We start from the raw sequence: 121,896 nt of genomic DNA, 5'->3' as shown, positions 1-121,896 counted from the left end.
AGGGAAATCACGGAAAACCTAAATCAGTTGGCCGGACGCGGGATTGAACTGTCGTCCTCCCGAGTGCTAACCACTGCGCCACCTCGCTCGGTGAACCATGATTGTACGCAGGAGTGCAATTCTTTTCGTCTGAAGGAAATTGGGGTCCAAAAATGTAAGAATCGCATTGGGAGTGTTATGGAATTGGGGGCGTCCACCTTGATGAAAATCTCGATGCCGCTGAAAAAGACTAATAAAGGTGACCTGGTAGGACGGATGTACGGGTTCTACAGCACCACAGAAGCAATGAATGTAATCCTGAATGTTGCTGTTGTTGTTGTTGTGGTCTTTAGTCCTGAGACTGGTTCGATGCAGCTCTCCATGCTAATCTATCCTCTGCAAGCTCCTTCATCTCCCAGTACCTACTGCAACCTACATCCTTCTGAATCTGCTTCGCGTATTCATCTCTTCGTCTCCCTCTACGATTTTTACCTTCCACGCTGCCCTCCAATGCTAAATTTATGATCCCTTGATGCCTCAGAGCATGTCCTACCAACCGATCCCTTCTTCTAGTCAAGTTGTGCCACAAACTTCTCTTCTCCCCAATCCTATTCAATACCTCCTCATTAGTTACTTGATCTACCCACCTAATCTTCAACATTCTTCTGTAGCACCACATTTCGAAAGCTTCTATTCTCTTCTTGCCCAAACTATTTATTGTCCATGTTTCACTTCCATACATGGCTACACTCCATACAAATACTTTCAGGAACCACTTCCTGACATTTAAATCTATACTCGATGTTAACAAATTTCTCTTCTTCAGAAACGCTTTCCTTGCCATTGCCAGCCTACATTTTATATCCTCTCTACTTCGACCATCATCAGTTATTTTGCTCCCCAAATAGCAAAACTCCTTTACTACTTTAAGTGTCTCATTTCCTAATCTAATTCCCTCAGCATCACCCGATTTAATTCGACGACATTCCATTATCCTCGTTTTGCTTTTGTTAATGTTGATCTTATACCCTCCTTTCAAGACACTGTCCATTCCGTTCAACTGCTCTTCCAAGTCCTTTGCTGTCTCTGACAGAATTACAATGTCATCGGCGAACCTCAAAGTTTTTATTTCTTCTCCATGGATTTTAATACCTACTCCAAATTTTTGTTTTGTTTCCTTCACTGCTTGCTCAATATACAGATTGAATAACATCGGGGAGAGGCTACAACCCTGTCTCACTCCCTTACCAACCACTGCTTCCCTTTCATGTCCCTCGACTCTTATAACTGCCATCTGGTTTCTGTACAAATTGTAAATAGCCTTTCGCTCCCTGTATTTTACCCCTGCCACCTTTAGAATTTGAAATAGAGTATTCCAGTCAACATTGTCAAAAGCTTTCTCTAAGTCTACAAATGCTAGAAACGTAGGTTTGCCTTTCCTTAATCTTTCTTCTAAGATAAGTCGTAAGATCAGTATTGCCTCACGTGTTCCAACATTTCTACGCAATCCTGAATAGTGAACAGTAAAATATATCACTCTTTTTTTAATGCTTGTTACAGCAATTGTAGATGCAGGTTCCGCCTATCTGGCCTGCTTTGACCACAGTTTCATAAACACAAACGTTACTTTTGAAATAAGGAACAGCTTCCAGAATGAAATTTTCGCTCTGTGACGGAGTGTGCGCTGATATGAAACTTCATGGCAGATTAAAACTGTGCGCCGGACCGAGACTCGAGCTCGGGACTTTTGCCTTTCGCGGGCTATTTTCACAGCTTTATTTCCGCCACTACCTCGTCTCCTACGCTGTCCCGAAAAGCAAAGTTCCCGAGTTCGAGTCTCAGCCCGGCACACAATTTTAATCTGCCAGGAAGCGTCATGTCAGCAGCGTACATTCCGTTGCAGAGTGAAAATTTCTTTCTGGAAACATCCCCTAGGCTGTGGCTAATCCATGTCTCCACATCATCCCTCCTTCCAGAAGAGCAAATCTCGCAAGTTTCACAGGAGAACGTCTGAGAAGTTTGGAAGGTAGGAGACGATGTACTGGCGGAACTAAAGCTGTGAAGACGGGTCGTGAGCCGTGCGTGGTTGTCCCAGTTGGCGGAGCACTTGCCTGGGAAAGGCAGTTCGAGTGTCGGTTCGGCACACAGTTTTAATCTGCCAGGTAGTTTCAAGAACACTGGTTTTCATTTAGCTGCAACTTCACAGATTCTTGCCGGTCTGCGTGGCTTCGTTTATTGCACTATGGTCAAAAGCAAACTCGGGAAGAAATTGAAGATAGGTTTCGCTTGGATTCACGATGTTTATAGACCAGTATGCCGATGGGAAGATGTTGCCGCCAGTTTCTGATATGCTCTTAGAAGTTCCTGCGGACAAGCAATATTTGATATTTCATGCCCAACGACATAAAAAGCCAGCGTTGATGATGTGTGATAAGCACCATATCGACACGACACTGAACTCTAAATGAGATGCAGTTATCTGATTTATAGGAGGTAGTGCATTACGATAGTTCTTAACGGTGCTAAATTAGCCAACGATCTCGCGAAGGTTTGATTTGTAGAATGTACCAGCTGCGCGACTCCCAAAGGCGCCGGCTGGCTCAATGGGCTCCGCTGACACCACTGCCAAGATGGGTGTTTATAAATACACCCCCATTAAGATCCGAACAGATTAAGGCGGAGAAACATTGGGCAACGTATTGCACGTAGATGTTTTGGTGGTACTAAAGAACGCAAAACTAGTCGTGTAGAACAGCACTGGCCACACATACGCGTATGCGTATGGGCGTGCGCTTATACCGAGCGAAGTGGCGTGGTGGTAAGGCACTGGACCCGTAGCCACGAGGACGGCGGTTCAGATCCCCGTCTCGTGATGCAGATTTACGTTTTCTATTAACTCCCTAAATCCGTTCGGAATTGATGACTCTTGATCTTCCACCATAACCGAGTCCGTCACCATGAGGTAGCAAAGTTGAGGTAGCCAAGGAGGTGGAAACGTGGGTTCTACTATGCCAACACTGCTTGGTAGCTACATCAGGAAAACACAATTAATTAGCAAGAGTACAAAATAAGAAAGTATTTATAACTTAACTTTGTTGTAGTCTATGATCTGTTGGTTGACAATTATAGAAGACGTGACTAGACTAAGTGTCTGTAGAATGACATAATTTACAAGTCACAAATCTTGCAGTGACGAATTAATCTCTCGTAATATTGAATGTCGAATCCGGTGAATTTCAAATTAACTTGGCTGTCGACATGGCAGAAAGTAGAATTGTTTATAGCTGCCAACTTAGTACTGTTGACTTTACTGTTGTACTATTACGGAACCTTACAACTGGGCTACAAAGACTTGATGGCAGCAATGACTGAGATGCAAACGATGACTGACTAACATCGGCGCCAGCTGATCACTGAGCGCGGCTACGAACTGTAGACTGGCACAACTGCACTACTCTCCTGCTACACATGAAGTGGCCTAGCGGCGAGCGTAAGTACTGCGATTGGCTGCTTTGGCTAGCATAGCCGTTCTTCTGTTCCGCTTAGCGGGAGAATCGCATCCGGCGGAACGATCTCTAGGGCGGCGGTGTGGTCGTATGACTGACGACATCACAGGAATGATTGCTTTCAAAGGACACGGCCAATTATCTTCCCCAGCCTTCCCCAGTCTTGGTTCAAATGGCTCTGAGCACTATGGGACTTAACTTCTGAGGTCATCAGTCCCCTAGAACTTAGAACAACTTAAACCTAACTAACCTAAGGACATCACACACATCCATGCCCGAGGCAGGATTCGAACCTGCGACCGTAGCGGTCGCGCGGTTCCAGACTGTAGCGCCTAGGACCGCTCGGCCACACCGGCCGGCTGTTCCCCAGTCTGAGCGTGTACTTGAATTCGAATGACCTCGTCGACGGGAGGTTAAATCCTTATCTTCCTTTCTCTTCAGCGTGCCCCTGCTGGCGGGGCTATGCAAAATTGTATAACAGTAACAGATTTTACTTATAAAATTACTTATATCAAAATGCAGCGTGTCCCAGGAGAAAGGGCCAATACGAAGGTATATGACAGGGACGATCACTCGAAGCAAAAAAGCCCACTAAACATGGGCTCTAAAGCTCATACCATGAGAGGTGTGAGCACTTTTTCATCTTCGCTACTGTAAAACACATCCTTACACTGGCTTCACTTCTTGTGTTTTTGACGACCGCTGGTAACTTACGATGCAGGCGCAGCAGAGAAATCTCTCAATATCTGAATATCTTGGCCATGAGTCGGTGGAGTATAGTAAAGGAAAAGTAGTTGAATGCCAAGCGTTACTGAAGGTATGTCTACAAGGTTCCATCCGTATTGAAATTATTCTGGATTTAGCAACAGAACCTTGACTAGCAGTGCTGCATGTGCAAGAGTTTACAAGTGGAGTTGTCCGACCTACAAAAAATAATCTTGCTGTCGGTGAGCGATACGATTGAAGGTAAACACAATGACTGTCCTGTTACTATTGCAGCAACGATGCATGAATTGCGAACCCGCACTGCGTACATTTTTGTCGCTGCCGCAGCGGAGACTGTTTCCTCCTGTGACAGCTTATCACAGCTTATCGGGATGAGGCGTTGCGTCAGCCAGTTAGCGCCGAGGCGCAGCCTGTGCCAGTGGTTGTTGCCATGGAGGACGCGCCGGTCGCTGGCTACGAGGTAAACAGCTCTTATCGCGCGCATCAGCCTAGCTGCTCTATTTCTCGTTAACTTAAGCACGATGCCCCTTCGTTTTTACTTACAGTGCTAGAAAGGTCTTCTTTTCGATAAGTCTTCAGTTCAGTCCGTGAGTAACGCTAACACCGACCACCTTAAACGGCAATCGATGCTAACGTTAAACCTCTGCGAGGAATTTTTGAGAAAGTTGTCACCGTGAGATAACCTAATGGGAACAGAACAATCAGACTGGGATTCGTTTCCAAAACGCTCCAGCAGATTATAATCGACAGTAAACAGGCAGGTCAGGTACAGACGATCTCCCAGCCCAAAAGCAAGTTTAATATTACGTATTAATATCGGTCGCCAGCCTATTTAGGCATTCTTGTGTGAAGCAATCTAATAAAAAGGAAAGCAGTGCCAAGGCTAATCTAATCTTCCTTGACACACACACTAAACTCTTTCTTTATATCTATTCACTCTACAACACAGAATCCTAACCTTGCACATAAATGTACTACTAACTTGGAAGTGAGACAAACAAATGGCCAATGAGATAACAAACAGTAACATATGCCTCTCAACAACACGTACTTTAAATGAAATAGATGCAGCAGCTTATAGAATCAATCAACAACACACATGAAACTAATAGCAATACTAAACAGGGAAGAGCATGAAATGATTCTGACTTAAATCAGGGGTCTATATACACTTGCCTCGAGCGCAACTCACGGGTAAAACGCCTCATTCGAATCGAGTGCTGCATTTCAACAGAAAGTAAAGCATCGGTAGGGGCGCATTACAGACGTCTGTGGAACAGTAGAGTGAACATTCATCATGCCGCGAAGGACAATCGTGACCAGTGATCGCGTTCACATCATAACGCTACACGTAGAAGTCTCGCAGCCAGGCGAATTTTTCGACTCGTGCACGTAGGTCAAAGTGATGTCATTTCGGACATGGAATCAGTTCCAATTGGCAGGTAGTGTTGAGGACTTACACCACACAGGCCGTCCACGTTCGACAGGTGCACATGTTGTTCGATATGTCAGACTTTTGAGTCAAATGAACCATGTGGTCTGAGTGCTCAAGATCTGAATTCTGCGTTCGAAGAGGCTACAGGACGTCATGTATCACTTCAAACTGTTAGGAGACGAATACACAATGCAAATATACATTCCAAACGACCACGGTGAGCACCGCTTTATACGCCACGTACTTCGTTACAGGTGGGTAAATCATGCAGAATGGGCACCCCAGGATTGGCGTCGCATATTGTTCGCGGACGAAACGCGGGTCTGGATATGACCTGACAGTCGCAGCAACGTGTTTGGTCACAACTAGGTAATATCGAATGCCTCCAATGCCGTGTACCATTGGTGCAACGAGGTGGCGGTGGAGTGACGTTGTGGGCTTACATTACATGGGGCCACCGTAAATCTATTGTGGTTCTTGAGGACAATTTCACAGCTCTTAGGTACATGGAAGAGATTATGCAACCATTAGTGGGACCGAGTCGTGAACATTTTGGTGACAGTTTCACCTTGATGGATGATACTCGCGTGCTCAAGGTGCTGTTCTTGCGAACATGTCCCTTCAGCATGCTACGATCATCAGAATGGAGTGGCCTGCCTGTTCCCTGAACATGAAACCAATTAAAGAAGTGCGGTATCGTTTGAAACGAACTGTTTTTGAACGTTGACAAAGACCACGTGCTCTGCACGACTTTTGTAGAATCACCATTGATGATGGAACAGTTTGGACCAGAGCTGGCTTGATGATCTTATCGATGGTATGACACAACGGATTCAAATCTGCACCCAAGCAAGGGAACGTTTCCACACGTATCGCCTTTGTTCAGTAGTGTCCAGAACTCTCATAGGAGACGGACTGTTTTGTCGTTATAGAATTTTTTTATTTTTATTTGGTGATGTCAACACATAGAAAATAAATATATACGTTTGCCTCAGAGCCAGTTTTTGTTTTCTGCGCCATGAATATCGAAATAAAGGGGTGAAACCAAACCTTTGTTGATGTGTGTATATCATAAAGAGTTGACTACGTACTCTGGACTGAATGGAAGAGACCGCTTTGCAGCTCTCTGCAGCAATGTAGCATATTCCCTGCCATTGCGTGGGACATTTCTAAAGTTTAAAAGAGAATGAATAAATTGATAACAATTACTTGAAACTATATCCCTTTGATGTCTGCCTAAAGAGCATCAGGGCTAAATAATACGGATAAAGTCCCAATAAATGACATTGACGCACAACTCGATCTCGGTAAAATGACCACTTGCCGTCTGTGTCACTGTCAATAGTAAGCAAAACTGCTGAAATATGATAACAATATAATAATATGATGTTCTCTTACTGATTGCCGAAGCAGCATGTATCACTGCTTTCTTACGCTCAAATACGTCCATTGTATGCTAGAATGACTACCTGCTCTCACTGCCAATAACAAACATTCGGAATACTATCTCTTCGCTTGTTACATCACTAAAATAATCTAGTAAGAGACTAAAGTTTCTGTTAAACCTACACGCAGCTAGCCTCATTCCCGCCTTTGTCTATCAGACACGTGGACACATCTACGCTTATTTAAAACAGGTACAATAGATTTAGCACGTCTCTTTCTGTATGGGACTAGGGTGTACAAAACAAAATTGCTTATTAACCTCTGTTAAACAATCCGTGTGACGTATGTCAATCTCAATGAGGTTAGCAACATCTTGTGTCTATCGAACTACTGATTGTGTATTAATAAACGTTGTCCTTCTTTAATAATGTCATAAGTGCGTAAATTATTATGAATTATTGAATTACGGAGCTACTTTTGTGTAAAATTAAAAATCAGAAGGGGTCGGTAACATGAGGTATCTACCGTGGAACTTCGATAAAATGATGTGGGATTATATAAGTCAAAATCTGTTTTTGCTAAATGCATAAGGTCCTGAACTATTGAAAATATAAGTATTTACAAAACGTGTTTCGCAATTACAATATTATCTACTGCTGAAAAATCACAAAATGTACTGTTTATTACTTCACAGTCAGGCGTGTATATTTTTACGGTCAACTTAAGTAACGTGACAACAATGTTTGACAGTGAGAGAAAGTAAGTTTGAGTTAAAACTAGAATATAATTACCGTAATTATAGCCCGCCTGGCTAGCCGCATGGTCTAACGCTCTGCTTCCCGAGCGGGAAGGCTTGCCGGTCCCCGGCGGCTTCGTGTCGAGGTCCGGTGTGCCGGCCACGGCCAGCCTGTGGATGGTTTTTAAGGCGGTTTTCCATCTGCCTCGGCGAATGCGGGCTGGTTCCCCTTCTTACTTCTCAGTTACACTACGTCGACGATTGCTGCGCAAACACTGTCTCCACGTACACGTATACCATAATTACTCTACCACGCCTCACAGTCATATTTAGGTCCCCAGTTCAAAACACACGCACAATACACTAATTATTATTCTTTGGATAACTGTTTTTAATCTTCACAATCGTTCACATTCGTCTAAGTTTAGTTACTGTTCAAGTAGAAAGCCTGTTGCAACATAAATATTTACACATTTGTAGGAAGCAATAGGTGGCGCCAGAGGCGAATCAATGCAATCTTTCCTTACCTCACTCTGTGGCGCTGCCACTATAGCTGACAATCGCTGGAGTCGTCACATGGCAGTGTTCGGCAGTCCATGGAAAGAGCAAGGAAAGATGGGGATACTGTCTTATCAATGAATGAATTGTTTTAGAAAACTGGAAAAAATAATTTCCGCCACCATTCTGATGCGCCATTTCGTCGTTGAAAACCCGCTGTCGAAAAAAGTATTAACTGCTTATATAAAGGTTATGATTCCATCAAACAGAAAAAGTGAAGACGACATAAATAATAAAACAGGGCAGAGGAAGAGGTCATCATGACAACTGAACTCGGTCCTTCGGAACAACAAAATAACTAACAGGACCAAACAGGTGATATATTGCTCAGTTGTTGAAGACATCGCTACGTAAGGGGCAGAAATGTGGATAATAAACAAGTGGCAGAGAAACAAATTGCTTATGCCAGATACGGACTTTTGGAAGTGTCGTTCTAGCATCTCCAAGCTGGACAGAGTACCAAGTACTAACATAAGAGAGGCTATGAATGTCGATAAATCTGTAATACACACCATAGAGCTGAAACATCTAAAATCGTATGGATATCTAGGAAGGATGGGCGACAGGCGATGGCCAAATAAAATGTGACAGTGGAACCCAGCAGAAATAAGAAAGCGTGGATGACCTAGGAGTAGCTGGCATAAAGAGGTCCGGGATGCGGTAGATACCAGAGTACTATAAGAAGGAGAATGGTACGATCGGAGGAAATGGAAGCGCGCCATCCGTAGAATACTAGCAAGATGATGATGTTGAGAAAGGATATGGGACTAGGCTGTATCGGTGGTTGGAACATGGACACTACTCCATGGAGATAGCAATGAACGCCCACAGTACAATCTATTTTAGTGGTCTAGCATCAATTCTCATTTTTCAGATAATGTGCAATTTGGTCCTATCTTCGAACAAATTAACAATAGAAAATCTTCTTTTCGTGGACTCTTCCACTCCTGCGAATCCTCTTCTTTGTTGAAAATATCAGAGTCGTGTTTCTTCTAGAATCTTCTTTTTTTACTATGTACTAGAATGTTGCTATGACAGTTTTCTGGAAACTTCTGGATTCCACTCGTATCTACGTATTCAGACTGCTTCCTCCGGCTCTCTACTGTAATTCTCTCCTCCACATACAACCTTCTGACTTTCACTACAAAAAAACATTCCTCTCTTTCCACGAAATCACCACTCTTTTCAACGATTAAGCGGCACAACCTTGTTCGCAGTCCGTACAATATTGAGTCCCTGCACTGAGTATATTCTTTCATTTGTCTTTTGCTCGTTAGCAAAAATTTTCACAGGTAAAACTATTCCTACTAGACCAAAGTGTATACTTTATTTATAATTGAACACACACACACATCAGAAAAAGTTTATCATCACCCCGGTTCCCAGAACTCCTGAAAATAGACGTTGACTGTGGATATTGTATCACAGACACAGTCCCTTTGACTGTTCAGAGATGTCACTAAACCCACCCAAAGATGTAAACAATCATGCATGAGCAGAGCCTAATAGGGAGGGAGCCCGACAGCCGATCAGTTCCAGTCATTCCACCAGGAAGGAGGTACACGGCTCGTGTTGTCTGTAGTTCAACCATGCCTAGGCGGTCAATACCGTAGTTCGATCGCGTCTGCATTGTTACTTTGTGCCAGGAATGGCTCTCAACAAGTGATTTGTTCAGGCGTCTCGGAGTGAACCAAAGCGATGTTGTTCGGACATGGAGGAGATACAGAGAGACAGGAAGCGTCGATGACATGCCTCGCTCAGGCCACCCAAGGGCTACTACTGCAGTGGATGACCGCTACCTACGGATTATGGCTCGGAGGAACCCTGACAGCAACGCCACCATGTTGAATAATGCTTTTCGTGCAGCCACAGGACGTCGTGTTACGACTCAAACCTGTGCGCAATAGAACGCATAATACTCAAGTTCACTCCCGACGTCCATGGCGAGGTCCATTTTTGCAATCGCGACACCATGCAGCGCGGTACAGACGGGCCCAACAAAATGCCGAATGGACCGCTCAGGATCGGCAACACGTTCTCTTCACCGATGAGTGTCGCATATACCTTCAACCAGACAATCGTCGGAGACGTGTTAGGAGGCAACCTGGTCAGTCTGAACGCCTTACACACACTGTCCAGCTTTGACAGCAAGGTGGAGGTTCCCTGATGTTTTGGGGTGGCATTACGTGGGGCCGACATAGGCCACTGGTGGTCATGGAGAGCGCCGTAACGGCTGTACTATATGTAAATGCCATCCTCCGACCGATAGTGCAACCATATCGGCAACATATTGGCGAGGCATTCATCTTCATGGCAAACAATTCGCGCCCCCATCGTGCACATCTCGTGAATGACTTCCTTCAGGTTAACGACATCGCTCGACTAGTGTGACCAGCATGTTCTCGAAACATGAATCCTATCGAACATGCCTGGGATAGATTGAAAAGGGCTGTTTATGGACGACGTGACCCACCAACCACTCTGAGTGATCTACGCCGAATCGTCGTTGAGGAGTGGGACAATCTGGACCAACAGTGCCTAGATGAACTTGTGGGTAGTATACCACGACGAATACAGGCATGCGTCAATGCAAGAGGACGTGCTACTGAGTGTTAGAGGTACCGGCGCCGGCCGGGGTGGCCGAGCGGTTCTAGGCGCTACAGTCTGGAACCGAGCGACCGCTACGGTCGCAGGTTCGAATCCTGCTTCGGGCATGGATGTGTGTGATGTCCTTAGGTTCGTTAGGTTTAAGTAGTTCTGAGTTCTAGGGGACTGATGACCTCAGAAGTTAAGTCCCATAGTGCTCAGAGCCATTTGAACCATTTGAACCAAGGTACCGGCGTGTACGGAAATCTGGACCACGACCTCTGAAGCTCTCGCTGTATGGTGGTACAACATGCAATGTGTAGTTTTCATGAGCAATAAAAAGGGCGGAAATGATGTTTATGTTGATCTATATTCCAATTTTCTGTACAGGTTCCAGAACTCTCGGAACCGAGGTGATGCAAAACTTTTTTTGATGTGTGTAGTTAAAGTTACATGACACATTACAACAAGTTTATGGAATACATTAAATTAATTTACACTGAAATACAAAAAAGTAAAAACTGTACAAAATATTTACAGTTATCTTGAGTTCGTATATAATCATTGAACGAATCACCATGTTGTTTTGTGTCTGAGAAATTATCGGTCATCACACTCAAAGGAAAAGTCAGTACAGTAGCAGAGTTCCACTGTATTCGATTGCTTAGGTTCTGTCGTTTCTTAATGCCACCGACAGTTGGTGTTCATTCTCTTCACCAAGCATATCACTGTCATGTTCCGACTTCGTATCTGTGTTTTGCTGGACAGTTAAGAAGAGATCTATATAATACATATTTGAAGACTTTCTCAGTCTGCGCGTTTCAGCCTTCAGAGCAATTACGGTATTTCTGCTGACATGGGAGTATCTCTGTCATTTAAAATATTACCGCATTAGCATCAAACTTAAATGATGTGTAAATTTTACTGACGGAGCAGGCAGAATATGAGATTGTGTCTTGTATCTTAGTTTCTATCGAGAAATATACTACAAATACAATAGGTGCGTGCATGGCAGAGGCTAACTTTCCTTGTACCGTATACTGACGTTTCATTTTCATTTTGTTTACGAATGGAGGACGACAACAATTACCAGTTAGATGTTTATGTACTAGATTTTATTAATGCGTAATAAATTTCACAATTCATATGTGATTCTTATGTGTGGGGCTGAGTCTTTTAAGTTTATATAGGTGCGTAAATTATGGACTCTTGGGAAAAACAAATAAATCGATTGCTACAGATTTGAGTTTTGAAAACAGTGAGATACAATGTCCTGATTAGAAGGAAACGCCATTGAACAGGTTATTAACAGAAGTTAATAATAAGATGGTGCTGCTTAAGAAAACTAATTGAACAACTAATTTAACATTACAACATATTAAAAAACGCTTTGAAAAGATAAATTGTTCGCAAAAGTCTGATAGCACACCCAAAACATCAATATACCAGTCAGTGGGATGATTTGTATTTCACGAACAGAGGATTTTTGTACGCATAAAGAGGCGTCATCTTCAGTGGATAGTGATTCTCTATCACAAAATTATAGCTGTTTCAGGACCTAGGCGTGCATAAACTTTATAGTTATTAACCATGCAGCAAAGTGCTTGTCTATCTGCTTAGTAGCACTTACCAAACTTAATATTATACTTTCTCATCTTCTTTTCTTTTCGGCTGTCTTTTGACCACGTTAATTCGGATATCCTTCCTTTCTTGCTCTCTTTGCACTCGACCAGTATGTTTTTGATTCTAATTATTTGCAGCCTTCTTCGCTCCTTTGTCCATGATGTTTTCGTTATGGGTCCAATTTTCTTCTGGAGACCTTTGGGAACCTCGAGTTTTCATTTTAAAGTTACATTCTCTGTTTGCTGCGTTCCCATTTTTTCCAGTTACATCTGATTTGTCTGTCTCCGCGGTTCTAATCTACCGATATGTTGGAAGAATATAAACTTTCTACCTGATGATGTTCGATGTTCTTTCTTTCTGTACGTACAGTTTTTGGTTCGCTCGTCTTCTGTATGAAGCGTCTACTGTTCTTTAAACCTTAAAATTTCCTTCAAAATCTTTCATTCTTTAAGATACAGCCATATATGTGACCCTGTTCTTGAAAGGTTCAGTGTTTCTGTTGCATACAAGCCTTCAGATTCGGTCATAGACTAGTAACATCTGATTTTCAATGCTTTTCAGATTCTTTTGGTGTGGAATACGTGATGATTTTGTATGCTGATTCCAACTTGTTGACTTATGATCCTTTTCCGTAAGATACGTTTCTATTCATTCTCTTAGCTATACAGATTTCTCCACCATTTGCATTATTCCTCCTCCTAATGTCGTCTATTTAAAGCTGCTCGATATTCGGGAAATGTCTGTCTTCTTGGCGGTATCCTGCTTTAGCTGCCTGACTCTGAAGATGGGTGCTCTGATCAATCACCTTTACTAAGGATTTCGACAAGATTACTTTCATCTGTAAAGGCGGGGAGCAGCCGATATGTATTCCTTTCCCCTCGCACCCGATTCGTGTTCTACTAAATCCTTTCATTTCTGATCGTCATTCACTAATCTCCTTACCAACGGCACAGTTTAAGAGGGAAATTCCACCATCCTTACTGACTATAGTTTTGATCTTGTAGAACTTTGATAGGATTCCTCTTAACTTGACCTTGGACGTCATGTTGTTGTTGTCATGCATGCACAATACTGTATTCGAAAAAAGTATGCCATCTGCGTCCTGTTTCAAAGACGCGTATTTTACGCTATCGTTTCGGGTTCTGCTAGCACATCTTCAGGCGTCATTCCTTAATTTAAATAGCTTTCTTGATTCTTGAATGAATCCAATTCAAAGGAAGGAAGGAATGAATCGAGATCATTAGAGACGGAGCACGAGCTCGGATTACGAAAGGATGGAGAAGGAAATCGGCTGTGCCATTTTCAAAGGAACCATCCGTGCACTTGACTGGATCGGTTAAGCGAAATCACGGGAAACTTAAATGTGAATGGCAAGACGCGAATGTGAACCGTCCGTCTTCTCGAATGCGATTCCGACGTGATAACCACCGTTCCACCTCGCTCGATGAATCGATCTTAAAGAAGAGCCTCCTCTCCTCCAAACACAATACAGAAACGGTTTTAGCATTTGTAACTGCAATACCGAATAATACCAAGCTTAACACTTCACTTTGCTTACGGAACACACATTCGAGCCGGCCGGAGTGGCCGTGCGGTTCTAGGCGCGTCAGTTTGGAACCGCGCAACAGCTACGGTCGCAGGTTCGAATCCTGCCTCGGGCATGGATGTGTGTGATGTCCTTAAGTTAGTTAGGTTTAAGTAGTTCTAAGTTCTAGGGGACTGATGACCGCAGATGTTAAGTCCCATAGTGCTCAGAGCCATTTGAACCATTTTGAACCACACATTTGAGAAATCTCATCCCGATATCTTAAACCACTTGTGTAACGTGAGAGGAGTCCTCCTTATTCACTCTGTAGTGTTCGGCGAAGGATATCTCTTACAGGAGTAAGTGCTCCTATTATAGTTCCAGTACAGAGCGAAGTGGCACAGTGGTTAAGGTTCGCATTCAGAAGGCCGGCGATTCAGATTTCCTCCTGGGCATCAAGCTTTTGGTTTTTCGTAACTTTCTTTGACTTCTTAAGTCAAATGGCAGGATAGTTCCTTTGAAAAAGAAAAGAGTAACTTCCTTCCACAATGGTAGCTAAGCACTTAGTTATCGACTGGAAGTAAAATCCTAATCTTCCTTCCATAGCTACGTATATTGATAGTGAGGAAATTTTTAGATATTTTCTGTAATATGTCGTCGTCAATCAGAAGTAAAATCTTTCTTGATTAAAAATCACAACATAGCCGTTATCTTCATATCATGGGCTTTGGTCAAGATTTGCAGTTCAAAAGCTGGAGCACTAATCAGTTTTCATCCCTCTCTTAGAAGCTTATCATTTTCTTATGTAACTTGTTGCGTGGCTCTAAACTGTCTGTGTTATGTCTTCTCTCAAATGTTTTTTGACTGTACAACAGTAAGGAGAGAGAAAACTATAAAGATGAGACAAATTGCGTTACACATAACAAAATGTTGCGATTAAACTGAAGTTTATGCGCAGAGAATTATTTACTGTTATAAGCTGTGAACAGTAGGATAAATAAGTGCGAACAAATGCCGTGTAACTGCAGAAGAGATATAAGTATGGTAACACTACGCTATTTACCAAATGAAAATACGATACAATCACGATAAAATAACTGAAAAGAAAATGATTTTATAACATGGGAGAGACAGGTAAGTAAATCTTTTTCTGTAGCGCCTCTGAAGTGACAACTGAAAATTTGAACCAGGACAGAACTGTTCTAAAGATGAATTTGGTAAGTAGATTTTGATTTACATACTTTTAATGGATAACCCATTCATCTGTTATATTGGTAGAATTTAATTCGAATGATCAGTTTCGAACTTCTGTAATTTCATCTCGAGACGAGCTATGGCAGTCCAGTTCAACTGAAACACTGAGGTACACAAAGTGATATAAAACGTAATCTCATTGAATATCAGTAACGTTACTTTGAGCACAAATATGCCAATTGTTATATGCACCAAATAAGAAGGCCAAAGATACAATAACATGCCTAGGCGGGCATGAAACTTAAATTACTGTATTTTTGGCCTTAATATTGGGCGCACTATCATATTTCCTGCGGACACTAACACTACTGATTTTCGATGTGGTTACGTTTTGGATCATTTTTTGTACTTCAATGTTTCTACCTCAAAAACCGAAATCAGACAAGATAGCGATGTTGGACGCTGGAGTGTGGAGCGAAATCAACATTATAACTCAGCCCAAAGGTGTTTCAATGGGTTCGAATCGGGACTCTGGGCAGGTCATTCAACTTCAGGGATGTTATTTTCTATAAACCGTTGCCACAGAGATGCTGCTTTACGACTGTGTGCTTTGTACAAACATTGTACAAACCACCGTTGTCTCCGAACTGTTCTTCTACGGTACGCAATACGCAATGGTGTAAACTGCGTTCTTATTCTTCCGCATTTAATGTCCTCTTAAGCTCAATAAAGGGGGGCACATCCTAAACACGGATAACACCTCCATACTGTATAACACCACCTCCTGCGTACTGTATTGTCGGCAATACATGCTGTAGCAGCGAACGTTCCCCGAGCATCTGCCAGTTCTTGCCCTTCCGTCGGGTTACCATATCGCATTCATCACTCAGAATTACTCGGTCTCAACTATGCAGTGTCGAGAGACGCTAAAGCGTGGTGGTTTATGAGGAGATACAGTAGAATTGCTACCGTCGCTACTGCTGATGAGGATGATTCTCTGAAGGCGAGTCGAAGTCCAAACCACAGACTTTTCTGGTTCTGACACTAACTCAGTTGCAGATATTTCGACATTCGCTGAAAGGTGACGTGTAGGTCTGGCGTGGAAATGTCAGGCGTGCACGATACAATGCAATGAAACACTCCGGCGGGAGACTCCACGTGGAGTAACCGTTCCTTTTTTTTGACTAAGCGAAGCACTGAGAGCTCACGCAACGAATTATTAAACGGATCAGATATTAAACATAGACAACGAGAAGATTATAGTATACTAGTAATTAACTGCCGAAGTATTCGCACAAATGATTCAAATCTCACTCCTCTGCGACAAAGCAGGAGTCTCCACATGGGAACTGCGAGTTGTACTTTTTATGTTTCACTCTGTAAAGGAGTGTGCGCTTCTTGAAACGTCCTGCCAGATTAAAACTGTGCACCGGGCCGGAAATCGAGGTAGAGGCAGAATTGAAAGCGGAGCGGCGGCCCAAGTGTTATGTCCGGGCATCACAACTGATACGAGCATTGTCTACGAAAGGCAAGTTTCTGCATTCTAATCTCAGTCCGGCTGTCCGGCACAGACTTTTAAGCTGTTAGGAAGTTTCATGATGAAAGTTTATTGAAACGTTACACCGTTCTTTCATACACTACTGGCCATTAAAATTGCTACACCAAGAAGAAATGCAAATGATAAACGGGTATTCATTGGACATATATCTTATACTAGAACTGACATGTGATTACATTTTCACGCAATTTGGGTGCATAGATCCTGAGAAATCAGTATCCAGAACAACCACCTCTGGACGTAATATCGGCCTTGATACGCCTGGGCATTGAGTCAAACAGACCTTGGATGGCGTGTACAGGTACAGCTGCCCATGCAGCTTCAACACGATACCACAGTTCATCAAGAGTAGTGACTGGCGTATTGTGACGAGCCAGATGCTCGGCCACCATTGACCAGTGCATTATCCTGCTGAAATGTAGGGTTTCGCAGGGATCGAATGAAGGGTAGAGCCACGGGTCGCATCACATCTGAAATGTAGAGTCCACTGTTCAAAGTGCCGTCAATGCGAACAAGAGGTGACCGAGACGTGTAACCAATGGCACCCAATACCATCACGCCGGGTGATACGCCAGTATGGCGATGACGAATACACGCTTCCAATGTGCGTTCACCGCGGTGTCGCCAAACACGGATGCGACCATCATGATGCTGTAAACAGAACCCAGATTCATCCGAAAAAATAACGTTTTGCCATTCGTGCACCCAGGTTCGTTGTTGAGTACACCATCGCAGACGCTCCTGTCTGTGATGCAGCGTCAAGGGTAACCGCAGCCATGGTCTCCAGGCTGATAGTCCATGCAGCTGCAAACGTCGTCGAACTGTTCGTGCAGACGGTTGTTGTCTTGTAAACGTCCCCATTTGTTGACTCAGGGATCGAGACGTGGCTGCACGATCCGTTACAGCCATGCGGATAAGTGCCTGTCATCTCGACTGCTAGTGATAGGAGGCCGTTGGGATCCAGCACGGCGTTCCGTATTACCTTCCTGAACCCACCGATTCCATATTCTGCTAACAGTCATCGGATCTCGACCATCGCGAGCAGCAATGTCGCGATACGATAAACCGCAATCGCGATAGGCTACAATCCGACCTTTATCAAAGTCGGAAACGTGGTGGTACGCATTTCTCCTCCTTACACGAGGCATCACAACAGCGTTTCATCAGGCATCGCCGGTCACCTGCTGTTTGTGTATGAGAAATCGGTTGTAAACTTTCCTCATGTCAACACGTTGTAGGTGTCGCCACCGGCGCCAAAGTTGTGTGAATGCTCTGAAAAGCTAATAATTTGCATATCACAGCATCTTCTTCCTGTCGGTTAAATTTCACGTCTGTAGCACGTCATCTTCGTGGTGTAGCAATTTTAATGGCCAGTAGTGTATGGGTCATTTTATTTTTGTTAGCAATTCGCAACTCCCTTTCTCCCTTCATCTAATGTTTTGGACCTAAAAGCAAGGTCATAAGAAACAACAAGCTTAAATAACAAAATGAAGGTGACTGCTTAATTAATTTTCTAATTCTCGTACAATACTCAAATCATTCAAGAACGGCGTTGGAAGCGATGGTGAGAGACACAATTGTTTATAGAGTTAAAAATGTGTATCGTCAGATTTCGGTGGAGAGTTTAAAGGAACCAACGAACAAAAATTAGAAGACATCGAACATTCTCGTGAACCGGAGCGTACTGCTAAAGACTGCGTTTTACTGTTTCGTTGTTTGAATTGTTATCAGTAAACACATGAATGCTGAGTGGAACGGAAGGTGTCTGGATATGTCAGAAGCGGCTCAATAACAACACGTGAGAGGCTGTTGTGCTACTGCTGATAACACCTTGATAGCGATGCGGGCAAATTTTCAGAAGGACGCTTAATGCATATCGGACAGGCAGATTAAATTTCTCCGCACTAATAGACTCAAGTACGACTGATAATCGACGTTGCTACCAGCAACTCATTTCAAACAAATCAGTCTTAGCATATTTCAAATACAAGATATCTGTGAGACGCATTTTTAATTTTCCTAGTATTGTTCAAAATATTACACATACGCTACTGATGTTTTAAACATACACTTTTGGCGTTAAAAGCAAATGTTGCTGCAAAATATTACTGAATAGATTATTAGATAACTGTTAATAACTGCTAGTTTGACGGTTCACATGCAAGAGAATTATTTTATACAGGCTGAAGAAAGTAAAACTTATCCGAAAAATACTGTCAATAAAACTGATGCGGGACAGACTACTGCTGATGAACATCACAGAAGATACTGAAAACGGCTGTCGTTCACATCCACGCAGCGCTGTGCTCAAACTTTCAGGCATGCATAGCAGCTCTCCGTGACGGATAGCAGCAACTACGTCTTCAGTTTTCTGCTGTAGCTCTTTCTGTGTGTGTAGATTATTTGACTTCACCTCAACCTTTAATTTGCCCCGCAGGCAAAAATCGTAAGGAGAGATATAACGCAGTCGGGGCAGCGAGAGGATTGCATTCCCTTCGGTGATTTGCTCTCTCCTCAACAAACACGTCATTAATACGCGACGAAGTTCTCAAGGCGCTGTGTGCTGTTTCTCCGTCAAGTTGAAAATATACAGACAGTCATTCAGCTTCTGTGAATTGATTCACATGTAGATTAAACAGCTCATGGACATACCGATTAGCGTTAAGAGTTTGGTGAAGAATCGCGGTTCAAATGGCTCTGAGCACTATGGGACTTAACATCTATGGTCATCAGTCCCCTAGAACTTAGAACTATTTAAACCTAACTAACCTAAGGACAGCACACAACACCCAGCCATCACGAGGCAGAGAAAATCCCTGACCCCGCCGGGAATCGAACCCGGGAACCCGGGCGTGGGAAGCGAGAACGCTACCGCACGACCACGAGATGCGGGCTGTGAAGAATCGCGTTACGATGCAGACAGCAGACATTACTCAGCAAACGCCAATCTTGAAACTATGCAACAGCTCTTCAAAGGCCTGACAGGAATTTTATGATGTATAATAACGCATGTTCTATGAATTCACTTACCGTGACAGAGTAAACCAAGTCTCATCTGAAATGTAATGACACGGTGAATTAATCGGAAATAGGGTAGCTGTGGGCATAATGGTGCAGTTTGAGTTGTTGACAGCTTTCCCATGACGTCATCAATAACATCATCAGGCAACATTACCATATTTCCCCCTACTCCCCTCCGCTTTGACACCATAACTCAGTTTTAGTGTACAGAATTGTGGAAAATTTAAAAATTTGTAGGAAATTTAAAATAACCCATTTGCGCTGCAAGGTTTTGCCCCACCACTCTCATGCCATAGTTAACTTGTGCTAACAGCCTAGCTGTCCTAAATATAAACTGGTGGGAAATTCAAAAATCCAAGATAAGTCATTTGTCCTGCTCGTGGGAAATCCAAGATGCTGGAAGTAGACCACTTGTGCTAAGACGGCTGACCTAAGGATACTGGTTCAGCCTGCATGGTAGCCAGATTTCCCGGGGTTTTCCCTGTCCCTCTGACATCAGAATTCAAGGTGCCGGACCCAGGGATACTGGTACAGCTTGTATGGTTGCCACATCATTTGTGCTAAAGATGGAGGAGCTAGTACTGGTGCAGCCTACGTGGTTGCAAGATTTCATGTCGTAAGTTTAGAATCATGTTCTAAGTTTAGAATGATAGGAAACTGAAAAAAAATATCCATTTGCCCCGAACGTTAAAACGCAGTTTACACGTTTAAATAATTTCTGCTCTGTCAGTTACCCCAAGTTTAAAATGGTGTGCTGCTTAAACATTTGTGGCAGAATTGGATGGAAATGTTTAAGTCTTTATTTAAGCAAATGCAATGTCACCACCTCCCCCTTTGCGCCCACCTGCATCTGCTCCCCAAGTCCCACATTGCGCCCTTCGTGCCGATTCCGCTAGCAGGTAGAGGGTCTGACAGGAAAGGACCATGCAGCCTTGCCTGCCACAAAGCTCGCGGATGTCGCCCCACCGTCGGCTGGTGACTCCTCCATGCGGAGGGTCGCTACAAGAAAATGCGTACTGCTGACTCGAGTACATAATGCAAAGTGCAGATCACTCGCACCTGCTCTGGGCTAAAACTTGCGGGAAACAATCCAAGACAGTAGTTTCGACTTCCATCAGTAGTATATTGTTCGTGGTAGTGCTGTAGCCACCTCCTCAACCCAACTGATATCGCAGCCCATGTGATCGAAGTAAAAATGGCGGAGGCATTTGAGTATGCAAGAATCACATTTATGCTTTAATCCGTATTTAAAAAATGGCGAGAGATGCAAAATTGTACTAAATTTACAATTATGTCAGTTGTACAAAATCCCACACTAATATCCAACAGAGAACACAAAAATCACAGAGGCATATTCATCCTCTAATGAGAACCTGTGCTACAGAGGGTTCTGGTGCTATGCTTTTAAAATTTGAAATTCACCGAAAAAAAGTAATGTGTGAGCTGGGCGGCAGCTATCAAGCAAGCAGTATACTTGTATACCTTGTACGTAGCCAACGCGAGTTCCGTGAAAAACATGTGAATCTTGTATGCACCTGCCATGTATCCACCTCAGTGAGAGCAAAATTCATTTAAACGGAGAGATCGGATGAATTGTAACTGAAAAAAACGCGACAAATACATACAGCGAAAAGAATGTTATGAGAGTAATGATCTTTAACGTTGTCGTGTCCAGCATTTCAAGATGGAAAAATATCAGCAGCAGAGGACACAAGAGTACTAACACTTCATGCTATATGGATGCTTAACGGTGACGCCACAAGCCAGATAACCGAATTCAGACAAGAGCACACCTTCTGCATAGCGAAAGCATGTGTCACTGCAGGTGAGAGGTCCTGCACGGTTGGATGACATGCACGCTCCGGTGGCTAACGTGTAGACATCACGAAAAGAGTCTAACGCTTCTGATTTATGAGGGATTTTCATGCTCACAAGCGATTGGTGTGGAGTGGAACTTCTAGTTGACATCAAAATGTATCTTTCCTAAATATACACGGGTTCTTCTGCATACATACAATGGCGATTCTGCAACACTCTGGTAGGTTTCCGGAGGTATGTAGCACCAATTGTTTACAAAATTTCTGTCAAGATCTTGTTCAGCAGATTCGATGTTCTTAATCATTCCGACAGAATGCGCAGTAATCTTGAATTGTTGGATAATGCGTCGTCAGTGATATGTGATTCTTGGAGAGCAACATAGATACCAGAAGAGGAGGAAACTTTAGTCGGATGAAACTCCAGTGCTGTAGTCCCATAGGGAAAACGTGCTCAGAAATTTTCATAAAGACAGGTGATCATTGTGGTGCATCCAGTAACGTAGTAGTAGATTTAAAATAGATTCAACTAGCTGTAGTAGTAGTAATAGCAGCAGTAGTAGCTTCATACCACACACTGGAGTAGATTTCCAGCTAGCTGTACTGCAACGACCACACAATTTTTGATAGGTGTAAGAATTATTCTTTAACTAACACAGATTTTTTCCCGTTGGTAGGTCTTGGCACAACAAAAATTTATCATTACTCATATCCGATGAGACCCCTAGGTGGGTAGTATAGTTAGTGGCACAAGTGAAGGGAGCAATGTAGCATATGCTCATAGTGATCAAACTGTAATACACTTCAATAGTATCAATACTTTCCCATTCAGAATCTTGTCCAATATTAATACATGAAACATCAAAAAATGGTTCAAATGGTTCTGAGCACTAGGGGACTTAATATCTCAGGTCATCAGTCCCCTAGAACTTAGAACTACTTAAACCTAACTAACCTAAGGACATCACAGACACATCCATGCCCGAGGCAGGATTCGAACCTGCGACCGTAGCGGTCGTGGGGTGCCAGACTGAAGCGCCTAGAACCGCTCGGCTACAACGGCCGGCCATGAAACATCAGAGCTTTTCACGAGTAGTCTCATACAGACTATTAATTCTATGGCCTGCAGCCTGAAAATACCCAACTAATGTACTAGGAGCGGACATGCCTAGAAACTGCTGGTTAGAGCACATTAAGATGACTAAGCCAGTTATCGAAATATTGTGAGCAAAGTGGAATCGTTTGTACTGGAATCTTAAATCATATCTGATTTACTGCTGTGAATGGACATCACACGCAGTGATAACGAAGAGTGGACGAATCCAGGCTTATACAGGAGCACGTAGTCATTCTCCCTTCATTCCATTTACGAGTGGAATGACAACGAAATCAACGAATTTGGTACTTATATCAGTGAATTTTTTGTCGAAATCGCAAAATTCTGCTTCAAAATCAACGAATTTTGTGTCGATATCATGGACGTTTGTGCCGAAATCAATGAATGAAGAAAAATCACAGGGCCATACTGCCATCGATGCCACATAACATTCAAGGAATATGTATCTCATAGGGAGACTTCACTGTCAACACTGGAGCGACCAGTGCTGTGTGATGTCGAAAATGTTAAAGAAGATTGCTGCACACATCTATGGCATGAAGGTGATAGCCTTGTACACCTACTGGAGAATGGTGTCAACAAATGTAGTGGGACAGGACAGGAAGTGAACAAACCATACAGCGATATATGGAATATTTCGTTACAACTTTGCTATAATAGGGCCATTTTGATCCATGTTTACTGTAACATGGAGCATTTTGTTACAATTCTACTGTAACATGGGATGGGTTGTTACAATTTCACTGTAACATGTGACAATTTGCAACAATTTTTCTGTTACATGGGATATTTCGTTACAGTTTTGCTGTTAGATGAGGTATTTTGTTCCAGTTTCACAGTAATGTGAGGTATTTTGTTTCAGTTTTACAGTAATATAAGTTTTTTGTTCCAGTTTCCCTGCGACATGGGGTATTCAGTTACAATTTTTCTGTAACATGACGATGTGTGGCGTCATTTACGAACTTTAGGATGTACGGTAATGTGATGTTATACCTCAGATATTTAAATGTAAACTGGTTGGAATGCTGTTATATATCTTTATTCCACAGTTTGAGTGTTCATGGACAACCACCAAGTAGTCTGGTGTCTACGTAATAGTTGTGACAACTATTTATAGCTCACGACCAGTCAGTAGCATTCACTCCACATATGATTTTCAGATCTCATGTGTTGTGTGTTTAGAATCCAAGATAACGATTTGTCAAATCCAAGATGGCAGGTCTCGTCATATTGGCACAGTTTACATGATTGTCAGATTTCCAGTGATGTCAATGATGACCTCAGAATCCGAGAAGGTGATTCAAGACTGTGGACCAGGGGATATGGGTACAACCTACAATGTTGTCAATCCAAAATACTTCTCCAAATTTCCATGGCATAGCAGTCACCTACCCTTCCCCCCTCCCCACCCATTCACAGCACCAACGCTTTACTTTTGAATGGAACGATTCCATGGTCCCTTTGTGGCTGGTGTTCGATTATCATCTGACTGCTCTCCATTCAAAAGTAATCACACACACACATTAATACATTTACCCCACTGGCAGACGAGACAATCAGTCCCTGTTTTTTAGAATACAGTCGTCTGCTGACGAATCCACAATCGCACCCACTCTTGCTCTTCCTCGCCTGATTGAAACTGACGTCCATGCATGTATTCCTTAATGTTGTCAAAGATGTGAAAATCACATGGTAATAGATCCAAGCTGTATGGAAGTTTCAGTGTTTCCCAATCAAATCGTTGAACCATAGCTTTCATCCGACTGGCAGTGTGGGGGAGGACATTATCGTGCAAATCACAGTTTCTTCAAATTGTCTTCATAGCACTGTGCTATGATTGTGGTTTCATGCTCTTGGAACACGATGAACAGAGTGCCCCTGCAGTTGAAGACGAAGATCATCAGGACCTTACAGCAAGTCGTCTTGTTGGCTTTGCTGTTTGCCCTTGGTCTCGAAATGGTGGCACCACGTTTCATCCCTTGTATGATACAGGACAGAATCACATGCACTCCGTCGTGGTACTGCCATAGATGACTCAGATTCGACGCTATTCAGTTCATCTTTTGTCCCTGTGTCAGGTGATGTGCCACCCACTATGCAGAAATTTTGCAGCAATGCAAGTGGTCTTTGATGATGGCATGTAGAGATTCATGGTTAATGCAGGCCTGAAAACGAATTTCATCCTCCATTATTCGTCAGTCTCTCTCTAGAAGACCATCAGTCCGCTCCACCACATCAGGAGCAATGGCTCTATGGGTCTGTCCTGGGTAAGGATCACTTGAAGTGAAATATGTCCTTCCCAGAATCTCTTTTGCCACTCATGCACACATGTCAGGTGTATGCCGTGTTCACCATACACAACAGACATGAGACGATGAATTTCACGTACTGCAACTTTCTCAGCCACCAGAAAATGAACCACACCTCTCTGCTTGTCGAAGACAACAGTCGGACGAACACACTAAACCAGTATGCCGACAACTAAGGTCATAATACAACAAATGCCGGAACCTGTGATGTGGCACTATGTTGTTTCCCTGCTAGAGTGATGATATGGTGATGCACTCCATTGATGTTGAGTGGGATCAATTGTGCTGCGAAATACAATGAAGACTGCATGACAACCAATTGCAGTTCGTTCCTAAGGACATTCATATTTTCGGCAGTAGCATCTGTGCATTCATCAGCATGTTTAGGTACGATAAATTGAGGGTAACATCGAAAGACCCAGCACAGTGCCTGTATTTAAAGCGTCTAAATGCCGTGAATCTGCTTCTTGTTTGCTGCAATATGAATTACAAAATCAAATGGCTCTGAGCACTATGGGGCTTAACATCTGTGGTCATCAGTCCCCTAGAACTTAGAACTACTTAAACCTAACTAACCTAAGGACATCACACAACACCCAGTCATCACGAGGCAGAGAAAATTCCTGACCCCGCCGGGAATCGAACCCGAGAACCCGGGCGCGGGAAGCGAGAACGCTACCGCACGACCACGAGATGCGGACTGTGAACAACCACCTGTTGATGAACCTGTCTGTTCGAAGCTGGTATTGCCATTATTTATGTGAATTAACAGTATTATTAAAAGTGTTCGGTTGCTGCTTTTTCTCGGTAAGAGTGAACCTGTAAATTGGAAGAAATATTTTCGACTAGCAACATTGCAAGTTCTACTGTCTCCCAGGGTCTGTAATCTGAGGTCGCCATTTTTGATCTGATGTTGTCGGTGACATCATTGGAAATATGATACCGATACAGTTTGAGATCTTCAGTCGTTCCATTGCGGATTTGACAAGGCCTCATCTTGAGTTCTAAACTTCAAATGACATCTGACAACCATGCAGGCTGCACAGATAAGTAATGTTTGCACCTGTAAATAGCTCCATCAAGTTCTTGAAAGAGAGCATTTCCACATTGCTATTCTCCTGATGGAAATAGTCATGATAGGGCGCTAGTCAACCTATGAATACATTGCGTGCTGAAAAGTAACTGGTGATTGTGTAGAAACGGTGTATTAAAGATCTACATCTACATTGATACTCCGCAAGCCACCCAACGGTGTGTGGCGGAGGGCACTTTACATGCCACTGTCATTACCTCCCTTTCCTGTTCCAGTCGCGTATGGTTCGCGGGAAGAACGACTGTCTGAAAGCCTCCGTGCGCGCTCTAATCTCTCTAATTTTACATTCGTGATCTCCTCGGGAGGTATAAGTAGGGGGAAGCAATATATTCGATACCTCATCCAGAAACGCACCCTCTCGAAACCTGGCGAGCAAGCTACACCGCGATGCAGAGCGCCTCTCTTGCAGAGTCTGCCACTTGAGTTTATTAAACATCTCCGTAACGCTATCACGGTTACCAAATAACCCTGTGACGAAACGCGCCGCTCTTCTTTGGATCTTCTCTATCTCCACCGTCAGACCGATCTGGTACGGATCCCACACTGATGAGCAATACTCAAGTATGGGTCGAACGAGTGTTTAGTAAGCCACCTCCTTTGTTGATGGACTACATTTTCTAAGCACTCTCCCAATGAATCTCAACTGGTACCCGCCTTACCAACAATTAATTTTATATGGTCATTCCACTTCAAATCGTTCCGCACGCATACTCCCAGATATTTTACAGAAGTAACTGCTACCAGTGTTTGTTCCGCTATCATATAATCATACAATAAAGGATCCTTCTTTCTATGTATTCGCAATACATTACATTTGTCTATGTTAAGGGTCAGTTGCCACTCCCTGCACCAAGTGCCTATCCGCTGCAGATCTTCCTGCATTTCGCTACAATTTTCTAATGCTGCTACTTCTCTGTATACTACAGCATCATCCGCGAAAAGCCGCATGGAACTTCCGACACTATCTACTAAGTCATTTATATATATTGTGAAAAGCAATGGTCCCATAACACTCCCCTGTGGCACGCCAGAGGTTACTTTAACGTCTGTAGACGTCTCTCCATTGATAACAATATGCTGTGTTCTGTTTGCTAAAAACTCTTCAATCCAGCCACACAGCTGGTCTGATATTCCGTAGGCTCTTACTTTGTTTATCAGGCGACAGTGCGGAACTGTATCGAACGCCTTCCGAAAGTCAAGAAAAATAGCATCTACCTGGGAGCCTGTATCTAATATTTTCTGGGTCTCATGAACAAATAAGGCGAGTTGGGTCTCACACGATCGCTGTTTCCGGAATCCATGTTGATTCCTACATAGTAGATTCTGGGTTTCCAGAAATGACATGATACGCGAGCAAAAAACATGTTCTAAAATCCTACAACAGATCGACGTAAGAGATATAGGTCTATAGTTTTGCGCATCTGCTCGACGACCCTTCTTGAAGACTGGGACTATCTGCGCTCTTTTCCAATCATTTGGAACCCTCCGTTCTTCTAGAGACTTGCGGTACACGGCTGTTAGAAGGGGGGCAAGTTCTTTCGCGTACTCTGTGTAGAATCGAATTGGTATCCCGTCATGTCCAGTGGACTTTCCTCTATTGAGTGAGTCCAGTTGCTTTTCTATTCCTTGGACACTTATTTCGATGTCAGCCATTTTTTCGTTTGCGCGAGGATTTAGAGAAGGAACTGCAGTGCGGTCTTCCTCTGTGAAACAGCTTTGGAAAAAGGTCTTTAGTATTTCAGCTTTACGCGAGTCATCCTCTGTTTCAATGCCATCATCATCCCAGAGTGCCTGGATATGCTGTTTCGAGCCACTTACTGATTTAACGTAAGACCAGAACTTCCTAGGATTTTCTGTCAAGTCGGTACATAGAATTTTACTTTCGAATTCAATGAACGCTTCACGCATAGCCCTCCTTACGCTAACTTTGACATCGTTTAGCTTCTGTTTGTCTGAGAGGTTTTGGCTGCGTTTAAACTTGGAGTGGAACTCTCTTTGCTTTCGCAGTAGTTTCCTAACTTTGTTGTTGTACCACGGTGGGTTTTTCCCGTCCCTCACAGTTTTACTCGGCACGTACCTGTCTAAAACGCATTTTACGATTGCCTTGAACTTTTTCCATAAACACTCAGCATTGTCAGTGTCGGAACAGAAATTTTCGTTTTGATCTGTTAGGTAGTCTGAAATCTGCCTTCTATTACTCTTGCTAAACAGATAAACCTTCCTCCCTTTTTTTATATTCCTATTAACTTCCATATTCAGGGATGCTGCAACGGCCTTATGATCACTGATTCCCTGTTCTGCACATACAGAGTCGAAAAGTTCGGGTCTGTTTGTTATCAGTAGGTCCAAGATGTTATTTCCACGAGTCGGTTCTCTGTTTAATTGCTCGAGGTAATTTTCGGATAGTGCACTCAGTATAATGTCACTCGATGCTCTGTCCCTACCACCCGTCCTAAACATCTGAGTGTCCCAGTCTATATCTGGTAAATTGAAATCTCCACCTAAGACTATAACATGCTGAGAAAATTTATGTGAAATGTATTCCAAATTTTCTCTCAGTTGTTCTGCCACTAATGCTGCTGAGTCGGGAGGTCGGTATAACTGCATTTCACTCACTTTACATTTACATGTGCCTCGTTACTCCATAGAATAATGCCCAGCCAAGTGTCATCCACTTCGATCCGTGAGAAAAACCGAAGAGCAAATTCAGAACGTTGCTGCAGATCATGAGGTTTCAATTGCTGCATCGTCTGGATCTCACACGGGTACCAGTGTAAAATAGACTGTAAGATTTTCAGTACTGTTGATCAACGGTTGGACAGCTCTCGTGACACTGAGCGAGCACTTGCACTGCCTGGGGCACATGGTGCATGGTCTGTTACAATAACAGCATCCTTTTCAATAACTTCCAGTGGGATGGGACACCTTCCTCTTCCAGGTGCCACACCGGGACCACCTGTGTTTTCAAATTCCATTATCACCCTCTTTAAATCATTTCCTGACGTTGGGTCCTCCTCAGACCTTTCCCACTGTCCCAATGCAGCTTCATAATTGCAGCCGTTCACATAAAACAGTTTCACTAGCAGCACACGGTCTTTCTTCTCGACACCCGTAACGTTCACTCGCGTTATGACAGCGAGGATACCATATCCTCATACAAACAGTGTACAGCGCCATATTTGCACCTGGCAGCCACGGTTGGCAGTAATTTGTTTGTCAGCGTAAACTGGATCTGCATTAACACATTAGCATATCTACCAAGTTTCGCTGCCATACGATAATTACACCTTGTATTGGACCTTCGTGAGCAGCTTCACTTTAATTATAAACATTCGGTACTTGCCTCTTGGTTGCTAACTGTGACTATTCACAACGATACATCTACGGTGACAAAGCGTAGAAATCAGATTTTAACGTTGCGGAGGGATACAAGTTGTGAGTTCGGAAAATGCGATTTTAAACTGTGGCAAATGAAAAATAAAAGCCTCAGTTACCAACAAGTACACTACTGCCCATTAAAATTGCTACACTAAGAAGAAATGCAAATGATAAACGGGTGTTCATTGGACAAATATATTATACTAGAACTGACATGTGATTACATTTTCACGCAATTTGGGTGCATAGATCCTGAGAAATCAGTACCCAGAACAACCACCTCTGGACGTAATAACGGCCTTGATACGCCTGGGCATTGAGTCAAACAGAGCTTGGATGGCGTGTACAGGTATAGCTGCCCATGCAGCTTCAACACCATACCACAGTTCATCAAGAGTAGGGACTGGCGTATTGTGGCGAGCCAGTTGCTCGGACACCATTGACCAGACGTTTTCAATTGGTGAGAGATCTGGAGAATGTACTGGCCAGGGCAGCAGTCGAACATTTTCTGTATCCAGAAAGGCCCGTACAGGACCTGCAACATGCGGTCGTGCATTATCCTGCTGAAATGTAGGGTTTCGAAGGGATCGAATTAAGGGTAGAGCCACGGGTCGTAGCACATCTGAAATGTAACTTCCACTCTTCAAAGTGCCGTCAATGCGAACAAGAGGTGACCGAGACGTTTAACCAATGGCAGTCCATACCATCACGCCGGGTGATACGCCAGTATGGCGATGACGAATACACGCTTCCAATGTGCGTTCACCACGATGTCGCCAAACACGGATGCGACCATCATGATGCCGTAAACAGAACCTAGATTCATCCGAAAGAATGACGTTTTGCCATTCGTGCACCCAGGTTCGTTGTTGAGTACACCATCGTAGGCGCTCCTGTATGTGATGCAGCGTCAAGGGTAACCGCAGCCACGGTCTCCAGGCTGATAGTCCATGCAGCTGCAAACGTCGTCGAACTGTTCGTGCAGATGGTTGTTGTCTTGCAAACGTCTCCATTTGTTGACTCAGGGATCGAGTCGTGGCTGCACGATCCGTTACAGCCATGCGGATAAGATGCCTGTCGTCTCGACTGCTAGTGATAGGAGGCCGTTGGGATCCAGCACGGCGTTCCGTATTACCTTCCTGAACCCACCGATTCCATATTCTGCTAACAGTCATCGGATCTCGACCATCGCGAGCAGCAATGTCGCGATACGATAAACCACAATCGCGATAGGCTACAATCCGACCTTTATCAAAGTCGGAAACGTGGTGGTACGCATTTCTCCTCCTTACACGAGGCATCACAACAGCGTTTCACCTGGCATCGCCGGTCACCTGCTGTTTGTGTATGCGAAATCGGTTGTAAACTTTCCTCATGTCAGCACGTTGTAGGTGTCGCCACCGGCGCCAAAGTTGTGTGAATGCTCTGAAAAGCTAATATTTTGCATATCACAGCATCTTCTTTCTGTCGGTTCAATTTCGCGTCCGTAGCACGTTATGTAAGTGGTGTAGCAATTTTAATGGCCAGTAGTGTAGTATTCACAGAAATCACTGATACCAGAAAGTCACAGTTTAAACTAAATGCGATTACTGCGATTTATCACCGTTGATTTTACACTGTGATTAGTCACAAGTAGCACTTAATAGGCAAGTACCGGATGTTTATAGTTAAAGCTCGGCGAACTCACGGAGGTACAATATGGGCTGTAATTATCGTATGGCAGAAAAATTAACTATTAATAGCTAAGATTGCTTAACGGCTATGTGTAAAACGTAGTGGATGTTGTGGATTCCCCAGGGTAAGCGCATCGCGGTGGTGGGCGCCGGCGTGGTGGGGGTGACGACGGCGGTGCGCGCGCAGCAGCGGCTGGCGGGGGCGGAGGTGGCACTGCTGTCGGAGCAGGTGACGCCGCACACGACGGGGGACGGGTCGGCCGGCCTCTGGGAGCCCTACCTGCTGGCCGACACGCCGCCCGCGCTGGTGCAGTGAGTAACAGCCGCCACCTGACTGCAGATTAGATTAGATTAGTACTTGTTTTTTTTTGTTTTTTGTTTTGTTGGTGGAAGTTGGGAAATTACCCATTTACTATATCCAATAATTCATCTAATGAGTAGAAGGAGTTGCCATTAAGAAATTGTTTTAATTTCCTTTTAAATGCTATATGGCTATCTGTCAGACTTTTGTTGCTATTAGGTAAGTGACCAAAGACTTTTGTGGCAGCATAGTTTACTCCCTTCAGAGCCAAAGCTAGATTTAACCTTGAGTAGTGAAGATCATCCTTTCTCCTAGTGTTGAAGTCATGTACACTGCTATCACTTTTGAATTCGTTCGGATTGTTAATAACAAATTTCATAAGTGAATATACAGGGTGTCACAAAAAGGTACGGCCAAACTTTCAGGAAACATTCCTCACACACAAAGAAAGAAAATATGTTATGTGGACATGTGTCCGGAAATGCTTATTTTCCATGTTAGAGCTCATTTTATTACTTCTCTTCAAATCACATTAATCATGTGTAAGTAGGCTGTTTAGGTTTTCTTATTGGTAACGCCACGTAGCGCTCTGTATAAAAATCACTGGCTGTGCTGTGTGCAGTCTGTGGCTAGTTTGCATTGTTGTCTGCCATTGTAGTGTTGGGCAGCGGCAGCTGGATGTTAACAGCGCGTAGCGTTGCGCAGTTGGAGGTGAGCCGCCAGCAGTGGTGGATGTGAATAATGAAGAACGAAGGGAGATCTCCAAGAAGTAAAGAAAGTTTTGTTTGCAAAATACTGCAGTAAAACAAACCCTGTCCTTTCCTTTTGTATTATTATGCTATGTGTTTGTGTACCCCTGTGTATTTCTTTTCTTCCTGTCTCTGTGTACTGTTTCATAGAAATTTTTTTCTGTTCTAGTACTAAGCTACATTCACTATGATGAGGAATACTGTTATCCTCAAATATAATTTGCATTTATAATATGTTATTTTCTTTCAAAATGGTTCAAATGGCTCTGAGCACTATGGGACTTAACTACTGAGGTCATCAGTCCCCTAGAACTTAGAACTACTTAAACCTAACTAACCTAAGGACACCACACACATCCATGCCCGAGGCAGGATTCGAACCTGTGACCGTAGCGGTCACGCGGGTCCAAACTGACGTGCTTAGAACCGCACGGCCACACCGGCCGGCCTTATTTTCTTTGTAAAGATGTTTAGACATTATTAATTCTGTTCTGTTTTAATGTTCATTTGTGAAGTTGATGTTTCAAAAGTTGTTCTGATCTTTTATGTATGTACTTATGTCATAATTCCTGTAACACTGATGTATATGTTATTTCGATTCTTTTGTAAAGCCCATATTACTACAACTGTTATCTGTACTATTATGTTCTTTAATGATGTATTTTGTACCTTTGTAATTGTATTCTCATGTTATAAAATTGTAATTGACACCAGTTCATCAAATTAAGTAACTTGTAAGTTACATTTCACTGCACACGTTTCTGTTGGCCATAGTATATGGACAATATGTGAGAAGTAGGGACTGATAGTGTTTGCACGTGTGTTAATGATTCAGCAAGGGACTGGATAACAGCATTGCTGGTTCTAAGGACATTTCAAACAAATTTTTTGTGAGTGGACAAGTGGTGGTTTATGTACTTACTATATTATCTGCAAGACTCTTCAATGGTGATTGAGCACCTGCACAGTCACAGCAGATGGCTGCTGGCCATCTCTACAAGGACTACAGTGGGTCTACACCTTTGATGACTCGCCAATACCATTATTTCTACAAGGACTACAGTGGGTCTGCACCTCTGGTGGCCCACCAATACCGTAATCTCTACCAGGACTACAGTGGGTCTGCTCTGTGATGACCTACCTACCAATATTCTTCAACACTTCGACTGACTCTACTGTGGGTTTGCTCTGTTGTGGCCCATTACCTGTCAGCATGTCAAGAGTCAGCTCTGTCTTTCCATTGGAAGGACAACACTACTTCTTCAAGACTGCCTGGAAATCCACTACTTCCGTGTGCATTCTCTTTTACTTCTCAGACTTTGAGAAAAACTCTGTAATTTTACTGTGATGAATGATCAGGACTGTCTTTATGGACTGCGAGAAAATTTTGCTTATGACCAACATTGTATCAATAAGTGTGTGCATTTGATATCTTTGTTATTGTAAGTATGAAAAATTTTATCAAATCATTATTGGCCACTGCCCAAAACAATTTGTAAAATTTTTTGTGGGGAGCATGGGGCTATGTAAGTAGGCTGTTTAGGTTTCCTTATTGGTAACGCCAAGTAGCGCTCTGTATAAAAATCACTGGCTGTGCTGTGTGCAGTCTGTGGCTAGTTTGCATTGTTGTCTGCCATTGTATTGTTGGGCAGCGGCAGCTGGATGTTAACAGCGCGTAGCGTTGCACAGTTGGAGGTGAGCCGCCAGCAGTGGTGGATGTGGGGAGGGAGATGGCGGAGTTTTGTAATTTCTCATGAACTGCTATATATATTATGACTATTAAGGTAAATACATTGTTTGTTCTCTATTAATATCTTACATTTGCTAACTATCCCTATCAGTAGTTAGTGCCTTCCATAGTTTGAATCTTTTATTTAGCTGGCAGTAGTGGTGCTCGCTGTATTGCAGTAGTTCGAGTAACCAAGATTTTTGTGAGGTAAGTGATTTGTGAAACGTATAGGTTAATGTTAGTCAGGGTCATTCTTTTGTAGGGATTTTTGAAAGTCTGATTGCGTTGCGCTAAAAAATATTGTATGTCAGTTTAAGCACAGTCACGTATATAATTGTTCATTTCACACGGAATGGAAACACACAGCAACAGAACGTACCAGCGTGACTTCAAAGACTTTGTTACAGGAAATGTTCAAAATGTCCTCCGTTAGCGGGGATTCTTGCATCCACCCTCCGTTGCATGGAATCCCTGATGCACTGATGCAGTCCTGGAGAATGGCGTATTGTATCACAGCCGTCCACAATGCAAGCACGAAGAGTCTCTACATTTGGTACCGGTGTTGTGTAGACGAGAGCTTTCAAATGCCCCCATAAATGAAAGTCAAGAGGGTTGAGGTCAGGAGAGCGTGGAGACCATGGAATTGGTCTGCCTCTACCAATCCATCGGTCAACGAATCTGTTGTTGAGAAGCGTACGAACACTTCGACTGAAATGTGCAGGAGCTCCATCGTGCATGAACCACATGTTGTGTCATACTTGTAAAAGGACATGTTCTAGCAGCACAGGTAGAGTATCCCGTATGAAATCATGATAACGTGCTCCATTGAGTGTAGGTGGAAGAACATACTGACGAAACTAAAGTGAACTCTAACATGGAAATTAAGCGTTTCCGGACACATGTCCACATAACATCTTTTCTTTGTTTGTGTGTGAGGAATGTTTCCTGAAAGTTTGGCCGTACCTTTTTGTAACACCCTGTATATTTGTGGGGCTGCAGTGAATATTTCTAGCTCTTTAAATAAGTGTCTGCAGCAATTATCCTGATTACACGCTTTTGTGCAATGAACACTCTTTTACGCAATGATGAGTTACCCCAGAATATGATGCCATACGAAAGCAGAGAATGAAAATAGGCGTGGTAAGCTAATTTACTCAGATGTATATCGCCAAAATTTGCAATGACGCTAATAGCGTAAGTAGCTGAACTCAAACGTTTCAGCAGATCCTCAGTGTGTTTTTTCCAGTTCAACCCCTTATCAATGCAGACACCTAGAAATTTTGAATATACTACCTTAGCTACCGATTTCTGATGGAAGTCTATATTTATTAATGGAGTCATTCCATTTACTGTGTGAAACTGTATATACTGTGTTTTGTCAAAGTTTAATGAGAGCCCATTTGCAGAGAACCACTTAATGATTTTCTGAAAACATCATTTACAATTTCACCAGTTAATTCTTGTGTGTCATGTGTGATAGCTATACTTGTATCATCGACAAAAAGTACCAGCTTTACATCTTCGTGAATATAGAATGGCAAGTGATTAATATATACTAAGAACATCAGAGGACCCAAGACCGAACCTTGCGGCACCCCATTCTTGATTGTTCCCCAGTTTGTGAAATCACCAGTTTTTTGCAGCTGCCTGCGTTGCTCAGGCCCCTTTCTGAACCCATTGCTCTGCATAACTTAAGGACGAGATAGATAAAGTAACGTAACATATCAACGAAGCGAAAATGAATGAAAATGTGGAAGTGTGTTTTCAGAGGTTTCCCAGTCGCGCTCAGAATATTGGACATCACATGGCTTGAAGTGAACCTGTTTACAGCGCCAAATGGTGCTGGTTCCACAACATGAGACAGCTGAACGAACTGGAAAACACAATGTGTGTCAACCAGCGAGCAGTTGCCTTACACTGGTGTTATTTTTCTTCACGACATGGTCCAGAGACAACATATGCATCACAGGGGAAAAATCGTCGGAAAAATGGAAGAAGGAAGAAGTCTGACGAGTGTAGCCTGGGAAGTTTGGCACTGCTCACAGCGTTGTCTCACATGCATGGGGAGCAGCCTGAACCACAGGTCCTGCTGGCTGAAGAAGAGGTGGTATTCGACGACGGTCAACTACAACCGCAGACGACTGCTAGATTGTGCAACAGCAAGAGGGACCTACGTCACACAGCGGTTGGAATTACAACATGACAGCAAAGCCCGCAATCGCACGCTCAACAGAGGCATGACGACTGCATGGAGATGGCCCCTTTGCCCAATGATAAGTCCCCAGGTGCATCTTTTCAGGGGTACATTCAGCCCTGACTTCCTTTCTTTTAGATGACAATGTGCGACCGTATCGAAAAGAGCAGGTGGAGGTGCTCTTGGAACAAGAGGATATTCTGCAAAAGGACTGGTCTGTCCGTTCTCCCGACTTAAATGTTGTCGAGTACTTGTGGTATGCATCGCATACGGAGACGTATCGCATAACGACCACATGTAACAAAGACCATCCAGCAGTTGTCAACCGCGCCCTACCACAAGAACGACTTACCAACCTTATGGCCTCCATAGGCTTACGTTGCACAGCTTGCGCTGCCGTCCGTGGTGATCACATTCTCTATTAAGAACCAGGTCTCGTATTTTAAAATGTCCAGGGGACCATCATGTGTCGCGGAGAGTTCAGTGTAATTACTGTCTCTGAATAAAGGCGTCCGACTGGGTATTTATTTCAGTTATCTTCTCCATTGCATTGTAGCAGTTCTTTCTATGTAACTTATAGTCCACGTTTAATCGACGTAGTATGTTACTTGGCAATGACACATCATGCGAAAGTTTGCAAGCTTACTACTTTCTTTTAAAGTCTGGACTAAAATAAAAATGGCAAGGTACTGTCAATCAGAATGCGGGGATAAGTTGTGATCTAAATGACAATAGATTTATTCATTCTTAACATCACAAGACAAAAAAAGACTAAGAACCCTCACACAAACATTTTCATTTGACTAACATGGGGTCTATGGTGGACAAAGTGATCATATGGGAATCGACACACGACACTAACCGGAACACTAATCCCTTTATCTGACTTCATACACGTGAATCCGGGTTATGGCACAAAAACTACGCCACCATCAAAGCATCTATACTCTACTATTCAAAAAAAGAAAAATATGGTTTGAAAGAACAGGGTGCTGAGAAACATATATTGGAGCCCCACGCCGTAGCAGCGAATACTTTACCCTCCTGCTGGTCAGGGCGGCACACCTCGATGCGTTCGGCGACTGGAATCATGGACGGCCGCAATCTGTTATTAATGGCGCGCGCCCGAAAAATGCAAGTACGCGGTCTCGCGTTCGGTTAATTCGGAATGCAGGTAATTCCCTATGAGCCTCTGAAACTCTTCGGGATTCCAGTGTGCAGGTGGATCCGTTTGTTGCTCTGCCAAACCAATTATAATCCGTCCCACGACTATGCGTGACGGAATATGTCAAATGTTTAGACAGTCGACTCAAGTACACCCACGCATCAGTCGTTGTGTGCGTGATGCTAGAAGCAGTACCTCTGACAGTTCAGAAGGTGACTGGCACAGGCTCTAAGTGGCTCACTAGCAAAGGACACAAGTCTCACTGGTTAGGTAGAGACCTACAGTTCTTTACTAGCGAAGTGCCAGTACAAGAGTAATCTTCTCTTTCTGTCCGCTTTCCTCCTCAGCTCAGTAGCAAAAGCCCATTTACATCTCAGACTTCCCCCATTTTAGCACAAGCCAATCACGAGCTGGAGCGTGGCATGTGAAGCTGGGAGAGCGCCCTTTGCTCTGCATACACCGATTTGACCAATCAGAGACTTTAAAGTTAATTAGGAGAAAAGGAAAAAAGATTAAGTTTGCAGCCTCTTTCCCATACGTTTACGCCATGTCTTTTGTTAACAACATGACCAGGATGGAACCATAGCCTTCCATAAAAAGCTTGTTGTCTCTCTTGTTGTGCCAATTTCAAAGTTTCCAAAGAATGGCAATAAACTCGCTAAAAGACTCGTGCTTTCACAAATATGTTTTGTAACAGAGTCTGGACGCCTGAGCGCCAGTGACCTGTCCCACGGAAATTCGCAGAACGCACACAGATGTCCCATCAACTTCCTGCCTAACAATGCCCCATCCTCTGCTTTATTGCCGGTCTACAATGCGCTGGCCATTGCAGCGGCTACTTCTCGCCACTAGTCAGTCTACCTGGACACGGATGCCAACCGAATGGTGCCAACCAACGTGTCTGCACAATGAGAATGCAGAACTCGGCCATCCGAAAATGTTTCCATCCAGGTTCAGCAGAAAAAAACGCGCTTGCCTCGGCCCACGTCGCCGTGCTTTTACTGCAGTCGTTTAAATCGCCACCCTATTCCTTTGAACGCAGGTAAAGCTTACCATTATTCCTTCTCTAGAGCACGCAAGCAAAAGCATTAATTACTGCCAACCTTTTCATCGTGATGTATGAAGTCAAACTGCCATGGAGATCATAATCCCTAGGAATATGAAGTGGCATAACACCGAATCCAAAGTGAGAGTGCGCTACAATCTCACAAGTTACTGTCGTTCTCAAGTTTGCAGACCAATGTAATATGCAAATACTTGGTAGTTGTCATGAGGCTGACTTTGGCCAATAGCAAATGGAGATATTACCTAAAGTTACAGCCTCACTGAAAACCTGTTTTCATTTACCTGGTAGCTGATGGCAGTGGGCCCATTTATGAAGAAAACAACTGAAAGTTCAAGTAGTGAAAACTTTGACACTATCCTACATTCCAATATGATGCATATGCCACTGTACAATCACATTATCTTTTGCTGTAGAAATCTGTAGAGATTACTTACGATCAGAAGACATGACTACAAGTAATTTGATTTACCTTTCTCACTCCTGAGTAATTATAAAGCTATATATTCTTCTCAAATAAACCATTCTTACAACAGCAACAACAACGACACGTTCCCAAAAGTTCAGTACAGTTCAACTGGAAAGGATTATTTTCCCCTTCAACAAAAAATGGTTTCAAGTCGTGACCAATATCGTCAACATTTAGCGAACTTACTTCGTCTTCAGGTGCAAATATAAAGTCATATCCTTCTGTAGACTTGAGAGTTTTCTATCAATTACCCTACATTGGACACATTTTGATAAGGTTATTACGTAAAATAAACATATACAGATAATAAAGCATGATAGCAATCATCTGTTTCATCATGAACGAAAGTATACTTGATATTTTGGTTCAGTTATACGCATGCCATACTTTAAGCCCTAAAAAAGAAGTTTCCAACCTATTTTTTTCACGGCTTCGTTTTCCGTTCTTTCAATAATTTTGTAATCCAACTTATCTATGACAAATTAATAATCTTCCAAGTATTTCCAGTTCTTTGATGACTAAACAGATTTACAATGCGCGTTCACTATATAAACAACATCACAGTCTTTCTCGAGCTGAAAAATACTAAATCCCGAAAAAACGTTTTAAGTTCCCCCGATGTTTCAAGTAACTTCATTTTATGGTACACATTTTCTGTCGGTTTCAATCTTCATTCCCTTCTCTAACATCATGAGTTTTACAACATCTCTTTCTTTTTGCCGAATAATGATTTTTTTCGTAATGTGGCTGTCTGTGGTATAGAAACAAATGGAAAGCAGCAATGAGCATCAATTTATCATTTAAATCTCTTCATTTAAACCCTATCACTAACAGTTCAAAATTTTAACTAATTTATTACCATAAAGGTTATATCTTTTCATTCATAAACGTAAATTAGGTGTTTAGTTGGTGCAAAAATATTGCTGTAAAATCGAGCCTGCTTAAAAAACACGTGCTGTAGTACAACGAGGATTAACCACACGCGATATTTCTTGCAGCTTCCAGATGTAGTAGCATTCATTCTATTCTTGCAATATATATTTCATCGCTTGGCTCTGAAACCAAAACGTTGCCTGTACGTCACGCAATGGCTGAAAATACTAATACGAATTATTTACGGAAGATGGAAAAACTTGTAGAAACCGACCTTGGGAAAGATGATTTTGGGTTTCAGAGAAATGTAGGAAGACGCAAATCAATACTGATCCTACGTTTTATCTTAGTCGATACATCAAAGAAAGGCAAACCTACATTTATAGCATGCAGTAAACGAAACCAAGGATAAATTTGCAGTAGAAATTAAAGTACAGGGAGGAGATATAAAAACTTATAGTTTTGCTGAGGACATTTTAATTCTGTAAGAGACGGCAAAGGACTTAGAAGAGCAGCTGAAAGGAGTGGACAGTGTCTTGAAAAGTGATTGAAATATGAATTCAACAAGGTAATGGAATGTAGGCGAATTAAATCAGGCGATGCTGAGGGACTTAGATTAGGAAATGAGACGCTATTAAATATGAGACACTTTAAATGAGGCACTGTTAAATAAGTTATTTGCAAAAGTTTTGTACGCTAAGGATAAGCCGAATGAGGTAGCACTGTTTTAGACAGCGTGACCTTGTATTTGGAGGATGGAGGCTCTAGTCTGCATCCAGTCATCCTTATTTTAGATTTTTCCGTGATTTCCCTAAGTTACTTCAGACAAATGCCGGGACGGTTCCAATTATAAGGCCACGGCCGACTTCCTGTTCCACCCCCGGCATAAGAGACCTGTAAGTATGTAGTCTATTTTAATTACTTTATTTTTGTTGTTATTAGATTGTAATACCAAGACATGATCAATATCCATGCAAAAGTGATCTACGTATGCACAAAACTACTACTGTTCGTGGGACCGGAAAGTAACGTCGTTTCTGAGCATGTCGATATTCGTTTGTCTTTTATCAGCGCATTGTGTACTTCAAAGTTGTGTCAAAGATATTTTAAGGTTAGCGTGACTTTTTTCCTCGTAAGTAATTAATTTTTTAAAAAAAATCTGTGGTGAAATGTCCATCCAAATACCAGAAGCGCCATACATCCGACATTGCATACTTTTTCAGTTTCACAAGGGTAGTTACAACCCAAAATTTCCTAACAAATCCATGTTTATTAAAATGCATTAGACGTTCGTAAATGACAGAAGTTGTTTTCTAAGTTCAGATCTGGTAACTTTGATCGTTCCGGCTCGTATCGATCAGGATCAACAGCTTTAGACAATGTTGTGTTAAGGGCAGAGATGGAAGCAAATCCGTGTCAGACAATCGAGGAACTGTCAGGCATTCTTACCCTACCCTGCTCGACTATCCAAGAACATTTGCAACAGGCTGGGAAATACAAACAAAGCTAACAGACCCACCGCATGCAGAACACTGAATCTTTTTCTGATGGCTCGTTCACTGGAGATGAAAAATGAGTCTTCTATGATAATTCAAAACGCAAAAGGCACGGATCTCTCAGAGTGAATCACCACGAAGTACAGCTAAGCCAGGTATACACTCCAACAAGCCGTCTTTGTGTGTTTAGTGGAGCAGTCGCGGGGTCGTTCATTTTTAAGTGCTGAAACTTGGACAAACTGTGGATGCAGACCTTTACTGTGAAAACAGGATCGAGTAAATCAGTCTCTAATTGAAAAGTGCCCAACGGTTGTCGACAGAAAAGACGTTATTCTGTAGCCCGATAATGCAAGGCCGGACTGCGCAAAAAGAACCGTGGAAAAAATCAATGAATTGGGGTGGGAGGAATTGCCCCAGCCACCAAACTCGCCCGGTATTGCGTCATTGGATTTCCATTTATTCCGATCACCACAACATTTTCTAAGTGGAAAAAATTTGAAAATGTGAAAAATGCTCAAAAACCAATTGATTTTCATCAACTCGGCTTTGAAAATTTGCACACTATATAGCAAAAGGCTGTTGATGACGTGGGTCATAACGTCACTGATTAAAAATAAAAAAATTCTTAACAGTTTATCTGGAAATAGTAGAAGAGTTTTGCTATTTGCACAGCAAAATAATTGACGACGGCCATGGTAGACAGCATATAAAAGCACTTCTGAAAAAGAGGAATCTGTTAACAACGAATATAAATTGTATGTTAAGAAACCTTCCCTGAAGGTATCTGTATGGAATGTAGCCTTAAACACAATGACATCTGGTGCAAAATTTTACCAATGTTCTACAGTGTGGTGACCCTTAGCCTTTTGACTTGCAACGGTAGTAATCATAGCTAAACGGAATATATCAATTTTACGCATATAAATTGAACTGTTTTAATACATTTAAATTTTATAATGAATAGTTTAACATTATGAAGAATAAAATGAAATGAAAAAAAAAAGTTTTGATACCTGCAGGAACCGATCCCAGGTCCGAAAATTACCAGTCTATGCTTCATACCACTGACCCATCGTGCCATCATAATAATAGCTTTGTAAAAATCCATCATACTCTATACTTGCACAATACACTAGATGCAATTAAGAAAATACTGTCCGTTTGAATTCAATAATCTGTGTCAAATGGTTGAATGATGTGCTCTTCCTAAAAACATCTTGATATTCACCTTAATTACTCCCAAATACTATTTCTTATCTGTTTAGTATAATATTGGAAAATGCAACTGTTGTTTTTTAACGTCTTGTTTATTGCCTTTGTTATGTGATGTATGTATCAAGGCCACCTTCCACTCTCCTGGGATACTTTCTATTTTCCAGGTTTTCGCAAAGATTAATTTTAGCTCATTTTATTTTTATTTTTGGTAGAGATCATTTCGGACGTTCTGCTGTAATTGTCATCTCCTCTAGCTTTATAAGGTTTTAATAACTTCTTCAAATTCTTTGATGTTTGAGTATTCGAGGTTATGAATTTGCACTGGACAATTAAGACGCTGTTCAAAATATTTTGCAAGATTTCAAAATTTTCAGTGTTTTGTAAGGGAAATCGGTGAGCCCCGACCCACACCCCTCTGTTGTTAGATTTGCATTTGAAGTACAGCTCCTAACTCTTTAAATCTCACTTTCTCCTCCAAGGATCTATTGGAGAAGGGCATCTTTAGCAGATCATCTACAGAAAACACTGTCATACTAAATTTACTCATAGCTATACGCGTTTGTTTTAGCGCTATCTAGTCTATAGCAATTTGACTTACAGGAGTAGTAATCATAACTAAATCGAATATGTAATTTTTTTTAGATTTTGTAATTAATGATTTAACATTGTGAGTAATGAAAAAAAAGGGAAAAAGTTGGTATCAGTGTGAGGCAAACCTGGGTCCACAAACTACCAGTCTGTGCTTTATGTCACTTTGACACAGTGTCATCACGAAAATGCTTTCTTAAAAAAAGTCATCATACTATATGCTTGCACAATACATTACACGCAATTTCAAAGAAAACTACTGACCTGGTGTAGCTCCGGATCTGCGATATTTCCGAACCAGAGGAAAAGCTTGATAGTGGCGTCCACGCCCCCCGCCCCCTCAACCCTCGAGTGTTTGAGATAAGTCGTCAAAAATTTGAAAAACTTCAATTTTTCAAAAATTTGTTTATTTTGTAGAGCCCATCTTTCTGAATAGTTTGATATTTAAAACATGTATGTTCGACGAAATGTGAGACATGTTATTTCTAGATGTGACGTGGAATTCCTGGCAGAGACATTACATACACTATGCACGCATTAAAAAATCAACTTATGATTCGTTCAGAAATCAACTTAGAATGTATTCAAAATTGTTCAAAACCCAACTGGGATGCGTTTCAAAATCATATGAACGGTCGATGGACCATCGTCCGCTGGATGCTAAGCTCTTTGTCAAACAAGGTTTTTTTCTTCAAGAATATGTGTTTCGCGCCCCCTGACAGATGAAATTGTTGCCTGTGGCAGATACCCCTGCTTGCCCCCTCCCCCCTCCGTAGATCCGGACCTGACCTAGTGCAGTGAGTAACGTAGTGCACGTGGTGCTAGAAGGGATGACGTCACAGCAGAGCATCCACAGTAGAAAACAGACAGCTGTGTCGGTTCTCTGAGTTAATCATAGCGTGGCTGACCTTCATTCCAGCACTCGACGCTTTTCTAGCTATTGTGGAAAGAGCACTACGAAACGTGGTTTTGTACGCTGAATAGCACATCAAATAGTTTTATTTTAATACGGGCATGCATTCGAAGAGAAATAGCGTAATTTTTGTGTGATTTCAGTCTCGCATTCAAAGCGAAATGGCATAATTTTTGTGCTATATTTACAACGTGCTGTAGAACATTAGCAAGTGATAAGCTTATATGAAAGTGAAATGTGGACATAAGCAGTTCAGAGTAGAAGAGAACAGTAGCTTTTGGAACGTGGTGCTGTAGAAGAATGATAAAGATTTGATTGGTAGATCGGATAAGAAGGTGGTACTAAATCGAACTGGGAAGAAAAAGAAATTTATGGGACAACATGGCTCAAAGAAGGGATCTGTTGCTAGAACACATTACGATGTATTTAGGGATAGTTAATTTAACGATGGATGGAAGTATGGGGCGGGGAATGGGGGTAGGGGGCTGGGGTTGGAGTGTTTGGGGGAAGGAGACCATGCAGTTGAAAGTATCTAACCAAAACTGTTTCCTTTTTAATTAGTGAAAGTATCAAAGAATAAATTGTTCCAAATTAATTATTCAACAAACCTGCATCTGACTGCGTCTGTGAACTTGTTTCTTCCACTCCTCCATTTCGCCAGAAATGCAACATGCATTTGACTCAGCAATCAAGTTTACGAGAATAATGCCGTTTGTGAAATGGCATTAAGATGGTACTGAAAAATTAACTTTTGGCCCTGATGTTTACTTAATGAAATTATATCTTGACTTAAATAATGCCAGTTGTGCAATGGCATAAAATTAGTTATTTGAAATAACTTTGCTCTGATAACTTTAGTTATACCAAAATCGATTTCAAACCATGAACTGCACATATGTATTGCATAGACCCCTCGTTTTCTTTACGTACTTTCATTGGTGGGTAACTTTACTTTCCTACTCATTTTCATGTTCAATACAAGCAAAGAATGTGGATTATGATTCAGGCTGTCAGATTTAAACACAATGTTGATGTCAATATATATGTATTTTATTAAAATTTTATGTCATACACAAAAACTACCATTTCCAACATCTTTATAGCACGAATCACTCTTACATAATAATTTACAAAATCTTACTGTGTCAAACTTTGGACATACAAATCCCAACTCTGAACATTATCTAACAAAAACAATTTAGAAATCATTATATATCTTCTCTCATTTACGTGCTAAAGTTTGCTCAGGGTAACTGCACAGCGAGCGTGACTCCTACCTTAAATCTGTCACCACACGTCTGCTTCCTCCGGGCACCTAGCTGCGACTCCCGAGTTTTTTACTGCGCGCGCCCGGCTCTCTTAAGCATCAAAGATCCTCCTACTCAAAGATATTATACTCATTCCACCTTGCGGTTTACAACTAGCGACTTTATTTTCTGGATCTACCCTGATCAGACCTTAGCACATACCTTTCACACTGTGGTCATCGGTCTCATAGGATTGGGGAAGGAAGTCGGCCGTGCCCTTTCAAAGGAACCATCCTGGCATTTGTCTGGAGCGATTTAGGGAAACCACAGAAAACCTAAATCAGAGTGGCCGGACGCGGGATTGGACCGTCGTCCTCCCGAATGCGAGCCCAGTGTGCTAACCACTGCGCCACCTCGCTCGGTGGAGAGGGGTTGTAAAACTTGTATCGGGAGACCTAGGCATGAATACAGGGAGAAGGCTCAAATGAATGGGGACTGCAGTAGCTATTCGGAGATGAAGAGGCTTGCACAGAAGGGACAAGCGTTGACTGGACTGAATACCACAACAACAACCTCCACAACATCACACGGCTCAACTTTCGTAAAACAAACAAAATGTACTTGGGAGTAACGGCAGGGTGTGTACTGTTTTGGCAGACGCTGGGCCGTGGAGACGTACCGGCACCTGCTGTCGCTGTGGCGGCGGCCGGAGGCTCCGGAGCTGGGAGTGAGCCTTCTGCCCCTGGTGTGCGTCAGCCAGCAGCCCCCTGGGCCGCCGCCGCCCTGGGCGCCGCACGTGCTGGGCTTCACACCCCTACACCAACACCAGCTGGACGCGCTGTCTGCAGAGCACGGCAGGCGCTACACGTGAGTACAGCGCGTAAGAAGCCAGCCGGCCTGCGTCTACACAGATTGCGAAATAGGGAAGGGGGCATCGGTTGTGGTGGGTTCCCCTGTCTGAATGACCACCACACCCTACGGGAGGTGCAGTTCGACAGCTGAAGCATAGTCACAAACGTAGAGTATAGCTCATATAATTTTTAAGCTACTGCTAGAGAAGTTAAAAATCTTCTGGGTTATTAGGCCGCGTCATGTTTCTTCTAAAATGTTCGACGTTTCGACCCCTCTGCTGGGATCTTCCTCTGGACACCAAAAGATCCTGAGGAAGATTCCAGCAGAGGTGTCGAAACGTCGAACATTTTAGAAGAAACATGACGCGGCCTAATAACACTGAAGATTTTAACTTCAGTGACAACGGCCACGAAAGCCTGCAGGCTTACATACTGCTAGAGAGTTTTCAAACTTCCATATTCACACGTTTTGTTAGTAGGAGCAATAACTGCACAAATATAGACGCTCATAATCAGCACTTTCTCACTAGAGTACTGAGGAAGAAATAGTCGCCCAAGCAGAGCAAAGGAAGTCCGACCATACCAGAAGGAAACTTCATGACTGTAAAATGTAGGACTGTAGGACTGTAGTACTGTAGGACTGTAAAATGTAGCGCAGCGGAAAACGCCGGTTTCTGCGTTACATATTGTAAAACGAAGAAGATGTGTCACATGAAAATTATGTATCAGTCCCCTGACAACCTGTAAGGCAATGTTACCTAAAAATGAAATTTTCTTCTCCTTCTTCCCCGTCTTTTGGAAGCAGTGAAGCGTTGGGAAGTATTTGTAGCTAGCCCCTTCACCCCTTTCTTTATTGTTTTGATTGTGCAACTGCAACAGCTAGCGGTTTCTGCAACACTTTAAAGCACACTTTTTAATCAGATTTATTGTACCTCGTTTGTCGCTTACAAGGTAATTGGTGATAAACTGCTACAACAAATAAATAGTTTAAGCGTTTCATTAACGCGGTGAGGTGTTGTTGCCCGCTCGCTTTTATCAACTGTGGTGATTTGGCTAGTTCCCTTCCCATTATTGCGTCCATCAGTTCATTAGCTTGGAGTTTAGATGTCAGTAGACCGGAAAAGTGTGAGGTGTTACTCCAGAGTTCCTATAATGTGAGTGATCGCAGTCATTTCCACCACTCTGCGTTCTTTTCTGTAATTTTTTCTGCTTTTGTTTTCGTTGCCCATTCTTGATATTTTCTAATTCGTAGCATATGAAATATGGAGAAACATAGTAATTCCGTAGTTAAAGGACCCGATTCAGACAGAATACAATGTGAACGCTTCGCCGGCTGCAGTGGCCGAGCGGTTCTAGGCACTTCAGTCTGGAACCGCGCGACCGCTACGGTCGCAGGTTCGAATCCTGCCTCGGGCATGGATGTGTGTGATGTCCTTAGGCTAGTTAGGTTTAAGTAGTTCTAAGTTCTAGGGGACTGATGACCTCACATGTTAAGTTACATAGTGCTCAGAGCCATTTGAACCATTTTTTGTGAACGCTCCAGACCCTGAATTTGAGGAAACTGTGACCAGTTGGTTAGAGGAATCTGACTGTGACGATAATCTTGAAGAAACTGAAAGTACTCTGACTGAGCATGAATCTTTTTCAGAACAAAGTGGGACACAAAATGACGCTGATGAATGTAGTGACCCATGTGACGACCAACGCAGAAGAAATTACTTCTACGGAAGAATCAGTACAAATGAGCCACAGAACCTCCGATCCGAACTGTTCAAACTCCTCGTCATAACGTGATCCTTAAGTTTCTATCCACCAAGTCGACTAAAGGAGATTCAAAAGACCCAATTTAATTATGGCATCTCTATTTCGATGAAGTTCTTGATCACATCCTACTACGGACAAACACTAAAATAGATTGAGTCTACATCTAAATCTACATCTACGTGATTACTCTGCTATTCACAATAAAGCACCTGGCAGAGGGGTCAATGAACCACCTTCAAGCTGTCTCTCTACCGTTACACTCTCGAACGGCGCGCGGGAAAAACGAGCACTTAAATTTTGTTGTGCGAGCCCTAATTTCCCTTATTTTACCGTGATGATCATTTCTCCTTATGTAGGAGGAGCAAATTGGTGATTGAAATTTCATGAGAAGATCCCGTCGCAACGAAAAACGCCTTCGTTTTAATGATTGCCATCCAATTCACGTATCATGTCTGTGACGCTATCTCCCCGGTTTCGCTATAATATAAAACGAGCTGCCGTTCTTCGAACTTTTTCGATGTTATCCGTCATTCCCATCTGATGCGGATCCCACATAACACAGCATTACTCCAGAATAGGGCAGAAAAGTGCGGTGTAAGCAGTCTCTTTAGTACATCTGTTGCACTTTCTAAGTGTTCTGTCAATGAATCGCAGTTTTTCTCTATCCACAACATTATCTATGTGATCGTTCCAATTTAGGTTATTTGTAATTGTAATCCTCAAGTATTTAGTTGAATTTACAGCCTTCAGATTTGTGTGACTTATCGCGTAATCGAAATTTAGCAGATTTCTTTTAGAAGTCATGTGAATAACTTCACACTTTTCTTTATTCGGGGTCAACTGCCACTTTTCGCACCATACAGATATCTTATCTAAATCATTTTGCAATTCGTTTTGGTCATCTGACGACTTTACAAGACGGTAAATGACAGCGTCATCTGTAAACAAACTAATAGGGGCTACTCAGATTGTCTCCTATGTCGTTAATGTAGATCAGGAACAATAGGGGGCCTATAACACTTCCTTGGGGAACGCCGGATATTACTTCTGTTTTACTCGATGACTTTCCGTCTGTTACTTCGAACTGTGACCTTTCTGACAGGAAACCACGAATCCAGTCGCACGACTGGGCGATATTCCATAGGCACGCAGTTTGGTTAGAAGACGCTTGTGAGGAACGGTATCGAAAGCCTTCTGGAAACCTAAAAATATGGAATCAGTTTGACATCCCCTGTCGATAGCACTCATTACTTCATGAGTATAAAGATCTAGTTGTGTTTCGTAAGATCGATATGTGTCAATAAATCGATTCCTTCGAGGTACTTCCTAATACAGTATATTTGTTCCAAAATCCTACTGCAAATCGACGTTAGTGATAGGGGCCTGTAATTCAGCGGATTACTCCTACTTCCCTTTTTGGGTACTGGTGTGACTTAAGCAATTTTCCAGTCTTTAGGTACACATTTTTCTGTGAGCGAGCGGTTGTATATAATTGCTAAATATAGAGCTATTGCATCAGCATACTCTGAGAGGAACCTGACTGGTATACGAGCTAGACTTTAAGTGATTTAAGCTGATTTGTTACACAGCAGGCACAACGACCTTGACTAAAGCAAAGATGAACTTCAGAACCTGGATTTAGATGAAATTTTGGCTTATTTAGGACTTCTGTATTTTGTTCCGTCTTCAAATCCAACCACGAAAGTGCAAATAATATATTTGCAACTGTTGGATCAGGTCGGGAAATCTTCAAATGTGTCACGGCATGGGAGTAGTTTCCCTGTGTTGTTGAGCGGCTTACGGTTTGTTGACTTTCAAACTAGAAAAAGAGAGGGTCAAAGTTGACAAAATTATTATACCTTCTCTTCATTTTAGAAAAACTGTGGAAAATTCTCAAAAATATTACAATTTAGACACATGTGCTACTGTAGATGAGAAACTAGTTTCCTTCCATAGAATTCTCATGTGTGCTCTATATGCCCAAGAAGCCTGATAAATACAGCTTAAAAGTAATGTCTTTGTGTGGTGCAAAGAGCAGTTACTTCCATAGTAGGTACATGTACAATGGAAAACGCTCCGATGGCGAGACATTGCCGAACAATGAAAAGAAACTATTGACACCAATGCAGTCTCTGCTGCGATTGTGTAAATCAATCTATAATAGTAATCATAACATTACGGCTGACGACTGGTTTAGATCAATACAGACTGTAGGCTAGTTAAGAAACAGAGGATTAACTTTTGTTACAACTCTAAAAAAGATGAAGAGAGTGATTCCAGAGGCATTTTAGCCAAAAAGCATAGACTGGTTGATTCGTCTTTGCACGGCTTTACGAAAGACACCACTCTGTTTTCACATGCACCGAAGACAAACGAAGCGGTTCTTCTTGTTTCATCCAAGCATTGTAGCTCGGCTGACGATTTGTCTTCTCAAAAACCAGAAATCATATGTCATCACAACGTCACTAAAGGAGATGTCGACGAAGTACACGAAAAGTTCTCCGCATACTGCCGCAGTCGAGGAACTCGACATGATCGATGTATTTATTCAACCTTTTATTAGATATCAGCAAAGTAAATGCGTAAATTTCACAGAAAAGTGCATCAGATGAGGATCCTGTTGACGGAGGTACGTTCCTGAAAGAGCTAGCTTATAGTCTCGTGCTAAAACATACGAAAAAACGGGCTCAGAACCCAAGACATCCGCAGGACTCACGACTAATGACCCGCCGCCTTTTAGGCGCAGATGCTGCAACAGAAGAAGCAGTGCTAGCAGATGTAGGCTCTGAAATAGGGAAACGTGCAGATTCTGCCCAACTAGCAAGGAAAGGAAGGCTTAACATGTTTGCTAGATCTGCAGAAAAGCAATATGCATGCACTGCTGTTCCCGGGTCTGCAAACGGTGTTGTGAAAATTTGTAATTTGGGATACTCTGACTCTTCATGTGGTTTCGATTAAGGTTAAAAACTTTATATTTTCAGTTCTTTTGATTCTTCGAAAAGAAATACAAAATGTTTCTAAGCATTAATTTCCCTATTAGCTAATGGAAAACACAAATGTATCAGTTTACAAGATGTGCAGTAGTTTTGCTAAATATATCCCAATGGCAATTTGCTAAAGATAATTAATATTATTGTTTTGTATTTTCGTGATTATTTACACTGTATTAATGATTATTTCATATGCAAAAGAGAGACTTTGAAAGGGATACAAATTTTAACATTACATCCCCCAGAAATGACTGCATCATGTTGTTAGTGTCCCATGTTTGCCACTATGTTAGTCAGACATTAAATACCTGGGTTGTGAGACTTAATATATTATCTCTAATGATCAAGAATTCAGACTGCAAAAATTTCAGCAGTTGGTAGGTACTATAAACCGCACACTCCCCAAAAATTTAGGAAGTAGACAATACTAAAATTTTACAACGGGATAGCAGTACCATTTCTAATGTATGGATCAGGGGCTTGGACTATAAACGCCAATCAACAGAGGAGGATTGAAGCAGCAGAGATGAGACTCGTAAGACCAATAACTGGTTACAAACTCACAGATCGGAAAAAGAATTGTAAACTTACAAAGGAACTAGGAATCAGAAGCATAATTCAGTAAATAGGGAAGTACAGAAACATTCAAAGGATGTCAAATGAAATGAAATGTCGTGTGGCTTGGCCCTCCCATCGCCCGGTGCAAGTATTTTTAGTTGACGCATGACGAAGACAACACAATACCCAGTCACCGAGCAGAAATCTCTGACCCACCCGAGAATCCAACCCAGACCCTTTGCTTGGCACTGTGCCTTGTGTAGTGGTATCAGACGCCAAATGTGGCATATTGACAGCACATGTAGTGGATGGGTGCCAGGAGTTGCCGTATTAAAACTCGACGAGAACTTTCCAAGTGATTTATTTGTTCCCACTACAATGCTCCGTTCACCTCGGTCCGTGTCACAGGGCCCAGCAATGCTATCACCGCCCCAGCGACCCAGTGCAAAGCACTGTGTCGAGCCGGCCTTGTACGCCAGCTACAGAGTTCCGATTACGTCAGGATGGCTGCGCCAGCAGCCAACTCGCGCTGCTCGGTGTGAGCCGCGTTGCTCCGCCGAGAGCCTTAGGCCGGCCGTACTGCCGCTTCTTCCTCGCTGGTGTAGCTGAGAATGCGGCGGCAACGTCCGCCCGAGATCCGGCGTCCGAGTCTGCAGCGCTCGCCTCGGAAGGCTCCGGCGCGTGTCGGGAGCCGAGACAACTGCCCGCGGCAGCGAGCTGAGGAGTGGCCCATCGTGGCTGGCTGCAGACCCCGTGTCGGCCTCAGCGGGTCGAACCAACGTCCCGCCGTGGACTGGGACGCTTCGCCCCATCTGTTGCTGCGTGTAGCCCGGCGGTGTTACACGTCTCACCATCCAGGAGAGCTGCTACACTTGAATGACTCTCGTTAGAAAACGGCACCTATTTATACTCTGTTGCGCGCCTCTGCTTTGTTAACGCGACGCTCCGAGTCACGTATGCATAACACTTAGGTTGGCCCGTGGCCCCCTTCTGCCTGTGACCTGCGGCATGAAAACTGCAGTGTGCGTCCTCTCCGGCAGTTCTACACCCCCGTGGCCTCTATTTGTCTTTGCATCGGGTGGTATGCGTAACTTATTGCAATCCGGCCCACACCTTGCTGTAACTCGTGCTCTGAATATCGCACAAAACTAACTTCCCTATCCTAAACGGTGGTGCCGCTACACTTGCTGACCACGCAGCTACGGAGGTGGCCAGGATGTCAAATGAACTAATACCTACATTAATACACAACTATAAATCTCAAGGGATAGTAAATGGTGGGCGTCCTGAGAAGAGCTGGGAAGATCAGTTGAAGTCCACTTGAAATTGGAACAGACAAGGATGCCTTAACCAAAACTGAACACAATGATGCATATAAACACGTGTGTCTGGTCATGAAAAATATACCGTGGAGCTATGGTGCGTCAAGACTGCGGGGCTACGCTGTGTAGTAAAGGGATAGCAGGGAGAACGCTCGCAGTGCCCAATGTCACAAGTGACAGACAACTAAGGTGGCCGCTCCCTCAGAACAACGGGGTTCACTCACCCAGCGGTCAGGTCAGAAAGCTTTTCTGTGCTATAGTGCTCGAGCTCTACACACACCCCATACTAACTATACTTCTGGCCAGTGTGGCTGAGCGGTTCTAGGTGCTTAAGTCTGGAACCGCACGACCGCTACGATCGCAGGTTCGAATCCTGCCTCAGGCACGGATGTGTGTGATGTCCTCAGGTTTGTGAGGTTTAAGTGGTTCTAAGTTCTAGGGGACTGATGACCTCTGATGTTAAGTCCCATAGTGCTCAGAGCCATTTGAGCAATACTTATCATCTCCACGACTGTTCAATGTATCTTTATTCAAAACGTCTATCACTTCCCCAAACACAAAACATCAAACACCACAAACATTGAAAACACATTCACAACAGATGGACAAATGCGCTATCTAGATGGTACTAAAATATACCACATACGACTTACGTCTTCTTTCGCCCTGATCCCTCTCCCCGAAAACGTCGTTTATATAATGGAAGGAAGCTGACTGAACAAAAACTTACTTACCTCCACGAGACATCAGGCTAGTACCATGTAACACTTCCTCTAGCCTCACTTCAGGAGGAAGAAGGTCTATAATTTCCTCAGCAGCGTTCTACCCAGCTGAAGCAACTCATTCGTATTAGGTACCACAGAGCTACCAAATTGCGAGGATGATGAGTGTTGTGTTTCACCTGCTGCTCCAAACAGTCCCAGACATTGTCTAAGGGATTAGACCAGCTGATACAGTGGGCCAGACGTGGTACGATAGGGTGCCCGAGTGTTTGTCAAGCAAGGAACGTATGTTTGTAGCCCTGAGAACACGGCTCTTGTCATCCTGGAAGATAGGAGTGTCCACATAACATTATTGATACAGAAGTACAAAATAGGCAACACTTTTTATAATAAAGCGCATCAGAGAGAAAGAAAGAAGAGATTGTTAATGATATTTTTCAAAGAATTAATAACTGGTTCTCTCAAAATGGACTCTTCCTAAATTTTGAGGAAACCCCATCTGGATTTCTATGCAACAGATAGAGTCATACAACATGTTCATATAGCACATGAACAGGAGTCAGTAAACAAGGTAGAATTCTCCAGTTCATTGGCTTTACATATTGATGAAAACTTGAATGGAAGAAGCGTATTACAGACCTGCTCATACAATTAAGTTCGGCTACTTCTGCGCTTCGTATGGAAACACACGAATCAACCTGTGACACAGTTTGCATATTTCCACTCAATAATAGATTATGGAACACTTCTCTGGGATAACTCAGTGCTTAGAAAGGCAGTATCAATTACACGAAAACAAACAGTAAGAATAACATGCGTTGTTAACGCGCCTCGTCATGTGGGCGTCTCTTCAAGGAGTTAGGAATTTTCATTGCACCATCACAATACACACATACGTTAATGAAATTCGCCATAAATAGCCCATCACAATTTCAGAAGAATAATGATGTCTATCTATAACACTAGAGGAAAAAATTACCTTTGTTATCCATTATTAAAGCAGTCAGTGGCCCAGAAAGAAGTTCAGCATTCAGCAACAGACATTTTTGATTCATCCAATAACGTAAAATGTCTGGTAAGTGGCAAAGCTAATTTTAAAACTAACCTAAAGTCGGTTCTCCTGGACATCTTCCTCCATTTCACGGACGAATTTTTATTTAAAAACTGGTAGCGTGTTAAAAAAAAGAAAGAAAAAGAAAAGAAACCTAGGTAAGTGTAGAGGTATGAGCAGGTTTAAGAATCATATGTTAGTTAGTGTTGACTCCAATCGCGTGCACATATACTGTAAACTGACTATTACCACATCATTTCGATAAAAGAATCGTTCAAACGATCTATGGAACATGTAAATAGCATGGCAACCCAGGATGTTGAAATAAAACTTGCGGGAGCGCCGCAGGAATTTGTTAGCGATACTGCGCTAAACTGTGACCATGACGATCGTGGAGTACTCCCTTACGGTTCTCGAACGGTAGTACACCACACAAAACAGTTATTTACTTATCCTATTTAAATCAGTAAATGGAGTTCTCCTTAACAAGTTCCTTTATTTTCAGTTTCAGTCACACAACTTGCCACGCTATCATAAGAGATGTCCATCTAGAGACTTAATACAGGAGACTGCTTAAGATATACATCCAGCTCAATGTTCTCTTCTACAGCATTGTTCGTCAGGTTTCAAGGAATCTTCTGTCTGGCGTATTCCTTGCAGCTACTTTGGCGGTGAGCGCTCTCTGCCTTCACTCTGATGTCCCAACATCGGCTGCTGTGCCCCAACGCCGTCCGTAGCCGAACGAGTACCTCAAACACAATGTGCACAAAACCATACAGAGACAAATGTCTACACACGTAAGTGAAACATGAGTTCATATAACATGACCCAGTATAACGCTATAGCTCTACACGTTTATTCATTAAAAAAATGGTTCAAATGGCTCTGAGCACTATGGGACTTAGCATCTGTGGGCATCAGTCCCCTAGAACTTAGAATTACTTAAACCTAACTAACCTAAGGACATCACACACATACATGCCCGAGGCAGGATTCGAACCTGCGACCGTAGCGGTCACGCGGTTCCAGACTGAAGCGCCTAGAACCGCACGGCCACACCGGCCGGCTTTATTCATTCACATACGCCATCAAGACAGCAGAAATTTTAGGGTGATAAATTCCGGCGTTTTTCAGGATTTTGAGTCTCAAACTTTCTGCACCCATTAATATCTTGGTTCATATTCAGAGCAACCTGAAATAACGTGGCCGTCACGGCACGAAAAATACCACCAAAGCATCACAGAAACGCCTTCAGCCTGAACTTTCCCCCTGTATAGTGCTGATTAAACTCCTTTTTCGAACGTCTATGCACTCGACACCTTGTACAAGGGCCGTTCAACAAGTAATGCAACAGTTTTTGTCAGTCAGTTTCTGTTGAGAAAACGCGACATTTTTTTGGGACATCGTGGAACATTCCCGCTTCAGCCTCTGTAGTTTCATGAAGTTCCGAGAACTGGCGATGCTATACATAGCTTTCAAAATGGCGTCTGTAATGCAGGTACGGTTGGTTGGTTGTTTTGGGGAAGGAGACCAGACAGCGAGGTCATCGGTCTTATCGGATTAGGGAAGGACGGGGAAGGAAGTCGGCCGTACCCTTTGAAAGGAACCATACCGGCATTTGCCTGGAGCGATTTAGGGAAATCACGAAAAAGCTAAATCAGGATGGCTGGACGCGGGAAATGGAGGTACGTTCCAAGCAGAGAGCCATCATTGAGTTTCTTTTGACGGAAAACCGGTGCATCGCAGATATTCATAGGTGCTTGCAGAATGTTTATGAGGATCTGGAAATGAACAAAAACACGGTGAGTCGTTGGGCGAGACGTCTGCTATCACCGCAATAGGGCCCACGCAAACCTGTCCGATCTCCCGTGTGCCTGCGGGCCGCACACAGAAGTGACTCTTGCAATGTTGCACTTCAGCGTGTTCGTTACAAGAAAAATGAAAACGAACTTCTCCTTCTACATGACAACACAAGGCTTCTCATACGTCTGCACACCCGCGGCGAACTCACAAAACATGACCAGACTTTCTTCCTCTTCCACTCTACAGCCCGGACCTCACACCTTCCGACTTCCATCTGCTTAGCCCAATGAAGGATGCTCTCCGCGGGAAGCAGTGCGTGGATGAGGGGGAGGTTGCTGATGCAGCAAGTCGTTAGCTCCGACATGGACCAGTAGAGTGCTACCACGCTGGCATACAGGCCCTCCCAGTAAGGTGGCGTAATGCCATCGCATTGAAAGGAGATTATGTCGAAAAATAGGGTTCTTTAGCCCAAAGACTGCGGAATAACATGTTGTATTGGAATCCTGAATAAAATCTACCGGCTTTCAGAAAGAAAGTGTTGCATTACTTACTGAGCGCCAATTGTATCACTGGCAAAGAGGCAAAACGGACTCGCTGAACCGCACCGTACGCCCCCATTCAGCTGCTGTTCAGTTCCTATGCCGTTTAGCCCATTTATGACGCGCAGCTTTATGTGCCGCTGTGAACAACGACCTTTCACGAGGTACCCGACTGGAAGTATCCGTTACACGTAGTTCTCTTCGCAATGTGCGTCCAGAAGCTGTCTGAGATGGACCTGCATTCACTGTAGACAGCAGTTCCTGTGTAGTTTGAAACCGGTAGTCACTGACAAGAAACGAAACTCGTTTCCAACCTCTTTCGGCAAAGATTCTTTTACTACCACTCTCCTTACGACGTGTTACATGGCTGCGAGTGGTGCACACACGTTTTCAGACCAGCAGATCGGGCAACTTTATTCGCAGTGTGGTCATGGGTACGTCCAGACAAGATAGCTCCTTATATACAGAACATAAAATCCCGTCTGAGGCCTGCGATCATTTTTATGTTAATAATTGGCAACCAATGCTGTAAATCGCAATAAAGTCACGAGATGTTCAATTGACTCTTTTATTAGAACATGTTACGCGTTTCTGGATTACATCCATCTTCAGACAACTATTACAAAAAAAGTACAAAACATAAGTGAACAGCACACTCAACAAGTCTCAACGTTACAGAAATGAAATCGGGTCATATGAGTTACATACATCAACTCCTTCCTAACCAAGCAGGCGTACAGCCGTTACAACTCAAAGAAAGTGTCCAATAACTTATGACTATAACTGCGACACAAGCAGTCTTGAAGCAGAGCGTATACTGACGCTAAACAAGTCAAGTAGCAGCGAAGCGCCCTCGGTAGGGCGTTCACATGTAATTTAACGATAATATACTCAGCATATAACATTTAACAGGGTGTAATTATGACTAGCAACCGGAATGGTACTTCAGCTAGCCACTCAGTTTAATAGCATGCATGGGAAAATTAAGGTCACAGTAGAGGTAGAAGTCGAAAATTCCCTCAGCTATCTCGATCTACAAATTACTAAGAATAGGAATGGGTTGAAAATAGGCATATTTCGGAAGCCAGCGACAACAGACATAATAATTGCGGCGGATTCATGCCCCGCCCCCCCCCCCCTCCCGCACTTAAAAGGGCGTTTTATTTCGTCAATGTTTAACAGGTTATACAGATTTAATTTGAGCAAAGAAGCCACTGATAGGGAGATTGAAATGATTGTAAGGATTGGGCGGGCTACTGTGTACTCGGAAAAATTTATACGAGAGTTTGGAGCTAAAATTCTTAGCAAGACGCGGCAGCCGGGCAGCCAAAAATTAAATAGTAATTTTGTGTCAATGGAATATTTTGAACCATGTTGCCAAAAAATAACTAGAGCCTTCAGGAAGGCTGGCGTTCGCCGCGTAGGCTTCCATAAAAGGAAGAAGTTGGGGGGGGGGGGGGGGAATATTACGACACAAAGAAGAAGGAAAAACAGATAAGGTTAAGCAATGCGGTGTATTCGAAATTAAATGTGGAGGCTGTGCTGGGACATACATTGGCCAGACGGGTAGGGATTTTGCCACAAGGTTTAGAGAACGTAACTATAGTAATAATAGTGGGCTGGGGTGCCATATGAGGGAGACTGGGCATAAGCTGCCCCCGATAGAAGATAGCCTAAGGATTCTGCATTGGAACCAAAAGAGAAGATTTTAGATAACCTTGATGATCAGGAGATCTATGCGCGTATGCAGCACGCTGCCCACCCAGTCTTTAATGAACAGGATTCCGGTGGGAAAAACTGGTTTTTTGGCTTGTTTGAACGGATACTATTTTGAATTTGGTGTCTGTTAGCCCCTCATATGAAGTTATGACTGTATTTTATAGGAGATGACGGTGTTCTGTTCATGTGCCGTTATGATGCGCTAGGTTTTTGCTGAGTGGTTGGCTAGTTTAACGTCATACAGGGAAAGTTAGATGGGTAGATAGGTTGGCACATACGCATTTGTTCACCACCGTACCCTTTGGTCGGTCCTTGGTGACACAATGGTTTATTTTATTGATTTTGGACTTCAAAGTTTTAACACTTTTGATGTTTTTGTTTTTTAAAAATCTAGCGCTCTCCAGTATCCGGATAGCATAGATAGGATTCGGGCAATTGTCGTGCCACTAGTGTATATAAGGAATGTATGAGGTATAACCCACGTGTGTGTTTTGGGATTTTATGAAAATGCTCTTCCTGTCACCATTAAACTTTTTTCCATGTGGTGGAGAGGTGTAAGTTGTTGTTTGAATGCTTCTATTTGGACAATCATGGCCCTTGAATATCACTTGGCTGTAATTCTATAAGCGGATGGCTACCGCCGACGCGGTTGCCGTTGGTTTCAACAGATGGCGCCTAAGACGTTTGCGTACGCGAGCTGATCGCAGGGTTTTAGTCAAAGACGGGTTGTAACAACAACTGTACAAATAATAATTTTTTTCTTCTGATTTTCGATAAATTAGTGTAAGCAATGTTTTGATTTCATTTCTTTTTTCTTTTCGTGTCATTATGTTAAAGAAACTGTAAGCAACTTTCGATGTGAATATTAATATTTATGTCAAATTTCAAGCAATGCTATAACAGAATTGAAGTGTAACCCATGTTGAATCTATTGTAACATGTTTAAAATTGTAATTGTGCGCCTGGTCCATACGTAGGCAATGTGTTAGGATATGTGGAGTGCAAAACCTTTGGTGAATACCCTGTCTGTAGGGGAGCGGTAAAAGGTGAATGGCAGGCGAGCGCGGGAAAATGCACACGGGCGCGGCACGGCATAACGGGCTCAGCAGTAGTAGTCGGAGTTGGGCATCGGTCTGAGAAACACGCTCTGGATCGAGGAGGCTCTCCTGGAAAACGTGATTTCATTGAGCCTCGGATGTGCCGTTTCCGACGACTGTACAGCATGGCTATATTCCATAGGCACTAAATGGAAAACGATTGCGACGCTAAGAAGAAGCAAACTGCCGATACATCAAGAGCCATAGCTGTGATTGTATGTGTGCTGTGCGCCTCGCCATCTCGCCGCCCGCCAACCGCCGCATCGACACGAACAGGTTGAAACATTTAGTACTGTATTCGTGTGGACCAGTGTTAATTTTGTTCCTGACTGTTCAATAACAACTTAACTTTACCAGAATTGTCCTATCATTTAATTATCCTCATCACTAACCTAGACAGGGTCCTTTCCACATGTTGTGCAATCCGAGTGTCCCGAAATGAAGATTTAAAGTTTATGTTAATAAGAATTACCTGCAGACCTATCTATGCTAGAATGATGTTTAAGGAACTTTATTGTTAATGAATATACAAGTAAAGAACATAGGTCTGACGAAGTTGGAAGATAATGTTGAAATTGGTTTAGTAATGAAGTATAATTAATTTGAGACAAAAATAATGGTAGTTAAATAAGCAAGAAATAAGACAAAAAGAGTAGTAATTCATATATTGGAAACCTTGAGTGCTTAATGGCGGAGGTCACACACAGCTGAGCAGCACTGAAGAATAGGTCGCTCTAGGATTCTAAACACAATCTCACGATAGATGAGCTACACTTTCCTATAATTCTCCCAATAAACCGAAGTCGATCATGAGCCTTCCCTACTACCGGCCTTAGTGCTAATTCTATGTCCCATCGCTTTAAAATGTTATTCCTAGCTTTTTAGTCGACGTGAGTGTGTAAAGCAGCATACCACTATCGCTATATTCAAACATTCGAGGCTTGTTTATTCTACTCATCTGCTTTAACTGTCCGCCCCCGGCAGCTGAGTGGTCAGCGCGACAGAATGTCAATCCCAAGGGCCCGGGTTCGATTTCCTGCTGAGTCGGAGATTTTTTCCTCTCAGGGACTGGGTGTTGTGTTGTCCTAATCATCATCATCTTCTCCCCACCGACGTGCAAGTCGCCGACGTGGCGTCAACTCGAAAGACTTGCACCCGACGAACGGTCTACCCGACGGGAGGCCCTAGTCACACGACATTTATTTTATCTGTTGTAACTTACATTTTTCTACATTTAGAGCTACTAGAAATTATCTCTAAGTCATCCTTTAATGTCTTACAGTCATTCCCCGCACACCACAACGTCCTCAGCATACAGTCGCAGACTGCAGCTCACTCTATCCGTCTGATCATTTATATATAATATACACAGAACAATAATCGTCTCCACACTTCTATGCGGCGCTCCTGACGATACTGTTGTCTGATGGACGCTCACCATCGATGACATCGTAATGGGTTCCAATACGTAAAAACTCTTCGAGTCACTCACGTATCTGAGAATCTATTCCGTGTGATCGGACGTTCGTTAACGGACTGCAGTGCGGCACTGTCAAACGCTTTCTGGACATCTAGGAATATGGAAGCTGTCCGTTATTCTTCGTCCATGGTTTGCAGCATGCCATACGAGAAAAGGACAGGAGGAGATTCGCACGAGCGATAGTTTCTAAATTCGTGCTGATTTGTGGACAGTAACTTTTCTGTCTCAACGAAATCTTTTAAACTGAAATTCAGAATATACTCAAGAATTCTGTAGCAAGCCGATGTTAAGCATACTCACCTGTAATTCTGAGGATCTGTCCTTTTACTCTTCTTATATACGGGAGTCACCTGCGCTGTTTTCCAGACTCTTGGGGCTTTGTACTGTGCGTTTGATTCTCAATAAATATGAGATAAGTAAGGGCCAATGCCGAATTTGGGATTCCTTTCGGACCCGGCGACTTCTTCGTTTTCATCTCTTTTCCTTGCTTCTCAACATCCGCGATACACATTTTTACGTCGTCTGTGCTATGGTCAAACAAAGGTACCTTTGTACAATCATCCTACCTAAACGATTTTTTAAAACGCCAGTTTTAAAACTTCAGCTTTCGTTTTGTTGTTTCTATTCTCCCACCAGACTGGTCAACGAGTAAGTGAATAAAAGGCTTTGCCCCGCTTAGTGATTTTACGTAGAGCCTGAATTTTCTAGGCCTCTCGTTAAGGCCTTTTCGCTGACACATGACGGTGAAAGTTATATCCTCCGCGCATCCATCTTCTCAACTTCTACTAGCTTTCGCTTCTCGATATTTCTACATTCTTTTTTGAAGCGAGAGTGCAGCAACTCTGTTTCCTCTACATTTTCCAAATTGTGGTATTAAACCATGGTGAGTCTTTTCCGTAAATAATCCACCTACTTGGCACATAATTCTCCAGATTACGATTTACAATCAGTTTAAACGTTGCCCATAATTTCCGCACTACCATCATACTGGAACTAACTGATCTCCATTCATCGGCTAAGTATGATGCTAACAAGCGCTTATCTGTTCTTTCGAGGACAAAAACACTCGTAGCCTTCTTGAAGTATTTCATTAGCTTTATCTTTTCATCGTTTATACTTTAGGAATATTCTGTGTTTTTCAACAAATGGTCTTGGACGAGACGAGTACGTGGACCTCTTCAAAGACGATGCCATGCAGAATGGTCACTCACTTATCTGCTGGTCTCACGGCTTTCGATCACTTTCCTGAACTTAAAGGGGAGGCAAATAACGCATGCAGCGGAGAGTGAGAAGAATGACAAAGCCACAGATGTCGCGAGTTCTGCAGTCTGCAAACTTGTCCTCACAGCAGGTCGTGGTTCACGGACTGCACAGTCACCTTCACAGGATATGCGCCAGAGACTGCTCGGCGACACAGTACCAACAGTTGCTAAATCAGCAAAATCTTCTGGGTAAGGAACCAGTCCGAACACGAACTGATTCCCCGAACTGAGCTGACTGAGGCACTGTCCTCGTGATAGAATTTGTCGTTTTTCTGTCAGCTCCTGTTTCAGACGGTCCAATAATGTAGAGCAGTATGGGTCAGTTCCGGTTCTACCTTTGCTTGAGCAGTCTATCCGTTTTACGGGTTGGAAAACGAATAAGAATAGCCATCGCCTTCTCGTCAGACAAGAAAGGTTTCCGAATCTTTGACGAACTCTCACCAGTCTTCCTCCACAGTTTTAATTGTTGTTGGGGTTCAGAAGTGTGGTGATGCACTCAATTTACATTCAAGGTCTCAAACGTTCGCAGACATTCCTGAGGATGTCTGCTAAGCATTACCAGTTTCTGTGCTGAAACGCTCTGCTGTACCTTGAGCTTTTTCATGCCATGTTTTCGGAGCAGAATATCCTAGCGTACTGCTTCAGTTGAGATGCCAACAATATCAGCCGTAACGTGGAGACTCATTTTACGGCTTGTCCATTATATTATCAAAAATTTTCTCTTGACTACTACGTTATCGTCTCAACTGGTTTGTCGGAGCGTGCTTCAATTTCTATACTTGCGCTATGAGAGAAACTCTTTAAGTCAGATAAGATGAGTAGTAAATACACTGAAAAACCAAAATAATTTGACCACTGTCCGCCTGCGATATTGAATGCTTCCTTTCGGAGTATGCTGATGCATTAGCTCCATACTTAACAACCATATACAACCGTTCGCTCGACGACAGATAAGTACCCAAAGACTGGAAACTTGCACAGGTCACACCAATATTCAAGAAAGGTAGTAGGAGTAATCCACTAAATTACACGCCCACATCGCTAACTCGATATGCAGCAGGATTTTAGAACATATATTGTGTTCGAACATTGTGAATTACCTCGAATAAAACGGTCTATTGACACACAGTCAACATGGGTTTAGAAAACATCGTTCCTGTGAAACACAACTAGCTCTTTATTCACATGGAGTGCTATTGACAAGGAATTTCAGATCGATTCCGCAGTTCTGGATTTCCGGAAGGCTTTTGACACTGTACCATACAAGCGGCTCGTAGTGAAATTGCGTGCTTATGGAATATCGTCTCAGTTATGTGACTGAATTTGTGATTTCCTGTCGGAGAGGTCACAGTTCGTAGTAATTGACGGAAAGTCATCGAGTAAAACAGAAGTGATTTCTGGCGTTCCCAAAGGTAGTGTTATAGGCCTTTTGCTCTTCCTTATCTATATAAACGATTTTGGAGACAATCTGAGCAGCCGTCTTCGGTTGTCTGCAGATGACGCTGTCGTTTATCGACTAATAAAGACATCAGAAGATCAAAACAAACTACAAAACGATTTATAAAAGATATCTGAATGGTGTGAAAAGTGGTAAATAACAAAAAGTGTGAGGTCATTCACATGAGTGCTTAAAGGAACTTGTTAAACTTCGGTTACACGATAAATCAGTCTACTCTAAAAGCCGTAAATTCAACTAATTACCTAGGTATTACAATTACGAACAGCTTAAATTGGGAGGAACACATAGAAAATGTTGTGGAGAAGGCCAACCAAAGACTGCACTTTATTGGCAGGACACTTAGAAAATGTAACAGACCTACTAAGGTCTTATCGATCCTCTTTTAGAATACTGCTGCACGGTGTGGGATTCTTACCAGATAGGACTGACGGAGTACATCGAAAAAGTTCAAAGAAAGGCAGCACGTTTTGTATAATCGCGAAATAGGGGAGATAGTTCCACAGACATGATACGTGAATTGGAGTGGCAATCATTGAAACAAAGGCGTTTTTCGTTGTGACGGAATCTTCTCACGAAATTCCAATCACCAACTTTCTCCTCCGAATGCGAAAATATTTTGTTGACGTCGACCTGCATAGGGAGGAACGATCACCACGATAAAATAAGAGAAATCAGAACTCGTACGGAAAGATATAAATGTTCATTCATCCCGCGCGCTATACGAAATTGGAATAATAGAGAATTGTGAAGGTGGTTCGATGAACCCTCTGCCAGGCACTTAAATGTGATTTGCAGCGTATCCATGTAGATGTAGATGTAGATGCAGCCTGCTACCGTTGTGGGCACGTGACGCGGTAAGAACAGTACTTAAGCGGAGCTGAGATGAATGGAGTTTCATTCTAGTGATGATACGAGTTGCATATTATGAAATACACTGACATAAGCGACTTTGCAAAAGGCTGATACTTATGGCGCGGCATCTGGAAATTGGTATTTTGGAAACGGCGAAGCTGGTCAACTGTTCCCGCGCCACTGTCGTGAGCGTCTGCAGAAAACTGTTGAAGGGCTGTGAAATCACTAGAAGGCGACAAGGTCTTGGACCTCCACGCGTCATCACAGAATGTGGAAGTCGGAGGCTTGCTCTCTCTTTAACGCATGATATGTGGCGGTTTTTGGCAGATCTGACAACACAGTATATTACTGGTTCAGGCACAAGTGTTTCGGACTATACATAGAGTGCACGTTTTGAACATAGGGCTCCGCAGTAGGTGACCCTAACGTATCCCCACGTTAACCCAACGACACCGTCAGTTACGACTACAGTGGGCATGGAATTATCGAAATTGTACCTTTGATCATTGGAAACATCTCGTTTGATCAGGGGAAAGATGTTTCTTGCTACATCAGACCAATTGTCGTTTCCGGATACGCCGTCATCGATGAGAATAGCTGCTTGAATCATTCACCATGCCACGGACTCACGCCGGCGGGTGCAGTATTGTAGTAACTGGGACATTCACCTGCACTTCAATGGGACCTGTGGCAGTAATCGAACAGCTGTGAACTACATGAAGATTATTACGAGCCACATGCATCACTTCACGCTTGATCTCTTCCCTGATGGCGGTGTCATCTTCGAGCAGGATAACTGTCCGTGACACAAAGCCAGAACCGTGCTATAGTGGTGTGAAGAGAGTGATAGTGAAATCACGTTGACTTCTTGGCCACCAAACCCCCTGATCTATACTCGACGGATGACAGCTGGGATGCTATCGGGTGCCAGCTCCAATCCAATAAACCATCTGCCTGTAGTTTACGAAACTGCATGAATTTACAACTTGGCTAGAAGAAGGGATCTGTTGATAGGGAGCATCCCGAAACATGAAGGAACTGTCAGTGTGGTAGTGGAGGGGTAAGCTGGGGGGGGGGGGGGGGGAGGGAGGGAGGTTAAAATTGTAACGGAGTCCAAGAGATGAATGCAGTAAGCAGGTTCAAATGAAAGTAGGTTACAGTAATTATTTGGAGATGAACTGGCTTACATAGGATAGAATAATGTGGAGAGCTGCACCAAACCCGTCTTTGGACTGAAGAACACAACAACAACAACAACAACAACAGTAGCAGAGTTTGCAGATACTCATGCAATGTATAATTTGCAGTGCTGGGAAACTGAATGAATATACAGAGAAAAACTTCGAAGCAGGTATTGTCCTAACTGGAAGAAATTTATTGTGTGGAAATATAAGAGAAATTCGGTTGGCCAAAACGCAGAGAGCTGTCCAAGGTTCTGCCTGACTCCTTTCTATTGAGCACGCACACAATGTCGCTGCGCGCTTGTCTCGTTTTCGTGCCGAAGTATTGTAGTCTGCCAATCAACATTTTTCTGGCCAGCCCCCTCTGTATTGCTGGGCAGTCTCGGGTGGTGTCTAGCGCAAAAATTCGAGTTGAGACAACGTATTTGAACAGGAAAGTACTCTTGGGTTAGCCTTTGTGTGGTGTGGACGTTTTCATTATAGTTTGCAGACGAACACTGCAGAACAGCATGCTGTTTCACTCACTTCGGTGAGGCCGCCGCATGCTTTTGGGTTAATCAATACATTTCACACAATCACTTTCGCTTCTTGCAGATCATGTGGCTTTTGAATAATGTTTATACAGAATTAATTCTCCTGATTTGAATTTGTTCATATGATGACGTAAACCGACTTTTCTTTGTGATGAGACCGGAACCACGTGACCAGTTAGGTGGTGATATCCATTATTGACTGTCACATCCATGAACATTAGTGGTATGTACTCTCTGTCTTTCGTCTAAAAACATGAGAAACGATTTTATAGTAATATTTTTGGTTCATGTGACATACAGGAATTATTTAAGATTTTTGCGTGATATTTGAAACCAGTTGGCCGGCCGCTGTGGCCGAGCTGTTCTAGGCGCTTCAGTCCACAACTGCGCTGCTGCGACGGTCGCAAGTTCGAATCCTGCCTCGGGCGTGGATGTGTGTGATGTCCTTAGATTAGTTAGGTTTAAGTAGTTCTATGTCTAGGGGACTGATGACCTCAGATGTTAAGTCCCATAGTGCTTAGAGCCATTTGAACCATTTTTTTGTTTGAACCGGTTGTAATGACCCATATCGAGTTTTATATCGTGTGTAATATTTGTAAACATTAGACTGTCTTTGTAGCACAATTTGACGTTTGCCTTTCCATTACAGTAACTGGTTTCCCTTTTCCGAATTTGCAACCATGTGGCTTTAGGGCTATAACCCTTCATGAGTGCTGTGTTTCCTTATGGTATCCGTTTCCTTTTTCCTTATTTCTTCACACTAAGAGAAACACCTCCTTCTCTTCACCATACATTACCCTGGTGCCTTTTGTGGTATTTATAGCTATCAAGTAAGTCGTCGAGCCGGGGTTTGCTGATACATGCAGTTGGGAGCAACGACATCGGCAGATAAGTCCCTTCAACACAGTTCTCGTTGTTGTTTCTTAGGGGCTGAAAGTTCTCATTCTGAGTGCTTTATTTCATAACATGCATATGGAAAATGCATTGTCTAGCATTCACGTAACAGCATTACTGGTCAAACTATATCAATAGTGATTCCAGAAAATTTCAAATAAATTCTCCGTTTCGATTGCGAAAGTAGTTAAACGGTCGTTAGAATTTGTGAGTCAGATTTTGATAACAGTAAACCATGCCTAAAATTTAGCCAGAAGTCAGAGCGAAACTTGCTTCAAAAATTTAATTGAAAATTTAGTAGCTTTTTGAAAAATGATAGTAGACTTTCAGGTACAGCTGAAGATGATGATGCTGTATTGCTGTATAAGCACTAGTAAACTTACCTTATAATGCACTCTTCGAAAAGGACGATATGGAGACTGCTGATGATACAGTAATTACACTCTTATTACAAACAAAGTGTGCAGTTATGGGACGAGACGATTTTAAACCCTGGGTTCATTTCTGACAATGGATTATCTGAGATTAGTGGACCTCACTTTGAACACTTGTTATGAGTTTAAATTGTTCAAAACATTGTTCAAATGGCTCTGAGCACTATGGGACTTAACATCTGAGGTCATCAGTCCCCTAGAACTTAGAACTACTTAAACCTAAGTAGCCTAAGGACATCACACACATCCATGCCTGAGGCAGGATTCGAATCTGCGATCGAAGCAGTCGCGCGGTTCCGGACTGAAGCGCCTAGAAATGCTCGGCCACCACGGCCAGCTTTTAAATTGTTGCTATAAGACTGTTTGTCAGTAAAAAGTTAAATAACAATTTCCGAACATTTGTTTTTCATGTCAGAGTAATATAGGATACTCTACGTTCTACGATCTTTATAACAGTGATCGTAAGACTTTTTAGGACGAAGACTGTTTGCTGATGATCTGAAAGCAATATGGTCACTCCAGTTAATGATCTTATCATATATCAGACATTCCTAGCTTGACGCAGTAGCCGTGGCATCTCTTCTTAAATTTAGGGTTAAACTCGGAGGTAGGTAAGCGCTCCTGAAATGTGTGACGCTCTCTAGCCTTGTTCGTTATCACCCAGTCCATCCAAGGTACTTGATCTGCCATACTAGCTCAAACATCTCTTTGCTCGTCATGTATCTGCCAGGTATTTTTTATCTGTGCTGTATAATTGAAAGCAAATGGGCGACGGAAGGTGCAAACTGTTACTATCCCTCTCTTATACGAGGAATTGAATTAACAGGAAAGGTAATCGAACGTTTGTGTTTGCTGGCCTGTGGCAGGAGCGGCTTCAGCATGGTGACGCTGACGGCGGAGCCCACGCGGTGGCTGCCCAGCTTGCTGGAGGAGTTCAGGAGCCGAGGAGGGAAGCTGGTACACCCGTACTCCGTGCGCGACCTCAGACATCTCGAAAGGGAATACGACGCCGTCGTCAACTGCGCCGGCCTCGGCGCCGCCAAGTTCGTCAAGGATGACGACGACCCCGTCTTCCCCATCCGCGGGCAGGTCGCCAGGGTGGGTGCTCGACCACTTCTCTACTCAAACACTCGGGGTTTAATATGGCCGGTTTCCATTATGCCTTCCGCGATGTTGTACCTTCCCACTCGCAGTAAGGAACAAGGAGCTTCATAAATTTATTTTTAAATCATGATAGCTTAACACGTTTCGAACCGTACTCTTCGCCTTCGGGTGACAAACATTAATTTCAAGCAGCCATCGTTGAGATAAGACTTCAATTAAATTCGAAATATGTGTAGAAAACATAATTTTGTTTGTGCTGCCCACTTCCGTGTTAAGTTCCTACTCTTGTCTGTAAGTTAAAGGATCTTCTAGGTCAAGGAAACACGGCATATCATAGCGACACTGACAGACTTAATTGTGGTGGGACAACACTGAAGCACGTAACGTGCACGTCACTAGAGACGCCACATGACACATACACAGCCAACAACAACAACAACAACAGCACAACAAAACACCACACAAACAAGAACACACAGCAACAGAACAACGACATAAAGAATACATCAAAATAAGAAAGAAGATTCAAGATAGTACACAATGACCTAAAAGCACAAACTCACATATAAAATAACAAACATTTTCAAAAGACAAGGCATAAACATAGCATTCAAAAGAGACAGTTCAATCAAAAAATACATTCCAAAAATAACAAAAGACACAGACAGGTATCAGAAAGCAGGAACATACCAACAACAATGCAACACATGTGGTGGAAGATACGTAGGACAAACCAGCAGATCTTTCGATACTAGGTACAAAGAACATGTCAGAGTATGGAAATATCGGACAAGCCACTCAAATTTTGCAGGACATTTAAGAGAAAATAATCACAAACCTACTACAAGAGAGAAAGACATGAGAATACAATAAATAATGAAAGAAACCTCATAATCTTACAAGAAAATTACCACACTTGCGACACAAAGGCTGAAAGGAAGATACTACTAAATGACCAAGTGGATACGACTAACTACTCACTGTTCACACTGATTGATCGTGTAACAGATAGTAATCCCAATACATGATCGCGAATCCCATTTCTCTCACAAGAATATAAATGTACGTGAAAAAATAAAAAAAATTAAAGAATAAAATAGTGCACACACAAACAAACAACAGAACTTTCATGAACACACATATATTCACAGAAAAAAAAGGTTGAAAGGGAAACATGTGAAAGTTGGCAACACTACAAATGACACAATACACACAGAAAATGGCAATTAAATTGCTATACGTTGAAAACAGTGACCAAAAAGAAAAGCGCATACTTTCAACCAATTTGCCACCTGAGGGGGAGCTGTTTACTTTAAAAATAATGAATTAGACGCTGATTAGTTTATTATAAAAACCTCAACCAAATGTTTTAAATCTATAACCTGGATGTGCAAACAATAACCTGTATCTGCGGACGAAAAATTCATGTACTGTTTGAGGGCACTTACTGAAGATGTCTTGTAACTAAGGCGAAACGCGTCTGGATGCACAAAAAAAAAGAAAAAAAAATAAAAGAACTTAATGTGCATCATGCGAAAGGCGTTTCTCTTTTGAACTACTGTAATTATATTCGTAGTCATTCCTCGATAATACCAAAACGAAGTTATCCATGCATGTGTGTATTGAACTGGGGACCTAGAAACGACGGAGAGGCTTCGACCCCGCCGTAGCCCTCAGAGGTACACAACCCCCAACAGGCTACAGCAATCCACTCACCCCACCGCCGCCCCACACCGAACCCAGGGTTATTGTGCGGTTCGCCCCCAGTGGACTCCCCACCCCTCCCCGGGAACGTCTCATTCCAGACGAGTGTAACTCCAATGTTTGTATGGTAGAGTAATAATGGTGTACGCGTACATGGAGACAGAATTTGCGCAACCAACGCAGGACATAGTGTAACTGAGGCGGAACAAGGGGAACCAGCCCGCACTCGCCGAGGCAGATGGAAAACCGCCTTAAAAACCATCCACAGGCTGGTCGGCACACCGGACCTCGACACTAATCGGTAGGGCGGATTTATACCAGGGACCGGCACACCTTCCCGCTCGGAAAGCAGTGTTTTAGACAGCATGGCTAGCCGGGCGGGCAAGTTATCAAAAAAATGGCTCTGAGCACTATGGGACTTAACAGCTATGGCCATCAGTCCCCTAGAACTTAGAACTACTTAAACCTAACTAACCTAAGGACAGCACACAACACCCAGCCATCACGAGGCAGAGAAAATCCCTGACCCCGCCGGGAATCGAACCCGGGAACCCGGGCGTTGGAAGCGAGAACGCTACCGCACGACCACGAGATGCGGGCGGCAACTTATCCATACCGACGTAACTCAAGGTATTAATTAATTTTTTAAGTACACTTCCTTACGTAAAAAAAGAAGGAACGGTCGGATGTCAATATAACTTCATACATATACACACCGTCGGCCGGTATGTAAGTGATCGAGTTTCAGTTCTCTGTGACAGGTAGAATGGCGAACAGAGTACGTTAGTGTTGATCGTGTTTAGTGCCGTTACCAGGCCTGAGACGGTATATAAAGCATCAGATGCTAAGAGATCACTATGGAGGATACAGAGATGCCGCGTGCTCGTGTGGAACAGCGTTATCAGCACCTAACAGAGTTTCAGATAGGCTTTATTGTGAGGCTCCATTCTGCCGGCTGGTCGAACCGTGAAATACCCGGATTTGTAAGGCATCTGGATGTGCCAGTGGCCCAGTGGCGGAGTGCATGGAAACGTGATGACAGGCGTACTCTTCATCAAGGCTCCGATCAACCCGGGAGAATAGCCCTAGAGTGCAAGTACATACAATCCCTTCACATACGCGTTTGTCATCTGGGAACAAGTAATGGACTCCCTGCCCATCTTCTGTCATTCCGCATTATTAATCGGAGACTAGCAGAAGTCGAACTAAGAAGTTACCGTTCCATTCGTAGGCTGCCGTTAACCACAGCGCAAACGGCTGCATTTGGGATGGTGGGAAGCATGCACTGGTGGTGAATGGTGCAGAACTGTATTTAGTGATGAATCGCGGTTCTGCATACCCTAGATAACCACTGTCGGCGAGTACAGTGGTAGCCGGGGAAGAGGTCCCATTATCTCACTGTTTTGGAGAGGCACAGCGATGTTACTTCTGGCGTCACGATGTGGGTAGCCATCGGGCATGACATCGATTGATAGTGACTGAGAGAACTTTGACGGCACAACGGGCATCTTGCGTTCTCTCATGCGACAGCATCGTCGTGCCATTTTTCATCAGGACAATACTGATCGACACATGCAACGTATCTTTATGAACTGTCTGCATAACGTTTAGGTAGTCCAGAGGCCAGGAAGATCCCCAAATATCTCCCCTATAGAGCACGTGAGTGAGCAGCTCAAACGTCAGCTCCGACCCATTTCCTGTACTCGGGATATCAAGGACGAGTTGCAACATCTGTGGTCCAGCTTATCTCAGAAGAGGATACGACATTATGACGTCCTTCCCAACCGAATAAGTGCATACATCCAGACCAGGAGTGGCGGGGCTGCGAGGTCACACCGATAACAGTACTTATACTGCCAATTTTTTGTAAATTTGACTCGATTTTGTAATCACTGGAATAGCCCGTGAAATAGAATAACAGCCCTCTCACCCCTTGAAGTTTCATTTTCTTCCCTCTTCCAATTCTTGGTGCTAAATTTTTCTTTTGTCGGGCAGTGCACCTTTAAACTATTCCATTGTACAAGTCTCGTTTAGAAGGATTCAAAGCGAAAAATGGAAATTATGCTGTTTTTTCGTGCAGGGGAAACTTGACGGAAAGAAGAATAGTGATTGTAATTTTTATTTGATTGTCATGTTTACAAAGTTTTTTTTAATGACGTTACCGGTTACGGCTATGCGATTGCCGTCTGTCTTCAAAATTGAATGGAATAGACGAATCCGGTAATTTTATTCAGAAAACTTTGCAATAAAGACTATCAAATAAAAATTATATACATCATGATTGCCCTCCCGATTGTCATTTTATGTAAAATTCTGTTCAGGATATTAATTAGTGCCGGCCGGGGTGGCCGAGCGGTTCTAGGCGCTACAGTCTGGAACCGCGCGACCGCTACGGTCGTAGGTTCGAATCCTGCCTCGGGCATGGATATGCGTGATGTCCTTAGGTTAGTTAGGTTTAAGTACTTCTAAGTTCTAGGGGTCTGATGACCTCAGATGTTAAGTCCCATAGTGCTCAGAGCCATTTGAACGATTTTTTATTAATTAGCAATAAGGATGAAAAGATTGTGAATGGGCAATCATTAAAGAAATAATGTTGAGATTAAAAGAGATTTAAGTAGTTAAATTTAACAATCACTTGTGAACAATTAGGAACAGTAATTGCCCATACACGATGTTACAGCTAAATCTTCATTGTTTTCGTGAGGTACAATATAGAATGACACTAACCGTAGTGAAGACGACACTGAAACAGTAGTGATAAGTGTGAGTTTAATTGGAATCGTTAGTGTCGAAATGCTTGTCAAATAAACAATGACTGACTTACGTATTTCGCTCATTCACAGTTATATTGTCTATTTTTATGGAATGGACTATATGAATTAAAAATACGTAACGACGTTTAAATCGAATCAGTGGGACATGGGATGTGTACTAGGCACAAGCTACGGCTGTTAGCCTTCCCCTGTTCATGACTGTGTAAGTTCTACTATCCCCTCACTATCCCCCAACTAAATAAATTCCTGTGAAATTATATGTTCCAGAGCCTCAACTTCATCTATGATAATTCCGATTGTCTGTATTAAACTTGTGACTGATAGTATTCCTGGGAAACAGGTCACAATGTAAGAGGAACCTCATAAGAAGCGATCAAAAGTGGATTAAACTGCCATGATCTTGATGGAAATCAGGAATCTCTGAATGCGAACCAAACGCGTGCTTAACACTTTTTTGAAGCGACCGAGCGAGGTGGCGCAGCGGTTAGCACACTGGACTCGCATTTGGGTGGACGACGGTTCAAACCCTCGTCTGGCCATCCAGATCTGGGATTTCCGTGATTTCCCTAAATCGCTCCAGACAAATGGCAGCATGGTTCTTTTGAAAGGGCACGGCCGATTTCCTTCCCCATCCTTGGCACCATCCGAACTTGTGCTCCGTCTCTAATGACTTCGATGTCAACGGTACGTTAAGCTCAATCTTCCCTCCTTCCTTATTTTAAGGAAGCGGCTGTTTCAAATGTGGCTCGCTCTACCTGACGTCATTCAGTCTCCAGGCAGACAATTAATGCCAAGAGGTTGTCAAGTTCACCCAGCTCTCCTAACCACGCATGCGTTATTGTTGCCTTCCTCTGGAAGATTTCAAACGCTACTGTCTTCCCTATGTAAGCAGAATATTGTGCCACCCCAAGGTCTGCAGGTTTACTCAGTATTACTATGACTATGGCGGGCACTAATATCGGAGGCTGGAGTGTTTTAATCGAATGTCGCTACTTAGAAACAGAGACGATTTTATTCGAAATATATTGCAAACAAACTGATACATTCTACATCATTTCGAGGGAGCGAAATCGTGGTTCCTGGAACATGCAAACAATTCAGTAAATAATTCAGATGAGCAATGATGAAACAAGTTGCCAACTGTCACGATTCAGTGCAAACTATACTGCATGCTCTGAATGTGCTGCGATTTTTGGTCAAAAGTCAGCAGTCGTTAGACTCTGAGTTTACTGGTATTTTCCTAGTGCAGCCTTTGGAGAGGAATTAAGTGAACTATTTCATTAGAGATTACGTTTGCAGTTAGTTTACGAAAATTTACTTTACCATCTTGCACTATGATGTGAACTTTTTGAGTTGTCTACTTCGTGTTGGCTTCAAATGGTTTGGCAGCAGCGCGCTTCTACTTCTTTTGTGAGTTTTACGGCCACATTTGAGCTCCTTAATCCTGGCACCACTGAACACCACTGAGAGTTCACATGAACTGCATCTACTGCGGCTTTGATCTACGCAGCTGTCGAAAACTTCAAAAGAAATGATTTTCCTCCAAAACGCCATATTAAAGCTTCACATAACTGCAAACTAACAACATGACATCGCATCAGTAAAGCGTTTCTAGAGAAGTTCTCAACAGCACTTCTGCGTTTTAATGAAAATTTGTCAGTCAACGTACGTTGGTTTGGTTGGACTGTAGCGAAAGAGTTTAGGCCTGGAATTTAAGAAGTTTAGTGAGGGAGAATGAAACATGGTGGTTCGGGATAATAGAACCTTTTCCGTCGAGAGGACTCAGCAGAAAACAATTGTTGAGAGAAGTAGAAGGTAGGACGAGTTCCCCCGTTGTGATGAGGACGTTTGTTAAAGCTGACACGCGGCAGCATGTGGAGCACGTGGTAATGAACATAAACACACACACACACACGCACCATGCAGGAATATATTACATACTTAGACCGTACGTTTTAATTGTGATATTATTTTATTTCGATTTTTCCTTCGCGATATGGTTTTTTATTATATCTGAAATTATGAATTACATTTCTTGAACGTACAGAGATAATAAGATTTAATTTGCGGTCTCATATTTCAGGTTTATGCACCTTGGATCAAGCACGTCTTTTTGGAAGAGTTTAGCGGTGGGAACTACGTAATACCAAAGTAAGTATTAGTCTGTATTTAGAAGTATTTGGGTTGTTTATACCGGTTGGTACATTTTTGTACTTCTTGGCTTAATGTACGTGTGTTCCGTTCAGTGTTTCATATGCAGTTATGCTGTTTTAACTTTGCGCTTTTGCGTACCCGTGAAATATGGTGCCAGAAGAAAAACATGTAGTAGGTGTCTATTGCTAACTGATTTTCCAGATGTTCTACCTAATACGTGTACGGTTGAATGTAGACACGGTCTTAGCGTTTTCTGAATTTTTTTGCAACTTTAATTGAATTTTCCGTTGGTGTTTGACAGCACGTGATAAAAATATTAAATAGGGAATATTTGATAATGTTCTGCAAAATTTCGTTTATCTCATTAGTAACCTCCTTTCAGTTTCTTAAGCCGTCGACAGGTAACAAATTAATACCGCTAACACAGATAAAACTACGCGCTACTTCCACAGACATTATTTATATAGAAAATACAAAAATAATGACATGTAGATGTTTACTTTAAATGGACTACATTTTTATGTCACGAAAAAATAGTTAAATATAATTAAAAAAGGAAAAATCAAAGTTTTTTAATGTGCAGATACTTTTAACAACAGATGGAAAATCAAGCTGAATTTAAACTTTTAATGTAATATTTGTACAACGAAAACCTGATTTAACAGAGGGGGGAAAAGAAAAAGTCACCTTTCTGCTTTTCTTAACAGAATGTAAAACTTCACAAACTGCATTCGTGTGGGAGGTTTTCAGGTGAAAGACGACCGGTAAAGCTTGAATCTTTCTGTCTCAGCTTCCAGCTTCTGTCACGTTCATGTAATCCGACTCGCACAGCTCTTCCCTCATGTCCAACATTACTTTTCCAAATGTTTGCATGTGATTTTCTACACACCGCTCTGAGCCAAGAGTTGTAGTTTGTCTTTACTATTAAATGACATTTTTTATATTTTTTTGACATTAGAAACTGCAGGTCTTTAGTTTGCGAGACTTACAACTTCTTTGCGAGCTTATCTGAATTTTTGGGATTGTTGAATGGTGCACCAGTTTTAGTAACCTCTGTCTGGTTCATGTACGTCGTATAATTTCACTCATTATAACTTTTTGTAATATATTATCAATCAGGGCAGTGGCCTAGCCATTACATAAGAAGCCAAGTTGAGTTCGACTGTGGTTTCTGAGTGACGTGGAATCAGGACTTTTGGGTCCTCAGTTCCTCTTCAGATGATGCCTGGTTCAGCCTATCACTGTTATTGTACAAAAAGAATCTGCACCATTATGCGTAAAAAAATCCCCATCGGTAATTTGAAGAGCCTTTGCTCAACCTCGAGGTTGGTGTATGGTGCGCAATATTTGGTGCTAGAATCATAACACGATAATTTCATCAAGCTATTAATGCTGACAGGCATGTCCAGAAACTGTTTAATCACATGTGAATCAGATCACGGATGATGAACGGCTGTATGGATATTTTCAGAAAGACGAAGCGCCTGCATACACCGCCTTTACAACTAGTCACGAGAGCATGAGATGTTTGGTGAGGAGAGGTCAGTCAGCAGACTGCTGCCCACCCTGTCCGCCAAATCATTCATGTACATAGAGAACAACAGCGGTCCCGTCACACGTCCCTGGGGCTCTCCTGACGATACCCTTGTCTCTGATGAACACTCGCCGTCGAGGACAACATACTGGGTTCTATTACTTAAGAAGTCTTCGAGCCACTCACATATCTGTGAACTTATTCCATATGCTCGTACCTTCGTTAATAGCCTGCAATGGGGCTCCGTGTCAAATGCTTTCTGGAAATCTAAAAATTTGAAATCTGCCTGTTGACCTTCATCCACAGTTCTCAGCATATCAAGTGAGAAAAGGGCAAGCTGAGTTTCGCACGAGCAATGCTTTATAGAACCATGCTGATTCGTGGACATAAGCTTCTTAGCTTCAAGAAAGTTTATTATATTCGAACTGAGAATGTGTTCAAGGATTCTGCACCAAACAGAAGTTAGGGATATTGGTCCGTAATTCTGCGGCTCTGATCTTTTACCTTTGTTATAAACTGCAGTCGCCTGCGCTTTTTTCCAGACGCTTGGGACTTTTTGCTGGGCGAGAAATTAACGGTAAATGCAAGCTACGTAAGGGACCAATGCCGTAGAGTACTACTTGTAAAATCGAATTGGGATTCCATCCGGACGTGATGATTTATTTGTTTTCAAATCTTTATTTCTACGTCGTCCATACAGGAATCTGTTCGATGGTCAAATGACCGTATGTTTGTACGGTTCTCCTGAGTGAACGGTTTCTTGAATGTGAAATTTAAAGCCGGCCGCGGTGGCCGTGCGGTTCTGGCGCTGCCGTCCGGAACCGCGGGACTGCTACGGTCGCAGGTTCGAATCCTACCTCGGGCATGGGTGTGTGTGATGTCCTTAGGTTAGTTAGGTTTAAGTAGTTCTAAGTTCTAGGGGACTTATGACCTAAGATGTTGAGTCCCATAGTGCTCAGAGCCATTTGAACCATTTTTGAAATTTAAAACTTCGGCTGCCACACCAGACTGGTCAACATGGGACTAAATGGAAGCCTTAGTCCCGCTTAGCGATTTTACGTACGACTACAATTCTCTTGGGTTCTCTGCCAGATCTTTCGCTGAGGTGCGACGGTGCAGTAGTTGTTTTCTTCGCGCATTGACCTTTTCACAGACGCACGAATCTCTACTAACCTTCGCTTGTCGCCATTTGTGAGTACCCTTTTGAACCTAGAGTGCAATAACCTCTGCTTCCTCAGCATCTTATGAATTTCGTTATTAAACCATAATGAGTCTTCTCCATCCCTTATCCACGTAATTCTCCAGACCACGTTTTACAATCAACTTAAATTTTGCCCGAAATTTCTCTACATCTATCTTAATGGTGAGCACACTGTTTTCTTTGTCTCGATAACGAACAGAGCAAACAGGAATTATAACACTTGTGTCGTCCGTGCTGAAGGAACAATCCTCTGCAGAAGCTGACGTCAAAGCACGTCAAGGGCAAGGATACGAGGACAGCGATAATAAAATTAAAGAGAGAGGGCTTGAGAAGCAGCTGTACTGAGTATCATTCCTCTTGCAGCCTGTGAACTGAAAATCATGGCAGTGAAGGAGAAGGGGGAGGGGCGCGGTAACAAAAATAGGACAAAGAAATAACACTGTTGTACAAGGTATCCTCCACCACAGACTGCTCAGTAGCATACAGACCGTAAGTTTAGATGTAGATGATCTGCGTATTAAATAGTCATCTGAGCAGCAAACCTAGCTACATTTCGGTATAGACAAGCTGTTTTCTATTAAGCATGATTGAGGCACGTTCGAGTGGACAGATAACTGAGTTGCCTTGTGGCCGTTGCAGCATAGACTCGGTGGTGCTGGGCGGCACTAGCCAGCACAGAGACTGGGAGTGCGATGTGCGGCCAGAGGACTCAGAGCACGTGCTGGGTGGCTGCGCGAGACTGCTGCCTGCGCTGCGGAGTGCACCCCTGCTCGTCCAGTGGGCAGGGCTGAGACCCGCCAGGCGCCGAGTGCGTCTCGAGGCTCAGCGCCTGCCCGGCTCAGCGCTCAAGGTGAGTACTGCGCACTGTGGCTCATACACCTGCTGGTCCAATGCAGAGGGCTGAGGGCCCTAAGATGCCGTATGTGGCTTGAGACTCAGCGCGCACCTGGCTCAGTGCTCAATGTGAGTCCTATGCTCATAGCATATCCAAAAAGCACTGTAGCTCATCCCCTGATGGTCCAATAGAAGGGGCTGAGGCTGCCAGTTGCCGTGTGTGGCTTGAGGCTCAGCACCTGCACAGCTCAGCGTTCAAGGCGGGTACTGTGAACATAGAACGTCCCTGCTGGTCTTATGGATGGCGCTGTCTCCTGCCAGGTACCTGTGAAGCTTGAGGCTCAGCGCCTGTCCAACTCGAGCTCAAGGTGAGTACCATGCACATAGCAGGTCTCAAAGCCGCTGTGGCATCTGCTCCTGTTGGTCCAGTGGATGAGGCTGTAGCCTACCAGAAACTGTGACTTGAAGCACAGTGCCTACTCGCCCAATGCTCAAGGCAACACCTACAGACACAGGATGTGCCAAATGCACTGTGGTATGTATCCTTGCTGGTCCATTTGATGGGGCCATAAACTTCCAGGAGGTTTGTGCAGCTTGATGGAACTGCCTGCTTGACCCATCACTCAATATGAGTAATCTAAACTTGCTGCATCATGCATCCATGCTGATACAATGGAAGGATATGCAGCCTGATTGTAATGCATACACTTTGTGTCTAAACCTCTGCCTGATAAAAAACTCAAGGTGAGTATCAAAGAAACACACACACACACACACACACACACACACACACACACACACACACACACTTGCACTGAATGTGTCAATCATGATAGAGTGCGCACCCCAGGAGGTAGTTGCTGATTGAGGACCAGCAACTGCTCAGCTCAATATGCAAAGTGTGTACTGCATACAAAGGAAGACCCAGATGCACGCAGTACACACCTCGAGTGCCGCAGCAAACAGGGCCTCAAGCTACTAAATGACTCATGTGGTTTGGTGCCTGGTGCCAGTCTTCAAGGTGTTACAGACACATGGTGTCACACACTTACAACAGTGTGCCATCCCACTGGTCCTCTGGTCTTTTGAACAACTTGGTATCACATGTGGCTTGGGTTAAGGACCAGCCTGTTCAGTGTTCAAAGTGAGTACTACACACAAAGGATGTCCTGTCACATACTCCTGTCAGCCCAGAGCGTGGGTGCAAGTGGCAACTGATGCTTGAGACTCACAATGTGAGTACTGCATGCACAGGATACCCCTGCACTGTATTGCACAACCCTGCTGATTCAGTGGGTGAGATTACGACCAGGGAGCACATATGGCTTGAGACTCAACGTCTGACTCGACCAATGATCAAAATGTGTGCTATATACTCAGGAAGTCCCAAACACGGTGCAGTGCGCATCTGTCTTAGTGCAGTCGCTCCCGCTCCAACCCCTAGACAGCAACTAGTGCTTGGAGTACAATCTGTGTACTGGACAGTTCTCTTTATAGACTTATAATCACAAGTGATGTTTTGCACCATTGCAAACTCAAGAAACACTTGGGTGCAGAGTGTTGCATTGAGAAACTCAGGGAGTGTACATAATGAAACAGAATCTTCAGAATGGGGAATAAGTATTATAGCTGTGCCACAGGGATCGACACTAGACCCACTGTTGTTACATATGAATGATCTTGCACAATATATCCAAGAAGTAGAAACACAGGGGTTGAATGCAAATATGGAAACACTGCGAAAAACGCATACTTGAATATAAACGCAGATGCTAGCCAAGCCTACATGTTGCGGCATTGTATTTGACCAAGAACGACATCTGTGGAATGTCCTCAATACGTTACAAGCGTCAGTCAAGGTCAGAACAGAGTTTTGTGTAGTTTTGAGTGCATTACGTCGGACATAATTGAATTCGAACGCGAGCGAATTGACGCTCGTGTGGTGGGTGCTTCTGTAACCGAGGTAGCCACAGTGTTTGGTGTTTTGAGAGGCACCGTACTGAATTTTTGGTTCAAATGGCTCTGAGCACTATGGGACTTAACATCTGAGGCCATCAGTCCCCTAGAACTTAGAACTACTTTAACTTAAGGACATCACACACATCCATGCCCGAGGCAGGATTCGAACCTGCGACCGTAGCAGACTCGCAGTTCCAGACTGAAGTGCCTAGAACCGCTCAGCCACAGCAGCCGGCTACTGAATTTTTCTACCGCATACAGGAAAAGCGGAGAAACATCATGTACCAAATCGCTAAATACGTTATTGCAGTGCCCGTGTTGTTAAGAAGGACGCGTTCCATAACATTGTTCTTACTCGAATAGGTCGTGCGACTGCAGTCGTAATGGCTTGTTGTCATAGTCGTGCGTAGTCGCTTGTAGTTGGCGACCAGCCTGAGAGGCAAAGCTCCGTGGAGGCTTTGTGATATCGAAAACCAGCCAATGTAAACCTCATCAGGTTTTGTTGCCATTGTAAACGGAAATAAAGTCTTTAGAGTTGTTTAGTGGTATAATTTTTCCTACTTCAACGTTCATTTCTTTATTTCCATTATTGGAAGCTTCTTCGTGACTCACTATTCTTCAATTGGCCGGATGATAGAGTGTTGTGCCCTTATGTGATTAGCAGGTTCTTAGTCTGTTTTATCAAAAACTAAAGTTATTGGACGGTGTACGTCAGCCTTTCATTGTCAGGCTCTTGGTACTGGATGCATCCTGGCAGTCAATAATGAGTGAGTGGAATTTTTACAAATGATGAAGAATCAAAAAATTTCTGTTAATTTTGCTGCCAAGTTAGCTTCAAGAATGTTGTGCAGTTATAGAAATCAAAATATAGACAACTTGCAATAGGCCGTCTGTTACTCGAAAAGTGACTTCGTTTTTAACAGCGATGATCTACTTAAGGCTTCAAATTTCGTTGTTTGTAGTCATCGAGGAAGCAACTAGCTGACATCATCGGGTTGAAAACTTCAACATCAACTCTCGGGTAACCAAATAAAAGGAAATAGTTTGTTTCTGCTTTATTTGTAAAAATTCCTTCAACTCTCACTATCTGCCGTGACCACTTTCCCGATAGCAAAAGCTTGACGCTTTCTAAAAAAACTTTAATTCTTCATTCCTACATAAAGAATGGGAAAACAGATTTCTGCGTACATGGGGACACAACAGTGTCTCTCTCATTGGACAGCCATTTGAATAAAAATGCAATAGTTCTATCATAACAGTAAAATTGAAAGTTGAGCGTTGAAGACAAAAAATAACGCTGCGAGACAACTCACACGGTTTTCTTTGGGTTATAAAATATTTTTTTGTAATTGGATACAAACCGACACTTTTCATCGACGCTGGGTGTCGCGTCAAAGACATGTTGAGCAGCCTCTGTTTGGCTTACTCGTTACACACTGCAAAAACGAAATAGAAAATATGAGATGAAACATCAGGCGAAATGCAATAAATATTTAAAATGCAATCAACGATTACGTACATTGTTGCATTTTGTCTACAAAGTCTGCTTGACGTGATTTGCTTCGTATGATTTTTGTTTCGTCGTATGATGATCTTGAAGACAAAGACAAGGTGATGGGCGATCTACTTGTGCTTTATGATCAGCTTCTGGATAGAATGGGAAGAAATGTCGAGGACGTAGCGAAAAATTACATTATATGTGGGACATGTAAAGAAATAGTAACGCTAATCTTTGTGTAAGTACTTACTATTTACCAAGACATTTTTGCAGACTTTGGTAGATATTTGCCACATTTTGATTTTTTACGTGCAGGTACCTGACGTGCGTCAATGTGTAAAATGAAACTGATTGTGAAGCAAAGATTTCCTGCTGATTTTCATCCTGAATTTGAGAAAAAAAGAAATTTCTTTACGAGGTTGTTGAAAGTACAAGGATGTTCAAGGTGCTCAATGAAAAAAAAATAATAATTTGATGAAGAAACTGATGATGTTAGTGGGACTATGAAGGTGGATACTGAAGACGAGGCTGTGTCGTTAACGTTCGGAGATCTGTTAGAAATTGAGTAATTTAGAGCTTATAGAGATCAAAGATACGTTGAGGTGTGTGGGACTGAGCCAGATTAAAGTTCTGTTCGTATGGCAGGTGGCTCTAATATAGCATATATTATTCGTGTTTGGGAAACTGATCGATGCTTAACCGATGATGTCGCAAGTGTAATTTGCAGCTGTGAACTAATCCAAGATATCTCCATCAGTTACTGCACTGGATGGGATGATTGTGGATCATAAGACAGAGTACAGTGATCTTAAACTAAAGGCGATTGTTCCCTTCATTCTGCTGTGGTTGATATAACACCAAAAGATTGAAAAAGAGGTGAAGTTGTAGAGATGGGGCTGGAAGGATTGTCAGGGGGTCTTCAGAATTTTGGAGAAGGCTAGTTACTGAGGTGGTTGGCCCAGAGGGGTGTTCTAGGCGTGACCTAGACGTACAATTTATTGAACTTTAGCATTGTTGTTACTTCCGTTGCAGGTGGTGCACAACTACGGGCACGGTGGTGCAGGCGTAACTCTGAGCTGGGGCTGCGCTGGACACGCCGTTGACCTCCTGCAGCAGGAGCTGACAGCCTGCAAGCTCTGAAGGGCATCGTCGTCGTCTACTAGAGGTTTTCCTAGGGGTTCCATTTCCAGTGCAGTTAACCAGAAAGCCGTTACATGAAAAATATTACTACCTCTACACCTTCATCTACACTGAGTCAACACCTACAGCGATCACTTTGAAGTGTGTGGTAGAGGCTGCGCTCCCCTGTACAATATGTTAAAGTTTCTTCCTGTTACAATCGAGTGAGGAAGAATGACTGCTTAAATTCCTCTGTGTGCGCTGTAATTAGTCTAATCTTACCTTAATGATACCTACGAGAGCTAAACGTACAGGGTTGTAGTACATTCCTAGATTGCTCACTTAATACTGGTTCTTGAAACTAGAGGAGACAGCTCCAGCAGGATAGTTGGCATCTTTCATAAACCCTCTGCCAGTTCAGCTTTTCAGAATGCTCTCCTATTCGTGCTGCCATTCATTGTATACATTCATTAATCCCGGATAGTTCTACATGGAATGGGTAAAACTCACCTGAGCAGTATCCTAAAATGAATTGCAAGAGTGCTTTGTAAGAAATTTGTTGTTGACTGATTGTATTTTCCTAGTTTCCTACCTATGCTCCGATGTCTGCCACCCACTTTGCGTACGACTAAGTCTATGTGATCATTCCATTTCATATTCCTGCAAGTTACCATACCAAGGTATTTGTATGACTTGACCGATACCATATGTGGCTCACTGATACTATAGTCACAGGGTACTACGTTCTAGAGTTTTGTGAAATGAACAAATTTATGTGACTGAACATTTAAAGTGCATTGTCAGTCATTGAACCACTTTGAAGTCTTATCACGATCTCACTTGATATTTGCGTAGCTTTTATCAGACATAACTGTATTACAGATAACATCGGCTGCAAAAAGCCTGATGTTCCTACTCACACTATTTACCGCATCATTAATACACAACATGAACAGTGAATGAAGAATGCACCAATGTGTCATAAAGTATTCTCCAAATTATTAATATTACGTTATATAACAAATGAAGTAATTCCATCTGGACTATTGTTTACGTGGAAATGAACTTTCTGCTCTACTTTGTAATTTTCTACAGATTTTCGAAAAGTTCTGTTGATCTCCATTGTCTACTTGTGTATGAAGAATTCAGTTTGCTCCTACAGAGGTTTGCTCTTTTCAGAATGCATCATTCGCCCTGTGACGGAATGTATCCTATAATGAAACTTCCTGACAGTTGGTTGGTTGGTTGGTTGGTTTGGGGAAGTGGACCAAACAGCGAGGTCATCGGTCCCATCGGATTAGGAAAGGTTGGGGAAGGAAGTCGACCATGCCGTTTCGAAGAAACCATCCCCGGCAGATGGAAATTGCATACCAGACGGGGACATAACTCGGAGCCCTGTTTTTTTTTTCAGAAATATTCATATCAGCTGATCTATCCAGCCATGCATCGAGGCATCCCTCAAACATTCAATCTACTTCTTTCTCCTATTTGTTGTAATCCATCAATGTTTGCAGGAGACCCTTTGTTAAGTGTCGAAAGCAGTGTACAGCGATTGTCAAAATGAAGCTTTGAGCACTACTGTGAACTGTATCGGCATAGTTCAACCGCTGAAACATTGCCTGCAAAGGGGAACTATGTGAGTTCAAGCCCAACTTTGGCACACAGTTATTATCTTTCAAGAGTTTCCTCCTAGTTTCTTATATCAGGAAAGCACGTTATATCATCACATAAGTTACAGTAAGGTTCACTTCTGATCTGCCTACAATGATATTTAATTTTTTTATATGCGCCGCTATATGAGGGTAATTTTTTTTTGTAAAGAGGAACTCCCTCTCTTCTTTTTTATAGGCCACCTGCTGGACCCATTGTTAATAGTGACAGTTGACAAGTGTAGAATTTGAAACAGAATTTACGGAGCTAATTTGAAACTTTAAAAAAATATTTTACATACTGTTGCTCTATCTGATTTCGATGCTTCCAAGAAACATTAACTGTAACAGTTTTCATTCCGTGTATGTATCTGCATATTTTGCGCTGTTTACAATGATTAAAGGTTTATTTTCATTTTATGCACAGTGGACGGTCATTTAAATTTTTCACCTGGCAGATAGTGTACATATAATGCTTTTAGAATTCTTCACAAAATTAGCTGTGAAACCTATTTTTACAGCTACTGCTTTGGTTCCACTAACAACATGAACTGAATACTTATGATTAATGTTAATGGTGGAACTACTAAACAGTGAAGTGTCACATTTTATTTTAAGAAATATTGTTTCGCTTAAGAACTATTTTAACTTAATATGACACATTTCAAATAAATATGTTGAAATTCTGAATTTGTCTACATGATTCAAAACAATACGACCGCTGAAGCGATTATGTCAATGGTGCAGTCATTTAGTTATTTTTTATGTACAGAACTTTTTTTGTAGCATATGTAGAAATAAACCATTTGAATTACTTTACATAAAATATATGGTATCGATAGAAATTGCTGGAGTAGTCAATGCTAGATGTTAAGATTTTACAGCTCACGATGTGTGATAGTAAAATATTTTAGCCTTCATTAAAAATTTGATGACACTACTGCAACATGAAGGCATTAACGTCCATAAAACACTTACTGTGCTAGGCGTAGTTCTTCTCTATTTGTGCATGATATTCTTGCATCTTAAGATTAGTTAAGCAAGGTCCCAGCACTTTTCACATTATTTTATCTACTAGCGTAATGCAGATTTTCATTTTTTATATGTGACTACAACACATTTTATTTCTGATGTTGAAAAATAGCAATGCATAGAAAACAAAATTTTGTACATTATGACTCAATAAAAATATATTGGGTAACGTACAGTAGTGTCAGGGACTGTAGTTAAAATGTTGTACTAACAACACTGCACACGAGAAACGTAGGACATAGGAGTCGATCAAAGATTCTTGCAACATTTCATGTGTCTAGCAAAATGCAATTCCTGACACTATGTGTACTTGGGATTTTGATGGATGCAGCGAAGATCACAAGTACTGTAATGTCGCTACACAGATTAAACTTGTGAGGAAGCCGCCATGGAGTGTGGCAGTAGCAACCGTGGTCCAATGGTGACGTATGGGTCAGAATATCACATATGCGAAAGGACTGCGAGATGGACCACCTTTGGCTGGTGGAAACTATACCACACAATGGTAGCAGCTGAAGCAGGCAGAACGATGTTACCATACCAAGGCAAAATTCTTGCGAGCTACGAGACGGAGGTATGGGTAATGGTGCAACAAATGCGTGTCAGAGCCGTATAAATAGGTGTAAATTTTTAGGCAGATTCGTCATTGGCAGACTCCTGCCAAGGGGCTGTGGGTCATGTCCCATGTACAGCAGTCTCCATCCGCCTTTGCAGTAGGTGCAAGTGGCCCTGAGCCGCCATGAGTGACTGTTCCACAGAGGAACGCCATTGCATCAGAAGTAGCAGAACGCCACCCCACTCTGGTGACCCTGTCTGGCACCAGCTCGAGCTCAGCCCAGCGTCAGCAGTGCAGGGTGCCTTCGCGTGTATTGTTTCCGGGGCAGAAGCAGCCAACCTTCAGCCGATGCCAGCCAGAGTCGCTAGACCAGGGCATGTATGCCTCACATTGCTAATGATGTGGTATCTATTTGAAGTAGAACGAAACATTTCAATCGTCCACTAGTGTGTCACTGGGCCCAATGGCCCATCATTCCACTGCTCAACCCATCGAGTGCCATCTGAACTCTTCAGGCTGCTGTCAGAAGAGCTGACAACACCACCAGTGGACAGCGGAGAGTGTACCACCCAACATCTGAACTGCAGCCCACGATATCTTCATTGTGAAGTGAGCGAGACTATTGTTTGTGCTTCGGTTCAAATGGTTCAAATGGCTCTGAGTACTATGGGACTTAACATCTGAGGTCATCAGTCCCCTAGAACTTAGAACTACTTAAACCTAACTAACCTAAGGACATCACACACATCCATTCCCAAGGCAGGATTCGAACCTGCGACCGTAGTGGTCACGCGGTTCCAGACTGAAGCGCCTAGATCCTTTCGGCCACTCCGGCTGGCGTTTGTGCTTCGTTGACGAACATAGAGTCAAGAGTTACACAGCGTCATAACTGCACAGTTACTTTTGTGAGGCTGGAGCAATCAGTCTGTTCTCTCAGTTTAGGGGTAGTTCTATGGCTAGAACCCGTCCAATGTGTTCAGTTTAATTTACTTAGTTATCCTGCCCCTTCTGCCGAATGAGTGTTGGCTGTACCAAAATGATTAAGTGTAGGTATAGAAACATGGATGATTTAAGTGCAACAATATCTGCCACAATGTATGGTAATGGGTGTTATATTGAGACCAGAGAGTCTGGGCCAGTTCGACAGGAAAAAGGAAGTGCAAGTGATTTGTACATCATGCAGAGTTGAACTACAGACGATGTTGCTGTGTTAGGTACCACAGGAAATGAACAAGAATTTGTTGGTAGTTGTATTGCAGATGTTATGACGCAAGCAGTACAGGAACATATATCTCGTCAGAAACAGGGTGAACAGAGAAAAAGAAAGAAAAGATGATTTCATAGAGTGAATCATCAAGGCGACAGACCTGCATCTGTTGAAGAGTTTATGCCAGAGATTGAGAATGTAGTGTGAACACTCATTGGGTCACAGCCTTGCATGGGTAGCAGCTGACATGCAAAGTCGGCACTTTTACAACACAGCCAAAGTCAGATGTATGCGACCAGTATGAAATCGATGTACATGAGTCTGAAACTAAACGATCTGATTGAACATCATACCAAAGTTAACCTACAGCGACAGAAAGCTGTTGCCAGTGTGGGGCTGTCACGAGAAGCGTCTGTTGAGAGAGACAAACTACTTAAACTGTGGACAAATACACTAATGCTTAATTCGCATGATATAGTGCCACCAGGCAGCAGGAAGCTATTTTGGGTTAGCAGGAGTACCAGAAAAGCAAGCATTTGGAGGGGAATTCAGTCTGTAATGGGCTCTACAGAGGGAGTAATAAGTGGGACTACATGTTAAGTGTTGTGAATGATTGCAGTGTATGTGCTTTTGTCTATAGTTCTGAAAATATGTTTTCAAGGGAAGCATGGGGTGATATGTTGTTGCAAGGACAAATGTCTGAAATTTGTTCCAAAACGAAGGGTTAAGAAACCACTGGATACACAGATGGGATACCAAGTATAAGATTTTAAATGAGCCAAACAACTTGTTGTTACAGTTGATATGTTGAGGATAAAGTGTCGAAAATGGGAGAGTGTCGTTTTTAGTTTGTAAATGTGGAATGATGAGTTAGTTGTTTGTGCGTAATCATTGCAAGATATCTGGCTGGGAATTTGTTTTGTAGTATTTGAATTAATGAGGATATGTTTTGGTATTAAGCAATACGAGGAGAGAGTGCAAGGTACTGATATCCATAGTAAGTGGATGAGGAACACTGCAGTGTCAATATCGGATAAGAAATGAACTCGTAGAGCTTAAGGAAGACATGAAGCAGCTGTAAAATTTAATTTAGTAAGTCTATAGTTTTTAGACTTGCCAGTCTAGTGTAGACATGGGAGTGTGGACTTATTGTGCAGATCAAGGGTGAAACTAATCATGGTTGAGAACCAGTCTTGACCTAGAGCTGAGGGGCCACGTCTTCCACGTGAGGGGGCAGTATATGTGGCTACCCAGTTATCAGCAAAGTTTGTGAGAAAGCTGCTGTGGAGCGTTCCAGTAGCAACTTTGGGCTGGTAAGTTCAGTGTGGCAACAAGTAGGCTAGAATAACACCTATGCAAAAGGTCTGTGAGATGGGCCAGTCATGCTTGGTGAAATCTGCCAATAGCCAATACAGGCAGGGTGATGTCATCATAACAGGGCAAGACCCATGTTGTGAGCTGTATGATTGGAGGCTGTGTAATGGTACAACAGATGCATCTCAGAGCCATAAGAAGAGGTGTGAATTTTGAAGCAGATGCAGTACCACCACTAGCATAATGAGAGATCCGCACAAGCCAATGAGACAACTGGGCACTGCTATCTGCAGCCACGGGCTTGAAACTGGGTTGTTCCAACAGCTGCCTGCACTGAGCCTCCATGCAGGACTTGATGTCACAGCACTGCTGACCTGCCAGTCGCACCTGCCATCGCCAAACTACTGCCAGGGCACAGCGGATTGTGTCCTGCACATGGCAGTCTCCACCAGACTCCACAGTGGATGCAAGCGGGGCCTGAGTCGCCATGAGCAGCTGTTCCATAGCAGAAGTAGCAGAGGGTTGCTGACGTCAGGGCTGTGGCCTACTGTCAGGCTGGTGGCCGCAGCTCGGTCCCACTCAGCAACTCTGGGCATCCACATGTGTGTTTCCTTACCAGGGTGGAATCAGCCACCTGTGAGGCGATGGCATCGAGAGTCAGCAGAGAGTGGTGCTCGTGGTTCACATTGTATTTGAAATTGAATGAAACAGTTCTCTAGACCACCAGTGTGTCATTCGGCTCACCGGCCCATCACTCTACCACTCACTCTACCGAGTGCCGTCTGCACTCTACAGTACAAGGAGATACTCCCCGAACATTGATAGCGGCATTTGGAACTATACACATTTGTACATTTCTTGTCGTTTCGGGTGTATATCTGTTTGGTGTAGAAATTGGAAAGACGGAAATAGTTTAAAAGGAGAGAAAAGGAAAAAAAAATGTTCTGAGCAAGTTTATCGACATTGAGGCGGACACATAGAGTGAGATTAAACAGAATATGCTGCATAGCTGACAATATAGGCGAAGTATTTACAGATGAGTGCACCGTAACTAGGTCTGACTCATCATTTTTGTGGTCATGACACTCATCTAGTGTATTCAGAAAGAATGGAAAATCTAGTAGATCACATGAGACCTCCTGTGAGAGAATATTCATCTGAATATTTGTATCATATGCTGACCACTGCTCAGGGTGAGGTGACTAAGAAAGGTCATCTAAAATATCTTTTGAACGATTAAACGTATGGGGAGTGGTTTACGCAAAGTTACAATGGACAATGTAGCGAACTTCCTGACTTATGCGAGTAATTTTTTTAATGTTTATAGCTGCTAAGTTATGACAATGACTGTTTTTTAAATGGGGATATGTTACTTTTGCTATGACTTCGATCTTTAGAGTAGATATGAGGCTCTGGCAGCTGCAGTTGATCATTATTCTGTACTATTAACATATGGGAAACTGAAAATGGATGTCGCGTTTGCTAGGTGTTCATAGAATAGGATTCTGAAAGAGTCAGTAGGCACTAATCTGTATTTAAGATAGGTAAAGTTAACGCATTAACCTATGATTTGTTAACTAACAGTTTAATCTACGCATATTGCACCTCAGTCCACGTATTTTAGTCCACTGGGGGCCGAACCGCCAATAACCCTGGGTTCAGTGTGGGGCGGCGGTAGGGTGGATGGACTGTTGCGACCTGTTGTGGCGTTGTGGACCACTGAGGCTACGGCGTCATTTAAGGCTCCCTGGTTCATTACACAATACACACGCATAATATAGTGAACAAAAATTCATGTGCAGAAAAGCCATCCGACGACGCTACAGAGCGCCAATGTTATAGGTGCCAGCGCCTGTAGATACATGTGTACATAGGGTGATTTTGTGATCATGTTAAGAACTTTCAGGGATGATAGGGATGGATAAATGAATCAATTTGAAGTAAGGGTTCATGTACCGGAAACGAACGATTCGAAAACTAAAACTGTTCTGGTACCTCTGACAATGGAATACATGTACCAGTACTGTTGTTGCTAAGCATGTAGGGTATGCAACTTTCAGAGGTTGTGGTATGGACAAAACCAAGAAAAAAGTCTAGTAAACATGTGCTCTAAAATGCAAACCTTAAGAGCTATGAGCACTTGCTCAATAGATGAGATGTGTTTCACACTAGCGAAGATGAGCAAGTGCTCATAGCTCCTCACCTATGCATTTTGGAACCCCTCTTTACTAGAAATTTTTCTTGTTTTTGTCCATACTACCACCTACGAAAGCTGCAGACGCTACATTGTTAGCAACAACAGTACCGGCACATGTATTCTACTGTCAGAGGTATCAGAATGATTTTCGCTTGTAACTTTCAAGTCGTTCGTTTCCGAGCCAGGGACCCTTAACTCAAATGGATACATTAACCCGGGTCCATCATCTTTGAAAGATCCTAACGCCATCAAGGAATCACCCAGTATATACGTACATTTACAGGCGCCGGCGCCTACAACCTTGACGCTCTATAGCGTCGTTGGATGACGTTTCTAGACATCGATTCCTATTCAAAATATTATGTACTCACTCCCCTCTACAAGTCCTAGAAGTTTGTAATCGGACCTGCTGAACATCCTGTATAGCTGTACCTTCAGTTTAAACATCAATAGCAGCAAACATGTCAATGCGGGGATGATTTCGGATGGAGAGTTCTACTCAGTGGCGGCTTTCGAAAATCATCGATATAGTGATGCCAGATTCATAATATCCCTTTGTGAGTTTCCTCGTCTAAGTGAAACTTCGATGCATGTTGGTGTCGCGTTCAAAGGAACTGGCGAAGCCCCATCAGTGATACTTGGCGATCGTATAATCACCTCAGGCGACTTCTCAGGGACGATTAAACTTTATAATGGAAAAGAATGCACTCGTCTACAGGAGCAGACATTCAAAAACTTAACGTAAGCCAGTTGTGCTCTTCAGCATGCTCTGGGAAAGCAGCTAAGTTGGCAACCATACGAGTACAGATTCTATAAGGAAATGTGGACCAAAGTCCTAACGCGTTGGAAGAAATCATTGCTCAACTATGTGGCCTATGCTTTGTCTCTGTACATGGGAATATGTATGAACTAGCCATGTCTGATGTGCACACTGGAATACGGTTATATTTAAGGAAGTGCATTTAGTTTGTGACATGTAATAATTTATAAAGGATCGTCATTGCAGCACTCCCCACTTTCGGGACTGTCTACTGTTTCGTTTGATGCTGTCTACGGCACAGTCATCTCATTCAGGGTCACCTGGCTATAGTCAGCAACCAGCTTCCTCCATCCTATTGGATTAAGACTGGGCGAGGTCAGTCACAAGCCAGCATTAAATTCCTCTGTGGTTGCAGGTGCTTTTAGGGAGCGGATCTCATATGCCCACATAGATAACTGTACTGTGGGCTACCTAAACCTGGGCCTTTGGCTTAACACATGTATACCCATTCCGGAAAGGGAGCTGTATGAAATGTTAAATGATTCAAAGTACCCTGCCATTGAGGGCCGCGCATTATTGACGTCAACTGTCCATCCTCGAAGGATGATTGTGTAGCATACTTGGTTCAGAGTCTGCAGCGTCTACTGCGGCTGAAAGGTCGTATACGAGAGTGTCAGTCCTTACTACAGTTTGGGCAAGTGAAAAAGTGAGAGATTTCGAACGGAAACAGCTCTCCCTTTTCGTCTTGTCCTCTTCCTGATTGTTTCTTGTGTGCGTTCGTCTCCTGCAATCATGACCCCATTTCACACAGTTAGTCACCAGTTACACGGTTTTCAACAGTACTTTCCCATCGACTTGAATTAATAGTGGCCTTTATTAGGTCTCTCTTGCAGACATCCTTTAAGCGAAGATGCGGCTTTCCTGCTGACCTCACACCCTCCTGAAGTCCTCTGTGCAGTAGTTGGCTCGGTATTCGCCTAGGATACAGACGCCTAACACGTCCCAGCCACCTTAGACATCAGTGGCTCAAGAGTGCACGAATACTGATTGTGGTTGCCAGCTGCAAGACTTCAGTGTTGGATATCGTATCTCTCCAACAGATCTTGAGATAGCAGAGATGAAAGCTGTTCAGTCGAGATTCGTGCTTAGCAAGAGTTGTCCATGTCCCACAGCTATAGAGAAGTGTGCTGATAACACAAGCGTTGTGTTCCTGTTATTTGGTTTTCATTGTGAGCAGTCCATTTTTCCCTATTCTGTTTTTCAATCTAATCGTGAATGCTGACGGATGGGAGGTTGGCGATTCCGTGCATCATGATATTAGTGTTTTGGAGGCAATGTTGAAAAGATTTCCATCATACCTAGTATGTAAATAGTCTCTCTTCTCACAGTCTTCAAACGCAAATCTCAGCGGAAGAGAAAAGAAGGTCTCAAATAGAGTTGGACCTAACACACACCCCTGCTTTGCACCACTATTAACAGGTATTAATGTTCTACTGTTGAAGCAGATTGTTGCTTGCGTTTTCTCATAGAAAGAGACAGTTATCTGTAGTAGTTTAGATGGGCATCCAATCTTCTGCAGCAACTTGAAGAGTCCATTTCTGCTCACTAAATCTAATGCCTTAACAAGATTGCTCTAGCGAGAAGATCATATCCGTGGTTGATCGGGCAGGTCTGAAGCTGTATTGTGATTCTGGGTACTCTCTGGAAGCTAGGATCTGAAATTGCATTAGGATAACTCTTGCATATGCCTTCCCAGATACATTTAGCAGTGAAATGCCTCAGTAATTTTTGCAGTCGCTTTCGTCCTCTTTCTGTTGGTACAGAGTAATAACCTTCGACTTCTGCATACTCAGTGGCACGTAAACTTCTTCCCAGCTCGTTGTGAGAAGTGAGGTAGGTATCTGAAAAGGACAGACATCTTACACTCAATAACCTCTAAAGGGATTCCGTCTCCACCCAGAGCGTTTATTAGCAAGGGAATCTGTTGCTTTACTTAGTTCTTCCGTAGTAGGCACTGCATCTAGTTGTTTGATGGCATCAGATGCATCCCTGCTTTCAGCTGCATACAACTCGAGGTAGTTTTCAACCTTGAGTTCCATTTGCTTGCCTTCATCGGTAGTGAGTTCACTTGTCTTAGACTTCAAAATGAGCTGTTTTTCTGACAGATGGACCAAACCTTTTTTTAATACCATCATACATTGCCTTAATGTCCCCAGAATCGGCCGCTTTCTGTCTACCTGCACGTAACTGTAGCCATTATTTCCACATCTCTTGGATGTTGGCTGCACCCCGTTCGTTGCTTCTATCAAGTCATTCCCGTGTGGATTTCTTTTGTAAACAAGCAAGGGTTTCCGTCTAGACTGAGTGACTGACTCCATCTCTTCCAGATTTTGCTCGTACCAGTTCTTGTTTCTATCTTCTTTCATTCCATAGGGCAATACTACAGAGTTGTCGACGACTCCAGAAAGTTATGCCCATTTCTTATCAATAGTCCTTTCTGCTTGTACGTTCCCTAGTAAAGCACTTTCAGAATTGCTGTCTAATTCCTGTTTCTGTTGTGAGTCATGAACATGATACGTGTTTACCTGTGGGTGACCTCTCGGTTTGGCGTGGTGATATTTGTTAGGGGCGAGCCTCGCTGTGCACGCCACCAGAGCGTCGTCAGTGTTGCAATCAGCACTACGACAGCTTGGTGTCAGCAGGACATTTTTGAAATCTGTTCGCCTACCTATGACAAGATGACTTGGATGCCAGTGATGAGAGCAGGCGTTACTCCAGGACGTCTTGTGTCGATCCTTAAGTTGTAAATATGTGTTTGTAATGTCCAGTCCATAAAAGCAGCAGGCTTCCAACAGTCCCTGGCCATTTTCGTTCATTTTCTCCACTCAACGACGGCCCAGGCAAGTCGGATACACGACGCTATCTGTTCCAACTCGAGCGTTAATGTCCCCTAGAATGTATAGTGACTCAGAGCCAGGTACTTTGGCTAGTGTTCCGCTGAGTAAATCATAAAACAAATTCTTCTCTTCCATGCTGGATGATAAAGTGGGAGTGTACATATTCAAGACGTTGTTAGCGCCACTTGAAGGGCACATTTGAGAAGTAAGAAATGCTCTATTCCATCAGATTGTGGCACAATATAGATCAGGCGGGTGTTTTTATCTATGAATTCTACGTCGTGAAGTCTTGAGTCTTGGCTCATTTTGAGACTTTCTCTGCCAGAAGAATGTCCGGAAGCCTCATCTCCTGCATTCCCACAATGTCCAAATTCGAGTGATGGAGCTCTCTATCAACTACAGCAGTCTTACTAATGAAATCTGTTCCGGCGTAACGACAAACGCCGGTACGAGGGTGAAGAAGGCAAGAGCAGAGAATGCTCTGAGACGACGCCAGCCAGTAGCCCGCTGACTAGGACCGCAACACGACAGGAACGGCTTCCATACGAAGAGAACACAGGCGCCGCTCCTGTCAGCCTCGGCGGGACAGTATGTAGGGAAGCAGCCTACTCACGTCGTATAAAATTCACATCAGTCTTTCCATTGTGTGCCAGCCTAGTCCGCTGTAACTAGCTCTGACGTCATAAATGTGGCGCAATACTTTAAAAATCAAGTAAATAACCTGAAACGTTTCTAGCATGTCAGGAGTAATACTAAATCAATACGTGTTGGATATCTGTTCAATAACTTTAACCATTTTCGAAATTTGGATGTTTTTCTGTAAAAATCATTAGCGCAACAGAAAAGAGCTAGAAACTTAAAAATTTAAATTTAGATTCCTTTTGCATAATAATTTAGTAGAAACAATATTCTGGATCTCACAAATTAAAATTTTAGTTGAAGTTCATGATTTTCTGGTTTTTGTCTTAAAAATAAAGGAAGCAAGATAGATTAAGTAGGCGAATAAATAAGGCTAGGATGTTTAAATTTAAGTAGAAGGGAGATCTGCTATAATCATAAAGATGTGAGAAGTTTCAATTGAATAACTATAAAACTATAGCGATAGCGTATCTCCAAAGGGCAAGTTCAGAGCTCGTCTACTGTGTGTAGTGTAATTAAATTAATTCTCTCGCTCAAAATATTCGACTTAGCCATATCAGACGTTTATTATGATTACTTACCTGTGTGCTGATTGTACGTTTAAATTGAGAGCTTCATCGGCAAAGGAAGCAATGATTTATTCGATAACTTAAAGTGGTCCATTACTAGCCCAGCGGCTAGTCGGGAGAGCAGATTTGATCAGGCGTTCCCTTAGCCGTCCGCACCGCGGCTTTATACATAAGAACGCTGCGTGAGAGATGAAGGCCCCAGTTCTCTCCAGACACTGATTAGCGCACCACCTGTGCCGGGAGTCGCGTCGCGTCGGTATCATTGCTACAAACAGCCTCGGATGCCGTAATAAGTTACTCGGGATACGCGTAACCATGAAATCGTTTTCGAGTGAAGTGTTAATTCTGGGATGACTTTAATGATCTATCTTCAGTTTGCGTATGTCGTATTTTCACGTGCCGCCGCGGGACAGACATTCTACCGTTATTTAGCGTGGCGTTTGATGAACAGTATCGTCAAATTATGGCGAGCATTCACTTAAACATTTAATTTGAACAGTTATAGTGGCATCAGCGCATTAGACTCTGAACTGCTCTGGTAGTTGGATTGTGTGGATTCTTTTTGGTCTGTGACTTTCAGAATATAGTGAACATTTTAGAGAGAATCATTTTTGATTATGAATCCCAGACGATCTCCTAATTCCTCAGAGCTATAAGCTGTAGCTATAAATGTATTTCTCAGATGAAGTGGGCACTAGGAATTCTAATTACAGGCTTCATGTTTTGCTAATCACTTTCTGGTTGCCGATATTGTAGTTAGAGAGCCAGTGTTGAGAACGGCAAACAACAACACAGTATAAATAATAGGAACATTTAAATAACAATTAATTCCACCCGCCGCCCCACAAATAGGAGACGCGCTCTAGCAGAGGCAGTAGCAGACTCCATAGGCGCTTGTGTGATAACTTGTATGGACATTGTGTATAGCGAAGAACATTGATTATTTGCATGTCGCCCATCGCTTGTGACAACCAAAACTTGTAACCAAAGTTAAGTACTGTCAATCTACTTTATTGTAATAAAAACGATTAATGTGATTTGCCTGAATTGTTGTATAGCTATCTGAGAAAAGCAGCATCCTATAGGCACCCTATAAGGGACGAGTGGACAGGACTCCACAAAGTCGACCTCTTGCCTCTTGGATACCATCAGTGTACTTTGTACACATTCTCTTAACAGTCCACCTGGCAATACAGAATAATAATTTCTTTATTACTTCCTTTTTGTTGTTTCAATCATCATGGTCTCTCTCTCGACTTAGATGATAGTGTTCAGAGAAAAGGCAAGCCAATATTTCATATATTGCTACAGTTGCTGGAGCTCCCAGGAGGGGCCATAGTATACCTTCTAGTCACCTTTGGGGCTCGACTCTAAATTTTCTTTCAGGGCTTTCTCCCTTAGCCTTCATACCTCCTGAGACTAACCCTAGGGCAATCGTGCATAAGGTAATTAGAGGAGGAAAAGGAATGGAAATTGAGGAAAGGGTAGAGAACAGGATATGTAGGATGTAAGATGGATCATTGTGAGGAACACTTCGTCTGGTTCCTCTGCGAAAAAGTGCCCAGCTAAGTTAGACCTGCCAGTGGCTACACTACCATTGATATAGCTCTCAGCTTCCTTGAACCACACAAACTCTCCACTTGCATAGACAGTGCTACGATAAGGTGGTGCCTCCTGGGAGAGTATTATGCTGCGAACCAATGTACCCTCAAGAAGGTGGTTTGGAGGAGTACACCATTAGCATTTGGAAAGAAACTGGCGCAATAACGCGGGGTGACTCAATTGCTGAGTGGTTCTGTGACTTTACCTCTAAGTGTCATACTAGACTAGTTTTCTAAAATGCAGGAAAGGTGGTCTAGGAAGACACTTAGCCATGTAGACTACTTAGGTATCCACAGTCATGTCTTTGGACCACTAAATGGAAGTTGTAGCTATATCAAGTCCCAAAAGGATGTAACTGTTAAAAAGGTATGTATCAAAGTTCAAAATCACAATGATGAACTCTGCCTCGTTTGTTCACTACTCGCGTGTGACAGGTGTTATCATGCAGTGTGTCTGAGTATATACAGAACAATGTTTGTGGACTCTGTAACTTTGACAGCATCAATTTTCCCCTTATACCCGAGGACATACCTAGGTTTTGGAGGCAGATACTGAGCATTTAAGTTCACATTTATGGCCTGAAGAAAGTTTAAATCGATCTAGTAGAAGAAGAGCGCACTGCAGGGTAAAGGAAAGAACCAAAACATGAAGCTGTGGGACCCCTCTACTTTTCCAAAGCAAATGGTGAGTGTGAGAAACATGTAGATATGTTGTTATTCCCCAAGTGTGAGATGCAGTGTTACATATCAGTCAAGAACATGTCCCACTTACTCTACTTGCAAAAGAGCAAACATCATGGTGCACACCATTATCATTGTAGATGTCTCATTTATTTTACTATGGACCAAGAAAAGCATCCGATTGATTGCCCTAGCCAGGAACCGGTATATGTGGAAATGCCCACTGAGGAAAACAAGTTCCTAAAGTTTAAGAATTTCCACCACCGGGAGCACTGTCCCTTTATAGTATAAGCTGATTTGGAGTAACTACTCGCTCCTGTGGTGTGCTGTGAAGGAGACCGCACTGCCTCCCATAAAACCCTCAAAGAGCGACATGTACCATACGTGGTGGCATATCAAGCTGTATACTTATACAATTCGAGGCTCAATTATTGTGGATCGCACAAGGGGGAACATCCTGCAAGACTATTGTTCTCAGAGTTCGAATAGATTGCACAGCATGCTCATTGTATTTACGTTACCAACATTCCCACGACCAAATCGCAGGAGAATAATCCATTATATGAGAAAGCAGTCAGCTGTCATATATGTGCGCTGCCGTTAGATAGAAAAGCATGAACTCCATGTAGAGACAATTGTCACCTAACACTGAAAGTGTGCATCCAACGTGCCCCAAAACTTAATCATTTTCTTCCACTGTTTCAATGGGTAAGTTGCTCATTTCATCGCTGGACACTTGGGTGATTTCAGTTTGCACGATGAGTGGGTTAGTTTCCTGCCTGAAGGTGTTTAGAAATACATTTCGTTCTCCAAGGGGACGATGCTGCACATTACGTTGCTATTTATGGACTCATTACGTTTTATGCAAGCGTCGCAGTGTGTCAGGAGGACATATATCTCACTAGAGCTGTATATCACAATGAAGAATACCTGGATTTAATGGGGAGACTCAGTAAAACCATATTGTGCGATATAGCTGCAATCACCAGTAACCTTACAGGCAATGCCATAAAGGATGTGGAGTATGGGCATGTGGTGAATATCTGCCAGGAATGCAATATCTCTGATTGAAGGAAGTATGCAAAATTGTATTTGAACAAAGATATGCGACTGCTTGCAGATATTTTCGAGAAATTCCAAAGTGTATGCATGACCACATACACACTGGACCCTGCTTTCTATTACAATGTGCCAGAGCTTTTGTGGGATACAATATTGAGGAAGACCAGTGTCAGCATCGAATTATTGACTGATGTTGACATGCTGCGCTTTTTCAAGTGTGGGATTCGTGGGGAACTTTGCCAATGTATCCATAGGCATACCAAGGCAAATAACTCACAACTGGGTGAACAGTTCAGAGCATCTGCCGATGTGAGTTACCTCAAGTATCTTGATGTTATCAATTTATACAGACATGCCATGTAAAGATCTCTGCCTGTTGCTATGGTTTGAATGGCAGTCCTATGAGGACATGTGGCAGCTGATTCCGGTAAAGGATTTGTCATGGAGACGGACTTGCATACTCTATTAGTTTGCATGATGCGCACAGCGATTTTTCGCTATTCTGACCACCTAGTCCCATGCAATGGTGACATCCCCAAGTTGATGAAGACACTTAGGGTGTAAAGAGATACATATTATGGGCTGCAGAAACCTCCAACAGTGTCTCAGTGTAGGAATGAAACTGATTAGAGTCACCCACGGCATCTCCTTCAAGCAGTTCAAAAAATGGTTCAAATGGCTCTGAGCACTATGGGACTTAACATCTATGGTCATCAGTCCCCTAGAACTTAGAACTACTTAAACCTAACTAACCTAAGGACATCACACACATCCATGCCCGAGGCAGGATTCGAACCTGCGACCATAGCAGTCGCGCGGCTCTGGACTGAGCGCCTAGAACCGCTAGACCACCGCGGCCGGCCCTTCAAGCAGTCACCCTGGTTGAAGGAGTATATTGATTACAAATGCTGAACAAAGGGCACTCGCAACTTGTGGCTTTGAAAAAAAATTAAATTAATAAATAGTGGTAGTTTCGGAAAAACAACAGTGAATTTAAGAAATTACAGTGATTTACCACTGCTAGTGTTGTTATTGCGCGTAAGATTATATTGCAAGCCCAAATTTTAAAAGGGACATAATCTCGAACCAAGGATTAGTTGCTCTGGAGATAACTAAGGTTATGGTAGAGTTCACAAAACATGTTTATTGTGGTATGTATATACTGGACCAATTCAAAGTTCACATGTACCAGGGAGTTTCATCTAATGGGTGCAGATTATGCAGTTTGTGGGCCATAGATACAAAATGTATGTGCATCTTATGCAAACAGCTGCCACCCAAATGTGAGATAAGGGTGTGCATCGTGCAGTGTCTATGGGTCCCTCAGCTGGTGATTACTGAGAGTGCCTGCGACCTGGTGGGGAGTCTTCTCCATATATGGCGCCAGAAGCAAGAATTTGATAGTGAGAGATGCACACTGTATCACAACTGAAAATCTGCCTGTTGTTTTGTGACAACAAACAGCTCATCTGTGATGAGGGGTTCGAGACCCTCCTGTTCTCACACTAGTCATTTGGATGATTTGGGTGACTGTGTTTTTGTGCGTGTGTGTGTGTTTGTGTGTGTGTGTTTGTGTGCGTGTGTGTGTGTGTGTGTGTGTGTGTGTGTTTGTGTGTGTGTGTGTTTGTGTGTGTGTATGTGTTTGTGTGTGTGTGTGCGTGTGTTTGTGTGTGTTTGTGTGTGTGTGTGTTTGTGTGTGTGTTTGTGTGTGAATGTACGTGTAAGAGCCATTTGTTGTGGTGTGCGTAAATATATGTGTATACATGCAGGTGTTATGAGGTTGACTGCAGGTGTGCATGCAAATTGTATATGTTGTACACTATGTACATGTTTGAGGATGTATGTGTATATAGTTTTTTCTTCACTTGCTGCTAAATGTCATGTGTTACTAGTTATATATATGTGTGTGTGTTCACCTGTATACATAATAGCTCTATTGTCAAAGAAGAAAAATGATAATTGTATCAGCTACATTAAAACATACACATATCAAAAGGAATCTATAACATTGCATCAGCTGTATAATAATATTGTAAAAGCTATAATAAAAAAAGTCTCTGTATCAAAAAGAATGATAACATTTATTTTAGATTACCACTGGAGCTACACTCGAGTAAAAACGTTTCTATTCATTAAAGTATCTCCTGAAGAAAACAACCTATCTCTGTATTTTGTAGTTATTAGTCTGTAATCATTACAGAATATACCAAAGAAAATGTGTTTGTGACTTTTTCTAGTAAATGTTATGTATCTTTCTCTGTACAAAAGAAAATAAACAAGAAGTTATTCTGTTATCAAATGTATAACTCTCTTGACCTTTCTATTTACAAAAATGCCCTATCATATACATATTTGGGTAGTTCCACTACATTTAGAAATACACACAGCCATTATAGATTAACCATATTGTGTGGAGGCATTCTCTCTATTTTTAGTACAAGTGCACTATTGACCAAAGTACAAAGGCTGTGTGTCTTTACTTGAAATAAAGTAACAATTTTTGAGGCAGAAAGCCATCTATTTTCTTTTTTAGCTTCAGATAACATTGTATGACATATGAACATATGCAAGTACGCATGCATTTCTTTAGTCAAATCAGGTAGTGGTAATACACCATACACGCTACATACAGAATAACACCACATAACAAAGTTGTTAGTAAAAACGTCCGCTGAAGCATTCTCACTTGTGGACTTTGAGCTTTGTAAAAGCATACCACACCTTTCTGAATAATCCGCACACATGCTCCCACCACCTGACAGTCACTCACAGCACACTGGATGGCAGAAATAACACACAGCAAGTTCCTGAATGACAGTTCCTGAAAATGAGTGTGGTGATTATTCAGCTAAAGAAGTTATCTAGGTTGATCTAATATAGCTGTAAAATTTCTACTGCTGCCTCGGTTTAGCCATCTATTTGAATGGGTGTGAGCAGTCGCGGAATCGTACAGTGGTGGCCTTTGGCAAGTTCAAAATGTCAAGCAGAGTGTTGAAAACTGATCCATTCTACTTCACTTTTTCCTCTATCACATCGATACGATCTTCATGCGCCATGGCCTCTAACTCACTTGCGATTTACGATCTGCCACAGAGTTAGTCTGCCATACCGTGTGGTGTCACCGCCAGACACCACACTTGCTAGGTGGTAGATTAAATCGGCCGCGGTCCATTTAGTACATGTCGGACCCGCGTGTCGCCACTGTGTGATCGCAGACCTAGCGCCACCACAAGGCAGGTCTCGTGATACGAACAAGCACTCGCCCAGTTGTACGGACGACCTAGCTAGCGACTAGATGTACGAAGCCTTTCTCTCTCATTAGCCGAGAGACAGAACAGCCTTCAGCTAAGTTAATGGCTACGAACTAGCAAGGCGCCATTAGCCTTACAGTGATTGTAATTAAAGTCTCCTGTGTATCGTCAAGAGCGATGTACCACAATGATTGATTAAAGATAAGTATTAATCCAGCTACGTACTTTTCTTCATAGCATTAATTATGTAGCCTGTTCCAGTACTTCAAGCCCGTCTGCGTTAGTCTAGCGTGCATTTTCAGCCATCTCGATCTACAAGGTGTTGGCCCAGCTGCCGACACATCATACCGTTCAACAGACTTGTTTGACTACACTGAAGGGTCTGCTTCACCTTTCCGCTGTGTCATATAATGGTGCGTTGCAGCCATATACTTCACCAGCTCAGCATGAATTGTTGCAGCGTTGTCGCCTTTAGATGCAGAAAACGAATTATTGGCCAATATTCTACTTTTTCAGTGGACAGCACAATTTTGTTTTGGGTCTAGCGTCCTGCTAAGGTACTGTGGTGACAGGATTTAAGAGTGTACCAGGACTGTACATATGTACCTGCAAACAAACAAAAAACCTGATCTTTCATGTATTCTCGGCGAGACTGATTCATGGTTTGCTTACGGGAGTTCTTCCGAGTTGCTGTTTCCATTTTAATATTACGATGGCCGAACCACCCGTCTTCTTCAGGTTATTGGAGTCTATTCGGTGAGCAAACATAACAGCAAAACTCCCAGCACCTGAAGAAGACAGCTGTGCCGGTCGTCGAAAACCATACATATTGCGAATACGTTTGTGTGTGTGTCCACATTCCTCCTAAGCCAATGGACCGATTTCATCCAAACTTGATGTACATATCTCTTACAGTCAGGCAACAATCGCTGTGAGGGCGAAAGCTGCCTACCTAATATAGTTCAGGAAATATGACATCATAAGCAATGAGATGCGTGAAAAATTCTTTACAACTGAGACACTCGTAGCCGTGCGGAGTGGCCGCGCGGTTAGAGGCGCCATGTGACGGACTGCGCGGTCTCTCCCGCCGGAGCTTTGAGTCCTCCCTCGGGCATGGGTGTGTGTGTGTTGTTCTTAGCATAAGTTAGTTTAAGTTAGATCAAGTAGGGGGTAAGTCTAGGGACCGATGACCTCAGCAGTTTGATCCCTTAGGAATTCACACAGATTTCAACATTTTATGACGCTCGTACAGTCGAGTCAGATTAAGGAAAGCCCTGATACCTGGCTGAACTTTCGACAGCCTTCAACTGATAAGTAGGCGGAAACAGTAGCCATCTATTAAACCTACAAAGAGGCGTTGCCTTACAGACGTTTACAAAAGCGCGTTGTAGACACGGGAAGCAGCTGCGTGCAGCGTACAGAAACTGTTGCTTCTTAGTTTGGATACTGTACATACACATTTATACGTTGAGCATATTTCTTTGTACAACTCTTTTATAATTTCAAAGGTGTTTTCACGAATACGTTGTAGTTGTTGTTGTGGTCTTCAGTCCAGAGACTGGTTTGACGCAGCTCTCCGTGCTACTCTATCCTTTGCAAGCTTCTTCATCTTCCAGTACCTACTGCAACCTACATCCTTCTGAATCTGTTTGGTGTATTCATCTCTTGGTCTCCCTCTACGATTTTTACCCTCCACGCTGCCCTCCAATACTAAGTTGGTGATCCCTTGATGCCTCAGAATATGCCCTACCAACCGATCCCTTCTTCTAGTCACGATGCGCCACAAATTTCTTTTCTCTCCAATTCTATTCAATACCTCCTCATTAGTTATGTGATCTACCCATCTAATCTTCAGCATTCTTCTGTAGCACCACATTTAGAAAGCCTCTATTCTCTTCTTGACTAAACTATTTGTCGTCCACTTTTCACTTCCATACATGGCTCACTCCATACAAATGCTTTCAGAAACGACTTCCTGACACTTAAATGAATACTCGATGTTAACAAATTTCTCTTCTTCAGAAACTCTTTCCTTGCCATTGGCAATCTACATTTTATATCCTCTTTACTTCGACCATCATCAGTTATTTTGCTCCCCAAATAGCAAAACTCATCTACTACTTTAAGTATCTCATTTCCTAATCTAATTCCCGCAGCATCACCCGATTTAGTTCGACTATAGTCCATTATCCACGTTTCGCTTTTGTTGATGTTCATCTTATATCCTCCTTTTGGGATACTGTCCATTCCATTCAGCTGCTCTTCCAGGTCCTTTGTCGTCTCTGACAGAATTACAATGTCATCGGCGAACCTCAAAATTTTTATTTCTTCTCCATGGATTCTAATTCCTACTCCGAATTTTTCTTTTGTTTCCTTTACTGCTTGCTCAATATACAGATTGAATAACATCGGGCATAGGCTACAACCCTGTCTCACTCCTTTCCCAGCCACTGCTTCCCTTTCATGCCCCTCGATTCTTATAACTGCCATCTGGTTTCTGTACAAATTGTAAATACCCTTTCGCTCCCTGTATTTTACCCCTGCCACCTTCAGAATTTGAAAGAGAGTAATCCAGTCAACATTGTCAAAAGCTTTCTCTAAGTCTACAAATGCTAGAAACGTGGGTTTGCCTTTCCTTAATCTTTCTTCTGAGATAAGTCGTAGGGTCAGTATTGCCTCACGTGTTCCAACATTTCTACGGAATCCAAACTGATCTTCCCCGAGGTCGGCTTCTATCAGTTTTTCCATTCGTCTGTAAAGAATTCGCGTTAGTATTTTGCAGCTGTGACTTATTAAACTGATAGTTCGGTAATTTTCACATCTGTCAACACCTGCTTTCTTTGGGATTGGAATTATTATATTCTTTTTGAAGTCTGAGGGTATTTCGCCTGTCTCATATACCTTGTTCACCAGATGGTAGGGTTTTGTTAGGCCTGGCTCTCCCAAGGCTGTCAGTAGTTCTAATGGAATGTTGTCTACTCCCGGGGCCTTGTTTCGACTCAGGTCTTTCAGTGCTCTGTCAAACTCATCACGCAGTATCATATCTCGTATTTCATCTTCATCTACATTTTCTTCCATTTCTATAATATTGTCCTCAAGAACATCGCCCTTGTATAGACCCTCTGTATACTCTTTCCACCTTTCTGCTTTCCCTTCTTTGCTTAGAAGTGGGTTTTCATCTGAGCTCTTGATATTCATGCAAGTGGTTCTCTTTTCTCCAAAGGTCTCTTTAATTTTCCTGTAGGCAGTATCTATCTTACCCCTAGTGATATGCGCCTCTACATCCTTACATTTGTTCTCTAGCCATCCCTGCTTAGCCATTTTGCACTTCCTGTCGATCTCATTTTTGAGACGTTTGTATTCCTTTTGCCTGCTTCATTTACTGCATTTTTATATTTTTTCCTTTCATCTGCCAAATTCAATATCTCTTCTGTTACCCAAGGATTTCTATTAGCCCTCGTCTTTTTACCTACTTGATCCTCTGCTACCTTCATTATTTCACCTCTCAAAGCTACCCATTCTTCTTCTACTGTATTTATTTCCCCCATTCTTGTCAATCGTTCCCTAATGCTCTGCCTGAAGCTCACTACAACCTCTATTTCTTTCAGTTTATCCAGGTCCTATCTCCTCAAATTCCTACCTTTTTGCAGTTTTTTCAGTTTTAATCTACAGTTTATAACCAATAGGTTGTGGTTAGAGTCCATATCTGCCCCTTGAAATGTCTTACAATTTAACACCTGGTTCCTGAAACTCTGTCTTACCATTATATAATCTATCTGAGACCTTCCAGTATCGCCAGGCTTCTTCCATGTATACACCTTCTTTTATGATTCTTGAACCAAGTGTTAGCTATGATTAAGTTATGCTCTGTGCAAAATTCTACCAGGGGGCTTCCTCTTTCATTCATCACTCCCATTCCACATTCACCTACTACGCTTCCTTCTCTTCCTTTTCCTACTATCGAGTTCCAGTCACGCATGACTATTAAATTTTCGTCTCCCTTCACTACCTGAATAATTTCTTTTATCTCATCATACATTTCATCCCCCCCATGAACCCTGGACCTTGCCGTTGGTGGGGAGGCTTGCGTGCCTCAGCGATACAGATGGCCGTACCGTAGGTGCAACCACAACGGAGGGGTATCTGTTGAGAGGCCAGACAAACGTGTGGTTCCTGAAGAGGGGCAGCAGCCTTTTCAGTAGTTGCAGGGGCAACAGTCTGGATGATTGACTGATCTGGCCTTGTAACATTAACCAAATCGGCCTTGCTGTGCTGGTACTGCGAACGGCTGAAAGCAAGGGGAAACTACAGCTGTAATTTTTCCCGAGGACATGCAGCTTTACTGTATGATTAAATAAATGATGATGGCGTCCTCTTGGGTAAAATATTCCGGAGGTAAAATAGTCCCCCATTCGGATCTCCGGGTGGGGACTACTCAAGAGGACGTCGTTATCAGGAGAAAGAAAACTGGTATTCTACGGATCGGAGCGTGGAATGTCAGATCCCTTAATCGGGCAGGTAGGTTAGAAAATTTAAAAAGGGAAATGGATAGGTTAAAGATAGACATAGTGGGAATTAGTGAAGTTCGGTGGCAGGAGGAACAAGACTTTTGGTCAGGTGATTACAGGGTTATAAATACAAAATCAAATAGGGGTAATGCAGGAGTAGGTTTAATAATGAATAAAAAAATAGGAGTGCGGGTTAGCTACTACAAACAGCATAGTGAACGCATTATTGTGGCCAAGATAGACACGAAGCCCATGCCTACTACAGTGGTACAAGTTTATATGCCAACTAGCTCTGCAGATGATGAAGAAATTGATGAAATGTATGACGAGATAAAAGAAATTATTCAGGTAGTGAAGGGAGACGAAAATTTAATAGTCATGGGTGACTGGAATTCGTCAGTAGGAAAAGGGAGAGAAGGAAACATAGTAGGTGAATATGGATTGGGGGGAAGAAATGAAAGAGGAAGCCGCCTTGTTGAATTTTGCACAGAGCATAACTTAATCATAGCTAACACTTGGTTCAAGAATCATGAAAGAAGGTTGTATACCTGGAAGAATCCTGGAGATACTAAAAGGTATCAGATAGATTATATAATGGTAAGACAGAGATTTAGGAACCAGGTTTTAAATTGTAAGACATTTCCAGGGGCAGATGTGGATTCTGACCACAATCTATTGGTTATGTACTGCAGATTGAAACTGAAGAAACTGCAAAAAGGTGAGAATTTAAGGAGATGGGACCTAGATAAACTGAGAGAACCAGAGGTTGTAGAGAGTTTCAGGGAGAGCATAAGGGAACAATTGACAGGAATGGGGGAAAGAAATACAGTAGAAGAAGAATGGGTAGCTCTGAGGGATGAAGTAGTGAAGGCAGCAGACGATCACGTAGGTAAAAAGGCGAGGGCTAATAGAAATCTTTGGGTAACAGAAGAAATACTGAATTTAATTGATGAAAGGAGAAAATATAAAAATGCAGTAAATGAACCAGGCAAAAAGGAATACAAACGTCTCAAAAATGAGATCGACAGGAAGTGCAAAAGGGCTAAGCAGGGATGGATAGAGGACAAATGTAAGGATGTAGAGGCTTATCTCACTAGGGGTAAGATAGATACTGCCTACAGGAAAATTAAAGAGACCTTTGGAGAGAAGAGAACCACTTGTATGAATATCAAGAGCTCAGATGGCAACCCAGTTCTAAGCAAAGAAGGGAAGGCAGAAAGGTGGAAGGAGTATATAGAGGGTTTATACAAGGGCGATGTACTTCAGGACAATATTATGGAAATGGAAGAGGATGTAGGTGAAGATGAAATGAGAGAGTTTGACAGAGCACTGAAAGACCTGAGTCGAAACAAGGCCCCGGGAGTAGACAACATTCGATTAGAACTACTGATGGCCTTGGGAGAGCCAGTCATGACAAAACTCTACCATCTGGTGAGCAAGATGTATGAGACAGGCGAAATACCCACAGACTTCAAGAAGAATATAATAATTCCAATCCCAAGAGAGCAGGTGTTGACAGATGTGAAAATTACCGAACTATCAGTTTAATAAGTCACAGCTGCAAAATACTAACGCGAATTCTTTACAGACGAATGGAAAAACTGGTAGAAGCGGACCTCGGGGAGGATCAGTTTGGATTCCGTAGAAATGTTGGAACACGTGAGGCAATACTAACCTTACAACTTATCTTATAAGAAAGATTAAGAAAAGGCAAACCTACGTTTCTAGCATTTGTAGACTTAAAGAAAGCTTTTGACAACGTTAACTGGAATACTCTCTTTCAAATTCTGAAGGTGGCAGGGGTAAAATACAGGGAGCGAAAGGCTATTTACAATTTGTACAGAAACCAGATGGCAGTTATAAGAGTCGAGGGGCAGGAAAGGGAAGCAGTGGTTGGGAAAGGAGTGAGACAGGGTTGTAGCCTCTCCCCGATGTTATTCAATCTGTATATTGAGCAAGCAGTAAAGGAAACAAAAGAAAAATTCGGAGTAGGTATTAAAATTCATGGAGAAGAAGTAAAAACTTTGAGGTTCGCCGATGACATTGTAATTCTGTCAGAGACAGCAAAGGACTTGAAAGAGCAGTTGAACGGAATGGACAGTGTCTTGATAGGAGGATATAAGATGAACATCAACAAAAGCAAAACGAGGATAATGGAATGTAGTCAAATTAAATCGGGTGATGCTGAGGGGATTAGATTAGGAAATGAGACACTTAAGGTAGTAAAGGAGTTTTGCTATTTAGGGAGTAAAATAACTGATGATGGTCGAAGTAGAGAGGATATAAAATGTAGACTGGCAATGGCAAGGAAATCGTTTCTGAAGAAGAGAAATTTGTTAACATCGCGTATAGATTTAAGTGTCAGGAAGTCGTTTCTGAAAGTATTTGTATGGAGTGTAGCCATGTATGGAAGTGAAACATGGACGATAACCAGTTTGGACAAGAAGAGAATAGAAGCTTTCGAAATGTGGTGCTACAGAAGAATGTTGAAGATAAGGTGGGTAGATCACGTAACTAATGAGGAGGTATTGAATAGGATTGGGGAGAAGAGAAGTTTGTGGCACAACTTGACTAGAAGAAGGGATCGGTTGGTAGGACATGTTTTGAGGCATCAAGGGATCACAAATTTAGCATTGGAGGGCAGCGTGGAGGGTAAAAATCGTAGAGGGAGACCAAGAGATGAATACACTAAGCAGATTCAGAAGGATGTAGGTTGCAGTAGGTACTGGGAGATGAAGAAGCTTGCACAGGATAGAGTAGCATGGAGAGCTGCATCAAACCAGTCTCAGGACTGAAGACCACAACAACAACAACAACATTTCATCAGTAGTAGCTTACCCACATTCCTGTTTTCCTATTCATTATTAAACCTGCTCCTGCATTACACCTATTTGATTTTGTATTTATAACCCTGTACTCACCTGACCAGAAGTCTTGTTCTTCCTGCCACCGAACTTTACTAATTCCCACTATATCTAACTTTAACCTATCCATTTCCGTTTTTAAATTTTCTAACCTACCTACCCGATTAAGGGATCTGACATTCCACACTCCGATCCGTAGAACTCCAGTTTTCTCTCTGCTGATAACAACGTCCTCCTGAGTAGTCCCCGCCCGGAGATCCGAATGGGGGACTATTTTACCTCCGGAATATTTTACCCAAGAGGACGGCATCATCATTTAACCATACAGTAAAGCTGTATACGAATACATGGAAATTAAATTTTTAGATGCGTCAGTAAAAACACAGTTCATTTTTTTGTTTTCGTTTCTAATATAAAATTAGCTAACAAATACCCGGACAATGCCGGGTTTTTCAACTAATATTGTGCATAAAATGGAAACAGTAACTCGGGAGAATATCCGGATGCACACTATTAAGCAAACAATAGCTATGGTATCCTATTTTTAGAGCCGATAATCAAAACCTAATCCTACACTTCGTATTGGTTCATTAATTACTTACGAAAAGCTGAGAAAATCTTCTATTTTGAGAATGAAGTCATTACTCTTCCTCTTTCACTTCCTAGATGCTATTTTTATCTACTACTTTTTGCGATGCATTGATCCAACTCAAATGATTTTGCAGGAAACTTGGTTCTGAGCACTATGGGACTTAACATCTGAGGTCATCAGTCCCCTAGAACTCAGAACTTCTTATACCTAACTAACCTAAGGACAACACACCCATCCATGGCCGAGGCAGGATTCGAACCTGTGACCGTAGCGGTCGCGCGGTTCCAGACTGAAGCGCCTAGAACCGCTCTGCCACACCGGGCATCTTGCAGGAAACTATCAGGTCCCCTATTGAGTAGAAAAGCTAAAATCTGTTTAATATGAACATTAATGTTAACTGAGATCTACATTTCCAAGTCCAAATATACTGATAAATTATAGTAAGGCTTACGAGGCATCCTCTACTTTCTTTTTGAGTATTTGGAGTTTTATAGCTTAAGTCATTCCGGTCAGCACTCTGCTAAAGATTTTTGCGTTTAGAAGATGAAACTCAACTCAAACCATAGACAGGGATGCATATTCTATAGTGAGTCTCTCTCCTAGGAGTCGTCAGGTGCATTTTCTCGCGTGTTTCGGCACAGATTTGCAATTTAGTTTTTCCATTGTGTAGCTGGAGTCAGCAAAAACAATTATTCCTCGTCACGTCCTTCATGCGAACCCCTTTGTCAACATAAAGCGTCGGTTTGTTTTCCATTACAAGCAAAACTACTTTTAAATCTGAATTTTACGTGCCCATTCGTTAGAGCTCTCCATAATCAGTCTAGTCCGGTATCCATTTTATCAATTTGTATTGCACGCACAAGAGCGCGGAGCGAACTGCCTCCGACCAGAACACATACGGTATATATATAGCTACAGAACATTCCAGTTCAATGATACTTCACATTTGTGGATACTTTTAGAATGTACTCGAACAGAGTAGAGAAATTAAAGCTGTACAGTCCAGGTGAGTTTTGAACTCACGACTCCCCATGCAACAATGTATTATCATAGCCACTACACCGCGGTGCTACTCAGCTGCTTCTGCGACATTAAGCCCTCCTTAAGAGAACAGCGTCTCGTTGTTACGTCCTCCCAGTCCGTGAACAAGTCATCGGTCCTGCATACTCCGACTCCCGATGAATGATTCTCGCCCTGGCGGTGATCTTCTTACTTCTTGTGCCACTATGCTCTTCGTCATATTTCCGCTTGTTGCCTGTCGCTGGAGCTTCGAATTTACCCTGAGTTGCAGGATCCTTATAGGGCTTCAATCGAAGGACGTGAACCGTATCTATGATCTTTTGTCGTCTTGTGTCGAGGTCGAAATCTTCAACTTCATAAGAAACATCAAACAACTGTCTTACAACCTCATAAGGTCCAACGTAACGCCTGAGGAGCTTCTCAGAGAGACCAACCTTCCGAACAGGAGTGAAGATCCAGACGAGGTCACCAGGCTGGTAGAAAACAGGGCGGTGGCTCGCGTCATATCTTCGCCGATAATTCTCTTGAGCCTGCAGCGTGCGGAGTCTAGCTAACTGCCGAGCTTCCTCAGCTCTGGTTAACACCTGGCAGATGTAGTTGGCGTCCACGTCATCAGGATGTAACAGAAACATAGTGTCTATCGTCGTAGTCGCCTCACGCCAATGCACCAGGAAAAATTGCGTAAATCCTGTGGTGTCTTGTTTGGTGGTGTTGTAGGCGAACGTCACGAAAGGCAGCACCTCATCCCAGTTGCTCTGCTGCACATTGACGAACATTGATAGCATGCCGGCCAAGGTCTTATTAAGGCGTTCAGTAAGCCCGTTAGTTTGCGGATGGTAGGCAGTCGTCATGTGATGAGTAATGTTGCACCGACGGTTTATCTCTGCCGCAAGATTCCATTGAAAAACTTTCCCTCGATCCTTAATTAACGACCTTGGAGCACCGTGTTTTAAGATAATGTCTTCCACGATGAATTTGGCTACCTAGGATGCTTTGGCTGTTTTCATGGCTTTTGTAATGGCATTGCATGTCAGATAATCAGTTCAAACAATAATCCATCTGTTGCCACTAGCAGACATTGGAAATCGTTCGAAGAGGTCAATCCCAACACGCTGGAAAGGTGTTTCGGCTGGTGGAATTGGTATGAGTCGGCCAGGTGGATTTCTGAGGAACTGCCTTTCTCCTGTGGCACTCTCTACAGTGCGACACATAGTGACATGCACTCCTAAATAAACCTGGCCAGAAAAATCTCTTGCGGATTCTATCGCATGTCTTAATAAATCCTAAATGTCCGACCTCAGGTATGTCATGGAATTTCTCTAGAACATCTAAACGCATGTGTTTAAGAATCACTGGTAGCCGCCTCTTCACAAACGGATCACAGTTTTTCTTGAAAAGTAATCCATTAACGACCTGAAATTGTCATTTCACATCCTCTGACCGATTTAAGGCAAGCATAATTTGAGATATCTTAGCGTCCTTCTTCTACTCAATAGAGAGATCCTGGAGAGCAGCGAGACAGTCACTGTCTTCATCAAAGTCTTGATGGTCTTGCACAGGGTTTCTTGAGAGACAGTCGGCATCTTGGTGTTCTCTTCCACTTTTGTACACTATGGTAATGTCATACTCTTGAAGACGTAGTGCCCACCTGGCGAGTCGCCCTGTTGGATCCTTGAGACCTGTCAACCAACAAAGTGAATGATGGTCTGTAACAACTGGGATTGGCCTTCCATAGAGATACTGTCGAAATTTGCACATGGCCCAGATCACAGCAAGACATTCTCTTTATGTAGTTGAGTTGTTTCTCTCGACTTTTGTAAGTGTAAGCATAGACTATAACCTTCTCTTTTCCATCCGAAATTTGCACCAGAACAGCACCGATCCCATACCCGCTGGTATCTGCGTGTAGTTCTGTAGGTGCTCTCTCATCATACAGACCAAGTACAGGGTCAGTCCTCAGAGCTTTTCGCAGCACATCGGAAGAATCTTGTTGAGCACCACCCCAGATAAATTTAGCATCAACTTTTAACAACTCTTAGAGTGGCGTGGCTTTCATACAAAAGTCTTTGATAAAACGACGGTATATCGACTGGGCTCTGCAATAACATAGGAAAGAAAAAAAAATAGAATTTCAGAAAAAAAGTTTATTTACATCTAAATGTTTAGTAATGTAATGATCCTTCCAAAACGACTCGTGAGAATGATGAATCTGCAACCATCTCGCCGGTCTATCAGATGCAGATTGCCAACGAATGAGAGTTATTTTTCAGTTCACAGTAAATACCTTAAATCTTAATATCACAGAAGTCACATTACGTTACCTCGATTGAATAGAAATTACTCACAGGTTCAGAAGTACAGTAGAGTGGGCATACATTAAATGAAACTCTATGTTTAAAATGACTAAGCCTCGACGAAACTAGATGGCACCAGAACTTGGATAAATTAACCAAACAGCTCGGCTCTGTTTGCTTTGTACTCACAAACTTTCACTGTCGTGACCTACAGATCGGATTGCTAGCATGCCTTGTATACTTCCAGACTATATTCTCCCGTGCCTTAATCTTCTGGAACAATGCAACTAAGATAAAAATGTATTTATTTTGCACAAGCATGCAGTAAGGATATTATGTGGTGATACTTGTACGTATTATAACCGAATATCTTGCGGAACCGTGTTCATGGACTTCGGAATTCTTTCATCCACGTATAAGCGCATTCATTCAATAATAGCTACCGCGCTCAGTAATAAGGGTGAATTCAATAAGAACATTGAAATGGAAATGACGTCCATATACATGGTTTCTCTCTAAAAGCCATTAGGCATATTTTAGGATTTTAGCAGATATTTGCGATTTCGTTTCCCGTTGTGTACCGATAGTCAACGCAAGCAAGTAGTGTTCATCACGTCTTTCATTCGATTCCCAATGTCGACGGAAAGCGTCGGTTTGTATCCCGCTACAAACAAAATGATTTTTAAAACGGAATTTTACGTGCCCAATTGATACAGCGGTCCCAGATTAGTCAAATGCGATACATTAAGACACGAGGAATAACCAGTACTACAGCAGCGATAGCTCGCAGACAGCTACCGCCAAGCATACGGCGCTACTGAGCCGCTACTGCATTGCTCTTTATTTTTCGTGTTTTACCGTCCCTGTTAATACATACTGTCGCAGAAGAAGCTGAGTAGTACTGCGGTGTAGTGGTTATGACACTAAACTGCTGTATGGGGAGTCGTGAGTTCAAAACTCGCCTGGACTGTACAACTTTAATTTATGTATTCGGTTCGAGTACATTCTGGAAGTATACACAAATGTGAAGAATCATTGGACGGGAACGTTCTGTAGCTGTATATATCCTGATGTGTTCTGGCCGGAGGCAGTTCGCTTCGCGCTCTTGTATGTGTAAGTGCTGAATCAACCTTCGTTAGGTGAAGTTAGTGTTCGTCATTCATCTAATTATACCTTCTGCTACGTGACATTATTCTGGTGGAGACGCTGGGTATTGGAACCTGTGATAGCGCACATTATCGACGACACAGTGGCTCCGATCAGGCCACGACAGAGCCGCCGTTCACTTGGCGAGAAACCCGAGTTCGAGCCATATTCAACAGATTGCGATTTATCGAAGACAGAAGAAGTAGTGGACGTTACGGTGGCGGCAGCTGTGTGCCACCACACGAGACATCCTTCTGAGTTCTCTGGTGACGATGGCCAAGATCCAAACATGTGGCTGAAGGTATATGAGCATATAGCCAAATTTAACAAATGGGATGACACCGTGTGTTTGGTTAACGTATTTTTCTACTTGGAGGGCACTGCCAAGCAATGGTATGAGAACAACGAGGAGAAGTTCGCAAACTGGGAAGTATTCCAGGCGGAACTGCGCAAGTATTTCGGCGGCACACAACGACAGAAGTGCAAGGCTAAAGATAAATTCAAGTGCAGGGCACAGCTCCCAGGAGAAACTACAGCATCCTACATTCAAGACGTCTTGGAGCTGTGTAAGATAGTGGATCCTAGAATGAAGGAGGAAGACAAGGTTGCACATATCATGAAGGATGTTGCTGAGGACATGTATCAAGCACTACCCCTGACGGAAGTTTCGACAGCAGACGACTTCATAAAATGGTGCCAGCACATCGAGACAATGCATCAAAGAAGAATTACACTCAAGAAGTTTGAACGGCTCCCAAACGTCGTATTGATGTCTGCGATGGAGGAAGCAACTGATTTCTTCGTCAGATAATGAGAGAGGAAGTTCAGAAGGCACTTGGATTGCACGGCGAGCAAAAATCCGAGTCGCTTCAAGAGGTCATAAGGGAGGGAGTAGAACAGACATTGAACCCAATCTCTCGTCCGACCGAGCGAGGTGGCGCAGTGGTTAGACACTGGACTCGCATTCGGGGCAAATGCCGGGATGGTTCCTTTCAAAGGACACGGCCGACTTCCTTTCCCGTCCTTCCCTAATCCGATGAGACCGATGACCTCGCTGTCTGGTCTCCTTCCCCAAAACAACCCGACCCAACCCAATCTCTCGTCCTTCATTTCCCTTTAAAACGGTGAAAAAGTCGAGGCCCAGGCGAAGTTACGTTACTACAATGCCACATGAGGAACCTGTTTGGGCACCAAGGAAGACTGACGTCTGGAGGACCCAGGATACCCAACCAGTATGTTTCCACTGCGGACGACCGGGACATGTGGTGCGCTATTGTCGAGAAAAGCGGTGGATATTTGATGACGCCCGCGCCAGAAGATAGCTGACCGATCTTAACAGACACCAACTCCGGGACGACGAAGATGAACAAGAAGATCTAGGTGCAGGACGACGTAGGTCACCATCGCTGCAAGCTAGCTACTGGAGAGGACGCTCCCCATCACGCCGATCAAGGTCTCCATCGCAGTTTAGAAGCTTCAGCCGATCACCTAGTCACCGAAACCTGGAAAACTAAGGGGTGCGACCTTCCCTGGAGGTGAGGCCGCCAAAGAGAAAAATCCTCAGCTGTCGATCACTAAAAAAATGAAAGGAAACTACGTCGATATCCTCATGGATGGCAGACCAGTCAATCTCTTGTGGACTCTGGAGCATCATATTCAGTCATTTCGGTTCAAAAATGGTTCAAATGGCTCTGAGCACTATGGGACTCAACTGCTGAGGTCATCAGTCCCCTAGAACTTAGAACTAGTTAAACCTAACTAACCTAAGGACATCACAAACATCCATGCCCGAGGCAGGATTCGAACCTGCGACCGTAGCGGTCTTGCGGTTCCAGACTGCAGCGCCTTTAACCCCACGGCCACTTCGGCCGGCGTCATTTCGGAGAAGTACCGTTGCTAGTTGCAGAAAACCGTATTCGTCGACAGCAAAACACCTCCGCTTAAGGTGGCTAATGGGGAATTTGTAAAACCTACAGGAAGATGTGTCATTCGTGTGGGTGAAAGTGGCCATACACAGACCTTAGAATTAATCGTCTTACAAGAGTTTTGTCATGACGTCATTCTCGGATGGGACTTTTTGAAAGCTTCTCTGGCAATTATATATTGTGGGCGATCGAATAACTGTGCTAGACGAGATGAGATACTGTGGACAGGAAGATGCGCATCCGAGTATGTGCAGACTATATGTGCTGGATGAAGTGGTCATTCCTGCAGTCAGCACTAAAAAGGTAACTGTCATGTGTCATGCCATGTATCAACCCATGGATCTGTAGTGGAATGTAAGAGAAACATACGACTGAAGAATAACTTGGTCATCCCAGCCTCTGTCGTCTCGTTTAAGAACGGATTCGGTGAATTGTGGATAGTTAACTGTCGCCAAGAACCGCAGATCATTCCAAGACGCATGTGCGTAGCAAATGCGGAGCCGTTAATTGCAGAACAGCTGAGCTTCATAGAAACCTCCCATGCCGAGTCTGTGGGCGAAATTAACGCTACCACTACGAGACTGGATCTTCTAGCTCGACTATCATCAGATCTCACTAAGGAACAACAGAAGAAGCTACTTGCCATTCTTCAAGAGCTCTCTGAACCCTTCAGTCAACAGGTGAAGAGCAAATTAGACAAATCGACGGTAAAGCACCGGATTAGCACTGGAGACGATCAACCAATAAGCCATAGAGCATACCGTGAGTCGAATAATTCACGACGAGGTAGAGAAAATGATGAAAAATGACATCATTCAGCCTTCGCAGGGCCCGTGGTCGTCACCAGTGGTCCTCGTCAGGAAGAAGGATGGCAGTTGGAGCTTTTGTGTTGATTACAGGAAGCTTAGTAAGATAAATAAAAAGGATGTTTTCCCTCTTCCACGAATTGAAGATACACTAGATTTCTCAACCATGGACATGTACTCGGTAAAGTGGCAAATCGAAGTAGATGAGACTGAGAAAACTGTATTCATCACATCTGAGGGCTTGTATGAGTTTAAGGTAATGCCGTTTGGTTTGTGTAATGCACCAACAACTTTTGAACGGATGATGGATAATCAACTAAGGCACCTGAAGTGGACAATGTGTCTTGGTTATTTAGATGACATTATAGTGTTCCCAGAGACTTTTGATGAACACATAAAAACACTGAGGGCCGTTCTTAAGTGTCTCCAACAAGGCGGACTGAAACTTAATCCAAGAAAGTGTCTCTTTGGAGCAAAAGAAATCAAAATACTTGGACACCTTGTGTCAAACGAAGGTGTACGGCCAGACCCAGAAAAGGTGAGATCTATAACGGAATTTCCTATTCCTAAAAGTATTAGAGATGTGAGAAGCTTCCTCGGAGAAACCGTGTGTATGGACGTCATTTCCATTCCACTGTTCTTATTGAATTCACCCTTATTACTGAGCGCCGTAACTATTATTGAATGAAAGCGCTTATACGTGGATGAAAGAAATCCGAAGTAACTGAACACGGTTCCGCAAGATATTCGGTTATAATACGTACAAGTATCACCACATAATATCCTTACTGCCTGTATTGAGCCATATCCCGCCGCCACATTTGCGCAGAGAACACGCACTTGTCAGGGAGTGTCGAAAAATCCAAAATAGCCCAGATCTTCCTATCCACACCCTGAGTAATGGAATTGAGCAAAATAGATTGAAATCCAGACACCCCCCTCTCGCAAGTGCCAAAGATCTGGTAAAGAACGCTTTTATTCTTGAGGACCGCTGGAGAGAAGAATGGGAGGAAAAGACACCGCCTCAGGTGAACACCTTATTGGGAACATCTAACAGACCTCGGGGCTTTGACTTGCCCCGCAAAATCTGGTCTACCCTTAACAGGATCAGGACGAGCCACGGCCGTTGTGCGGACTCCTTGTACAAATGGAGCACAATGCCATCACCACAGTGCGACTGCGGCGCTGACAGGCAGACAATTCACCATATCGTGGTAGAATGCCCTCTGAGGGCCTACCCTGGGCCAACAAGAGACTTCATGGATGCGACTAACAGTGCAATCGATTATATTTCTAACCTAGATGTTTGTTTGTGATATTGTAACTGTTTTGTGTGTTATGTACTTTTAGATTTTACATACGTGATTTGTACTTGCCATACGCTAAATAAATAAATAAATAAATAATCCTTACTGCACGCTTGTGCAAAATAAATACATTTTTATCTTACTTGCATTGTTCCAGAAGATTAAGGCAAGGGAGAATATAGTCTGGAAGTATACAAAGCATGCTAGGAATCCCATCTGTAGGTCACGACAGTGAAAGTTTGTGAGTACAAAGCAAACAGAGCCGAGCTGTTTGGATAATTTATTCAAGATCTGGTGCCATCTAGTTTCGCCGATGCTGAGTCATTTTAAACATAGAGTTTCATTTAGTGTATGTCCGCTCAACTGTAGTTCTGAACCTGTGAGTAATTTCTATTCAATCGAGATAACGCAATGTGACTTCTGTGATATTAAGATTTAAGCTATTTACTGTGAATGGTTCAAAGAACTGAAAAATAACTCTCATTCGTTGGCAATCTGCAGCTGATAGATCGGCGGGTTGGCTGCAGACTCCAACTGATAGATCGGCGGGATGGCTGCAGACTCTTCATTCTCACGAGTCGTTTTGGAAGGATCATTAGATTATTAAACATTACACATTAAGATATACATAAACTTTTGTTCTGAAGTTCTATTTTTTCTCTCCTACGTTATTGCAGAACCCAGTCAATTTTTTCGAACTTGATTGGTTTTATTACAATATTAGTAATTTTCCCTTTATAAAACTTCTATGTTGTTCTCTGCTACGTCCTTCGGTAAAAAAAATGGTTTATGTGCATAGTGATATTAACGCTGAACATGCACCTGTTGAAGTTGTACATCTTTAGTTTGTTACTGACACTCATAAATTGAGAAAGACTCATAAAGCGACGAAAACGAAACAAGCTTTAGTGCTGTTTCAGTTATAAAGTTTCTAATTCAACAGTATAACGTTACGTAACGTAGATTAGACAATGGTATACTTTGTTACAAAGTCTCACAGTCTCTTTGAAAGAGGTCATCTGTGCAGTTACGTCACTACGGTAGACTGAACAAAGATATCTGAAACGCATATTGTACGGCAGTTGTTTAATTGTTTGCTTCGACAAACAGTTACATGCGATTAATTATCACAATAATCATCCCTTCTAATTCAGCATCAGTCTGAGAAGTAAATCGGATATCAACAGTTTTCCGGTTAGAAGGTAAGAACTACATTTTAAAATGTTTCACGTTCAATGTTCCCCAATATTACACGTTATGTTCTCAAGATGCTATTCATAGTATCACATGGTATGTACACCAGTTTAGTAGCAAACTCATCATATCCAGTATATGCTTCAGTTATCACCGACTTTATAAATATCGCAAAGAACGCCCGCATTAAATTACAACTGTTGAGCAAATAGTTTCAACCTTTTTCATTGTTTTCGTGAGACTATGCAGCAACCGCGACTTCATACGATGTCACCGACGGAAGACGCAAAGCTTGTCTCCATAAGCCTAGGGACATGAACGTAAACCTGATGTACAACAAAACGGCAGAAGTTGCTTCAATTTGTCAATATATTTACAGTATATGCTTGCTATGTGTATATGTAGCTCCCAAATTCGGACTTCGTAAACAGATAAATTCGGATTTCCCTCACAGATTTCCCGATACCACTTTCAGTTTTTCCTGTAAACACTACAATATCGATTCTGGAAACACGGTTAGAATTACTAGATTTCGTTTCCCACAGTGGAAATTCTTTGACATATGTGAAGTGACGGGAATTAACTATTTATTCATCTGTCTCTTAAGCATTTGTATACTATCGATGTTGTCAAGAGTAATTTAAAAGCAACTTTTGCAGAGGATGAGGCACTTATGCAGTTTAGCAGGTACGGAAAAAATTTATCAATTTTTTTCAAAATTTCATCGATTATAGTCAAATTTGATACGCTGATTACGAATACGATATTTATTTTCGCCCCAGTCAATTATTTACATCAAAAAAATTGTTTTAAATTTTTTTTTAATTTTTTTATTTTTCAATATTTTGTCGATATAGTGAATTCTGATGCGCTGATTTCGAATATAACATCCATTTTCATTTTCCCTTGATCGTCGGCGATATCTTCTGCCCGATAAGCGCGGCGCTGCCGATGACGCAACATTGCGTAATACACTAACTAATCAGTATTTTCAAATCATAGGCGGCCGCGGCAGCGGCCGCATTCCAAAAAAAAAACTCCCAACCTAACCTCAAGTGGGCTACGCTACAGATCACTTTATTTATGAAAATACAAAGTACAATCACCAACAAACTTTACATATTCACCCACAAAGCTCTCCAAGCCAGATACATTTGGAATGAAAAATTGACTGGGGCGAAAATAAATATCGTATTCGTAATCAGCGTATCAAA

General features: G+C 42.7%; 1 protein-coding gene across 1 annotated transcript; it reads left to right on the top strand.

Annotated features, from left to right (window-relative positions):
* Nucleotides 1–4,641: 4,641 nt before the first annotated feature.
* LOC124805019 (D-aspartate oxidase) lies at nt 4,642–85,950 on the top strand. The gene is made up of 7 exons (XM_047265427.1): nt 4,642–4,671; nt 31,342–31,529; nt 45,877–46,086; nt 68,597–68,828; nt 75,396–75,463; nt 78,841–79,051; nt 83,525–85,950. Exons 1-7 carry the CDS (start codon nt 4,642–4,644, stop codon nt 83,630–83,632), a joined length of 1,047 nt encoding a protein of 348 aa, XP_047121383.1. The 3' UTR covers nt 83,633–85,950.
* Nucleotides 85,951–121,896: the final 35,946 nt, after the last annotated feature.

Source organism: Schistocerca piceifrons, chromosome 7, assembly GCF_021461385.2.
Source record: "Schistocerca piceifrons isolate TAMUIC-IGC-003096 chromosome 7, iqSchPice1.1, whole genome shotgun sequence".
In the NCBI taxonomy this organism is placed as follows: domain Eukaryota; kingdom Metazoa; phylum Arthropoda; class Insecta; order Orthoptera; family Acrididae; genus Schistocerca; species Schistocerca piceifrons.
The sequence above is the reverse complement of the archived record's forward strand: the minus strand, read 5'-3'. Positions and strand labels throughout refer to the sequence as shown.

Coding starts and splice junctions, on each gene's coding strand:
- LOC124805019 (XM_047265427.1), top strand. CDS start 4,642: ATGGAGGACGCGCCGGTCGCTGGCTACGAG. Junction 4,672..31,341: donor CGCCGGTCGCTGGCTACGAG/GTAAACAGCTCT, acceptor TGGATTCCCCAG/GGTAAGCGCATCGCGGTGGT. Junction 31,530..45,876: donor ACGCCGCCCGCGCTGGTGCA/GTGAGTAACAGC, acceptor CTGTTTTGGCAG/ACGCTGGGCCGTGGAGACGT.